General features: G+C 37.0%; 14 protein-coding genes and 1 pseudogene across 16 annotated transcripts; 9 read left to right on the top strand and 6 right to left on the bottom strand.

Moving 5' to 3' along the window:
• Window positions 1-12,759: 12,759 nt before the first annotated feature.
• LOC137708061 (mini zinc finger protein 2) lies at window positions 12,760-13,576 on the bottom strand. The gene has a single exon (XM_068447044.2). The coding sequence runs from the start codon at window positions 13,314-13,316 to the stop codon at window positions 13,044-13,046; it is 273 nt and encodes a 90-aa protein (XP_068303145.1). The 5' UTR covers window positions 13,317-13,576; the 3' UTR covers window positions 12,760-13,043.
• Window positions 13,577-34,490: 20,914 nt separating this feature from the next.
• On the bottom strand, window positions 34,491-36,572 carry LOC137708654 (myb-related protein 306-like). The gene is made up of 3 exons (XM_068447774.2): window positions 35,967-36,572; window positions 35,610-35,739; window positions 34,491-35,441 (listed from the first exon to the last, which is right to left on the bottom strand). The coding sequence occupies exons 1-3, from the start codon at window positions 36,097-36,099 to the stop codon at window positions 34,673-34,675; spliced, it is 1,032 nt and encodes a 343-aa protein (XP_068303875.2). The 5' UTR covers window positions 36,100-36,572; the 3' UTR covers window positions 34,491-34,672.
• Window positions 36,573-44,762: 8,190 nt separating this feature from the next.
• On the top strand, window positions 44,763-48,519 carry LOC137709504 (uncharacterized). Its single transcript, XM_088688688.1, has 5 exons — window positions 44,763-45,278; window positions 45,404-46,638; window positions 47,286-47,702; window positions 47,794-48,026; window positions 48,128-48,519. Exons 1-5 carry the CDS (start codon window positions 45,103-45,105, stop codon window positions 48,377-48,379), a joined length of 2,313 nt encoding a protein of 770 aa, XP_088544814.1. The 5' UTR covers window positions 44,763-45,102; the 3' UTR covers window positions 48,380-48,519.
• A 3,026-nt stretch (window positions 48,520-51,545) lies between these two features.
• On the top strand, window positions 51,546-53,327 carry LOC137707509 (large ribosomal subunit protein eL34). The gene is made up of 4 exons (XM_068446391.2): window positions 51,546-51,709; window positions 51,849-51,928; window positions 52,829-52,938; window positions 53,053-53,327. The coding sequence occupies exons 1-4, from the start codon at window positions 51,631-51,633 to the stop codon at window positions 53,153-53,155; spliced, it is 372 nt and encodes a 123-aa protein (XP_068302492.1). The 5' UTR covers window positions 51,546-51,630; the 3' UTR covers window positions 53,156-53,327.
• A 5,349-nt stretch (window positions 53,328-58,676) lies between these two features.
• LOC137749569 (protein FEZ-like) lies at window positions 58,677-60,512 on the top strand. The gene is made up of 3 exons (XM_088689726.1): window positions 58,677-58,857; window positions 59,214-59,515; window positions 59,695-60,512. Exons 1-3 carry the CDS (start codon window positions 58,677-58,679, stop codon window positions 60,352-60,354), a joined length of 1,143 nt encoding a protein of 380 aa, XP_088545852.1. The 3' UTR covers window positions 60,355-60,512.
• A 911-nt stretch (window positions 60,513-61,423) lies between these two features.
• LOC137707993 (ATP-dependent RNA helicase) lies at window positions 61,424-65,222 on the top strand. The gene is made up of 3 exons (XM_068446952.2): window positions 61,424-64,239; window positions 64,396-64,461; window positions 64,732-65,222. Exons 1-2 carry the CDS (start codon window positions 61,577-61,579, stop codon window positions 64,448-64,450), a joined length of 2,718 nt encoding a protein of 905 aa, XP_068303053.2. The 5' UTR covers window positions 61,424-61,576; the 3' UTR covers window positions 64,451-64,461; window positions 64,732-65,222.
• A 3,262-nt stretch (window positions 65,223-68,484) lies between these two features.
• Window positions 68,485-72,980, top strand: LOC137707809 (NAP1-related protein 2). The gene is made up of 10 exons (XM_068446725.2): window positions 68,485-68,707; window positions 70,054-70,176; window positions 70,279-70,329; window positions 70,469-70,543; window positions 70,727-70,840; window positions 70,930-70,991; window positions 71,344-71,401; window positions 71,698-71,754; window positions 72,011-72,061; window positions 72,634-72,980. Exons 1-10 carry the CDS (start codon window positions 68,579-68,581, stop codon window positions 72,685-72,687), a joined length of 774 nt encoding a protein of 257 aa, XP_068302826.2. The 5' UTR covers window positions 68,485-68,578; the 3' UTR covers window positions 72,688-72,980.
• Window positions 72,981-73,359: 379 nt separating this feature from the next.
• LOC137708032 (uncharacterized) lies at window positions 73,360-80,993 on the bottom strand. Of its 2 annotated transcripts, XM_088688897.1 has the most exons (5): window positions 80,060-80,966; window positions 77,526-79,706; window positions 77,080-77,351; window positions 76,333-76,929; window positions 73,360-76,195 (listed from the first exon to the last, which is right to left on the bottom strand). In XM_088688897.1, the coding sequence occupies exons 2-5, from the start codon at window positions 79,704-79,706 to the stop codon at window positions 73,771-73,773; spliced, it is 5,475 nt and encodes a 1,824-aa protein (XP_088545023.1). In that variant the 5' UTR covers window positions 80,060-80,966; the 3' UTR covers window positions 73,360-73,770. The 2 variants fall into 2 exon arrangements, with proteins under 2 accessions (XP_088545023.1, XP_068303096.2); XM_068446995.2 differs by having other exon boundaries at window positions 77,526-80,993.
• Window positions 80,994-83,146: 2,153 nt separating this feature from the next.
• Window positions 83,147-87,028, bottom strand: LOC137707923 (cullin-3A-like). The gene is made up of 2 exons (XM_068446867.2): window positions 86,533-87,028; window positions 83,147-85,514 (listed from the first exon to the last, which is right to left on the bottom strand). Exons 1-2 carry the CDS (start codon window positions 86,691-86,693, stop codon window positions 83,474-83,476), a joined length of 2,202 nt encoding a protein of 733 aa, XP_068302968.1. The 5' UTR covers window positions 86,694-87,028; the 3' UTR covers window positions 83,147-83,473.
• Window positions 87,029-91,882: 4,854 nt separating this feature from the next.
• LOC137709570 (5S ribosomal RNA) lies at window positions 91,883-92,001 on the bottom strand (annotated as a pseudogene).
• A 2,869-nt stretch (window positions 92,002-94,870) lies between these two features.
• Window positions 94,871-95,221, top strand: LOC137709264 (uncharacterized). Its single transcript, XM_068448355.2, has one exon. It carries the CDS (start codon window positions 94,871-94,873, stop codon window positions 95,219-95,221), a length of 351 nt encoding a protein of 116 aa, XP_068304456.2.
• A 2,763-nt stretch (window positions 95,222-97,984) lies between these two features.
• LOC137708065 (small ribosomal subunit protein uS4y) lies at window positions 97,985-100,183 on the top strand. Its single transcript, XM_068447048.2, has 3 exons — window positions 97,985-98,138; window positions 98,781-99,162; window positions 99,755-100,183. Exons 1-3 carry the CDS (start codon window positions 98,111-98,113, stop codon window positions 99,936-99,938), a joined length of 594 nt encoding a protein of 197 aa, XP_068303149.1. The 5' UTR covers window positions 97,985-98,110; the 3' UTR covers window positions 99,939-100,183.
• Window positions 100,184-101,811: 1,628 nt separating this feature from the next.
• LOC148689249 (uncharacterized) lies at window positions 101,812-103,109 on the top strand. Its single transcript, XM_088689321.1, has 2 exons — window positions 101,812-102,355; window positions 102,898-103,109. Exon 1 carries the CDS (start codon window positions 101,856-101,858, stop codon window positions 102,321-102,323), a length of 468 nt encoding a protein of 155 aa, XP_088545447.1. The 5' UTR covers window positions 101,812-101,855; the 3' UTR covers window positions 102,324-102,355; window positions 102,898-103,109.
• A 912-nt stretch (window positions 103,110-104,021) lies between these two features.
• Window positions 104,022-106,010, bottom strand: LOC137707522 (tubulin alpha-2 chain). Its single transcript, XM_068446405.2, has 4 exons — window positions 105,760-106,010; window positions 105,415-105,649; window positions 104,943-105,313; window positions 104,022-104,778 (listed from the first exon to the last, which is right to left on the bottom strand). Exons 1-4 carry the CDS (start codon window positions 105,850-105,852, stop codon window positions 104,125-104,127), a joined length of 1,353 nt encoding a protein of 450 aa, XP_068302506.1. The 5' UTR covers window positions 105,853-106,010; the 3' UTR covers window positions 104,022-104,124.
• Window positions 106,011-112,453: 6,443 nt separating this feature from the next.
• On the top strand, window positions 112,454-120,393 carry LOC137707569 (ABC transporter B family member 19). Of its 2 annotated transcripts, none has more exons than XM_088689246.1 (10): window positions 112,454-113,245; window positions 113,470-113,524; window positions 113,907-114,082; window positions 114,711-114,911; window positions 115,093-115,352; window positions 115,448-115,764; window positions 115,859-116,086; window positions 116,180-116,995; window positions 117,170-117,411; window positions 118,984-120,393. In XM_088689246.1, exons 1-10 carry the CDS (start codon window positions 112,997-112,999, stop codon window positions 120,190-120,192), a joined length of 3,753 nt encoding a protein of 1,250 aa, XP_088545372.1. In that variant the 5' UTR covers window positions 112,454-112,996; the 3' UTR covers window positions 120,193-120,393. The 2 variants fall into 2 exon arrangements, with proteins under 2 accessions (XP_088545372.1, XP_068302566.2); XM_068446465.2 differs by having other exon boundaries at window positions 112,715-113,245; window positions 115,859-116,082; window positions 116,176-116,995.
• The last annotated feature ends 1,485 nt before the right edge of the window (window positions 120,394-121,878 follow it).

The raw sequence follows: 121,878 nt of genomic DNA, 5'->3' as shown, positions 1-121,878 counted from the left end.
TTAAGATCTGGAGAGGATACACATCCGTACAATGGCTGCAAATTGTGACCTTTTTGGTGGTGGGGTTTGGATGGTAGGCTTCAGTTGGGGATTACTTTATGATTTTTAACCTTAACTATTCCAAAAGTGTTCATTAATCAATTAGTTTAATCTAATTAAGTTGGTAAGCTTGAAGGTGTGCTAATTGTTTTGTCCCTTGCCTTTTAAGGGAAGCAGATATATTAGTGATAACCCTAATTAGGTTGGAATAAATTATCCGATTAGATGGATAAGAATGATGTGATGATGACTCTAAGTGGAAAATGGTACTTATAACAATCAAGTATCTTTTCCAACAGAAAAATGTGAAAAGATTTTCTAGTGTGTTCGGAACATGGCTTAGTGCACTAAGTGACATAATACAAGTGGTTCGATATTTAAAAAAAAAAAAAAAATTCTAATCACTTGTATTATAACACTTAATGTATCGAATCGTATTTCTAACACATTGAATTTTTTTTATTTTTTTTTTCTAAACGTAAGTTTGTTTTGTTTTGTCATTTGATGAAGTCGGTAATCTTGTTTTCGTGGGGGCGGATCCTTTGACTGCATATGACCTTCCAGGCTCCAACTGCCATGGGTAGCTCATACTCGGTCAATTACCCTCTAAAGCGTTTTAGATGCTGGTCGAACTTACTATTCGTCTATGGGAAATACCAATTCTACTCACACATGCTGGTTGACCTAACCGTCTCGTGTCGGTCGATCTATTGGCTTTTTTTTTTTTTGTCGAAATGAGGATAATATTAAATACGAATCGAAATGTTTACATCAGTAGTTAAAGTGTTAAACAACCATTCTAGTTCTAACCTATCCACAAATGACTACCCCCCATACGAGTGACATCAGAAGTCACAAGATGCGCAGCCTCATTACAGGCACGAGAAGCATATGGAAATTGAACATAATAAAATTGTAGCTTAATGTGATTAATATCTCATAAAATACCATCTATGACAGCCTCCAGTTGCAAGATCCCATTGATCATATCAACTAGGACCTTAGAATCCGTTTCAACCTGAACCACCCCAAATCCTCTTTCCACACAAGCCACCAAAGCCGCTCTTGGTGCCTCAGCTTCCGCCATGACACTGGATACACATCGAACATTCCCCACACCTCCAGCACCTTGAAAGATCCCCGCAAAATCCCTCACCATCCATCCAAACCCACCCACCCCCGTACTGCTACACCAAGCACCCTCGCAATTCACTTTGAAGGTCCCAAATGGGGGTTTCCTCCATCCTACATGACACACCTTGCTCACAGTATTCCCCCGAGTCTCTGGAAAATGCTGACACGAGTCGTGCATGCCGGTCATCTGGCCAGTTTCTTTTACAAAATGCTGATACGAGTCGAGCATGCCGTTTGATCTGACCGTCAACCCTGCTTTGTGAGTTCCACAATAAATAATCCATAACAGTTATGCCCGTGCATTATTGACTCTGCACTTCTTCTTGTAACGCAACGCAATACTAGACTTGACTATTTATCCCTAGTTAAAACATGTAAATGTTGGTTTTCAAAAAAATTAGTGGAACATGTGGATCTATAATTTTTGTTAAATGAAATACTATATAGGATTAGTAACCGTTCTTGCTTTGTAGGTCTCATAAGTGTGAACAGTCATAATCAGCTCTCACACGTGTATACGCAATTAATCGTAAACTGGTATTTAGGTTCTAGACTTGCTTATCTATATATCGCTAGTTAAAATATAATTTTTTTTTTTTTGAGGGAAATGTTAAGAAGACTCTCTTAAAAGTGGAACTCTCCATAGATGTTATAAAACATTGTGTCGAAAACATTTTTTGCTATAATTTCTCTGCCAATATTATAAAATATTGTGCCGAAAATATGAGGTGGCAAAAAATCTCCTTTTGGAAAATCTCCTTAGCATTTCTCTATTTCGAAAGTCGGTTTGTGAAAAAGTTTTAAGTTCAAACTCAATATTTCCATGGAAAGATGGACATCTTCCAAATAAAATATGCATTGTGGAGAAGCATCAAGCGTATAATTAATAAAAGATGCATTGTATTTCTAAATGTTGTTTTTGAGGGGTTAGGTTTTATATGTCCCCCTCTTTTATAATTGTATTTTCATTCAAGAGGGTCAAGTTTATGCCCTCCTTTTACTTCTATTTTTGCATTTTGTTTTTCTTTATTATGTGAGATAAGATTTATACCTCTTTAACTAGACGTAATTTTTGTATTTAATAAAATTTCACTTCGTACCACCGAAGTTTTTAATTGAATTGGAACGTTTCGGCCGCTGGCCGTCTGCTGTCCCAAATTTATGTCTCCTTTCTAATTTTTTACACCTCACTGAACTTCAACTCCAAATCTAACATTTTCAAATTTTTATATTATTAATTTAAAACTGTATATTTAACCAAAGAAAAAAGAAACTGAACTACAACGTTCCAAACGCACTCCCAACACCCAATCCCACCCCCACCCCCCAACCACCCCATCCCCTCCCAAACACCCCCCACCCCCCCCCCCCCCCCCTCTCTCCTTTTCCGCTCTTTCGATTTCTCGCGTATCAAATTTTCAGGTATTGTTTCCTCCCTTTTGATTTGTTCCTTTCCTTCTCCCGTATCAAAATTTCAGGTATTGTTTCCTCTCTTTTGATTTGTCACCTCTAGCTCCAAGGTTACTGCATGTACTTGTACATTTGCAATGTAAATGGACAATACTTATACAGTAACTTATGTCGATTTACCGTAAACTCTTTACTCATGCACTCTTAAACGTTGTGTCAAAGTTTGTACGATAAGATTCCTCCATCACTACTGGATTGAGCTGTGACTTGTGAAATAAAAGTGTTACTATCAAATGGAGTGGTGGGGATCATATGGATTATTCCTAGTCAAAGAAGCATATTTTTTTTTTTACTTTGGATCAGAGTCATCATGCAATGTTTCATCCCTTTTAAATTTAGGGTTTCCCTCAATTGCCAGTCCAATAAAACGTGAATAGGACACTGTTCTACTGGTTTGCCCAAATTTGTGTCAATAGATGATGCTCCATGTGTTGTAATAATAAAAACACGATTTCAATGTGCATGGCAGCTGCGTGTGAAGAGAGAACCCGGTACAGGGAACTAGCTAGGGTTAGTGGATAACACATAGAACCACAGGTTAGTTTGACACACATGTTATATTGTATGGTTTCAAGAAAAAAAATATAATGATATATTTACATAAAGAGATTGGAGGAATACATTGTTATTTCGGACTTGTCATTCATGAGATTTAAATCTAAAATCTCTAACTTAGAGGAATATTATTCGGTCGTAATCTTAAGTAAAAAATAATATATTGTATGGCTTCGATTGAGGGTTTAGGGTTTATATTTCATCACGCGCAAAAACTTTATCCGATACCAGAAGTTTTGCCCTTCAAACTCTAATCATCGAGCAAAGGCCTCTTAAGAAACCAAAATGTTGATTGTTTTTGCCCAATGAACATTTGTATTCCGTCGAGTAAAGACTATTTTCTTAACGAATTATCTTTCATTCATCGGATAAAACTTGATTGGGCAAATGGTAATTTTTGGTAGTGAATCACCATTTATGTTATATTGAAGGTTTTATTCTCTAACTTTTTCACAAGGGAAATTCGATAAGTGATTCCAAGAGCCACGATAGGCTACGTTTTTTTGGTATTTTAATTATTCAAGCCTATTTAATTTCTATGGATTCTCGCAGAGGACCTTTCAAATCTTATAGGCTATTTTGTGTCACTGTAGGATTTGACCATTAACACTCTCTAGACTAGTGGATTCTCTTGAATTGAGCACAACCCAAACATGAAAAATAAAGTGGGTAAATTAGCACCAAGCTACTTTTGAAGAAAGCTCCAACAACTAGGGAAGGCCTACCAAGTCCTTTTTGGTAAATCAAAATTTACCCCAAACTTAGGCTTTCTTATCTCATGTGGTTGTTGCTAGACTATAGATTTGAACTAGATTTTCGTTAAAAATCACATATTAAATACAGTAATTTGATAATTTGATAACATATTATGTCTATTATCGGACTACGGATCCAAAACAAAAAAAAACATATCGAGTTACTAAGGAAGCAAATTCAATAGAAATTATGTTAACAAATCAAAGTATGCATGAGAAAAGTAGATAACGGATTGCAAATTTTATGATTATTTATTCAGTGACATAAAAAAGAGAGAAGAAAACTATAAAATTGCCAAGACGCCTTCTAAGTTATATACAAGATATGTGTATTTATAAAGGGACCTAATATTGAAACAAAGAGAATGAACCTTAACAACAAAGAAAGTACGGAATTTTTTTTTTTGAAATGTTATATGAACTTATACACCTTTTTTAATTTGTTATATGAATTAAAATTTTAAGCAATTTGTTATATAAACTATCCGAAAGCATTAGTTTGTCATTTCACCTAAATTTCCTATTAGTTTTCCATCCAAAATAAGTTACGACTTATGTCCTATTAAGTTCATGGTTAATTTGTTATATCATCCTAACTCTGTTAAGTTATCTTTGGAAATCATAGAATTTTAAGAAAATCAGTTGAAAATGTTGTGAACTTTAACCAATATTTTCTCATTATATTTCCAACATTATTATTTTTTTTTTTGCAAAACTTTGGCGATATGAGGTAAATTTATTGATATGAAAAAAAAAAAAAGTTGCACCTAGTAATGGGGGACAAAAACCTTACCCCTCATAGAACAAGAAAACAAAATACAAGAAAAGAGGGGGGTATACACCTTACTTCTCTTGAAAAAGAAAATACAAGAAAAAGAGAGGGGCATAGACCTTACCTCTCATAAAAAAGAAAATACAAGAAAAAAGATGGGGTGGTCATAGGACCAAACCCCTCTATAAAATCTAAAAGGTAAGCACCGGCAAAACAAGCTGCAAAACAAAAGGAAAATCCAAAAGGATTAGGTAAAAAAGAAAATCACATATCAAGAAGGGAGACAAACCTGTAGGTCAGCATGCCCAAGAAATTTGAGTGCGGAAAAGGAAGAATATATGTAAGAGGAGTAGCATGCCAAACAAGTAAAGACGATAGAAGCCCTAATTAGTTAATTTGTCAGCAAATGCATTCCCTTCTTGAAATGTATGAGAGCAATGGAATACCATGTTTTGCAATCGGAAAATACAAATTTTATAACGTGTCTGGAGCGACCAAGGAGGAGAAAAAGAATCAAAAGCAAAACAAGATATCACGCTAGAAGAATCACTTTCAAGTCATAAATTTTGCCAACCCCGTGCGTGAGCCAACTTGATAGCATGAAGCTCTGGATAAAAAGAGGTATGATGCCGCAAGCTCAGGGAAAAACCGCCAAGAAAGTAACCTGCAAAATCTCATAAAACCCCACCATATGCCGCAAGACCCGGGTTACTTTTAGCAAGGCCATCAGAATTCACCTTGACCCAAGTAAATGGAGGGGGCTGCCAAAGAGCATGGACTATAGAAGGAGCTTTACAGGACTCAGCCGAGATTGCAAGAGAGACTAAAAGTTGTTTATCTACAAATACCCCATACATGGCCAGGAGTGAAAACTCCAACCTACCTAATCCAGACTAAGGTGGAATGACAAAGGCGTGAAAAGGAAGGGGACTTACTTTCAAACTTCACTTTATTACGCATCTTCCAATTAGCCTTTGATTTTCAACATGATCAGACAATGGACTAATATTTTTGATATGGTAGCGATGAAATGGAAGAGATGGCCATGACTAACCACCTTTTTTTTATAGACATGATTGACCATGTTGAATTCTCAAAGCTTGCAATCAGACATAACTCCATATTAGTGTGTCTAATGTATCCTTTTAGTAGTTGACCATATTTTCTCAAACGAACACGACATGTTTTTCAACTAACCAAAATTTAATGATTTGTACTAAGGAGAAGCAAAGAACTTGTGAAAAGTAGGTTAAACGTCTGAAATAACCAGATACAAATCATATGTGAGACACATGACTTATTTTCAATAGAAAACTTAACAATGTTAAGGGTGAAATGAAAAATTAAGGAGTTTGAAAAGTTAATATAATAAACCGCTTAAGTTTTAGTTTATATGACAAATTGAAAACTCATATAACATTTCAAAATCTTTATTCAACTAGAAAACCCTAATATTTAAATACGAAAAATACCCTAACATACAAATAAACTAAAGGGGTGCTATCCATACATCCTAACTTACTTCTCACACACCCCTTATTAATTTATATCATTTGATAATCATTAATTCATTAGTCGAAAATTAAAAAGATGTATGGGAAGTAAAAATGGGTGTGTGGATATCAAATCCCTATACTAAATTACTAAGGAATATTTTGAAAGTTGTGGTACCTGGGGAATATTTTGAAGTTGTGGTAGCTGTAGTTACCTTACGGTGTACTTTCCATCTCTTTGCATTGCCTCGGGACAGAGATGATCGGTGGACCGTATAAAGATTAGAGACCGATCATGAGATAAAGAATAAAAAAGACAAGCGTGGAAAGCTGCAACGTCTAATTATCAAACCTTTCAACATTTATAATACAACAAAACAAGAGCACCTCAACTTGCTTGATATTAACACTTGAGTTGATCAAATGCTTGATATTAACACACGCAACTAGCTAGCTGTAGATTCTCCGATGATGTGATTTTCATTTCTAAATTTTGTTTTAGAGTGTATTTTTGTTCATCATCTTCAAGTGGTGATAATGTTCATCACCTTACTTATTATCATTGAATGAGTTTAAATTTTTAACTTTGTGTCTATTCACTTGATGGTGGTGAGCAAAAGTATTCATCTTTCTTTAAAACACAAACCAACAAGCAAATGCAAGTGTAATCATATTAATTACTGCATAAGTGGTTCTCGTGTGCACCCTAATTTTCATTCATTTCTATACATTTTAGAGTAGTTTAAAGTAGAATAATGTTTACTATGGAACAAAACCTGGCCTCAAAACAACAAAGGAGTTATTTTCCTCTTTCATTTTGTATTTTTGTTATTAAGAACTCAACCCAAAGTTCTTTTTTCAAAAAAAAAAAAAAAAAAAAAAAAAAAAAAAAAGAGACCAGCTGGCAATTTCGTCACGACAATCAATTTTTTCATGAACCAAGAAGATTCACAGAGGCATCTTTATTACCAGGCTACCTTCGAATGCTTTTTTCATGTCGTTAACATGCTACATATTAAAGGAATGCAATTGCAAAACACATATTTATTTGGAGATAACACAATTAATTAATACTTCAAGTCAATGAAGGACCACACAATTATTTGCAGCATATAAAGATTAATATATACATTAGTGACTTAGTGGTCCTAGCTACTATGTGATCTAGTAGTCGCCTAACAATCTCCACCCTTTATATATATATTCCTTATTTGTACTAATTAATTAGTAATTATAAACACTGTTATAACTTGTATAAACCCAGATAATTCACCTTAATCTCATCCTATATACTCCTTTAAGTACTTGTGACAGTGTCTTAAAAACAAAAATCGACCCCAATCGAAACTTATCATATTCGAACAAGTTTTTCCTGAAGTCTTGTTTCTGCATAAAACAACTCATAAAAAAGGATGATGGGTATATACACCAGCTTTATGAGAGAATAAAGGTTGCTGTTGAGAGTTAATCCCACATTGAAAAAATGAGAGACCTTGTATGTACTTATAAGTAAATGGAGCTACTCCCCATATTGCCAATTGGTTTTGCAGTGGACCCTCAACTCTTTTCATGGTATCGAGCATGTTGTCTTGAGTATGAAGCCCAACTACCACATGTGTTCCACATCACTCAATTTGTGTCATCCATGTATTAGGCTTGAAACTTCGCCATACATGAGGGTGTGAATGAATCCCACATCAAGGAAAGGAGAGACATTACTTGTGCTTATAAAAGAATGAATTACTTCCCATGTTGCCAGTTAGTTTTATGACATTTATATTTACCATACTTTTCTGATATCTTTTCATAAGTGGGACAAAGACATGTACAAATCAAAATAATGATAATATTAATAAGACAAGGACTTATGCAAATATGAGCAGATTTGGTTCGTTGTGAAATCTTTAATCCGAATACGAACGAAGTAGGGGAATTCACCGATTTATGAAATTTTTTGCCATCTCTTGATTTTCTAATTTGCGGTGAATAAGTTACGTGTGGGTGTGTTCTCACAACATGCGGTACCATCAACCATTTATAGCATTTAACTTGAAAAATTGTTTTCACACACCTTTCTTAATTTCTCATAGATTTCTCTTTCTTTCTAGCCATCAAATTGAATAAGTCAAATAGGATCAATGGCAATGATTAAGAAAGGGTGTGTAAGAGGCTAACTTGAATGTGTTTATCATTTCCATTTAACTTTACTAGTTACTAATTTCACAAACCATGACATTGATTACCTTCACAATAAAACTGTGCCTCTAATTAACAGAAAGAATGTATATAGCACGTAGTGTACACAGTTATAGTGATTTCTGCTAATGAGAAGTAAAAAAACGTGTAAAGTTTTGTTCACGTCATTATTTTATTGATATGAGACATGACGTAATAGTGTACCCCATGTCATGTAAGTTATTTTCCTAATTAAACTAATCAGTTGGTTGCAAGGGAAATAGAATTGTCGTGTACTGAAATATTGATACATGCATGATATCTACTAGGAAAATGCCAGGGAAACTATTTTTTTAGACTATTCTTTGAAAACCATATAATGTTGTGGCTGCTTCTTTTGCGTTAAAAAGCTTGATTCTCTTTCTTCAAATATCCTTTTTATAGAGTCAAGTCAGACATTCACATCTTCTTCTACTAAATACCCATAATCCTACCCCTATCCCGTCATTCGCTAGACTCTATATGATACTAATAGTTCTATCAAGTATAAGTTCTATTACAGTGTGTAAAGCGATTTACAGATTAATCAATTCCCTAAATCAAATGAAAGTTCACGTAAAACTATAGCTACTTCATGTGTAATATTGGATCGTATAGTATGGAATTTGAACCCACGTGAAAACAAAGAATAAAGAGGTCATTTGTCTAACGTAATTAGGAAACCATATGGCCCCATTATCAGTCTAATTCACGAGCTGCCAACTTCAACATTGCCTTTGGTCATTGCGAATGCCGCCCTAGCTATATTGAATTAGGTCAAACTCAATCTTTACTAAAGATTCTAATAACTGAACTTGTTTTTCTACGAGTTTGGTAAAACATTCAATATTTGGGTCTTTCAAAGTTCGATTAGGGTTGTTTTTGGAGATAATGGGAGCAAAGAGTTGCGTGTGACTTACTTAAAAATGTTGTCAAAAGCACATTTACATCAATGGTTATACAGATTTACCTAAAAAATTTAAACAAATTAATTTCAAGAAGTTTGCTATTGTAATTGTTGATGAGGCCGTCTAATTCTCTAGAAAGAATGAATTAAACCTTCTAATTGTTTATTATACTATTTTTACTATTAGAAAACTAGAACCCCATATTGGGGTCACAAGGCTTCACAACCATTGGCACAATATGTTTAGTGGAAATTCAAAAGTAACTACATATATTTCTATGTTCTTCGCAGCAAAACTTCATATACAAAGATATTCTCAAAGTACTTTACGGATTTACCAAAGGTATAAAGGTATGTATTTTCAAAGTACTTTAGAAATGTATAATGTTGTTGCAGAAGTACGTGTAACGCAAATTGTAGACTTGGCAGGCCAAGGGATATGGAATTTAAGAAAAAGCTTAAGCAACCATTTGAGTTCATGATTGGTCTGCAACGTTTTCAATTATAATATGCTGTAAGCTTTCTGTATAGTGCCAAGATGAAAAAATGACCAAGAAAGAGGCGTTGGCATTCAATTTTAAAGCTTTTCCTCAACATGACAGCACTAGTAAATCCCATTACCTTTTTTTTGGCTAAAAGCGTGCAAGTATCTCTAGAATTGATTAAGATGGTTTTTCTTGGACCACAGTGCAAGACTTCTCATTACCTTCTTTTTATGCAGAAGTTCGTTTCTCTTGAGTTGATGGCAGGTGGAATCTTAGATAGGATAAATAATATAAAAAAAGGAAGATAGAACTTTGCTGCTGAACAGATCAGCAGCTCAAAATTTAAACACGTGTTCAACCGTAATTGGTCGTAAGCAGCAGCTACTGCTGATCTTTCAACACCCAAGTCCAGTTTGAAAAAAAAAAAAAAAATTCCAATTACCAAATTCTTCTTGGCTATGCATTGACGGATTTCTAAGACCCAAAGTTTTATTCGGACAGCAAACTATTTGGCCCATGCGCCAAAATGAGTTTGGTCCATTATATAGATTGTGCATTTTGAGCCCTAAAGAAGCCCTCCTCAAACACTGCGTACCATTTTTTCACCTAGTAGCAGTGAAAATAGAATGAATAATTTGGATGTACCGCTAGAATTTGGAATGTGCTTGATTAATTGTGAGACCGTTTACAAGCAAATATGTATTTGGGAATTTCTAATAGTAGTTTAGGTAAAGAGATATTTGGCTAATATGATACTTAAGCATAAAATATATATTTTGAGCTGTACAACTAAAATGAAAAAAAAAAAAAAAAAAAAGATAAAAAAAAACATGAAAAATACAGGTGACTAGAAATCGGAAAGAAAATAGATTAATACAAGAGCAGGGAGCAATAACCATCTTTGGTTTATGGACTACGGATTACTAAGGTCACATTAGAGATCTCTAAGAATAGAAGAAAGGCGTGATAGCTTACTTACTTAGTGCTTGCCCCCAGTAAGTTAAACATGCATACGTACATACTGCTTTGAGGGTTTCTTAGAATTGACATCTACCCGTTCAACTCACATATAATGTAATGTATACCTGAATGTTTGTTCCCTCTCCATACTCAAGGCCGAACTTGATTACAACAACTCACAAGCACGATCATGAAAAACGTCAAAACCCTACGAACATCGAAAAGGAAAAGAGAAGGGAAAAGAAAACCTTGTACATATTTGGTTCGGCAATTGCCATTTTCAGATCCTTTGATCACCAAACGCCAAAAGGGAAACGTTTTCTAAGAGTGTACTACTGCGTAATTATATATTTTGAACATGTTTTAATCATTCTAGTTTATTCAACCTTCTTCATTATGTTCTTTTGAATATTGGCAGTTGAAATTGCATATGAACATCGTGGAGCGTTCTATACCGTTCTTTCTTGGCTTTTCGTTCTTGGGATAATCAACAACTTGACCTACCAAAAGAGATTATATTACGGATAATCAACAATTTAATCACCTTTCAAGTACGTTGCTAAAGAAACCCTCCATTATAACAACCAACACGATTAGATATGTGGGCCTTCAAAGTAAATACAAAGTAATCTAAACATTTATGTACTAATTGAATTGGATACAGAAGGAGTAATCTGGCAATATATGAACTATATATATATTAGATACAGAACGAGGAATAATTCCGGAACGAACTTTTAAGATCAGTCAGTACCACTCATAAATTGATGCTTTATGCATGTCAAATATATGCACTTATCAATGGAGGATCAAACGTGATATCTAGGTACGTACATAATTATTCAGAAGAATTAAATACATGAGAAGAAGTTTCTTTTTACTAATACACGAGAAATTCAGAAACTACTAGCTAGCTAGGTTACTTGAGATAAATTAGCTAAATATTTAGCTAATATAGTTTGTCTATATACCCTTTTTATAATAACAAAACTAAAGATTTAGCTAAACTGGTATCATTTTTTTCACTGCTCCATCACCATGTAATGCACATACACCATAGCTGCTAGCTGTTGTTTTCTTTTAATCTGCACAGACTTATTTTCAAAGAAAAGTACCATATTTTCATAAGGGCATTACAAATAAATATCATGAATAACTTGGTTTCTAAAGGGTCTTTGCACACAAGATCTAAAAATATTAAATAAAGCATCACTAATCGCAAAGCAATGAGTCGACTTCAAGCACTTGTCCAACCTCATCGAAAATAGTAAGATTACACATATCAATAAAACAGTTAAACCTCGTTAGATGGACTTCAAGCACTTGTCCCACCTCATAGAAAACCGCTGGATTACACAGATCAATAAAATAGTTAAACCTTGTGTTACATGAGATCATATGAGAACAAAATTTCAAATCTTATATTGGGACAAGAGTACAATGCCCAAGGGTCGACCACATCACCTATCACCACCACGTTCCTAGAACACCAAGTGAAGTAGATCCAGCAAATCAAATAGCTCTATCCTTCACACACAGATCCAAAAGAGGTAGCACACTAAACGAAAATCAAAATCAAGCAACTCTCTTATAGAGAGCAATCAAACTAGCAAACTCACCTAGACAGAGAAATCAAAACAAACTTCAAGACAATTCATGGAAATTATTATACATAAACAAATAAAAAGATAAAATCAGGTTGTTGCTCCACATTCTCTGGCCATCTGAGAGCCATATCACCACACCAGCTAAATTCATAGTGTCGATCTGACTAAACTAACATCTCTGACATAAACTGGCATATTTCACGACTTCCTGCTTCAACCCTATATTAAAGGTGATAACTGGATCCAAACCTTGCGTTTACTCTGGATGTGGGCAAAAGACAACTATCATGGCAATTGCAGCGTTTCACATCGACTATTCTACACCAAACAAACTAAAAGGAAAAGGAGAGGAAAAATGCTAAGAATGATTTTGAAGAAGATAGCCGACGACCCCAAAACCAAAGCAGGAGCCTGCGGCAGAGAATTTTTCTTTAATTTTTGCTCTGGACGGCTAAATGAAGAGCATCTGCACACACTTAAATCAACTAGGAAAATACAATACCTTTTAACCTTCCACCCATACATATATAATAGACTGTCTAGGCATATATTTCCGTAATCTCTCAACCCAGAAAAAACTAAAACAACAATATCTCTCAAACCACACACTTAATAATAATTATTATTATATATAGCTGCTTAATTATTTTAATTAAGCACCATTTGAAGAAGGCGAAAAGCACTCGCAGACGGTCTCTACTTCTCTTCTGTGGAAATTCCTGTGGCAGCCACAGGCAGCACAGGTGAGCGCAGCAGTTGTTCCCTCCTCCCCATTACTTGCCATGAACTCTCTGCACCCGTCAACAGCGTAGCCTCCTACCGCGGCGGCATGGTTCTTCTGGCACTCTCCGTATCTCACGACGGTGAAAGATGAAGCTGCTGAAGCTTCTTCTGTCCTTCTCAAAACTACTTGCCGCTTCCTCATTTAAGTTTCTGATAAATTAGATCCCTGTTTAAGATCTTGGTTATTAATTGCGTTTCTTGATTTCCCCGAACCCCCTTGACACTATATGCTGAATTTACTGACTGATTTTTTTGACTCAGAATCAAAGATGGCAAATTAGAAGTCCGGGGCGGTGAGTTGGTGATTGAGAGAGAGAAAGAGAGGGGAAACAAGTACTTATGGTTTTGTGGTGGTATGACCAAGCCCTAACCCTAGATATATGTTTATAGCATATTAGCACGTAATATTCTCTCTCTCTTCTTGCTTTAGCAGTCTTAACTATTGGGAGGTACAGTAATCCAGCTGTTTTTGTTTAATTAAAAATTGTTTTATCTTATACCAGATATCACTGGGCGAAAAACTAGTCGGTAATTATATTGTTTTATTTTTCTATTGACAGGAAGTGGGGGCATGATCCATGACCAACTTTTTACTCTATAACTATTAATGTGTAATCTCGTTGTTTACTTGCTAGCTACTGGTAAACCCAAAAATGTTCTTTGTGAACTGATGGTCCAACAACCTCACAACTCATTAGCATAAAATTGAAAGGAAAAAAATTGTGAAATCTGATCTGTGTAAATAAGGAAAAAGCCTAGATGCTAAATATGTTGAGAAAGCTTTTTCTATATCAATCGTAACTCCGATTGGTTTAATATAGAAAGACCAGCTAAGCAGAAATATTAAGACCTCATAAAACATAATATGCATGTACTGTGTGGACCCTAAAGTGCTACTAAAGGGATGGTTTTGTGGTGTGCAATCAGGGCCGGTCTAGAGATTTTTGAGGTCCGAGACAACATAAAAAAATGTGCCCTCACTTTATATAAGAAATTTATTTGTTTTTACATGTTAGATATCGATAAAATTATACTTAGAAAAGCACTTCAAACTTAATAATTTAGAAACAAGGATAAACTAATTTATTTTGTATCGTGAGAAGAAACAAAAAAACTTCGGGTTCACAAGTTGATAGATATGAGTTTTGTTTTCCATTTAAACTTTTAAAGTGTTTTCGTATAAATCGTGAGACGTTTTTTTTCTTATTTACTAACCTTGTCAATATGGGACTAAAAAAATAATTATATTTTTGAGTCTTTAATTGATGTGTATAAGTAATAAATTGGTACTAAATTAAACTTTTTGATGTGATTTGCAAATTTGGTCTAAAAATTTGGCCAACGCATTACTCTTTGTGGAAGATTAAACTTGAATTGGAACAAATGTTTAAAAATAACAACCCACATAGCTATTAGCTATTAATTAAAAATAAATTAACAACCAAACAAAAATTCGTAAAATTTGAAAAGAATAAGCATGCACTTAGCATTTTCAGTTTAGGACCTCTCGTTAATTTTAAACAACAAAAACCATTGATTCTAATTAAATTTCTTGATCATTTAGCCAAATTTTATATATTTATACTCTTATGAAACATAATTTGTAAAAATTGAAAAGCAAATAAGCACACATGGTGTTTTGAACCTAAGACCTCCTCATTAATTTCAAACAACAAAACCACCAATTTTAGTTAAACTTCTTTGTCATTGAACAAAGTTTTATAAATTTATACTCTTATGAAAACATATATAAATATATCAATTCCTAATAATTTTGGTGCCCCCAATTATTTTGGGCCCCGGACGGTCACCCTACCCACATTGGGCCTGAGCCGGCCCTGGGTGCAATGATACGATGCCAATGGAAATTGTCTAGCTTAGCTTCATCAACGACCTAAAAATAGTTTAATTTCATCACCCTAAAACTCGATGGAAAATGATATCTTGCCAACCCTGTACGGAAATGCAAATGCTACGATTCTAATTCTCTTCTTGTTCTCTTGCTTGCATGGCATAAAGTGCTACTAAAGTGCTACTAAAGGGGTGGTTTTGTGGGGTGCAATGATACAATGCCAATGGAAATTGTCTAGCTTAGCTTCATCAACGACCTAAAAATAGTTTAATTTCATCACCCTAAAACTCGATGGAAAATGATATCTTGCCAACCCTGTACGGAAATGCAAATGCTACAATTCTAATTCTCTTCTTGTTCTCTTGCTTGCATGGCATAAGGTAATAATTCAATTTCATGGTTTATGCAGAATTAATAAATAAAAATAAAAGTTTGATGGTTAAGTTTATAGAAACAGAGAAGGCAATAGTTGGTGCCATGCAATATATTGATAATGATTTTTGCAAAAGGATAATGTTAGAGAGACTAAATTTTTGAACTAAATTTTGAAAACCAAATGATGTAATTGTTCATGATTGGATTATTACTTAAGTGATGATTAAGCATGCTTGTTTCCTATTAGTAACACATCACCTGGTTTGCAAATTTGATTTAAAATTTTGGTCTTCCTAGCATTATTAACATAGTTATTTCCTATTGGTAACACATCATCTGATTTGCAAATTTAATTTAAAATTTTGATCTCCCTAACATTATGCTTCCAAGAAATTATGTCACGGATTCATCCAATCACAAGCGCACATATAAACAAAGTGCACAATTTTGCCTTTGATTAATTACAAAAACAAATGATGATTCCAACCATATATAAACCGATATGATATAATTTTGTCTGTGTAATTATAAACTAACATGAGCAAACATTGTTAGCCGTATAAGGTTATACAATTAAAACACAAACGAAGAAGTGACTAACTTGATTCCAATGACGGTCATAGAAGTCGAACACGAAAAGAAGAGGGCATGGCAACACCAAGATCTTCTATAAGCTCCTAGCCGAATACAACTACTCTATGGGAAGCATTATGTTGTGTGTTCTAGAGCTTATAGGGACCAGTGTTTTATATAGGCTAAAAGCTAGGGTTTCCATCCATAAAGGAAACCTAAACTTTACTTTCTTAGCCTCCAAGTCAAGTATCATAATCATATTCAATTAAGGATTCTATCAATCCTATTTCCAAAATAAGACACCTTATATAGGATTGATATCTTTAAGAGATCAAATCACAATCAACATTATTCTCCAATATTACATTCCTATTACATGTAGTAGACCACTTAAAGGTTGATTTATATTGGATAAATCCAACATTCTCCCACTTGGTCTACAAAATGTAATATTCATGTTTATACTTGAGATTGGGGACTAATGTCACTTTAGTGGCCATGTAATAGTGATTACATCTCATCCTTAATGCAGTTTCTGTCAAATGCATTTCTTAACATGGATCTAACAAGGTTGTAGGATTGATACAACCTAGAACCTTCATAATTACACATGCTAAGATCCTCATTCACATGAAACACAAATTATGATCAAGAGATGAAACTTTATATTAACCAAAATGTCTTACTTTATATCATCTCAGGTCCACCTTATTGTAACTCACAAGTTACACTTTATGCTTATTCGAAGCCTTAAATCTGTCAATGCAGATATCCTTCATCTAATGAAACCACAATAATCTGTAGGTGTGAATACATCTCCAAAACAATCATGCATCACTTTCATTAGATTAGTAACAATACAAACGATGTTTGTAGCCAACAACTGAAAATACCAAATAGGCACATGTCCAAGTAAAATATCCCAAAAACTTCATAAAACAAATTAATTCAACACTTGTGAGTAAGATGAATTAATATGTTTTTGACACTAGTCTATGCACCATACCAGTTACTTTCATAGTGATTTCCAACACCTGCGGGCAAGATGAAAATCCTTACAACTGAGGCAGTGCACAAACCATGTCATGCCATTTAATATGCAATTTGATAACAACTTGATATCTGATATATATTTCATCAGATAATTGACTAGCACACGAAAAATGTGACTTAATGAATCCAACTGGGGATTAAAATGAATACATGGATTCTATACATACTTTATAGGTTATCTGCAAATGTAAGGCATTACTAACACGAAACTCAAACTCCCACTGATCTGCAACATCATTACTTAATTTGCAAATCAATACTTAAATCATACTTTTGAAAATGCCTTTAGGAATAGCCTTACTTAGTCAATAAATGTGTATTACCTCAATGAAAGGTACAACTAAGCATGAAAGCATTCACTACTGTTACACAAAAAACGTGCATCCAACAACCATCCTATATGTATTAATAAGTCCACATTTATGCTAAATCCTTATGAGCCCCAAAATAAAATTATCAATCGAGAAATCTGAATGATTGCAAGTAACAGAAATATATAAACATGTACTAAGTAGCCATTCGTGCAACTTAAACATATTATGGTTATTCGAGAAACAAAAATTCATGGAAGATAGAATAACGCTTTAATATATTCATGCAAATCCATTTAATGCTCAAAATTTTAGAACAACTACCACTAAGTTCTCAGAGTTTATACTTGCAAATAAGTTAATGAGTGTGAAGCCCAAATTTCGTTCACTAATTCTCCCACTTGGGCAAACACTCGTTAATATATTCTTTCAAAGATGTACCCAAAGAAAATTGCTCTATATTTTAGACATAATGAATTAGACATCTCAACCAACATAAAGTTGTCAAACAGAATTTCAGCAATGAGTTACACTTACTTTAGAATTTATCATAATTAATTTACAAGCTTTATTGCTGCCAAAATTATACTGACCAAAATAGACATACTGATCTTCATAAGATAAAAATATGGAGCTGTTTTGGATCAAAATAGTAGTCTAAAGTGACGTCTCAAAAAGACCAACACAATCTGTCAGTAAAAACTGTCTATACGAGCATGAGTTACTAGTAAATTCATCATAATTAACATACATGGCAGAAAATTACAAAAAAATTCAGTCACATAGTAGACATCTATATGTTGAACATATCCAAAATTCAGGTCATTTGGTGACCATTAGACGTGTCATTCACCCGATTTAAATCAAAACACGTAATCTGCCAGAAACAATTATGTGCATTTATCATGAATTTATGCATCCATAACAAATTCAATTTCATATCATATCAATTTCGATGTCTAAAGGAAACTTTAGTAGTCAAATTTCATCCTCTAAACTGACATCATAGTTCAAATTGAAAAGATTTACAAGCGTAAGATTTAAACAATGTGTACCTTAGCAATCCTTGATTAACCTTCATGGGTCCAATACTTTGCATCAACAAGTCTCATGAAGAGACACAAAATATGTCATGATGCAACCGATTTCCATGCCTTCAAACCACAACCTTTTATGGGGCTCATTGTGGAAATATTTGTCACTAATGGCATGGAACTTTATCCCAATAAACTTCATGAAACTAAATTAATTTACACCTCTAGGCAAGAAAATTAACAAGTTTCTAGTACTAGATTTTATGTCACAAAAGTACCTTCATGAAAAACTTCAACACATGTAGGCAAGATGAAGATTTTCACAACTTCTGTGAAATAAAACACATACTATGCCATCTTAATTAAACTAAAAGAAGTAATCCACACCTGTAGGTAAGAAGATTATCCCTTTTATTCTAATTAAGATGCAAAGTTGACCGAAGTAATTCAAAAACACAGTCCCATTGGCAACTAAGCCGTTGTGTCTTGCTTAGTTGAAAAGGCATTGGTCAACTCTGCCCTGAAAACAATACAAGAAGTCACATAGATTAATTAACTGTAATAACCTGATTCGAGCTTCGAGTCTTGCCAACAAATGACACTAATTCCTTCATGACTCCCTTGGACATTAAATTAATCTCAAGAAACCTGACAATATACTTGAAAGAGATTAATCACATATAGAACAAGTTTTATTCCACCACAAGAATGTCAATACTTATCATTATGGAGTCAATTACTTAATAGAAATACTTTATGTAATGGGAAAGAACAATACATTCCTTTAATTTAAAAGCTAAATCACTCAAATGTTTTCTTAAGTCAAACATGTTCCTTTCCTTTTATATATTTCTTTCCGTAACACAAAACTACTAAACATAGCATTAAAATCATGCATTAGCTTATGTAAATACCAAATTAAATAAAAGGAACAACCAAAATTATTTTCTTCCATTGAAAACATCTCCAATATGTGCCATACATTAGCCATGAAATGTTTCTTTTCTTCTCCCCTTATGACACATAAAAATTTACTAATCAAAGCACTGTTTAAATTCTTTAGGCATAGGAAAAACCACAAACAATAATACATGTTTGAAATTCATGCTTATCAATTAAGTCACATATTTTGAATGGATTACATACCTCATGCCTTCATATGTTCATCATTTCTTTGTAAACATATATATAATCACATGACCAACCATAATTCTTATATAAGAATAGATAAAAATACAAATGAGAATTGTCACATTAATACAAACCTTATTCATTTGTATAATACCTTTGTTCTTATCACTGGATGCTTCCTGTCATTCTCAATCAATCCATAAGATATGCATCAATTTCATAGTTAACTAGTCATATACAATTAAATGACTATACTGAGATGGGAAAGAAAAATTGTAGACAAACCTAATTGATTAGTCACGCATATTTCTTGTGCTATTAATGGCATAAAAGTTCATTCACAGCTCGTGAATATTAGTGGAAACAAAACTACAATTCATTATAGTCCAAAACCCACGGCAATATTAAAAATATGTCATCTCATGCTTGAACCAAATTAGCCATACAAGCAACACTATACACGCCATTTGCTTAACAAATGTTGCCAAAATATGTATGACTTACTTTCATGTATAGGAATTTTATTAAAATTCATTAACAGACATGTATATAGTTGACATGCATAAAACATAGCATATGCTTCCCTACAACACAACTGTAATATATGTTATTACAATCATAGGCACAACATATCCCAATAGTATTGATAAATTATAGGATATGACTAATTCCATCTCCTACAATCAGAAAGACGTCACGACATGGTTGAATTTTGCGGGAACAATTTAACACTTCATGATTCCAACACAACCATTCCTTATATAATTTATCATGAAGACCAAAAGAAAAGATCATACCAGAATTTCATATACTGATGTATATATGAATCTCTTCATTGGGTTGTTCGACTGAGGGATTTCAAGAAATTCTCCAATGCAAGGTTAGAACAAATGCAAATTTGTACAAATGCTTACACAACTTGAGAATACATCGGCAACATATGGTAAAACATTCTAATCAAAATTTTCTTTACATCCCTTTATCAAAACCGAATATAATAAGAGCTTTAACAATAACATGCTTGCCACATTTAAAATCCAAATCTAATTATTCATTAAGCAGTTTGCATTCAGTCTCTAAGTAAATTAATTAGGCCACTGTTGTATTACGACTTGAAGCAATTGACATGAATATTCATGTAAAATAGTTAAAAGTGATATGGCAATCAAACCAACATGTAATCACAGGTTCACGATGCAGGCTCAGATTTTATAAACTTTACGCCCCATATGCAGAAAGACCAACTTTTACAATAAATTCATTGCATACTTGCAATGGACTCCAAACCTCTTTTAGTGCACAAGCAATCCGCATGAGCATAACCCACTTTCCTTGTTTAAAATTGAATGACTCAACACTGCATAATTTCTAGGACTAAGCGGCTAGGAATTGTTGCATGCAAAAGAGATCCCAATTTGATAGAATATTACAGGACTATAACTGATTTGATGCACTCTACAAGTGCATATATACAAGTCTAAATCATGTCACAAATCAATAGCAAGGTATAATTCTTAATTATTAATATGCCAAAACCTCATACATAATGATTTTAGTTGAAACTATCATGAATGATAAATGCAATTGGTTGCAAGATGTATGTGGTCCCAGGAAGTAGATCATAACGACAATATATTAATTATACAATTGCTCAAGAATTATCATTGCAGTGTATGATTTACTCACGACAATTAATGGGATGTGAGAAATTGCACAAAATTTCAAGACAATTGTATGTACTCTCAACATGTTGCTTAAAAAAAAAAAAATTTAAAGCTCACTTCATCAATTTTCTCGACAACTTTAATCAAACTTCAATCTTAATAGGTTTTAATTATATAACCAATGGCTCTGATACCAACTATTAGTCGTATAAGGTTATACAATTAAAACACAAACGAAGAAGTGACTGACCTGATTCCAACGACGGTCATAGAAGTCGAACACGAAAAGAAGTGGGCATGGCAACACCAAGATCTTCTATAAGCTCCTAGCCGAATACAACTACTCTATGGGAAGCATTATGTTGTGTGTTCTAGGGCTTATAGGGACAAGTGTTTTATATAGGCTAAAAGCTAGGGTTTCCATCCATAAAGGAAACCTAAACTTTACTTTCTTAGCCTCCAAGTCAAGTATCATAATCATATTCAATTAAGGATTCCATCAATCCTATTTCCAATATAAGACACCTTATATAGGATTGATATCTTTAAGAGATCAAATCACAATTGACATTATTCTCCAATATTTCATTCCTATTACATGTAGTAGACCACTTAAAGGTTGATTTATATTGGATAAATCCAACAAACATTACATAACCTACAGACTTCATATGCTTTTTATACGTGATTTTATTTTATTTTGTGCCAATTGTACCCGACAATTTTACACCTAAACAAAATGAATTCATGTGCTCTATAGAGCTAATTTGCACATGCATGCACAAGTGTCAGACGGATTTTTGGCGTTTTTGCCAAAATTCAACTAAATATCAAGTCTGCCGAACATCTCAATCTCCCATGTCCTTGACGACATAAGGAGGCCAAGGATGACAATGTCCGTGAGGGGAAATTTAACCGTTGAAACCTTCATATATTAGTTTATATATGTGCTGCTATAAGTGATGTGGTACGTACGTATGTATGCTGTGACTGAATTCACAATGCTAGCTATAGTGGAAAAAATTGTGTTAAGAAACAAATTGGATGGCATGAATTCAAGGCGTTTGGATGGTTTTGGATTTTCTGTTGTGTTTGATTTTGAGTGACCTAATTCTCAAAACTTGAGAGCATCATTATTGCAAAAGGTTGTTGTGCTATTAGAAGTGAACATAATTTTCTAATGTAGAGTTGCATTCTTCAACACTGATTACATCTTAAGACTAGCCAACCAGTTCGTAATACCGTGACAAACTGACATTTTACATTCCTATGGTTATTAATTAACTTAAATTTAGCGGTAGTTAATTCTTGCGTAAACTTATGCTGTCGTATCTTTGAAATGGGAAAGGCCAAGATTTTGTGTCGTATGGCGCCAATAATGACATCAAAAGGGTTAAGGATGAGTAGTCAATAAAATATATCTTATGTGTAAATTGTTATTTGGACTATTGGTTATATGAGCGTACGATAATATGAAGGGAACTGTTATTAGCCCTCCAAAAATCTCATTTTATAGTCATTTCTTTCTAATTATAGAAAATTGGAAGTGCAAAATGAGACTTTTAGAGTGCCAATAATAATTCTCTAATGCGAATACATATTATAACTTTTAAGAAAATATTACATAAAGTATTCCATTGCCCCTAACCGTCGTCACAAAGATTTTGCAACTGAGATTAGTTTGATTATTCATGATCAAATTGGAAGAGAATATATATAATGTCTTGTAATACTCTGACGCGGGCGACCCAAGGGTCTGGAAGAGATGGAAGATAAGGTAACTGGGCATCTTTGGATCAGGGACAACAAATCCACTCAATGTCGTTAATCGTGGATTAGCTCGACACAACCAAACCCAATGCTTAATTTGAAAAGGAGAGATCACTCATTTCAATTACACAAGGCAAATATACTTTTTTTTGCCATTAATCAAGTCTCCACTTATAGGCATTCTAATACAATATTTAATAGACCTCTTTTTTCTATGGAACTCTTACCAACCTCTCCAAAGAAGACTTAACAAACACCTAATACTTCCCATACAATTGGTTATCATTTAATGGACTTTGTGTATTGCATCATTCTCCTCTTCTCCGATAAAACTCGTCCTTGAGTTCAATTGACTTTTTTTTTCCTTCTTCTTTTCCTCAATCTTTTGGATGTCCAACCAAGATGTTCCATAGTACCCAATTTAGCACCAAAAATTTTCTAATCACTTATTTTCTTCTTGAAATAATCACATGGAATAATGATTCCAAATTCATATTCATGACTTGTTAAGGAGTAGAGATAATTCAAATCATGTTGAAAAGTTCTTTTATCAAAAAGCTCCTCTCATATCTCAAACAACAAAATCGTCCCAAAAAGGATAATGAATGCTATGGATGCTAAGAACTTGTACTCCATTATATAATTGTTCATGGAATTCTTCAACCACATCTTTATCGCCTTCATAATAATCATAAATTGGGGCAAAATCCCATTCGGCAAAGTTATTGACTTCGTCGATGCATTCTATATGTTCCCCTTTCGTGCCAAACTCCATGTTGGAACGTTTTTCAACCTCTATACATGTAACACAACAAATCTCACATGAACTACAATAAAAACTAGAGGAAGATTAAGATTTAGAAAATCGTCACCTGAAAAATTAGAGGCAGCCATTTCTAGAACCCAGCCAACCTCATTTACTGACAGCAGCAACATGCTTTAGTAAATTGAGGATATCGTTTTGTAGAAATAACGGATTGAGGAACCGCTTGAAAGTTTGGAAACTATTAATAACAGAAATGTTTAGTAATAATATAAATGCCACATGGTACTATTTTAGTAGTGGAGTTTGTTAGTATAGTTAGAAGGGTATTATTGTAATTAGGATATATGGTTATATAAGGGATTGTATAGCTATCATTTTCTTAAGTTCAATTGTATACATTTTGTCTAATCAATCAATACAATCTCTCTTATTTCTCTCTACCAATTCTTTCTCTTTCTCTGTACCAATTCTTCATCTTTTGCAATGTAGTTAATATGGTATCAGAGCCACCAGGCTCACGCTTTGGATTCTGGTGGTTCCATGTCCCATTATTTTTCATCTGTTTCTAGCTTAGTTTCTTTCCAATTTTTCATTAGATGTTCGGTTAAGTTTATGGGTGCTTCCGTGATCGTTCTTTTACTTCTAGGTTATTTTTCTATATTGTGATAAGAGATTTCTCCACTGATCTCAATGAATCCTCTTTCTTTCCGAAGTCAGATTGTGGATCATAGACAAGGAGGTCATTCACGCTGCTGGCTTTTGGTCATTCACGATGCAAACCGAAGTGGGAACTTCCTGATTCTTGAATTCGGGAAAGGAAAAATTTCTAGGAAAATGTCGGATTCCGGGAAAGGAAAAGCATCAGCTTCTGGACAAGTGTTCGATTCCGTTGAAGGAAAGTATGATCGTTAAGTTCTTGGGTTGGAGGAAAGTACGACGGCGGCAGCCTCTCTTAGGTGCCGATTATGAATTCTGCAAATATAAGATGGGTCCAGACCAACACTCTAGTTCGATTTCGCCAAATGAATTATACATCGACGCTTATAAGGATGGTTCTATTTGGAGGACCAACAAGTTTATTGATGTTTGCACAGGGCTGATGGTTGCGCTTGCTGATGGTAGGGATGAGCATTGCGGCTGGATAGCGTATGCTTGTTAAGAATTTTTCCAACTGTTTTCGCTTCTTGTGATATTTTAGTGGAATTGGCTGTGAAACAATTTGGGTATTGGAAATTTTTTATTTTGGTGGTTGTTTGTTCAAGATTGCAAATCTTGGGAGGTCTTCAGGTTATGATTTTGATCACTCCAACTATGTGAAGGAATGGGTCAATGAATTCTTTGATCTCTACTCTGTTCTTTGGTATGGAAGAAAGATCAGACATAGGTGCAGTCCAGGTGTTTGTCGAATTACCCAACTCAAAAGTTTCATGTGAAGGTTATATTTGGTGTTAGTCTCTGGGAGGATTTAGGAAGATCTCAAGAGTGTCATTCTCCTTGGTTAATTTTGGTGTTAGTATCTGGGAAGATTTAGGAAGCTATATAGAGTGTCAATCTCCTTGGTTGATTTGGTTTCTTGGAGTGTCATTCTCCTTGGTTGATTTGGTTTCTTGGAGTGTCATTCTCCTTGGTTAATTTGGTTTCTTGGAGTGTCATTCTCCTCGGTAGATTTAATTTCTTGGAGTGTCATTCTCCTTGGTTGATTTGGTTTCTTGGAGTGTCATTCTCCTTGGTAGATTTAGTTTCCTGAAGTGTCATTCTCCTTAGTTGATTTAGGAGGGATAATTTGCATATACAGTGAGTGTGTTGCTATGGCTTCTCAGTTCATAGTCAAAAACTTGTTGGGTACGTTTAGACCAAGATCAAATTTGATTGTATTGCTAAGCTCATTAATAATCAGGAAAGCCTTGCAATCTTACAGATTCACGTACAGTGAGAATTCGGTCCTGCTCCGGATGTAATACTACCTGGTTGTGACAACTTGGGAAAGTAAGCACAGTGGGCACTGTCTCATCTCACCATAACCTCGCAAACGGTCTTTTCCAGCTGAAGAACCCGTTTCTAAAGCGGATTCACTAGATACTGCTCTTCACCATAACCTTTGTCATGCGTTCAAAACGTCTTGTAGTTCCCAATTAGTTTCAGAGCTCTAGCTAGTTTAAACTTCACTTGGCTACACCAAGTTCAGTTTGAGGGGGGAGTAATAACAGAAATGTTTAGTAATAACAGAAATGCCACATGGTACTATTTCAGTAGTGGAGTTTGTTAGTATAGTTAGAAGGGTATTATTGTAATTAGGATATATGGCTATATAAGGGATTGTATAGCTATCATTTTCTTAAGTTCAACTGTATACATTTTGTCTAATCAATCAATACAATCTCTCTTGTTTCTCTCTACCAATTCTTTCTCTTTCTTTGTACCAATTCTTCATCTTTTGCAATGTAGTTAATAACTATATTGGAATGGATTTCAAATGATATGTGGCATAAAGGTCAAGAAGTGCTTAATAAAATCGAAACCTGACCCGCAAGAGAACTGATTCGGTTTTTGCAACGTCACTAATGCTCTCTAGTGTTTTACCGGTATCTGCACGCACAAAATTCCGTTTGATGCACGGTTTGTTGCGTTGAAAGTTAGACTCTTAGAGCTTTCCGATGATATATAGCTCTCCAAATGAAAGTCACGGGAACTGAGTCAGTTTTGATGACGAACACACACATATGATTATGCAGCACCTACACCAGGGTTTCAGATAAAAATCCAAAAACCCGCCCAGATACCACTTGATGCAGGGTAGACCGAGGAATGTCGAGGACGAAGGATAGGTCACTTGGGATTCATTGAACCAAGGTCAACAAATTCACTTGATGTTGTTAATCGTGGATTCACTTGACACGATCAAGTCAAACGCTTGATTTGAGAAGGAGAAATCACTCACTTCACTTGCACAAGACAAACATATGTTTTTTTTTATTAATCTAGGCATTCTAATACACTATTTAAAAGGCTTAAAATATTTAGTAGACCTCTAATTTCTATGGGACTCTTACAACCTCCAAAGAAGATTTAACAAACTCCTAAGTGACAACATTTCAATTTTTTTTTTTTTTTTTGAAAAAAAGGAAATTATTTACACTATAGGAGGGGATGGGTTTAGCCTCACAATGGACTAGCAATAGTGCGGTTCAAATTTTCCTTTGGCGAAAATCAAACCTAAGACCTCTCACTTACAAGTGAAGAGGAATATCACTAAACTGTAATACTAAGTGACAACATTTCAAATTTAAAATTTAATTAAGTCTTATACTTCCCATACAATTGGCTGTCATTTAATGGACTTTGTGTTCTGCATCATACTGTTTCTTTGGTTCTTGACTTGATCTGGCTAGGTACAAGAAATCATGAGGTATAAGGAAGGGAAATCTAGAGAGATAGAGAGATGCTTATAATAAGGATAAATATTTTGTAGATTGATGGGGTCTTTTTAAAAATATATATGATTGTGCTTTGAGAAGATAATGGACGAAGAAGCGTTTTGCCTCTCACCAACCCAACCCAATATTTTTATGCCCACAGTAAAAGCCCTAGTGTGATCTTGTCATTTGGGTCCTTAGGGTAAAAGCATCTTAGGCTCGTAATCACGTATTTCCTTTTTATCACTTTGTATCGTACTTACATGAATGGTGACAACAACTCACTAATCAAGTTGATCAATAATACAAACTAAAATGGAAATTTTTAAACAAAAGTTGGTTTTGATTGATGCAACTTGACCTAAGTATTTTCCCTCAGCAACTAAGGGCTCGTTTGGATGTACTTTTAAAATAACTGACAACGCTTTTAGAGAAAATGTTATTGTGTGTTCGTCCGACTCCAGAGGATATGATGCGAAATTGAAACTTTGGTGCATTTGATGTGAAATTGTCCAAGAGCGGCGTCGATCTGGCTGTCTTGTCCATTGGGGCTATGGAGTTGGACGGACACACCAGAGAATATGATTGATTGTGTGGCTAAACTTGCAAGTGAGTTGTCAAGAGAGAGTTTCGACTAGTTCCTTGTTCTTCTTTGGATTATGTGAAAGGAAAGGAACTCATTTTGTGGAAAGGAAAGGCGCTTGAACTGATGGAACTAAATTGTAGGGCAATTAGTTGGTTGAAGGAATTCCAACATTGGCATGGGAAAAATGAAAAATGCAGCTGTAAAGTTTCTCAAAAATGGACGAAGCTGGATGCAGGGTGGTCTAAATCTAATTTTGATGTGGCATGGGACGAACATAGGGGTGTTGGTGGTGTTGGGATGGTGATTCGGAACAATAGGGGTGATTTTAGGGCAGCCATGACAACTAGGCATGCTGCTAGTTCCTCCCCTCTGCTGGCCGAGATTATGGCAGCTAGGGATGCGGCTTTTTTGGTCAAACAGAAGCAACTACAGGCCACGGTGTCTGAAGGTGATGCGCTGCTTGTTATGGCAGGCCTACAACATGATGGTTAGGAAGATTATTCATCGTTTGGGAATATTTTAAATGATACTCGATTGATGATTCATTCATTGCTTCAGTGGAAGATTGGTTTTAGCAAAAGGAGACGAATAAAGTGGTGCACAGATTAGCACGGTTGAGTCTGAAGTGAGAATTTTATTTTTTGGTTTGAAGAACCTCCAGATGTAATTGTGGACCTTCTCTTTGAGGATAGTATTTCTTAATTTGTTTGGTGCGGAACACTCTTTTTCCCTTAGACCAGGTTGAAATCTCCAGCAAGATTTTTATCGAAGATAATTGTATGCACCAAATCCTCATTGATTGTACGTATTCCCTTCTTTAATGAATATCATACATTTTCTCAAAAAACATATGAACACTTAGGGCATAGTCAATTTAAACCTTATCAATAAGTAAGCAAATCCTATCTACATCATCTTCATAATATATAGGTATCAAAACCTATATATCCACGTTACCTTTACATTCGATATCAAAGTCATTGAGATTACCTACATTTGGTATCAAACACATATATCCACATTAGTAAGTCTCAAATATAATTATTTTTAAGCTAAAAATTAATTTGTATGAAACAACATTAAAGTAGAAAAATAATGGTTGACAAAAAAATTGTAGACAGTAAAATAGGCATGAAAAGAAATGAGAAATGAGAATTCTAGCTCTTAATTAACTCCCATCATATCACTTTGGTAAGTTTTTCAATATGAAAAGTTAGTCAAATATTATATTATTTTGTTGTTGCTTAGTTCATTTCTTACATCGTCGTACTCTAGTGAGCTAATCACCTGATACTTTGTTAAAAAAAATAGTACGGTAATATTCAATATGCAGTGTGCATGCAATGTGCTGATGGCCTTAATAATTCGAGTAAGATTTGGGTGGTTTGATTATCTGGGACAGTGTCGTTGAAAGATATATTTGGTCAAAAAAAATGATAATTAGTAATAGAACTTAATGGCTAGGAGGCACGTCAAAATAGAAAACATGGCCACTGAAACGACATTGAATTATGGATCCTGTAACTTTCTTGTTAATTGTCATGATGGATTAGGTGGGGATTAAGTTGATGATTCCGGGAGAATATTTTGTTCTTTTATTCGTGGAAGAGAAAAATCGGTTTAAATGTTATTTACCAAAAATAATCTCACTTCTAAACACACCAATGTAGTCATTTCCCCCCAATTTTCTTGCAGTTGTAAATTATGAACTCCCTGCATATTTAGGAAATTGTTATAATAATAATACTCTTATTCAATTTCTTCGAATGAGCTCATTCTCTCATTTACAAATAACGATCCGTATATTCACACTAGAAATTTCATAATCAGAACCATTCAATTTCTTAATCTTCATTTGGAGATCATCCTTACAGAGACTCATTCGAATTGGAGATCGTTAGGTCATTCAAATGCATCCAATAGATCAACGGTGCAAGTACTAAGTAATAGGTTAATGATAAACCGTCTATTGTTTGATATAATTGGATAACTAAATAATCTCTGTTTCGAATAATTTTTTGTAGGAATGATCTTCAAATGAAAATTAAGAAACTGGACCGATTATGAAATTTTTACGATAAAAATACGTTATTTACAAGTAGGATAAACGCAAGTATTATTTTGTTATTAATCCATGTACGAATATTATTCATTCATTCACTAATATTTAACATTTATTCTGTGATCCCTGATTTGAAATTTGGGCACTCAATTGTTAATAAACGCTCGAATAAAATACGTAACTATGTAGAAGAATGTTGCATAATGTAATTTTTGTAACTGTGTAGACAGGAAAATTTGAGAAGAAACGCTGAAAAATTAGTGGTTATTAAGGACTTTAGGAGAAAACTATATAAAAACAAAAAAGAAGTTTATTCTTAGTACGTTGGGAGTAGGGAGTATTGAGGAAAGACCTGTTTTCTAGGGTAAAATAAGTACCCCATATTTGGCCTTTCAATGTGTGCTATGTATAGACAATCTATTCCATTTTTGTGACTTCTCAAACTAGAGACCCATGAGCCTACAATCGATCACCCACACGTTGGGTGGTTTTTGATCTTACGTAGAAGCATGTGAATCCCGCTAACGAGGCCTACATGAATCCATTGTCACAAATAAACATTTAGGTTGCACCCATTACTTTGTATCAATTGATTTGATCACATATTTAGTTGGTGTAGTAATTAGGTGTTTGATTAAGTTTCTGTAGTGCATATTGACCAGGGTTTTGTTCATAATCTTTCTTGAGTTTGTTTGGTTGTCACAAAATAACATTTAGGCCAATTTAAGGTACCCATTTATAACGCAATCCTAGTTGAATAAGCAAACCTGAATCCAAAATAATATGTAAACTTAAAACTTACTACCTCTAAAGGCTTTTTAGAAAGAAAAACACAATCTCCTAATTTAATTACGCGCTTAAGTTGTTTTGGACCATACCTAGATGTTTGTGAAGGCTCACAAACATCTACGGTCACAAATAAACAATTAGGTTTCATCTTACTTTGCAACAATTGATAAATTATGCTTTTGGTACTGTCTCTCTCGTCGTACCAGCAGAATATTGGATTACATTTATACATTTGCCATTCTATATTGAAAGCTTCAATGCCAAAGCACATTTTCTCTTATAACAAAAACTATATGTTAGTCATCAATTATGACTTAGTGAAAACGATGTCTTTGAGAGCCTTGAATTTCCATTCCTTCGAGCCAGCATTTTCTAAGTACGTACGTAAGAAAAAACTACATGTGCAATATATATTCTTGAGCATGCTTGTGAAATTGTGAATGTCTCGTTTGAGTACCAAAACCCTATGACACTCTCATGTGGTAGCATTAAAAGAGATAGTAAAAATAGCTTCCTCCCATCTGACTCTTGGTAGTGCCTCATGCTGTGACTGTCTGCAACTTCTTAATTCGCCAGTCTTTGAATTTTCTTTCTTTATATTTATATCTTTTTTCCAGATTTCATCAATCACTCTTCTAGAAAGCTCGGCGGCATTGGTTGCATTTTTCTCTTGGTGCCAAAAGTTTCAATGAATTGTCGGACACAAACTGCACACATAAGTACTACTGATGTGATGTATATTTCAATTTCATGGCAAATAGACCAAGTCAATACAACCTCAATGGGACTTCACCTCGTTAGCCGGTGATCATTTTCCACGTAGTACTTCACATGCACATAACAAGGAACTGCGTTTGGACGACTTTTCATGCAAGCCATTAAATTGCTGAGATTTTTGGTTGCAGACACGTATTGTTTAGGGTTTCGCTAGAATTAGTCACGTACGCGCATGGATGTATCGAGCCATTGACTTTAAGTGCCGGTTAAGATCTTGCGCGTGCGTACGTAACAAACACTAACACCTTCCTAAAGCTAGCACAATCTAATGTATACATATGAATACATATACTCAGAACACATACACAAACACATGCAACAGTTAATACAGCATAAAAGGGGTTTTGGAAAATCATGTCTGAGAGGAGCACATGTTTCTGTCATGGAACAGGAAGTTGACAAGGGTGGCAAAACTTGCAAAGCATCAGTTAGCTAGAAATGGAGGGTCCATTATGTTATGTACATACACAAGGAAATAGTATTATGATCAAATTAAAACTGCTAGCTAAGAGCTAGCTATAGCAAGAGACCATTGCAACATGCAAAACCCTTAAAATATTATAACCGTGGGGTAACCCTGCGGGGCCTAATGTCACAATTTAATGTAATGTGAACATCAAACTAAAAATTGGGAATATATACTTGCTAGCTTAACTAGTACGTCTCTATGATACTGTCTTGAAAATTTCGGTCTCTTTCTCCAAATATTTGTAGGCATGGTTGGACTATCTTACCATCTGGCCACATTCACAAAAATAATGACGCTTTACATATACTTACATTGAAATTTATGAAAGTCCCCACTTTATGAGTTTAGCCGGACAGATAAATGTCCATCAGAATAACAAAATTCTCCACCTAAATCCTACACATCCATCACTTCATCACATTATGCTATTGCACCAAATTAATGATCATGTCTAATCAGGGGACGTTATCAACTTTGACTTTCATCTATGTCTTTAGTAGGCTATAATGCTAGTTAAATCAGCTCATTCCACTACCATATCCGATAAATCAAATTAAGAAGCTAGAGAGGGGCCGGGCAAGTAGTTAGTAACTCACCATGCAAATTGGACAGCATGGCTCGTATTGTGTACGTATTTTGAATGGTATTCATTGGGGACCAATTGCCTGTGATTCTTACCCAATCATCCCATAATTCCTATTTTGCCATGCATGCCTTTTTCTTATGGGGTTGTTTTGCCCTTACAGTCTGGATTATTTGCTTGGCCAGGGTTAAAACACAACTTGTAATGACAAGTAGTAGTGATGAACATCAAAACCCTTCACGTGTTTCAATTAGTTTTCTTGGCCAGCCATCAAACTCTTCACATGTTCGTTTTAAGGCCAATTTGCACATTTGCAATGCAGTTTCGTTTACCCGTGCTCAGTCACACAATCACAAATGTTAATAGTTCACCTATTAGATAATAAGAATGAACGACATTTCTTATATTTCTTTCTTTAAATTAGCCTAATCATTTTGATATGATTGGTACCTAATTGAAATAGCTTTAGCTTAAAATTCATGATTAAATTTTCTTCCCAATGGTTGCTTTTGACGGCAATGTTTAAGTAGACTAGTAATAGTAGGAGAAATTTTATGTAAAGCTTTCAAATTTGGACAGGGTGTAGCTAGACATAAAAACCCTCATCGATGATTCCACCTACTTCAATTAATTTTTTAATTAGAGAAATGATAAGCAACTCTCTTAAAAGTTAGACTCTTTATGAACTTTCTGTTGCCTCACAGTTTAACGTTAATTTTCATATCAATATTATAAAATATTATGTCAAAAGCATAAAGTAGCAAAAAGTCCATAAGAGTCCTACTTTGAAAGAGTATCATTGCCATTTATCTTTTAACCAAGCAAGCTGCAGGACTGTTGACTTTACTTATGTTTTAAGTTTTTAACATTCAATTATGTTATCTGCATGGTTGACTTGGTTTCAATTGGCATACATAAATCCCTGTCATATCACTTTCATCACAACGAATAAGTGAAAGCCATTGTGCACAAAGAGTACCATTGATGCTAATCTATTGAATGAAATGTTCATAAAAGTAGAAACGGCCAAAATCAGCTCACGCGCTAGTGATTTTATCACTCATCGTTTATTGAAACTTTGATTCAGTCATATATTATAGCAAGTCCATTGGGAGTGGATTGCCCTACACCCACCACCCAAAACAGGCCGGCCTCTAGCCAAATCACTCCACCCCAGCCTAATAGGCTGGCACCCAGCCCAAGCCAGGCAAGAGACTGGTCCAGAATCGATAGACCCCTATGCCGAACCATCTGACGTGAGCAATCTCGTGCTCGGCGGCCATGACGGTGTTGGCCGTGGGGGCGTTCCCACCAAAATAAGAAACCCCAATAACACCATTCATCCATTACCTTGCCGCACTCAAATCTCACCCCAAAATAAGAAACCAAACGTGTACCTCCAAGAACGACTCCTAAACAACCCAGATCATCCATAAACCCATCCATACCACCCCCAACGACTTTCACTTTTTGAATTTCACCGCAGAATCTGACCGTCTGCGCTCCTACTCGATGTAGTGGACCAGGATCGAGACTGCTTTCGTCGACAAGTCCGCTCGTCGCTGGACCAAGACTTGCCTAGCTATGTGACGATGGCTATGGGGATATAGGGGCTGGGAAAAAAACGCTTGAGATGAAAGGGTGGGGATGGTGAACAGGCCAGAGCATAATATTTTTATTATCATTTTATAATAAAAAATAATAATATTTTAATAAAATTGACTAGGCTATTTTTTGTTAGGGGGGGAGGTGTATTTGGTCTATTATTGTTCATTGGCGTCTATCACTGTTCATTGAGGGTGCTGGTGCATTTTTTTAGGGGTGGACTTGCTCTTAGGTGAAGCAAATGCAAATATTTGCTAGAAAACAATGGATCTATATTTTGATTGAATTTATACAAGTACTTTAAAGTTTGAAGAAACAAGAACAAGAGCTAGCTAACATGAAAGAACTCTTTATAACACAAAAATAACAAGAAAATAATATATATATATATATATATATATATATATATATATATGTAGTGATCATGAAAAGAAGCTAGGCGACAAAATGGTGGATGATAATTCAATTCATCACAACATTCCAAGATCTTATAGAACAAAATCTTAAGCATAAAATGGGAAATAATTATTATCTTCCAACTTCTAAGACATTTGACAATCGACATAATTATAAAGTAATATTTTTACACTTCCTTTTCTAACAATTTCACTTTGCTAATCAAGGCACTGGAAAAGACTAACAATTAATTAAGATATTCCAATCTGCCCAAAAAACAAGCAAATCCTCAGAAAATGTTAGCATTTCCATGATCCGGTATCACCATATCACTAAAGAAGTGGTATTTCCCTAGAGCAGCAGCAGCAGCAGCACCTTCATCAAACAGCCACTTCTCAAGAAACGACAGCGGCAACTGGTCGCTGGTAAGATCCGGCTTGCTTTCGCCCTGGAATAGACTGGCCTCCGGCGACGTGGATGGAGACAAATCGGAATTCGAGGACTCAAAACCGAACAGAGACTCAAATGTATCAGATAACTCAACATTGCCACTATTGGCAGTATTTGCCACAGATGTGGTTCCCTCACTAGATGAATAATGCTGATAATCTGTCTGATTATTAGCCAAGTTGGTTAACCTAGCTGATTTCTTTGGTGGGTTTTTCATCCAACCTTTCAACAATCTTGAAATGTTCTCAGTGCTTGAAGCATAAGTAGAATTGCTTGATTGATCTAGGGTTGGTTTTTTCAGGTTCGAAATCGAAAACCCATCTGCGGGATTCAAATCAGAACTCAAAGCCAGTGGCTTTTCTGGGGAAAGGGCATCTCTGAGAGCTTGCCTGGCCATGTGGATGTCTGTTTGAAGCCTCCTCTCCCATTGTCCTCTGGATATTGCCTGTGAGGAAGAATTACTGTTTCCTTGATCTTTAGAGTGAAGGCCTTCAGTGCCTCCTCCTGCAGCTTGGAGCTTGATCAGCTTCTTCCTCAAGTGTGTGTTCCAATAGTTTTTAATGTCATTGTCAGTTCTCTGAGGAAGGTATGAAGCTATTGCAGCCCATCTGCAATCACACATTCAATACTACCCAAATTAATTGAAGATATATTGGATCTTTTTCAGATTTACAAAACAAAAAAAAAAAAAGATTGGATCTTTTGTACTATTAGATGTAATGTAAATAGAAATTCTAAAAATTAAACAATATGGTGCGTTTTATTGATAAAATTACCTATTGCCCAAAAGAGCTTGAAGGTGGATGATCATCTTCTCCTCATGGTCAGTAAAGTTACCACGCTTGATCCCTGGCCTGAGGTAATTAGTCCATCTAAGCCTGCAACTTTTACTGCATCTATGCAGCCCTGGATTTACCAAAATAGAACAACGATACGTATTAGCTTTGATTCCCAAAGAAAAAGAAAACCAAAATGTGACAATTTAAAGGTAAAATATCACAAATTTTAAGATCTTCCACTAATCTCGAAGTTAAACAAAACCAATGTTGTCATTCCAAGCAAAAACCAACATTTTACTCTCAAAAAATGGAAAGAAAAACAAAAACGGAAATTAGAAAAGAAAGAAAATCTACCTGTGTTGGTAGGAACAGCCCTCCAATTTCCAGGACCATGTTGTTGAATGTAAGAGACTAAACTGATGTCTTCTTCAGGAGTCCAAGGTCCTTTCTTGACCCCTTCTTTGTCACAGCAAGGAGGCCTCCCCATAATATTTTCCCTTTCTTTTCTCTTTTCTTTAATCAAATCACCACCACAAAAGTCTCCCAAGTGTCTTGCTATCTTGTCACTCACCCACTTGGAACTATGTTTTTTTTTTTTTTGGAAAATGCTTTCTTTCTTGGAAAATGCTTAAGACAAGAGACTCAATACTAAAGAATGGAGGTTTTGGTCTGCATAAATAGACAAATGAAGCCGAGAGAGAGAGAGGAGAGAGAAATAGGGAGATAGGGGAAGACGCTGACCCAAAAGATATCAACAACAGAAGGGCAAGGGTAGCAAAAGAGTCAAAAGGTGACAGCAAGGGCATTTATTCAATGGCAGCAAGGCAAAGCTAAAGTCAGATGTAGTGGCACCTCAATCTCACTTCCCGCCAGCCCCCCCCCCACAATCCTTTTTCTCCTCTCTCCTCCTCGTCCTTCTACTGCCTCGCAAAACCGCGTGGCATTCAATGTGGCTCAACTGGGGAAAACCCCGTCCTTTAATGTGCTCTTAAACCCAACATGTCATCACTCATGAATTATGTGCTTCGCTTTCAGCAGACTCGGCACTGCTCCTAGTGAAAAGTAAACAGTCAAAAACCCTACAAGCCCCCCTAGTAATTACTTGGAACCAAAGTCTTTAACGCTCACTTATCAAAATTTTGCCTCTACACTCTCCTTTGGAAGTGCTTCGTGAAGAAAGTGCTTCTCCAGCCTTTTTTATAGCTCAAAAGTAATTTTAACTTTTGTTGCCCTTATGATCCTTTTTTATTGTCAAAATGTAATTTCAAACATGTCCTTTATATCCTTTTTGCATGTTTATGTTACCTTATTGATATGATAAAAAAAAATTAGATGTAAAAATGATTCGGTCACATAACATATTATAATTAATATGAATAGTTTGATAACGTTATGTGGGTATGCTGCGATTATATATATATATATATACACAAACAATTCTCATGATGAAAGGAGTAAGTTGGACTTATCTTGAACCATAACTAATATGTATATGGGGGTGTAATGGGTGTTGGATTTGTCTCATGTAAAGACTTTGATTTCACTTGACATCATAGAAAATTAAGAAAGATAAAGTATGATCAATTTGATCAATTTGTTGAGTAGCCAAAATCCAAGACGGGGACATACGTGGCGATTGATCTTGTTTTCTCGTGCATCATACATGTCGGCTAACCTGCATGGATAGCGAGGTAGTGATCAAAGTCAACCGTGTTAGCTATGTTAACTTATTTAGCCAAGAACAAGATTAAGTCGCTTAAATCACAAACAAGAAAGCATGAAAACTCTTACATAAATATGTAAAGAACTCTGCAATACCACTAACCTGATGAACTGCTATTGGAAGATGCCATAGCTGCTGCCATTCAATCTCAGTGCGTTGCAATCCTTCTCCTCTCTGTCAGATCAATTTAAGCTCTAACCAAGAATAGGACTTAGTTCTTAATTAAGCGCGCATCTGTGAGAGTAGAGCTCACAATATATATACATAGACATATATCTCTCCTAATCCAATAAGGATTCCCTATTAAAATCCCTGCAAGAAACAACTTATGTCTCCTAATCCACATCAGTTCACCACTATGATAGACTCCTCTATCAACAAGAACTCACATTCATCTTCCTATAAGGCTTTCTTATACTAATTGGTCCAAATAGCTAATGCCAGTTCACTGAGAACTCATGCTCATATTCTTACAAGCTACTCATGGAAATCACTTGCCGTATGTCTATTACATTGCTTATCATCTTATGATCTTATCCTTGGAATGATTCCCATAAAAAATAAAAAAATAAAAAATTAGATCATCTAAGACTATGTTTTCGTACTTATGTCATGAATCAGAAAGATATCGAAATGTTTGTGTGAGATAACTATTCCTTAGGTAATTAAATATATAGTTGCTCATGTACAAGATACTTATTTTAACGTCGAATGAGTCATTTAGTTTTTTATTTTTATATGCTAGTGAACACATGATATGTCATTAATCAGGCGAATGCTTCCAAAGGCGACCCTCTCGAGTTTCCAGCTGTTTCCAAGTGGAGTTCTTTCTTTCTCCCATAATCTTCTTTTTCTCAATCGCCCGAAAAGAGTGAAAACCTGTTTAAATCCTTGTCATTCATCGTACATAGTACAGTCAGAAATCATTTGAATTTTTTTATTTAAAATTAAATACAAATAGTACCTGATAAAAATTGACTGCACGATGTACGATGAATAACTAAAATATAAGAATTCCAAGAATTCCCACAAAGAGCATCCGGAGAAGATCCTCCGTGCAATTTCGATTCATGTGTCATTCTTACCATTGGGAAGTGACTTGACTAGGGGATGGTGGGACCTTGAAAGGCATAATCTTGTGGAATCTTAATTAGGCCTGATTGTAATTATCTTGAGCTTGGACCCATCATTTATATATCATCCATCGTACAACGAAAATGACAGTGAGTTTAGAGAGTGAAAAGCCTGGCTTTGCACTTAATCCAACCGGCTAATTAATGGTCCTACTGTTCGCCATAAATATTTAAGCTTAGTCGACAATCAAATTATCTTGTATAATTACATGTTTCTAAATCTTCTTCTAAGTCGTTGAAGTAGTAAAAATTCAAAGTCGATTTCAACCCGTTACAATATATACTAAAAAGTGAAAAATGTAATTATTCTGATGCATGTAGTTAATTGATGGCAACCTATAATCGTCACATTTCTTTTTGTATCATTTAGTGTTTTTTACCACCGAAATTGTATCACGCATTGTATGCAAGAACGTTCTTGTGTGCCCGGTTAATTGTAAATATATAGAGCTTTATGTAATAAAAAGGTTTCTGGAGTATAGTGGAAATGAAGGAGCTGATTTGGAACCAGGAGGCGAAACCCTAGCAGAAGAAGAATGGCAGATGCATGTCTGTGTTGTGCATATGTTTAATTGTTTGTGTAAGAAGAAAGTTATATATGCATGTGCCAATTCTAAATTGCGTCACCGATTCTGTCATACTGCAATTTCCATGTGCCCTTTAATATAGATGCAGAATCAAAATTCCTTCTTTCTCGCTCTTCTGATTTGGCTCTATGCTAGCTATTTCTGATTGGAAATTTATATATGCTCGTGCTTCCAATTAGGATGCAATCTCCAATATGATATCCCTGTATATATATGTATTTTTTTAAGGGAACTTTAACGAAAAACTTCATGTGATGATCATTTTAACGAAAAATCACATTTTTACACTAAAAAGTCAATTCTAGTATTATTCACTTTACCCTTTATTTTATCATTTTTGTTAAAACTCAAAATTTTCAAATCATTTTCATTAGTTTTTTCTTTTTATAAAAAGCCTGCAGCCTGCACAATTCACAAAATGATCCAATTGCATGATCAGTTGGCCATATATATTCTGCTGCCAGTGTACGTGAATAATTGATGCGGATTATATATATATATATATATACGGGTGATGAAATTTGGGAGCATGAATGTTTGTAATTTGTTTATATATGATACAAGCATACAAATACTAGGATCTCGAAGATCATTGTAGTTGAGAATTTATGTCCAATTTTTAATGGTTAAATTACATAATTGCAATTTGAATGTACTTTTAAAAAATGTTGACTGTATATGAAGATTAAAGTGAATTAAACAAGGGAATTGTTATTGGCATTCCAAATTTCTCATTCTACACTTCGAACTTTCTATATTTAGAAAGAAAAATACACTTGTGAGGAGTGTAGAATGAGATTTTTGAAGTGCCAATAACACTTCCCTTAAACAAATACATGATAGTTTCCTTTGGAACGAAAGGCCAGTTTGAGATTTTGCTTTTGAAGAATCGAGTTACTTTTTTTTCAGTACTATATGTTTAAAATTTTTTTATGCTTTTATATGTTTCATTACTCCATTATTAAGATGTGTCTCCAACTTGCGAACTCTTGCTACAAGATTGGACAACCTTAAAATTAGAAAATAGATCGAAACTTGAATTTGGTACCGAATTCTATTTCTTTAAGCTCGCTTGAGCTTGACTCGTATAAAAAACAAGATAATCTTCGCTCAAGCTCAAAATTTTATACAAGCCAAACTTGATCATATAATTCGATTCAACTCGTGTACAACTTTAGTGTTTTTCACTTCTCTAATCAGATTCGAGTTTCTTTTTTCGTAATAAAAGTGTTATTGGCATTTCAAAAATCTCATTCTACACTCCTCACAAGTATATTTTTCTTTCTAAATATAGAAAGTTTAGAGTGTAGAATAAAGAATTTTAAGGGCCAATAACAATTCTTTTTCGTAATTTAAATCATATTAGACTATTGGTCGAATAAAACAAATTGATTTTATAGGTCCATAGTAGTGCATGCCCATCAGTGGTGGTTTTCTGTATTGATCTTCCTCATTTCTCTCTTGTTTTGACCTTTTATATTTATTTTTCTTCTGGCCGACTACATGTCCATAGACACCATACTGAAACAAATACATGACCTTTTATACGAAGGTGTTGGTTTCTAGTAGTATAGTTGACTGAAACAAATGCATGTCCATACTTTCTATTTTCTTTGATTAAAATGCCCATACTGTCCATACAGATTTGAAGTGTCCAAGTCGTGAGTACTGAGAAAATTCATGTGCATTATTATTTCCCACAATTTACAAGACGCTTTAGTGGTGTATATGAAATGAAAAATCAATATGTATTCAAGTATTCTCACATGTACAACCATCATGGGGTGGTCCAATGGTTGAGGACAAATTTCAGGACCGTATCTTATATGGCACATTCTGAGTTTGATTCTTGACCCTAGTAAATCACATGATGGTTGTTAGGGAGAGCCTGAAATTCCTCTATGAGTATTCTGATTCTCAAAAGGGTCCTTTTGAAAAAGAAAAAAAAAAAGTATTCTCGCACGTACGTATTTAAAGATAAAGATGAGCAAATATGATCTTTAATATCTTTATATATGTGTGGATATGTATGAGAGATATAACTACAACCTTCAAGATATGCATTGAACTTGTTATATTGTGACCTCATCAACTTATTTCTTTGGTTTCATTGGACATATCACATAAGGATATGATCAGATCGAGTAGATAATTCCGTCGACTGAACTCTCTTCCATTCCAAAATGGTATGCCGCATGTCAAATCAATAGAATGAGGTCCCACTCATAGGTACGGGAGCAGTAGTTGGCAGATGAATAATTAAATTTCAATTGGAGTAATAGTGTTTCGATCATAAAAACTTAGTTATGTATAAACAAGAAAAATCATTACCTGTTTTTAAGCAACGAAGACAAAAGAATTCGAACATAAGACATCTTTCAAGTTTAGTTTTTTCTTAACGACCCAAACATAAGGTTGCCTTGTTTCTTCCACAAGCAAAAGCTTCGACGAGCCACGTGACCTAAACCAATGCAATCTCAAGCTGTTTTGAGGCAATTCACATTCTAGTCTCGAATCCAATTCCCTTCTTTTAATATTGCTGGTGCAAATATATATTGATTATACAGGAAATTGTCATTACCACTTCAAATTTTCTATAATTAAAAAAAAAGAATTTTTGAAATGTGAATAATGTGAATATATGAAATTGTTCATATTTTTCAATTTGTCATATAAACTAAAATTTTAAGCAATTTTTCATACCAACTTTACAAAATCATTAATTTGTCATCTCACCCTAACTCTTTAAGTTTTCCATCCAATATAAGTCATGTGCCTCGCACATGACTTGTGTTTATTTAGGTCATTTTAATATATTTTCATAAGTTTTTTACTTTTCTTTAGTACAAGCACTTAAATTTTTTACTTTTATTTAGTACATATGCATTTACAACTCCATTTATGGCACAAAACGTCAACTTGTTTCTCATTTATAGAGCCCATATGAAATTATGTCTTCGTGACATGCTAAAATGCAAACTCCCATTTGTGTATCATTACATATTTGGAATAGCCAAAAGGCAGTGCATTGCATGATCATTCCATTGTTATCATATCAAAAATATTGTTTCATTGCCTGAGAAACCCTACCGTTTTTTGTCAAAGGGAAGTAAGGTATTAGAACAACCGAAATAACCCTAAACACAAGTCATGTGCGAGGCACATGACTTATATTGAATGGAAAACTTAACGAAATTAGGGAGAGATGACAAATTAATGGTTTCAAAAAGTTGGTATGACAAATTGCTTAAATTTTACAAGTTCATATGACATTTCAAAAAATTTCCCTAAAAAAAAAATTACGCTTATGACGAGTTTATGAGAAGTGTAGAATAACATTTTTTTTAGTGTTAATAACAGTTTTCATTATATATATACACACACCCAAGTCCAGTTCCCATCTCCTTCACATGTGTAGGGTTGTCCCATGACTTGCTCCAAGCAGCCTATGTGAGCCCAATTCAAATCCCAATTGAATGGACCATTTTGAGCCCAAGGTGAAATGAAAGGATATGGCCTGATTGCGGGCTTAAAACCCCCATCAATGCCCCTCGTTACGATAAATTTCTGTCTCAGCAACCGTCCACAACTACACATACGACACTGGAGCTGGCCGCGTTGTGCCGTACATTGTTTCGTCAGAAATCGATCCAGAAGAAGGAATTATTTTGACTAGGGGGTGGCTTCATTGTTTTCTCTTACCAAGGGACTAGGTCATCGTCCTCTTCTCCTACTAGAAAACGAACCTCAACATCGTATTATGTGTCTCCATCTATAAATCTCATGCTGATGACGAATGACGAAGATGAGGAATTAAAAAGAATTTTTTGCATTTGGAAGGTAAGAAAATATGAACCTTAAGAAAACTGTAAACCCTAATATTATATATATAGAGAGAAATCCTAAACCCTTAATCTAATGGTCATATGATTTCAGATTTAGGTAATTTTTGGTATACATGATCTTTGATGGTTCGGATCGTTAAACACATTACGAAGTGGGTCTCATGAAAACGTGTTTCAAAAGCTGTGTAAAAAAAATGATGTCACGAATCGGACTTCATATATATATAGGTTAAATTCTTTTTGACTTGTGTATGTCATGCATATATATAATAACGTTCATTCTCTGTGAAGACTCAAATACTGTAAAGCTTGTGGCACCAATTCCATTAGGCATGCATAGATTATCGATAGCCCCACACGTTATTAGGAAGATATTGCCTTCAGATGTGCCAATCTAGGACGGCAGATAAACAAAACATTCTAATTTCAACTTCGATCACCAGTGGAAACATATCTGAATTTGTCACATGCTTGATTATGCATACTGTACTTACAGAAAAGAGAATCGGTTCTCGGTACAAGTAATGTTGGGAAGCATAGAAATCAAACACAGGATCTTGAGTGTAGTGGTTTACATTCATAATCTGTTACTAACAAGGTTAGAGTGCAGATAACCAATGGCACTATTATCAAGGAGAAGTTATTTTTCAAGATATATGAAGCACTGGTTTTGTAATAATAAAAATCTATAAAAGTATAGATTTTTTTTTGTAACAAAAAGTTTAGGGAGAGATTGTTACTCTCACTGCCAGCACCAGGACAGACCCATAACCTCGAGTTGGAATGATTTACGCATGACACCTGCTAGTTATCACCAGTATGAATTTACGTAGGAATTTACATTTCTTGCATCAACGAGGACTGCTAGCAGCAAGAATCAAACTTTGACGGGGCGACACACAAAGTAAAGACCTTACCAACCGAGCCAACCGTCGTTGGCATAAAATTATAGATTATGTAGTCAAGTAGAACGATAATAATTTTAAGGACAATAACTAATAGCTGTAGTGTAGCACAAATTTGGAGGACTTCCACCATTGAAATATGCCAAAACAATAGTCTTAAGAAACCAATTAATTGAGCTAGGGTTGTCTTATATTTTTGTTTTGGTTGATGTGGATGGAATAGATGACGAACATTGGCCATTTGCCATTGCCATTAGTTGCTTCTACGGTTGTAACACGTATCAACATAATTATACGACCAAATAAAAAAAATATTAGCTAACTATCACTAGGTGACGAATTCTATATATGTATTCTACATGGTACGTTCATAAGTTCAATTCTTGGTGCTAATGAATCATATGATGGTGGCCAGAAGAAAGTTGAAATGTCTCTGTTAGTCTTTTCCAGCCCCCGAAAAGATAGACAGTATAACGAAGCACCAACTGGTCTTTTTTTTTTTTTTTTTTAATGATCTAAATTCATAGTTTATACATACAAAAGAATTCTCTCTGTCATCCATGATCACAAAATTATGTTTTGTCTTTGCATAAATTTGTTCAATGGGTTTATATTAAAATATAAAGGTTTCTCCTAAAAGATACTTGAGAATTGGGTCAATATAAAATTCTATGTTGTTTTAACATATTTGCTATTATCTATCCATAGGAGTGGGGGAGAGTTAAACTTTATAGTGAGTTAGTCATAATAATTTAATTTGAAATCGCTTTTGGCAATATCGAACTTAAGACTACCATACTAATAAATGGCTATTTTACACATATTAAAATGAATCGAAATTACATAGAGCACAAAAACAAGAGTGCGAAAATTATTTTGTATTCAAACACTCTTTTTTTTTTAACAAATCTCAAAGACACGCCCATCTTATTTGGGAGAAACAAACAAACAAAATCCATAAAAACGTAAGCTTTCAATCTCACCCAATTCTCTCCTTTTTCTAAACCATAAGATAATAGTTCAACTTCAACCCCAAGTCGCTGACACGTTCTTTTCTCCCCCTAAACATTTGCTTCCAAATCCCCCTTAAATCTCACCAATTAGTTCAGATTTCCACCTCTCGGAATCCCATTCCATGCAACCCTTCCAAGCATTCGCATGAAGTCTCCTGCTTTTACAGGTGGGAAGTCCATTCCTCCCCAAAAAATTCAACGTGGGAATCAGAGCCTGCATGAAACTCCTCTGTATTTTTTCTTAAAACTGAGATAAAGCGATTGATTGATGGATTTCTTCACTGATGGGTGCCTTAATTAATTCTTTGCTACATGCCCACTTTGATTTCGGGAATATGGGTTTTTCTGGTGGGGGTTTTTACTCATATACGCCTCTTTCTCCTAGGTTTTTCACCCTCTCTGTCTCCTCCCTCTTGCTTGCTCTGTTCAGATTTTTCAGCAAGTTCTTCCTCAGAGTTAGGTACTCAAATTCACAGTTGGGTTTTGTACTTCTGATGTTTTTAGATGAAATCCCAGCTGGGTTTTGTAGTTAATATACTTTTTTATTCGTTCAGAAACTTATTTTTGTGTTTGTTTTTGTTGCAGTTTTGTTAATGGTGACAGTTCTTGGATGAACAATTATTGTTGTTCTGGCCCTGTTTCTGAAGAAACTGATCAAATGGTATCGAATAATAATCTTGTTGAGACAGAAGCTCTGCCTGGAAAATCGGATTCTTGTTGTCCTAGCTCTGCTTCTGAAGAAACCAATCAAATGGTATCGAATAATCCGGCTGAGCCAGAAGCTCTGCCTGAGAAAGCTGATTCCGAGATTTCGAAAAGCCATGGAGATTCAGAGTTTGGTGAAGCTGATGATGGAGAGGCGTCGAAGCCGAGTTTCGTGTTTAAATTCGAGTACCAGACTAAAGAAATATTAAGCAGAAGCAATAGAGAGTGTAAGTTTATGGCTGATAAGTTTAACCTATTCAAAGAAGAACCAGAATTCACAAGCAGCAGCAGCAGAAAATACGAATTCAAAGCCGAAGAGAGTGTGAGTTGCTTCCTGGAAGAAGCTAAAGTTGCAACCTTTACTGTCGAAGAAGGAGGTGATCATGAACAAATTACTCATGAATTTGCAGGTGAGGAATGCGAGGAAGATGAAGTGTCTGATAAGAAATCGGTGACGGAAGATCCTCATTTGGATGAAGAGCGAGTGGGGAGTCTTGAAAGCAATTCAGATTGTGAGAAAGTTGATTCTCATGAAGTTAAGTTCTTGTCAGAAAAGGACTTTGTTGCTTCAGATTATGAGTGTGCTTCTATCGGCTCTCCAAGTGTGGGGTTTTTGTCAGTAGCAGATTTTGGGGAAAGAAATGACCGGCTTGAGAATTTCGATATGGGGCACAAGTCTGATTGTTTCGACGATGAAGATGAAGATATAAACGAACAAATTCAAGAATCGGAAGAGTTGTACAGCAGCTCGAGTCCAGAAGGGTTTAGTAGCAAAGACGAAAAACCAATTGAGGGTTTTGAAAATGCTGAAACGCCCCAAGTTCGTAGTTTGATACCTAATGCTTCCGAGGATTCAAACACATTGGAAACATTGTGGGAACACCAGGATTTGATAGAACAGTTGAAAATGGAGCTCAAGAAAGTCAGGGCTACTGGCCTGCCTACCATTCTTGAAGAATCCAAGTCCCCGAATATGGATGATTTGAAGCCATGGAAGATCGATGAAAAAGTCCATCAAGGTGATGGAATGGGAGAACTTCAGAACTTCCACAGAAGTTACAGAGAGCGCATGCGAAAATTCGACATTTTGAATTACCAGAAGTTATATGCAATAGGTCGGTTTTTTCTTCAACTTCGATTAACGTCTTCATAGTTTCAAATCATTTTGTTCGTGTTTTCTTCCCAAATTTTCTTCTTCTTATTTTCGAACTGTTGTAATCCATTCGATTCGTCGGTATGTTTAATTCAACCTAATTAGGACCTACTAAATCAGGTTAGTTGATCATGAAAGAAGCATGAGCCTGCTTACATAAAAGTAAATTTACATGACCTAGTTAGAAGTTAGAAAACACCTTTTGTTAGTTCTCAATTGTGTAAGCACTTTTCGAAAAAAGCACTTTTGCATGTGTACCTGTTTAAATATTGTCTAAAAGCACATTACATACTTAGTGGATGTGCACATAGAGCCACGTCATTACCCTTAATTTATGTTTAATTAGTACCATCTGAGCATGCTGATCTTTAAGCTGCCCAGTCTAATTATGGAAGTGCTTTTGTGCTCCACCATTTTGTTTGCTGGTTTCCTCTATGCAGACAATCTGCAGAAATTCATGTGTATGAAAAGTTAATCTGTAATTATTAAATTAAATTGGCTTTTGGGTTATGCTAATTGCTAGATGCTCTATGTTGTTTTTATGCTAACTGTATTTAGTTCACATGATCTTAATTTCTCATGTGTTTTATGAAAAATTCAAATGTGTAGGTTTCTTGCAGTCCAAGGATCCACTTCAGTCGTTTCCGAGCTCCAAGTCCTCAGCTCCGGCAATCCCATCCTTTCTCTCACAGAATTTTTGGGGATGCAAACTGAAAAAGGATTCGGATTCCGACCCAATGGTGAAGTTTATTAGAGAATTGCATAGTGAATTAGAAGTGGTTTATGTGGGGCAGTTGTGCCTTTCTTGGGAGATCCTTCAATGGCAGTATGAGAAGGCCGTCAAGCTTTGGGAATCGGCTCCGTCTGGAATTGGTTCGTACAATGCAGTCGCGGGCGAATTCCAACAGTTCCAAGTGCACTTGCATAGATTTGTAGAGAATGAATGTTATCAAGGGCCTAGGGTTGAAAATTACGTCAAGAATCGATGCATCACGCGCAATCTTCTTCAAGTTCCGGTGATTAGAGGTGACTAAAAAGTTTTGATTAAGCGTTGTGTTTACTTAGGGATGTTGAAGGTTTGATTTATTTAAACTAATAGAAATGTATGGCATTGCAGGGGACAATTTAAAGGAGAGAAAGAAAGCAAGAAGAAAAGGCAAAGATGATGGTGCAATTACAAGCGACATTCTAGTAGAGATACTCGAAGAATCAGTAAGGGCGATCTGGAGATTCATTCGAGCTGATAAACATGCTAATTGTACGCTTGCATGTCGAAAGAGAAGACCAGGAGAAGAGCTTGAAGAATCGGATTTGAAGCTTTACACAGAGATCCAAACAGATCTTCACAATGTACGTTTCATATCAGACAGTCTAACATGTCATTCCGTATCACGATTTTTCATGTTTCGTTTTGACCTAACGATGAAGTTAACCTGTACTTTGGAATGCAGAAAAAGATGAAGCTAAAAGAAATATTGAGGAGTGGGAACTGCATACTAAAGAGATTGAAAAAGCATGAGGATGTAGGCACAGATCACCTCTACTTCTTCTCCCAAGTTGACATGAAATTAGTAGCTAGGGTTTTGAACATGTCGAATATTACAACGGAGCAACTAGCGTGGTGCCGCAATAAGTTGAGCAAGATAAATTTTGTGAACCGAAAGCTCCGCGTAGATCCTTCCATCTTGCTATTTCCATGCTAGCAATAGTAGCCAAACTTTTGTCTAACCAAAGAAGTAATATTAGCTTCCCAACTATATATTATTGTTCATATTTTCTCAACAAAGCGATATTTTAATTTACATTAATATACGAGGAAAAGATTTCAAATTTGAAAATAAAATTGCGAACACACTGACTTGACTAAGGGCTGTTATGCTATTTTTAAATCTGCTTTTGTGCGAATAAAGTAAGAAAAAAAAAAACAGCCAAATGTTTGGTAAACTAAGGGATGTAGTCAAACTCGGATTTGAGAGGATTTTAAAAGACTTTAAAATCCTAGTGTAGTCAATTAAAATATTTAAAATGATTTTAGAATTTATTTAAATCTAGGTGTAGTCAATTAAAAGATTTTAAAATCCATTCAAATCTAAATGTATTAAAAAAAATTAAGATTTTGGAGGATTTCAATAAGTTGTGGATTTTGTGGGATTTGAGAGCTATAACCAAGACTAAAAATAATCCAACCTCACCCCCTAGGATTTCAAATCCTTCCACCACAATCCAGTCAAATTCTTTAAAATTCATAGGAATTTTGTATGAGTCTTTAATCTTTTTAAATCCTATAAAATCTATCATTCTTAAAATCCTTTAAAATCCTTTAAAATCTTAGTTTAACTACACCCCCTAAAGGACTTTTAGCGAAAAGATAGGTAGGGGTAGAATTGTCAAGATAAAACTTATAGTAGTTGGTACGATTCACTTACCTCCAATGACAAAAACGTTTTTTTGAGAAGCATATGTAGAGCTGCTTATATTTCCTGCTATTTTGGACTCATGATTTTAAAAAAAAAATTATTATTATTTTTATTTACCAATTACAATTAAAACTCGAACTTTTTTTAAAAGTTAATTTTATAAAAATATTACGTAACCCCAAACCAGCCCTCACGAGTCAACGCATACATGCTTATTGTTCATATTTTGATAGGTTGAAAAATATGTATGGCGGTGGTAATGTGAAGTCTCTAGGCAGCGAGAGATTTTTTAGTGTGACTGTCATACGATGTGATATATCAGGTATTTCTATATAAATGGTGAGTTATGTGTGTTAAAAGGTTAATAATTTAAAAATTAAAAAATTTCACCACTTGCTTAAAAACACGCGATGTATTATTCGTATTTTCATCACAATTAAAAATTTCTTCGAGGCAGCATACGAAACATAAATCTGGCGGCAAAGATGAGGTGCCTCCACCTTATGGGTTCGTAAGTTGTAATGTCATCGTAATGAACATTTACTTGGTCAAAATTTCAAATTTCAATGATGCTGTACCTTTACTCAAGTAAATTAACTTACCTATTAACTTTTTGTAATGGTTGGTGGCTAGGTAGTTAACAACAAACTTAATGTGGTGTTTCGATAACCAATTAAGTACTAGTTTGGAACTGGTTTTCAAAAATATTTGAAGTATTTTTTACAAGAAGTACATAATTGGTGTTTTTTTGCAAAAAATATTTAAGTGCTTTTGGAACCCAAATTTTTTTCTCTAGAAACGCTTTCAGTCATTTTAAAAGTATTTCCAAATGAATCCTAAGTAATGATTTTAATTAGGTTGCAAGATTATTATTTTTTTCATTCTATTTTTATATCACATTAAGATTTTTTTTTTTCCAACTATGTGAGAGAATGTTTGGTCTTTTTATTAGCAGAGCAATATGGTTAATGAGCTAGATAGTTGGTTGTTAAAGAGAGACGAGACAGAAATTGATAGGATTCAACCCGTCATATGTAGAATAAATTCTACTGGACCATTAGTCACACTAAGGGCCAGTTTGAGATTGCTATGCCTTTTTAAAAAACTGTTTATGTTGTGCTTTAAGAATAATTAGCTATAAAATAAGGTTGGTCAGCATTTGGTTAACTGAATTTTAAAAGTGTTGTGAGTATGAAAAGCAGCGCAAAATCGTTTGGTAAAATTTAATGGAAAAGTTATATAATTGTATACAATGACAAATGGACATAATAGTAGGAGTGGGGGTGACAACAACAGTGGTGGTGGTAGTGCTAATAACAGGATGTGTTGGCTGGGGTGGAAAGGTAACAATGGTGGCGGTTGCGATAATGGGGGTTGTGTCGGCAGTGGCGGCAATGATGGTGGTAATGGCAGTTGTAGTTGTGGTGCAATGGTGGCGGTTGTAGTAATGGTGGTGGTGGTGGTGATGGCAGCATCGATGGTGGTAATGGTGGTAGTGGTAGTGGTGGTGGCAATGGTGGCGGTAGTGGTAGTGATTGTGCTGACAATGATGATAGTGGTGGAGGTTGTGGTTATGACGGTGGCAGTAGTGATGGTGGTGATGATAGTGGTGGAGGTTGTGGTTAAGGCGGTGTTGGTAACAAAAATGGTGGTTGTAATGACGGTGATGGTGTAAGGTTACTATTTGTAGTGGTAGGTGGTAGCGTTTACTTTATTTTCTAAGGGATAGAATGTGTGTGGAAGGCTAAACAATGTTATTTAAAAAAAAAATTAATGAAGTTACAACAATTGAAAATAATTATTAAAGACCCAACTTTGTTTTTTATTAAAGCAGTTTTTAAAAACAACCTACATGTTTTTAATAGATGCTATCTGGAAACCATTACTTTGAAAATAGGTAGGATATTTTACTTTTACTAAACAATTTTTTACTGCTTAACTTTAAAGTTAAGCAGGTTTTAGTTAAAAAAAAAAAAAAACAATACCAAATGGAGCGTAAGACTCGAGATTAGGACCAAACATTGAATTTTACATCTCACTCGGGGTGTCCTATATTATGAGGGGTGAATTTTGAAAAACATGAACGATTCAGTTTGATTAAATCGTGATCCAGAAAGCCCAAATTTTAAATCAGACCGACTAATCTGGTTCGATATAGTACTGAAAAGGAAAATTGACAAGAAAAGCCACACCAAACCAGACAGGCCGGTTCAGTCCGGTTTTGTCGAATTTTCGGTGGATCAGCCAATCTATAAAGCCCAATGGGCAGAGTGATTGGATTACCCCCTTTATTACGGATCAGCATGGAACTCTAAGTTCAGGCCCGTCTCTTTTCATTTTAGACCCGGCCTTGGCTTCTTATAAATCCTCACCGTCCAATACTTAAAATCTCTCCACAGCCGTCAGATCTAGGGTTTCTCAGCCTTCGAAAACCCTATTTAAACACTCTCATCGTCCAAACGCAACCCTTTTGTTGCAGTCGATCGCACTGACAGAGAGAGAGAGAGACGCAGCCGAGCTGAACGAGCATTCGAAAAATGGTGCAGCGGCTCACGTACCGGACGCGTCACAGCTACGCCACCAAGTCCAACCAGCACCGCATCGTCAAAACTCCCGGTAACATAATTTGCACCGTTTGCATTCCCAATTTGCTTCTGGAAATCTGATCGAATATTCAATTTGGCTTTTGCTGGTTTTGTTTATGGTGTCGTTTGATTGGTTTGGTTGAGTTGGTTTTGTGCGTGTTGAATTTTAGGGGGGAAATTGATCTATCAGACGACCAAGAAGAGAGCCAGCGGTCCCAAATGCCCTGTTACTGGCAAGAGAATCCAAGGGGTATATCTTTGCTTTCGTTTGATTGTTCAATATCTTTATATGCGATTGTATATAAATGTGTGTGTGTTTGTATATATTTGTTTGACTGAGCAATTAGGTTAGGTTTATGATGTGAATGCAAGAATGTGTGTGATTGTATTTGTTTAATGAATGATTTGTTGGGGTGTATGAATTTGTGGGAGACTAGCCAGAAGTATTCGAATTTCGAACATGAACTCCAAAGTCCAAATGAATGTTTTCATATTAGGACTGATACCGGGTACATAAAAAAACTCTTTCTTTTGAATCCAATCGTACCATTAGGTTTGTGACGAGGGAATTGATCATTCCCTAACTTGGAGCAGGCAACTTATGCTTGTAAATTCCAAGTGTTAATAACGTCGCACATAGATTTGTCGACGTTGATGGTCCTCCCAGCTCTTGTTGAAAGCTCCTCCGTTGATGGTGGTGTCATATCCTATCTTCCCGTGAGCAGTGTCACTGCCATTACCACTTCGGAAGATAGCCATGCACTGACATTTTGTTTTTTCAATTTTTGTTTAAGCATGCTCTTAGTTTTGAACTTTAACTTACGCCGCACTCTCAAATGCATTTTTTTGGTAGGGACTCTCCTACATGCATATAAATTATATTTGTATAATCTTTTAAAAAACTTGCGTTTCATGTGGGGCTTTTGTTTGGGTTTGTTCTTCTGTTGGGTGACATGCTCTGCATAACTGGTGTTTTTCCATTAGTTTTCTTTAAAAATTCAACCCTTAAAAATGAGAATGACTGGAGTTTTGACAAATTGATTGTATATTTGTTTGTTTCATCCAGCTTTATATGATATTTGAAAGATTGAACATTGGAGTGAATATTGGATGGTAACTGTGGCTGATAATAATTTTGGCTTCCTTGCAGATTCCTCACTTGAGACCTGCTGAGTACAAGAGGTCTAGATTATCTAGGAACCGCAGGACTGTGAACCGGGCCTATGGTGGTGTATTGTCCGGAGGTGCAGTTAGGGAGAGGTAAATTAGTGCGAACATTCTGATTGTTGGATGTACTGGTTTTATAATTTTTGTATGGTAGTAAATTAGTAATTACGGCATTGCATTGAGTTTTTATTGTTCATTTGTATGCAGGATCATTCGAGCTTTCTTGGTCGAAGAGCAAAAGATCGTGAAGAAGGTTTTGAAGATTCAAAAGGCTAAGGAAAGGCAGGCGGAGAAAGGAGCCAAACATTGATAGTCGTTTGAATGAATTGTAAGAAATGGTTGAGCGAGATTTTGTCGTTAGGTTTTGTTGATTGATGAATTTGGATCTGAGATTGGGATGCTTTTATTGTTAAGTGCTGCTCGGTTACTCGGTTAATTTCGTTTCAATGATAACTAATTCCCTGTTTCTTCCTTTGTGATAATCTTGTTCGTTTATCTTTATCTTTACTGGCAAATGGCAATGCTTCAGTTTGTTTTTCAGTGCAAATTTTATGCCGTTCTAAAATACTCGTGGATGATGACGATGATATTGTAAACTACTTCCCCTCTTCTGCCTGCCTTGCAGTGAATGAATGAGCCCCAGGCCTCTTATACCACTTTTGGACAGCAAACAAGTAACAACACTTTAACGGAAGAAATAGAGGTTTTTCTCGAGAAGGTTCTGAAAGAACGACTGCCCGGGTTAATTTACTGGGCGATGTCTACATGCTTCAAGAAAAAGACTAACTTAGCTACTTATGAAGAACATCATACGTCAAACACCATATGTCAAACTCCATTGTGATAATCTTTCATACGTCAAACACCATATGTCAAACTCCTTTGTGATAATCTTTTTCGTTTATCTTTATCTTTACTGGCAAATGGCAATGCTTCAGTTTGTTTTTCAGTGCAAATTTTATGCCGTTCTAAAATACTCGTGGATGATGACGATGATATTGTAAACTACTTTAATTTACCGGGCGATGTCTACATGCTTCAAGAAAAAGACTAACTTAGCTACTTATGAAGAACATCATATGTCAAACACCATATGTCATATTTCTCATGCATAGGAATGAGAGGAAAAAATAAAATTGAGGATAGGAATTAGTGGGAAAAAATAGAGGGAAAATTTTGTTTTTTTTATTTATTTTCGGTTTTTTAATCATTTTTAAGAGTAAAATGATTTAACTACCCTCATATGTTGTGCACATAATCTCACTTAACAGAAATATGGATGGAATATATGAAAAACTAACGGTAGGGGCAAATCGGCTAAAAAAATTAGTTTGAGTCCTTAATTTTCCAATAGAAAAGTTCAGGGAGGAAATCGAAAGTTAAGTGAAGATTCAGGAGGTAAATCGACAGTTTACTCTTTATTTTTTAAATAATCAAGTATGTTAATAAATGAGATCAACACCAAGAAAAATGAGTAGAAGCACCAGAGTCATTATATTTAAAAAAGATAAAAAATCCCCAATCCAAGGAATGACTTTAGGAGGTAACCAACAAGACAGTATTAATCTTAGTTATTTTATGTCATAAATATTGAAGGAATGTTGCTTTCAAAGAAATTTATCTTAATTGATTATCCTAAAACATAAATATTATAACATAAGGCCTATATGTGATTGATGAGTAATTTGGACAAGCACTTATGTCTGGAACTTACATTACAACTTAACTACTTATAATATTATTTTCTATCTCAGTTTTTTTTTTAATTTTAAACATTGGATATTTACAAAACGACTTTTACCGGGGATCAAGCATGTATCGTCTAGGTGTGCAACTTGGACGGGTTTGATGGTCAACCTATTCCTTATCAAACATTTCTACTTTGGGTATGGGTTCGGTTCGGTTTCATGTTGGTTTAATTTGGTTCGGGTTTAAATTGGGTTTGGACTTACTCGGGTTGGGTTAGGTTTTGCTCAACTTTATTGATTTAAATATTACATTGTTTTATAAGATAAATTTCAAATTTTGAACCAAATAATGTCAAAAATATTTAAATTCAAATTTACACAGACAATATCAATGTTTTAACCAAAATAAACATAAAATCAACACAATCATTCATTGTTCAAATGAAAACCAAACAACAAACTTCAAGTATAGACCTCCTAAACTTGTATATCTAGCTTATATAATATGAAATGGGACAAGTAATATGTACATGAGTAATTCGGGCTAGAAATTGGGTTGGGTTTAGGTTGACACCAATCCAACCAAACCCAATAAAAATTTGGGTTAAGGTCGGGTTGGGTTTGGACGGATTTTTACTTCATTCTAACCCGCTCGATTGGGTTTAAATTTGGGTTGGGCTTGGACGGATTCGGGTTAACCCAATCCAAGTTACACCCCTAGCACCGTCCTTACAATCATATGAGTCAAATTTGAGGCTTTCTTCAGTTAAGTGAAAACAACTATTTGCGAACCAAACAAGGACTTGTATCTGGTGCATTTGGTCACTATAGGTTTGCTTGAAAAATGAAAATGGTATGGGTTGAAGTGTTGCTTAACAATTTTATACCAAGAATGTAAAGCATAAACATATAATATATAATGGACGATGCATGGAATTTGATGTGGGTAAGGAAAACTATATTATAATTAGCTAAGAAAGTCATTCACATTGATCGATTAAGTTTTGTCTGATAGGAACATGCATGGTTGTGTTAATTAGAAGGTTGATGTTTGCAAAGAAAGAGAGGTTAGAATGTTAGAAATAGGGTAGTTTACAAGATCGGAAATGGATGTCGTTTATTTTATCGATTATAATATGGTATGAAGGATATGAACAGAGAGTGAGTATGGAATTTAATGAATTTGACATAAAAGGATTTGTCAAATATATAGAGATGGAAATAACTTTGGAGGAGTTGTATTCTTCAGGGGTAGTTACAACTTTTTACGTTGAAATACAACTATTCATATCCTTTTAGAATTAATTAATTATATTATTTCTATTTCTAATTAATTAACTTATTTCACTACAATCATATGTATATTGGTACACCAATATTATGATGTACTTTTACATATGATTACACATATTGTGAAAACCATGTTATCATAATCATATTCCAACGTAGAAAACTTGGTTTGGAAGAGTTTGATCCAAATTTCAACTTAGGTTGCACGCATGGGTTCCCAATCCAAGGTCAAGCAACAGACAACAAGGGTTGCAAATGAGGATCTATATATCTGGGGAATTTCACCAAATTTGAGTCTCCTCACATACATACATATATATATACACACACACACACACATACATATACGGACAATTAGTTTAGGGAAGTGTTATTTGCGCTCCAAAAATCTCATTCTACACGCCTCACAAGTGTATTTTTCTTTCCTAATATAGAAAGTTTGGAGTGTAAAATGAGATTTTTGGAGTGCTAATAATAATTCTCTTAGTTTAAATTGTACACAGTGATGATTTAAATTAACATCTCATTGTTAGCTTAATACTAGTGGCTCTTTTTGAATAGTGTAGTGGTTGGTTGACATGAAAACTTTTTTTAGTACAAAGGTCATACTGTCACATGTCGTTACTAATTCATGCGTCATAATATTGATGAATGACATAAGCGTACATAGATTGGTAATACCACGTAAAATAGAAAGCGTAACAAAGCTAAGTGATCTCAATTCGTTGGAAGAAATGCAGCTTCTCAAAACGGGTGTCTGGAAAGTACCAAAAAGATTGTTCTTTTTGGCCAGTGAGGCTACCAAAGCAATTTGGATGTTAGGAAGTTTGGATTCCCATGTTCGTGAAATCAAGGGGATTGACCCATGCCTTCTCATTTCTTAAGTAATTAAGTGATGCAGTGAGAAAACTAATTAAGGCGGATTCATTGTTTCAGTATGTATGGATTTCAAACTAACCAAACAGAAAAGCTTTCTGTATTAAACAATATGCTGTTCATACTTTTATATCCTTTAAGTTCAACACTCAAAACATAATAAAAGGAATTCAATAAAATTTAACAAAAAACTTAGAAGTTCAATACATTTTTATATTAACATATTATCTGTTAATATTGTCGATCAGCCATCATATTGACAATCCTCCCCGTCCAAAAGAAGAATTGTTAAGTATAATATTTACCATACTTCATTAATTTAGGAAGAGGAAAAAATCCGTGAACAATCAACAGGAGCAGATAAACTCTCTGCATATATAAGATTCCAATCTTGAGCACATACAAGACATGATTTTTGACACATTCCAATCCAAAATGTCCCTAGTAACTCAATTCGTAGCTCAGATAAACCTTCCAGGTTGGAGTGTGTCAATTTCTTCATCCGTTTGCTTTTGTTTTGTTCTTATTGTGTTCCATCTTGCATGCATGTAACTTTAAAGGTCAGATGACATGCATCACTGGTCAAACCCCAACCCTAGTAGTTGAACTGCCCTGTGTGGAGCAGTTTGGTGAACAGTACTCTGAATTTACCCTAAATAGACAGCTGTCCAAGAACAATTTTAGCCCAAACAATCACTGTTTGCCTAACCTTGTCAACACTGCAGCACTATATTCTTGTAATTTCTGGATTTACTGGTAATTCAGTAAAAATATATCGTTTTTCTATTATTTCCAATTTACTGTGCATCGTCTCAGTGTAATTAAAGATTAGTCCGGTGTTTTATTTTGCATGGTGGTTTTTTCTTGTGCTAATCCATAACTGGTTCTGGGATTATCTTAAGACTAAATAATTTCTATAAACAACAACAATCAAGCCTTATCCCACTAAGTAAGGTCGGCCGTATGAATTTTAAAATGTCATTGCGTTCGTTCTTCCATTAGCCCAAGGACTCCATATATTTTCTTAAAATATCTTTCTAAGTCTTCCCAGGTCTTCCCTTACCCCTTCTACCCTAAGCCTCCACCTCATAGTTTCATCTTCTAACTAATGTATCTATAAGTGTTTGGTTTACATGTTCAAACTACCCTAACAAATTTTCTCTCGCCCAAATAAATTTCTATATATTTTCAAAATGCTCAGAGAAATTTCAATATATTTTTGCACAGATATCTCTTGGATTCACTATAATTTTGAGCTTTTGTGTTTGGGAAGTTAGTCCCTAATTAAATTACATGGTTAGCAAAAAATAAAAAGAATTTAAGAAATGATTATTTAAAAGATGGTATAAGCCAAAAATAAAGATTACTCAAATAAATAAATTATAATATTATGACAAGGAACGTCTGTTTGTCATTTTGTCTAAGGTGGTTTGAAGATAAAAATGGAATTGGTTTGTATAGCCAAGCTATGGGAAAATGTGAAAGCAACTTGGAATTTAAAATTCCAGAAAAAAAAGAAAATTGCTTAATTTTTCTACACTCTTTGAGATCCTTAGTTTGGATTTAAATAACCCTCTCCTCCTTATGCAGTCCAAGAAGCACACACCAGCTTAAATAAAAAGCACTTAATTCAATAATAATCTCATTCACTTGACTACTCAAGTTTTTCTTGGTAGCTGTTGTTATAAGAGTTGAAACCCTCAGCAGCTTCTGCTTACCAAAACAGTGATTTTCGTGCAAACCTACTTCTCTCCATTTTAGTCACCCTAAAGGGGCGGCTGAGGCTCCGGATTCAGACTCCTCCTTGGGTGGCACATGATATATAGCTTTGGATGAAGTTAGCTTTTAACTCACAAGTGCTTCTCTTTGAGCTCACGTTCAAGAACTAGTTAAAAGTGCTTATCCAAAAAGCTTAAGCTGTTCCACTATTTGATTAGAGATATATTATTTCTTACGATTTAGAGAAGGAAGAGAAGTATGGAGCAGAAGAACGAGATGGAAAAGGTTGATGATGTGATGTTGCCGGGTTTTCGGTTTCACCCGACCGATGAGGAGCTTGTAGGGTTTTACCTGAAGAGAAAATTCCAGCAGAGGGTTCTTCCCATTGAACTGATTAAGCAAGTTGACATTTATAAATATGATCCCTGGGATCTTCCAAGTAAGTTAACTTGTCTCTGATTCATTCTTATAAAGTGCTTTTTAGTTTAGATTTTTAAACTGTTTGCCCTTTTCATGTTTTGGATCTGTCTCAAGTTTATGATGTGTATGGCCAATTTAGAAAAGTTAAAAGTGTTTTCTGCAGAAAAAAACTCTTCTACCTGCGTTTGACTAGAGAGAAAAACTCAAACTTTATGAAGCGTTCTCTGTCAATCTAGTAGGTGCTTCTTGAGGAAGCACTTTGATTTTTAAAATAAATTTCATATATTCTTCTTGCTTTTTGCTTGACTTTTCAAATTAATGAGCGTATAGCAACTGTCACTGAACTTGTAAGTTGTATTTCATCTGTGCAAGCAGAGCTGGCAAGTACTGGGGAGAAAGAGTGGTACTTCTACTGCCCGAGGGACCGAAAATACAAGAACAGCACTAGGCCTAATCGCGTCACAGGAGCCGGGTTTTGGAAAGCAACCGGAACAGACCGGCCTATCTATTCTTCGGAAGGCTCCAAGTGCATAGGTTTAAAGAAGTCCCTTGTGTTCTACAGAGGCAGAGCTGCAAAAGGGATCAAAACTGACTGGATGATGCACGAGTTTCGGTTGCCTTCTCTCTCAAATTCAGTTCCACCAAAAAAGCTCTTAGATAAAAGCCTCCCTCCAAATGTAAGTACTAGTTAAAAATTTGGAAACCGAAGTAAAATAATCGGGCTACGAAAATATTGTTCATTTTTTATTAAAGAACTGACTGTCGACATGTCATTATTAATGGTTGTATTTGTCTAGTCAATAAAACGTGCCAACATGTTATTGCTCTGCTGATTAAAATACTTCATGGTGTGCAGGATTCATGGGCAATTTGCAGGATTTTCAAGAAAACAAACTCCATGGCACAGAGAGCACTTTCTCACTCTTGGGACTCTCAGTTTCCAGAGCCTACGGCAGCTGGTTTATTCACCCAACAGTTCAGCTCAGAGGACATGTCTTGCACAACTGACATGGGATCAACCATGCAGTTTTGGAATAACAATGACTTGCAACAAGCATCTAACACAAACTACTCTTCCTTTGACACTCTTCCTTACAAACCAATCAACCCTACCGTGTCGAAACCCTCCATGTTCGACGGAGAGTTTCCCAACAGCTTCATGTTCTCGCCGGCTGAACTGTCCGGAACTATGAACCCTGCGTTAATCGATGATTTAAGCAACCCCGCAGGGAGCATAGACTTCGATGGTTCACAGCAGCAGTTCACCGGCTTTTCGATCAGTTTGCAGCAACAGGATCAGATGCAAGGAAACACGGGGACATCAGAAAACGAAGGGGGATTCAGGAAGAACATGAGTAGTAGTAGTAATAGTACAAGCCAGTGGGGAAGCAGCAGCATCAGATCAATTGGTTTTCCCTTCAGTTTGGCTTCAGATGATGAGTCTTGGAAGCCAACTCTGCCTTCTTATTCACCACCTTATCCTAGTAGCTATTCTACAAACAAATGCTACACTTGATGCAAATCATTTTGCGAAAGAGAATATATTTGGTAGGGCTGCCTGATTAGGACAATTTTCACATTGGGCAGACCAAAATACAAAGAGATCTCATACTTTTATGAGGAGCGTCTACAAATGATGTAGTCGGACATCCTACCCAAAATTTTATCCTCAAGTGGTTGACCCCTTGTAATCATGTAGTTAGTATCAAAAATTCAAAATCATACTTCTAAACTCCTAGTCCTTTTAGTGTGTCATTGTACAGTTTCTTACATTCCAATCATACAAGTTTAGGCAATATGTTGTTTATTTTGTGTAGCACTTTGCGCAGTTGAGGTTGATGAAGGCTACAACTTAGCACCAACCAAATGGCCATAACATTTTAGATCCTCTAAAAATGTTAAAGCTTTTGAAGGTCCCAAATGCCTGCGTCCAATTATTGATAACTATAGATTGTGCCTTACAAATTGAGATGAATTTACGAGAATATGACCTAAATAACAGATGTGAGGGTAGTCAGACTAGCTAGAACAAATATGTTATTTCTATGCACTCAAGTTTGAATCCTCATCCTCACAATTTAGATTAGAAATTATAATCTTGTTTTTTTTTTTAAAAAAAGAGGATAACTCTAATAAAATAATTTGAGACGAAAAGATTAATGAATTCAAATTCGAATTCTCCTTCTTGTAATCCGCATGTTTGTAAAGTTCTAGAATTTGGGAGAAAGCCAGCAATAAAAAAAAAAAAACTAATGAAAATGGCTTGAAAACTGTAAATTTTAACGAAAATGACAAAATAAAAAAATAAAGTGAATAGCACCAGGATTGATTTTTTAATGTTAAAATATAATTTTTCGTTAAAGTGAACAGTACTATAAGATTTTCGTTAAAATTTCTAATAATAAAAAAGGATGCAGGCTTACTATTATTAGTCCCAGATGAAACCCAAGCCCACAATCTTAAACCGACCTAAGTAAAAGAAAGAGTGAAAAATCAGCCTCAAAAAGTCAAAACCCAAAAGCAGCTTCTGGGTTTTAGGTTTTTGCTGGGGAAAACCCCCACCGTCCGCTTTCTCTCAATTTTCTCTGGCTCTCAAATTCTCTCAGGTTTGCTCGCTATAATCCAATCGTTTCAAACTCACTTGTTATTTCTTTGAATTTTTCCCAAATTTCTGAGCTTTTTTTTAAATTTGTTTATCATTTCTTTGAGCTTTTTAAATTTTATGCGAGTGTTTAACAATGGCTAGAGGCCCGGCAAGTTCTTTGTTTCGAATTTATGCTTCCAAGAAGAACATATCTAGGTTTAGGGTTTTGATATGGAATCAATATGTTAGTTCTTCTGCGCCATATGACCGCTCTGTATCCTCAAATTTCCAATTTTGTACCGCTTTCGATGTTCCGAATCACCGTTCGTTTTCGACGGGATTCAGGGACCTAATTCGGGTTAGATTGCCCCCCGAAGGCCCAAATTTCACAGGCTGCGGTACCTTTGATGCGAAACCATTTTCGACTACTGTGAAAGATGGGGAGGATGAGGAGGATAATGGGGTTTGTAGTAGTAGAATGGTGGATTCTGAATGTGATTTTGATGCAGATGCTGGGAAAATTTTGGACTTTGTAAATGAGGGTAGTGCTCGCAATTTGTCGAATTGGGGAGATGCAGAGGGATTCAGGGACCTAATTCGGGTTAGATTGCCCCCCGAAGGCCCAAATTTCACAGGCTGCGGTACCTTTGATGCGAAACCATTTTCGACTACTGTGAAAGATGGGGAGGATGAGGAGGATAATGGGGTTTGTAGTAGTAGAATGGTGGATTCTGAATGTGATTTTGATGCAGATGCTGGGAAAATTTTGGACTTTGTAAATGAGGGTAGTGCTCGCAATTTGTCGAATTGGGGAGATGCAGATGAGGGTAATGAGGGTGTGGTTTGTGATTCGATGGTTGTTGAGTCGGAAAGTGGTGATGAGAATGTGAGTTCAGCGAAACCTGTGAACTTTCAGCAGGTTGCGTCACGTGAGCCTGTTGAATTGTATCGTGAGCTTTGCGATGCTGACAAGGGTGCAAAGCAGAGACGGGCTGATTGGGAGACTCTTCAAGAGATATTCCGGAATTTTGGCAATTCGGGTTGGGCATGCGATCAGGCTCTTGCAATATACATTGGACGTTCATTTTTCCCTACTGCCGTGCACAAGTTTCGGAATTTTTTCTTCAAAAAGTGTTCGGCTGATGTTGCCAAATATGTGGTATCCCTTGGTTCATCTAATGATGCTGTGAAATTTTTGTTTCCTATATTTGTTGAATATTGTTTAGAAGAATTTCCAGATGAGATCAAGCGGTTTCGTAGTATGATTGAATCAGCTGATCTCACTAAGCCTCATACATGGTTTCCATTTGCACGGGCTATGAAGCGTAAGATAATTTATCACTGTGGTCCAACCAATAGTGGTAAAACATACAATGCTTTGCAACGGTTTATGGAAGCAAAGAAGGGCATTTACTGCAGTCCTCTGAGATTATTGGCTATGGAAGTCTTTGATAAAGTCAACGGGCATGGAGTTTATTGTAGCCTTCACACAGGACAAGAAAAGAAATTTGTCCCATTCTCAAACCATGTTGCTTGCACTGTCGAAATGGTGTCAACTGATGAAATGTATGATGTTGCCGTGATTGATGAAATTCAGATGATGGCAGACCCATATAGAGGTTTTGCATGGACAAGAGCGTTGCTTGGGCTGAAGGCTGACGAGATACATTTGTGTGGAGATCCAAGTGTTCTGAATATTGTTCGACAAATCTGTTCAGAAACTGGCGATGAGTTGCACGAGCAGCATTATGAGAGGTTTAAGCCATTGGTGGTTGAAGCCAAAACGCTCTTGGGAGATCTTAAAAATGTTCGGTCTGGAGACTGTGTGGTTGCTTTTTCTAGGAGAGAGGTATTTGAGGTTAAAATTGCAATTGAAAAACACACTAATCATCGTTGTTGTGTTATTTATGGTGCCTTGCCACCAGAGACTCGTCGACAGCAAGCGAATTTGTTTAATGATCAAAATAATGAATACGATGTGCTTGTTGCTACTGATGCAGTGGGAATGGGTCTGAATCTCAATATCAGGAGGGTTGTGTTCTTTACCCTGGCAAAGTACAATGGTGACAAAACTGTCGCGGTTCCAGCGTCTCAGGTGAAGCAGATTGCTGGAAGAGCTGGTCGGAGAGGAAGCATCTATCCAGACGGACTCACAACCACATTGAATTTAGATGATCTGGATTACTTAATTGAAAGTCTAAAGCAACCTTTTGACGAAGTTAAGAAAGTGGGCCTTTTCCCTTTCTTTGAGCAGGTTGAGCTATTCGCAGGGAAAATTCCTGATGTTACGTTCTGCCAGCTACTTGAAAAATTTAGTGAAAATTGTCGTCTGGATGGTTCATACTTCCTGTGTCGACATGATCATATAAAGAAGGTTGCAAATATGTTACAGAAGGTTTCGGAACTATCTCTGGAGGATCGTTTTAACTTCTGTTTTGCCCCAGTTAATATCAAAGACCCAAGAGCTATGTATCATCTTCTAAGGTTTGCTTCATCATATGGTCAGAAACTCCCTGTCAACATTGCTATGGGCGTACCAACGGGATCTGCCCGTAACAATAAGGAGCTCTTGGATCTGGAGACCAAGCACCAAGTTTGTTCTATGTATATGTGGTTGTCACACCACTTCAAGAAGGAAACGTTTCCATACTGGAAGAAGGCTGAGGCAATGGCCTCGGATATTGCTGAGTTGTTGGGCAAGTCTCTAGCCAATGCCAATTGGAAACCAGAGTCGAGGCAGGCAGAGAACCAAAAGTTTCTTGAACAGAAGCAAAATAGTTATGAGAGGCCAAGGTCACTCATCAAGCTGTATGAGAAGTAAGTTTCGATATGTTTTGATTATTTTTTTAACTGTTCTCCAAATATTATCGATTCAGAGGCATCTGTGAAATGTATACTTGGGATCTTTCGATATGTTTCTTAATTTGTTTGCCTTACCATTTCACAGTGCTAACGATTTCTTCTGATTTGTAGGAAAAAGCATGACCGGTCTGTACAACATGAGCTTGGAGAGAAAGTAACTGCTTAGTGTTCTTGCAGGTAATTTTTCCACTAACCACATTCTATATCTGCCACAATTGCCTGAAGTACTGAGTAGAAGTAGAGTTGTTCCGTAACTACGTACTACATTGATTGGTTGAGTTCTTTGCATTTCTTTTTTTAGCAAGTCATAGTTTGACAATAAATTTCAAATAATTGAACTGAACTTGTCGCACGAACAATGTGTCGGTTCTTATATCATATGTTAATATAAACCTTTCCATATTCTTTCGAATATGATTGAGTTGACAACAGAATGATATTTTGCAGGCAAGGATTGGAGATTTGATGAACAAATGCCGTGTGGCACTCGATGAGTGCAAACCAGTAGTTAGAGATAGACAACCACGAGGGCAGATGTGAGATGTTAGTCTAGAACTGTGTAGTTTACCGTCATCTGGGAGCGTCATGTGGACAGACTTTGCAACATTTACCGTGTTACAAAGACACAGCAGGTTTGCTACTCTTATGAGCTCACCCTATTTTCGAGTATGGTGGTGGTTCGCTTTTAGAATAGGAAACATGTTCAAATATCTCAACTGAGTACGAGTAAGATGCAACTATATTGTTCAAAATTAAAGGACAAGAAAGAGAGTTGTTTAATCATTTTCAGGATAACTAATTATGGCTAACAGTTTATGTAAATTCTTTTCGTTGTAAGATTACCGACAGTGATTTGGATTAACCGGAAGCTCTCTTTCCGGTTGGTTGACCAAACAATCCAGGCAAGTAACTATGTGAATCACTTTGTTTTACCATAATTGGCATGTCCGAAAAGTAATTTCGAGCATAAAACACGAGATGAACAAAACTAGTTATATCAGTAGAACGCTTCTGCTATCATGTTCTTTCCTTCTTCTAGGTGATATATGGCTACTGCTCAAGGGCAAACTCTACGGTTTTGATCGGAGTCCAAAAGTATTTTCTAGTGTGACAGGAAGGAGAAGCTACGCCCAACCCGCCTTTTCTTTTTACTTTTTCCATGTGCATATCTACAGTTTACCTGCACCCTCTAACAATGTATATAAAATCGTAATTTTTAGTTCACCGGCTACTGATCTCACCTTGTAGAAATCGAATTGACGAAGGTAGAATCCCGATTATTTGTTCCTTTTTCTTGCAAGGGTCTCTAAAACCAAACGCCATTGTGGATTGCTCCAAGGCCTCATCCTCCAAGCCATCATCTTCAATAAAAAAAAAATTAAAAAAAAATCTAAGAAATATACTAAGCATTCTTACTAGTAATAACCTTCGTAAATATTCAGCTCAGATAATGCATATGTTCTTAAGGGCTACTTAGATACTGAGATACTGCTTTTCACTCAAGAGTTGTTGCCCCTTTTCTAGTCGGTAAGAAGTAGTGTAGATATGCAGCTCATATATTGAACGTGTTCTTACTGGTAAGAATACGTGCGAATAAAAGGGGAACTGCAAGGCGCTTTGAGTGTATGACAAAGGTTGTGGTGAATCCTGGGATTTGGTACATGAGTTGGAGAAAGATTTGATGAAGTCACTGAGCTTAGAGAAGCCAACGCGCAAATGATCCAATTCGAAGCTAACATAATCCCTCAATTCACTTTTCAGAGAGGAGAGAGCGTATTCTCCACTCGGATGCCTTGGAAGACGTTGTAAGAAGCGATCGAGGAAACCACTTCTTGCAAGCCTTTAGCCATACATGCATGCTTTTACTGTCCTTGGGGCTGCTGATATTATGTGCTTGAGTTGATGTGTTTGGTTGGCCTTGGACTACCTTATCAAGCCAAGAACCTTGTTCGCGTTTATTTGCTTCCATAGCCATCTCGCTGGAGACACCTTTGCTGGAACTGGAAGTGGTGGAGATTGGCAATTGCAATTCTTCTCTTGTTCTTGTTGTCGAAGTGACATTTCCTCCGACTCAGCTGCCATTTTTGGTATTAGACTTTTTATTTCGACTGGCTTGCCTGCCATGGTGACATAGTGTGCTTGAACAGCTGCAGAAACAGACTTCTCCTCTTTAGATCTGACAAATCCAAAGTCTCGAGATTGCATCTTGTTTTCCATTTGAGCTAAAATGACCATGGCATCTTCCACCGGCCCAAATTCGTTTTCAAAACTTCACAAAGAAACGTATGAACATTACGTTATCCAGAGAAATAGAGTTGAATACATCTGTTACACAAATCAATGAAGAATGCTCGAGTATTCGTAATTCATACAACTTAAACTTACATACAGAGTTTTCTTAGGGTGGCAAGATTAACCTGAGTCTACTGAAGGAGGAAGTCCTCCTCCGAAGACGCGCTTGAGTGCTAATGCTTTAGCAATACGAAAATGATTCTGGGCTGCTCCCTGCTTCATTTCCGATTCTCCTCCACTCCATGTGCATAAAAGCACTTGGATCCTCTAACACATCCACGAGGAGAATCGAAGTATTTACAAATCTCTGCCTTGTTGCTGGAGTGAATAGTTCTCGCACACACACAGAGAGTATGGAAACTTGAGAACGTACTAATAGATTAAGGACATACGCATGCACAAGCACTTTCAGTAGTGGTGTCTTCATCTTGCATGGTTAGAAGTGCTTCGCAGGTGCTTGAGAAAGCCTCGTCGCCTCTTGAACAAGCATGGCATTTATGTTGATTGGTACCATCAAAATTGAAAACCAATAGTTAGGAATGTGGAATCAAATGTACAGCTGGTACACGTTTCGAAAATCAACTTACTGAGGCTAACAGTACTGGTTGGGTTCAGCAATATCAAACGCCAATCTTGCGAGTTTGTCAGGTCGATAGGTCTTTGTCTACTGGTAGTGTTAACAGTTTTGCAGACACGGAGATGAACGTTAGCAGTCGAAGTTTGAATTCTGAGAGCCAGCTTCCAAGAGGCAAATAGAGAATAAATACTAACAACATTGAACTGCATGAGTAGGTTCAAGTGCTTCTTACCGCAGATTGGGAATTTCACTATTTGTTCCTCTGGCTCACTCGTGCACCATGCTTAATGAGAAGCCATAAAATTCTGAAACAAGAAATCAATCAGAATTTATATAGGCAATTAACTCTATGCATTTGTGTGTGATTGAGAGGGAGAGAGAGACACTATCTGCTGTGGATACAATATATGAGCTAAATATTTACACAGCTTTTATTTGCACTTGTTCTTACCGAAAAGAACACGTTCAATATCTAAGCTGAATATTTACGCATCTTTTAAACGGTAAGAACATTTGCAGTATCTGAGTTGAATATTTACAAAGGTTATTACCAGTAAGAACGCTTCATATATTTCCTAGATTTTTTTTTTAAACTAGTTCGAAATAGTAGGTAAAGTGTTAGAAAAATGCATGGCTGGTAATGACTCGTCTTGACATGCTAACCTTTTCATCATGGCACGCCATAACAAGCCTTGCGAATTGTCGACAAAATGCATGGTGTGCATAACATGCATTCTGCCAACAGTTTGCAACGCTTGTCATGTCGTGGCCAACGATGATGTTCAGGCGTGCCACGATGTGAGGGTTACCATGTCGAGACAAGTCATGACATGTAATTTTCTAACACTTTGACATGCTAACCCTCACATTATAACATGTCAAACCATTAATGTTAATAGGTGTTACACAGAAAGGAAAAAACAAAATTGCACGACGGTGCACCTTTCTCAGCTTTACCTTAACAATGTCGTTGGCTTTAGAAATTTTCCTTTGAATTCTCTCAGATGAACCAGCTCTGTCATACGCCGATCATATACATAAGCCTCTCTCTCCTTTTCAAATTCTTAGTTTCAATTTCCTAAATTTTTCGAAAAGCCAAGCGGAGCATTACGATTTATAAAAAGAATAAAAATTGGACATCAGCAAAGCTTGTCATGTCGTGGCCTACAAACCCAATGATATTTTGATGTGCCACAATGCTGGAACCTCTGACAATAACAGATTGGACATCAAGGGAGTTGTTTAAGAAGTGACACGTACACTACGGTGAGGATGTGAAAAGACTGTAAAGCCCTCGAGACCTCACTCTCGTGTACACACACGCACAACAATCAGTACAAAACCCTCTCGCTGATTTTCCCTCGCTTTCCAGAGTAAAATTAGGGTTTTGCTTTGCCTCCAGAGCTAGGGTTTTGCTTTCTCACGATGGTGGCGGACGCGGCGAAGCAGCCCAAGCTCACTGAGCGAGCTCCGGAGGACGACGCCGATCACCTTGACAAGGAGCTCGTGCTCTCCGTCGAGAAGTTGCAGGAGGTTCAAGACGAACTCGACAAGGTTCTGCAACCTCCCTGTTCTCTCTGTTCTCTCTCTCTCTCTCTCTCTCTCTCTCTGCTGCGTATATTTGTGTATAAATATATGTATTGGCAATTTGTATGTATAAAGGCGTCTGCATATCATAGCTCATAAGTGTAGCTCTCAATTTCAATTTCGATTTTATTTTAATTTTTGCTATTTGTATTGGAATTCAATCACCGTGTAGAGCTTTACATATTTTTAATTTCGTCCTTCATTTATTTTTGTGGTTTGGTTGGTGTTTTTGTTCGAATTCGAATTCGTATGTTTCTTGGTGTTTTAGAGAATGTGACCTTAGGCAGTATCATTGGGTAAAGATAAATTGGGTTTTTTCTTCTTCCAAGGTTTAGTAATAAACAACTAGAATTTTATATTGATGGAGAGTCTATTTAGGCATTTTGGGTTAGTTGCGAGTCTCGCCAAAACTTATTTCTTTCTTTTCGTCATTATAAAAGAAAAATCACGCACAAGCACTGTTCTAAAAATCCCACCTAGGCGCTAGGCAGTTGGCAACCATCCCGATTACTGTCTAGGCATTTGAAAATTAAGAAAAGGCGCCTAGACTTACTGAGGCACCCGCCTAGCTCGCTCAGACCCGCCCAGGCAGGTGCCTAGGTTGCGATTCACTTAGACAGAAAACAAATAACTTTCATTTTGCATTTTATTTTATTTTTCAATAAATTATAAGAGACTTGTTAAATACTTAAATGAACACACATTATATGCTTGTTTCTCATATTTTCATTATGTTCCAATACTTCATAATATACTGTCGTTCTATTTTATGGTTTATGATGAAATTATATATATTTAGAGTATAAACATAAACTTATTCACACGAAATATAATAGATTTACTTAAATCCGCCTAATCCACTTAGGCACCCGCCTAGGCCCCGTTTAGCCTTCTAGGCGCTAGGCCCCAGCCCACCGTCCGACTAGTGCCTTGCGTCTTTTAGAACCTTGTGCATAAGATTGAGTGTTTTGTTTCTTTTTTCATCAACTTCGTAAGAATTACTAGCATTTACAATTTGTGGGAAATGTAGTTAGCAACGTTAGTGGGTCATATACTGACAATGTTAATAAATGAATTTCGTACGAAACCTTCCTTTTGGATTTGTTGATTTGTGATAAGAAGGTTATTCTGGAAAATTTTGATGGGAGAATTTAAATAACAAGGGATGTATGCATGTGCCCGTATATGTTATCTTTAAGCCTTGAGCACCTGTCAATGTTTATATCAGAATGGTTTGGTTCATTGGATAAGCTTAAGATTTCATTTTGGTATATAATGCTGATGAAGCTTGAAATTGCATTGGCACCCCACAGGTTGATGATGAAGAGAATGACAAGGTTTTGGAAATTGAGCAAAAGTATAACGAGATACGCAGGCCCGTCTATGTGAAGCGGAATGAGATAATAAAAACCATTCCTGACTTTTGGCTAACTTCTGTTAGTGATCCGATATATGTCATATTCATCTTTTTTAGAATGTTTAATGGTTGATACATAATTTGGGCATGTATATAACTTGTGCATTATTGTTGCACGCAGTTCATGAGCCATCCTGTACTTTGTGATATTTTGAGTGCAGAAGACCAGAAGGTCAGACAAATACTTTGTTAAAAATTTTTACTTTTAGAGTAAATTTTCGTGTTTCCTCCTACTGTCTTAATTCTCTCAGCTGACTGGAATTGATCAATTCTGTGTATTTACCAATTCTCTTCTTTTCTTCTTCACATAGATTTTCAAGCATTTAAAGTCTATTGATGTGGTGGACTTCAAAGATGATAAGACGATAGGATACTCCGTCACATTTGTAAGCTCCTTCTTTTCGTGTTGACTTTACCTTGGGGACACGCACATTCTATTGTCTGTTCTCCATGCATGCTGCTTTTCTTTGTTCTTTTTGAATTTTGCTCCAATTATATAATGCCCATTTTTCTCTGATAGTGTTTGAATTACTCTTTGCTAATGCTTCTTTCTAATGCCTCTGTTTCAGAACTTTAATAACAACCCTTATTTTGAAGATACAAAGCTGACGAAAACTTTTACATATATTGATGGTGAGACAACAAAAATTACTGGTACTCCCGTCAAATGGAAGGAGGGCATGGTATTCACCGCATTTGCCACTTTGGCTCTTGTCTTCTTTTTTCTCTCTTCTTTTCTCCCTTCATAGAACTGGAGTTGTAAACTGTGTAGGGTCTTGCAAATGGAGTTACTGACGTGAAAAATGGAAAGAAACGACCACATGTTGATGAGAGGTTATGTTCTTTTGATTCTATGTGTTCGTTTATAGCTAATCTGTTCTATTAGGCTGGGGTTCAAGGGTTTATAAGCTATTAGGACCTCTTTTTGCTTGGCATAAAGTGTGAGTCCCCTGTTTTTTGTACATCTGAACCAAGAAGCAAAACATCTTTTGTACTGCTATGTATTCCATGTTGTATGCCCTTATAAAGGTGCAATTGAGTACTACTTTAATAAGAATTAAATGCTTCAAATTTTTGTTAACATAGGAATTTATTACGTTGAGGATCTTATTTCTTATTCCTGTTTCCATATATATTTTGTAGTTCTTGCTCTTTGACTCACCCATTGGCATTTTAATTATTGCAGCTTCTTCAGTTTGTTTAACGAAACTGAACATAAAGATATAGATGCGATTCATGATGAGGTAACGTCCGTTTTTGTTTATCTATATTCACTGAGTAACGCTTGTATGTATCTGTGCATGCTAATTTTTCATATGTAAAATGCTTCTTTTAAAAGGAAAATCACCTGATGGTTATCACTCATAACCATCAAAATTAATGGTATTTGCTTGCCAATGTGTAGTTTTTAGTTATAGTTTCATCCTTTTAAGGTTTAACTGTTGCCAATTCCTGCACGGTTTAAATTGAAGTTAAAAAAAATCTGCTTTTATTTTCCTTTTTAATCTCTACTGATCTTTCATTTACTGTGACATTGCAGGTGGTAGAGATAATTAAGAATGACTTATGGCCCAACCCTCTAAAGTATTTTAATAACGTAATAGTCTCTCTTCATGAGTGTATATTTGTTATTTTTAATACATCAACTGATCACTTCGGTTTTTTTTATTTAAAAGTACTTGGGTAACATCTATAGATCCCTTTTTTAAGGCCTTTGGAACAAACGGGATGGATTCTCGTCTCCTAGACTTGTCGGGAGTGCTAGTCTATCTCCAGGACTTGTTGGGAGTGCTAATCTATCTACCAAGACTAACCCGGGCAGGCAGGGTAACTTTTTATATTTGTTGTTTCAGGAGGCTGATGAGGAGGAGGTCGATGAAGAGGATTCTGAAGATGATGAAATGGTAACGAAGACGAAATTTCATTGCCTATATGTTGTGTACATCATTATTCTTCTTTTCTAACTCATACAGAAAAAATGGTTTATTACTAATGCGGGTTGTGGTTAGACCCGATGTTGAAAAAATGTGATGCTTACATGAATTACATCTTCTGTGGTGTGTATAGGCATGTCATGCGAGTGATATATCCGTAGTTTAGTTGACGATTCGATAGGTTCTCTGTGTTTCTTTGTTTTGCCTCCTTTTACTGTGGCAAATGGTTGCATTGTGAAAATAGTCTGAGTCACTACATGTTGTCTGTACCGAATAGAGTTCTTGCTCTTGCATAACGCAGTGGCACGCCAACGTGTTACAAAACCATAACAGCAAATTCAGTTCTGCTTTCGGAGCATGGTTTTACTTTTCATATTCATGGGCGGGTTATGAGAGGCTGGTCGATCAGCCCACTCATGCCCCACAAAACAGGATCCCATCCCCTCGAGTCTTACGAGTATATATTCCTTCTAGTGAGAGTTGATCACCTTGGATGTTAGTGTGGAATTGGTGACTAACAACTTCTGAATGCATATGTGCAGGAGAATGGTGACGAAGAAGATGATGAAGACGACGATGACGAGGAAGATAGCTAGATTCTTCTCGGGCCGACTTCTCTTTCATGGATTATGTCTTGGTCGATCAGCGATATGTACCGTTGTAGTAGGATACATGGGAAGAGAAGAGGACTTGTAGCTTATTAATCCCCCACAGCAGACTTGTCGCATATAAATTAGTCTCAGTTTATCGTTTAGGCCTTTTGGGTTTTGTTTTGGTGCGCAGAGTCTGTTTTAGGATTCATGCAGCTGACCTCACTTAATTGGATACGACTTTGTAGACGTTCTTATACAATTCAGTCTTATAGCCAATGAGGTTTTAAAGCTTAAAAGATGTTGGTTTTTTTCGTTACATTGGGGATAATCGAATCCCGGGGCTTAGGACCCCTAATCCCGACCAAACAACCCGCCCTTCCTCGTCGCCTGAGCTAACCTCAAGGGCTTAAACCTTACAGATCTTGTTAGGTAAAGATTTGCGTAACTCCTCACTTTGGTTCTTGAGATTTGAAATCAATAGAAGTGGTTTTTAAGATTGTCCATTATTAATCATTTTGGTCATTCCAAGAAAAATCTCTATTAAATAAAAATAAAATGACAAAAATGCCTTCACTTTTTTGTCAAATCCTTTTGGCCTATGGTTTGTTAAATTGAAAGTATTTTTGTCATTTTAATCCTTATTTAACATAATTTTTTACGAAATGACCAACATGATTGATGATGAACAATCTTAAAGACCATTTCTATTGATTTCAAATTTCAGGAATCAAAGTGAGGAGTGTTACAAATCTCAGGAACCACTTTGGCTAAAAAGCCATAAAATAAAGAAGACCGCCGTCAACAACCCACATCACCGAGATTCCTCAAACATGTCCGGCCGAAAAATCGGTTCTCTAAAAAGCATTCAACTTCTGCACCAGACTCTCAGAGTTCGAATTCTTCCCCTCCTAATATTGCTTGTATAAAAAAAAAATTAAAAAAAAAGTGCAATATGAAAGTTGGAATTCAGAGCAACTGTATTCCCAGCTGAAGTGTATGCCAACATTTCCTTGAAATTCTCCAAAATCTCCCAAATAGCGAACGATATGAATCCTCCATGGCTATTGTATTTGCACAAATTACACCTTAACTAAGAAGAAAATAGGGATTGAATCCATCCCATATTGCATCCTCTCCCAATTTAGGGATCACGTTGTCACCGTTGGAGCCAACAGCATCCTCGTGCGATTTAACGACCAACAAATACAGGTTAGAGATCAAAGGGTTCCTGAGAAACGGATTGATAGCTTTACCGAGTTCTGCAACATCAGACAGTAGATGCTTGTTATCACCAGTTTTCCCATTGAGTACGCACTTCGAGAGGGTATGAAAGGCAAGCAAATTGGCATAAAGCGGCAGAAATGCATCCTTGTGGTTGCCCGCTCCACCAACCCAATCAGCTCCACCTAGTTTCGCGATGCGGTCCTTGGCAAATGCAGTCAACTGGCAAGAAAATCTGAGTCTCCAATCGCGTAGATAATCACTAAACTGTTGCTTGTTCAGAAAGTCAGCTGCCCAAGATTTTGAAAACGGAAGGTTCTCCAGTTGCGAACAGCATAGTTGACAGACGAACAGCTTTTCCTCATGATGATTATCGATCTCCTTATCAAATACCTGTCTCACAAGATCTCCTTTCAGCACCTCACGATTTGATGCATTCAGCACCCAGCGTAAAAGATAATCGAAATACCCAATCCAGTGACCAAAGATGGAAGATAGATGCTCAAAACAAGACCCGATCACTTTCTCCACTTGAGTCGGAACAACTCCACTACGAGAGCTTCCAGATCTTTTGCTCGTAAAACTCCCCTGAATACCAATGGCAAGCCTTTCTCTAATCTCATCATCTTCATCCTCCAGCAGCTGGATACATGTGAACCATATATCTAGTATTTGATGCCCGTAGAAATTAACCGCTTCTTTTGGTTCAAAAGTAGAGCATGAATTTTCAGAAGGGATTCGGCTATTGAATACAGTGGAACTGATAAGCGCAGCTTGCTCTAGCAAACCAGATGCTATGATAGACTCTGCCGCTGCCATGCGCATGTTTATTGGCTCAGACGAAGCACTATGTTTCATAATTACGTTGGTGAAAAAGGAAATTATGCTATAAAGTCGGGTCAACTGTTCTAACCAATCAGAGTCACTGTTGTCAATAAGAATAGAAGTTGTAAATAAACCTGCAAACCGCTTTACGCAGATTCCGAAGCAGCAGATGAGTGTTTGTTGAGCTTTTGCATGTCTTGTGACCTTGTACAAGGAAATCAACTTATCCCAAAGCAGAAACACAGAATCACATTCCATACTGCCAACGTAAATTGTTTCCGTGCATTTTGCATCCCCAAGTTTCTGGAACTGCAGCGTGTTCCAAGTGAATAGAATCCTCAGTATGTAATATGAGCATCTGTGGTACTTCTCCACATCCAATATATTAACCAATGTCGTTTGGAGGTTAGTTCTGACCCAGTGCTGAATAACCCTAATCTCACTGCTGATGTCATGGGACTCGTTACCAGATTCTGTTGATGTTATGAATTTCAGCAGCCACTTCAATGTTGCAAGTCGAACTTCATAATCTGAATCTGACAAAGAGCGGACCAGCCTTTCCTGGAGTCCCGCAAAAGAGTTTTCCATTTCAGGTATCTCTGCATATCTTGAATTATTCTGAGAATACCTCTGAGGCGTCTGAAAAACATCTTCAGCCATTTTCTCTGATGCTTGAAACACGCAACTGAAATAGGAGACTGCTGCTTGTTGTCGGAGTTCTGCCATGGTTGGATCATAATATGAATGCCCGTTAGAAACCTTTACATCTAAGCATTCTGTAGATAACTCCAAAGTTAGGTTGCGAAGAGCATAAATTTTTTTGCTAGTATGGCACGTCCTTGCAATACTGAGCATGTGATCCAGTAACTTTAGGAAAGAAGCATTGAGGATTGGACAAGGGCACAATCTGGGCTTTCCGATCCATGAATGCGCTAAAAGAGCTTGAAACAAATCACCAAGAATCTGATCTTTCTTTGAGGAATCAGCCAGATTTCTACAGTTTGTATCCAGGAGAGAACTCAACTGCAGTAGAATTCCATGGATCCAATTATATGAACTCTGGTGTCTTCTTTCAGTTTTGTGAAGTAATAGGGACGATTCGGGAGTCAGTGCAGCTTGGTCATCTATTCTGGGCAACTCAGATACTATATTGAGGAGAACACTTGGCAGCTTCTCATTAGATACAAGGCCTGTTAAAGCTCTAGATGCAAGAACACGGACTCTTAGATTGCTTTGGGTAGAGCACTTTCTAATGAAGGGCATTAACAAAAAAGGATCCACGTCATCTCCAGTCTCACTTGCGATTGTTGATGGCTTCAGCCTGGATAACAGAATCAAGACGGGGCACAAGCTTGGGTGCACAGCATTTTCTAGGTTGGATTCAGATTGTCCAGATATCCCGTCCGCAAGCAACACTGTCGCAACTTTCAGTTCCTTGAATAGAAATGGATGCAATAAGGGATACCTTCAAGGAAAAAGGATATTTTGATTAGGTAAAAGTTTACTCAGAAAACCTAATAAAATGTCAAAGCATTCAGCAAGAACCCATGACAGTAAGAAATAATTAGTCAAGGCATCCATAATTAGTCAAGGCATCCATACCGATGAAAAAATTCAACCCCAGTTAGTGCACGTCTTGACGACTCTCGTTTTTGGACATTAAGGAATCCAATCATCCGACGTACCAAAGCAGTGTATGCCTGACAAGCACTGTTCCGAACCTCCCAGTGGGGAGAAGAAAAGGAGCGAATTGAAACAATCATAGCCTCAGCAGAAAAACCTGAGGTGTCAGCAGCCAGGTTGGTATCATTGAAGGCGGCTCTGAGGACATTGAATGCATGTACAGTAGGAATGACACCCTCATCACGGATCTTTGAAACCTTGTCGCTAATATCTATATCTGACGGCACCAGAGACTCAAAAACTTTGCCCGACTTTCTTGAGGGCAATTTACCCATGTCGCCATTAGAGCTGTTGGTTTCAACCAGACCCACAATAGATGCATTAGCAACATCTATGAGCCACCGTAGAGCCCGTGGGAGAAGTTTCTTAGGTGCACCTTCTGGCTCTGAGAGGAACAGTGCTATAAACGCAGCAGGAATACCTGCACTTCTCCTTAACAAGTCATCCACTGTTTGACCCTTGGCCACGGTTCTGTCCATAAGCTGCTCCATCCAGGTTTCTGTTAACTTGCAAAGTCTGAATGAGGACGGCATAATCCAACAAATAAAAGTCATGAGATGCACAGAAACCTTATACATAATAGTATATAATATTACAATGTCCAAACTAGAAAAATAATTTAAAAAAAAAAAAGAAAAAAAAAGGAAAAGAAAAGAAGAAACATACCGGGGATCATTTGAACACAGTAAACGGTTGCAAAGCGCTGTAAATCCGGCCCTTGTTTTATCAATTGCACCGTTGTGCTTCATCTTCAAAAGGACCTCCAAGAAGTGATTCCCAATTCGTTCAAGTTGTTTCAAATCAAGCATTGCATCGGAAGCCATCAGAACTGAAGCATCAGAAGCACAACAAGAGGTGGCTTCTGAATCTAATAATTCTGAGGAAGGGCTACTTGGTAAAGGAATCTTTCTTGTGATAGTTCCCAAAAGAAGACTCACCTGAAAATTAAGGCAAAAATAACATGGTCACATTGACATACATTTACAAAACCTTGGTCTCGACAGTACATAATACGTACGTACTACAACATCATATATCCTAGGCATTTATCATATCAATGACTTATTAACTGCACTCCAACACAAACCCATAAGTAACGCCAATTTAATTACCTCTTTCATCGCAAGCCAACAGCCAACCATTACACTTTGTTCTGATCGCCTGTTACTCTGGACAAGTTTGTAGTTTTTGTCTTCATCCTCCAACTGAGATGTTTTAACCTCCACCTCATCTGGAACCTCTGATAAGAAAGAATCATCATCATCAACCACTTCATCCATGTCCTCAGGGAGATGCCAAGCATCTGCAGAAACCACCCAAAGTGCCAAAGAAGTTATTCGCATTACAAGCTCCAAGAGCTTCTCTAGTGAATGTCTCATCCCTGAGATACTAGACTGTGCTATGTCAGAGTTGAAGTCCAATTCCTCAAAAGCATATCGTAGAGTGAGTAATACCCCGTGAACAAAGCTGTTCCGACAAGCTTCAGAAAGATCCTTCTCCCCTTCCTCTATGGAAACGTCCAACCAATCAATTAGTGACCTAACATATTCCATCACGGGATATCCAGTATTATAAGTTTGATTATCTCCGTTTTCCATGGCAGACTCTGTACGAAGACAAGCTACATTAACTGAAGCTTGAACAGTCCATCCTAGCTGTAAGACATACTTCCTGAAAATCAGCCTTAAGGTCAGAGCTCCAGCATCAGTTTCTCTCACTCGTGGACTGCAAACTAATTTCTTAGCCCATAAAATCACATTCTTGACCATACCTTCATCTGAAATTCCAGGAAGTGGGGTTGGAAAATGTAACAAGATGCGAAAAGAATTCTCTCTCAGCTTGTCCCAGCTATCAATTATGGATCCCACTAACAACAAAGTTGAATCAGGTGAGGTCATTCCTTTATTATACGGATAGAGCCGGTCTTCCACACATAAAGAACCATTTTTTTCTTGAGTAGCAGGCGCAATGGACCAAACATTGAGCATTATTAGAATGAGCTCCATTGCCATTATTTTTCTCTTATAAGGTGCAGACGGATAGCAAGAGAAAAACAGAAATGAACTTAACCACCTCATGAAATAAAAAAGATCGCTCGCTCTGTTTGCTTCAGTATGTTCACTTCCATTTGAAGGATGCATTCCATTGCTGTTACTATGCTCCAGGGGTTGCCAGCGTCCCTGCTTAATTTGTCTCTCCAAGGCTGTTCGGACCCGAGCAAAAAACTTTCTGAACAAGCTACTCCACTTCATTTGGAAAGCTGTAGAGCAACACCTCATGTTCAATGGCACTGCTTCCTTTAATAACATGAGCTCTAAATGGGAAGGTAAACTAGCTGTCTTGGGATTCAAGAAAAGTGTCTCTGCAGCATCCACGCGTAATGAATCATCAACATGGGTCAATGCCAGCACTAGCCACTCAACACAAACTTCAACCTTTATCCCCTTGATAGAAACAAGAGCCTGTCGGTCGGGGAAATTTGTTTCTAGTTCACCAAAATTTTCATGTGCTGCGTAATCAATGTCCCCTTCAAGCAATGCAAGTAAACGAGATACCTTCAGCAGTGAAACTAAGATGGCCACTTTCTGTTCAACTCTCAGTTCCATGTTTCCATGATAGAGCTCAGGACATAACAGTTGACTTTCACCCTTGCTCAGACCAACTGAAATAAAAGCAAGCATAGCAAATATACTGTCCTTGTCCACTTCAAGTAAAATTGGCAGAGCATAAGTGTTCAAATTAGAGCGGAGCTTTGAAACCCCAGAAGCAAGTCCAGACAAAAATGGAGGCAGACAATGCCCCCTATAAAGCACATAACCACCTTCAATACCATCACTTCTCCAACACTCGTTACGCAAGTCCTCAAGTAAAATCTTCAAAAATGACGTGAGAGCACAGCACACATCATCATCAATGTACGCATGTGCAGTCTGAAACAGCAAGCCAGGACTCATATCCAACATAGTTTTTGCACCCAATCTCTTTGTCAGTGAACCCAAAGGAACATATCTTCCCTTGCAGCGAGGACCCAGACGAAGAAGATCTGAAGCAATGCTTTGCAAGAATGACCTTATTCTCTCACTACCTTCTGACCAGCGAAGAGTGGATCGAATGTCTAGGAAGAGATCAAAAATGAGATGAACTTGTTTGACTGTTTGACTCAAAGGATCTTCCAAATTATTCCATATGATCCTCAATATCCAGGTTCCCATCTCCACTGGGATCGGATCATAATCCTTGGATGTGATGGTAAGACTAGCTAACATTGAAGTTTTTATTTGTTGCAAACACATCTGCAACACAGTCAATGCATGAAAGTTAAAATGGCTATCGGTAGGGTTCTCGCAGTAGTTACATAACTCAGGCAAAATTCCATCATACAGTATAGTCTTAACGCAGTTGCCACCACTCGTATGACTCTCGTAGCCATTCGAACTACCCTTTGACACATCAAAATGGGTATTAAGCACTGCCCTCGAAACCGCAGTAAGAATCCCCCGTATCAAGCAAAGTCTACTCATGTCAGATAAACTACGAATTTCGGTGTACATATCCCCTTTATAAGGAAGTTTGGCAATGACATTCCTCCTTTCACTATCAGCATTAGCATCTAAACTACTAATACAATCAGTTGGGTGAAAAATACCTTCAATTATAAACAAGCCGAGCTCTTCGGGGCCGAGACACACTTGCAGAGCTGCACAGAAGCTCACTCCAGCAGCCACATAACAATCTCTCGAAAACGCCACCGACTTCAGAACGCTCAAAACGACAGTCACACTCATCTCCAACACATTCAATCGACCATCATTATCAGAACCACCATTAAACTCCTCGAATTTCGAAGGGAAGCGCTGAAGCAGATAATACAAACAAGACAGAGCCTCCTGGCATTGCTCCATAACGATCGGAGAAGGCCGAGAGTACGCTTTCGTCTCCGAAATCAGAGCATCCAAGCTCGAAACCGTATCGGATGCAATTAAAACGGCGCATTCTTCCACAATTTCAACCAAAAACCCCAACTTTGGCATACCCATTACCGATAAGGCCGACCGGGACACACAGAACCGCTTCCCCCTGCCGCCGCCGTAGTCTTCGCATAGCTTCCGATAGCACCGCCGGATCAGAGGCTGGAAAGTTCGCGCCTTTGCCAAAACAGAGACGAGAGTTTTATGCAGAGGCAATGAATTTTCCAGAAACAGAAGCTCCAAGTAAAACGGCGCCGCTTCGGAGACCAGAGCTTCGTCCCCACAGGCGAGTACGTCGCCGAAAGCAGCGGCGAGGCCCTTGGTGTGGTTGAGCTGGGAGTAGGTGGAGTTCAGAGAGACTAGCTCTTTGAGGAGGGAGAAGAACTTTGAGGTGGCGATTTGCGGCGGGAGGGAATTCAGGGAATCGGTGTAGGTGGCGGGGAATACGACGGTGTTGTAGGTGTAGCGGTGGCGGTGCTGGATTGCGCGCCATTTGGAGGACATGGTTGGAAATTGTGAGCTCTGATTGGAGCCGGCAGCGTTGCTAGTGTTTGAAACTTGGAACCAATATGTAGGGCATACGTCAGACCGAACAGACACATTTAGTCTAATTGAATAAGCAATTGGGGATGTTGATGTTGAACTTGTGTACTATTTAGTACAATCATTTTGTTTTTTGTTTTTTTTATGAATAGTTTGAGTTATTGTATTATTATAAGGATGGATTTATGGCATTATTTTTTTTACATAATTTTTTACACATAATTTTGTGAGGCCCACTTTGTTATGTATTTTAATAATTTGAATTGTTTATCTTTTAACACTTCCTCCAAATATCAATGTCTACCAAAAATCATCCAAATATGAAACCCTATGATCATTAGATTAAGACAAATACAAATGTAGTGAATAGTACTAAGAAAATGTAAACATGTGATTTTTCGTTAAAAATAAACAGTACCAAAAATGTTTCATTAAAATTTCATTTAAAATAACACTACGTGACACCCCAAGGTAAGTAACCTCAACTACATCAATCACTCATCGTATTGGGTTTGTTTATGGGCTTCCTTTAGCGTCCAATTGCCGCATCAAACTGAATGAACTTGGGCCCGTATGTACGGTCGAGCACAAAAATACCCCACCAGGTTTTACTTACAACTTTGTTTGGGGGCCCATAATCCATTTTGTCAGTATGCTAGACCTTGACGGTCAGTAGTACCGTAGTAGCATGCAAATTTTGCTCCCATGAATTACCAAATGCATGAAGGAAAGATCTTACATCTCTCGTTGAGATCTGAGGAATGAAAATGCCTATAAATACATGGTTGCTTGCTCTTCAGTCTTTCAATTGACTCGGAAAGAAGAGGTTGCAAATGAGAGTTGACGGACACTGAACCTAATTCCGAAACATGGTTCGGTTTCCTCCTACATCTTATCTACCACTGTCTCTCCAAAATCAATTCAACATTTCATTGTTGTTTTGAAAGCCGTATGTGAGAATTGGAGGGGACTAAACAAATTCCACCAGGGAATTTTTACTTTGTTTGGTTTCCTCCAATATCTCATTTCCGGCTTTAAAAGCCATATTTGAGAATAGGAGAGGGCTAAACAAATTAATCTCCCGATGGAAGCTTCCTAGTTTGTTTAGTTTTCTCCAATATCTCATATCCGGTGCCTACACATAAAAACTTCTCAACATTCCAGTCATCTTTTAAAAGTCGTATGTGAGAACTAGAGGGAACTAAACAAATTAACCAAATAAGAAACTTCTACTTTGTTTAGTTTTCTCCAGTATCTCGTCTCCGACATCTAAAGTAAATGGAAATTACCCATTATTTCTCAATTTAAAAGTTTTATGTGAGAGTTGGAGTGTGCCAAACAAATAAAAATATTAATTGCCATAATTTGTTTGGTTCCATTCATCATCTCATGATCTCATCTCCAACTTATAAAGTTCACTCCCAGACCCAAAAAAAAGCTTTTGTCTCTCTGTATGAAGGGAGAACACAGATTTGGTGAAACATTCATATACCAAAAGTGGCCCTCCATTCTTACAACTTTTAAAAGAACAACTTAATTAAATAAAGGAAAAATCAGCAAAATAATCAAAATAAAAATAAAAAAAAGCATATTATGATAACCAAAAAACTAACTGAGAATAAACTAAAAAAGGAGCATAATGACACGCCGTTAGCATGTGGCAAGAGACTAGTAGTTACATAAAGTCTTAAACTCCGTTGTTTCTCTCTTTGGTGTCAACTGTTGTCTCAGGTTTCCCAATGCTTTTTTCAGTTTATTGAGGGTTTTCTGAAATTAATCGGAAACTGATTCAGCTAACGATAATTACAAAATCCTGAACAAATTGAAGAAATACCAAAAGCCTGAGACAAGAGCTGAACCCCAGGGAGAGAAAAACAACAAATTAGAACACGCATCGACCTCACAGGATCAAAGCAAACTATACACAATGCTAAGTCTCCTAGAACCGGACAGAGATCAAAAGAAATCATTTTTGCGCAAAAGTGGAAATCTAACCTTTCATCGACATATTTGTCAAATCTTTGCCTTGCTTGGATCATCCAATCTGGATTTCATATAACACAACAATATTGCAGCATTTCCAGCTGATTATCCCACAAACAGTGGGCGAGGAATGGTATCCTCCTGTGAGCTCAGTTTTACCCAGCTTCCTGCGAAATGGTTTTCTTCGTCGAGGAGTACAGCAATCATTTCACAAGCTATTAATGACCATCACCATGTACTAACAGAAGCAACAGTATAAATTTTGAAGTTAACGAGCTCTTACAAACCCTGCATTGGATGAGCGTAAATACTGGTGCTCAAAATCTGATACAGGAGGAGAATGATTCTTTCCAACAAAGTTCCATCATCCCATTTCGAAAAGTTGAATAAACATGAGGAAAGATTAAGCAACAAAGATGCATTAATGTAACTTCATCGGAACCCACCCAAAGCCTGTAATGATCCGTGAACAATATTCCGACTGACCAAATGCAGGATAAATCATACAGGCTTGTGCCAAAAGCTACAAATGAAGAAGAAAGGAACCAACCCATGGTGTTTTTTTTTCAAGCAAGGTACCTGTACAATTTTCTATCTGTTTTATCCCTCTCCAAAAACTCCCGCTCAATTAGGGACTCGATTCGTTTCTTTATTACAACAGGGTTGGGCAAGAATCGCCCCTGCAGTTGTTTCGTCACCTCAGCAACAATGTTATTGTGATCCAGGAACCGCCTTGACTTCATGATCCTCACAATTGCTGCCTCAATCTGGGGCTTCCTGTCTTCCTCTACTCTCTGTCGGGTTTCTAGATTTTCTGGTTCAGACTCCCTTTGCGCAACCACAGTACCAATCTTTACCTTGAAGAACTTGCTTGTGAACTTGTCATTAATGAAGAAGGCATCCTCCTCAGCTATGTCCTTGCTCATTGGCTCCTTCCGAAGAACATTCTTCCCCTTAACACAGGCCAGAGATTGCAGGCACCTCTTCAAGTCAATGGCTGGTATCTCTGTGGCCTGCTCAATTTCCTTATATGTCAACCGGTCAGTGTTGTTAAATAGCATCAGTACACACATCTGATATGTGGAAACATTCAGCTCATGCTTCTGGCCCTTTCCAAAAGTCGCTTTCAAATCAGCTGTGCCCATATTAGTTTGCCACGACAATCTCCGGCCACTATGGGTCCCAAGATAGTAATTCTTGAACGTCTCACATACCCACAAAATTTCTGCTGGAAGGTTGCACGTGGCACTTGGTTGAGTAGGCCATGAACCTGTGGTGAGGACCTGGACAGTTAGCGTTGGGCTATCGCCTAACTGAGGTCCCACAGTTGAGTAGAATCCATGCATCGTATCCTGAGAGGTCTTCATATCAGTAAACATACCCTCCAATTTAGAAGTAAACTGATATCCGCACTCTGTTTTGAGCTTAACAATCAGACTTCTTTCCGCATCATCAGAAACAGTCTTCCCAGAAAGAAGCCTCTTTGCCAAGTGCTGCTTGTAATACTTTTCAAAGACGTCTTTCTCTTGAAGATAACGGAAAAGCATCATGACCTTGTCCAGTACAACCTCTACATCCTCCTCGCTAACCCCTCTCAGTCCTTTCCGAAGCTTGTCATCCACAAACAGAGAAATGAATTCAGGGCACCGGGCATTCAAATTAATGAAGTATTCAAAAGAGGAATTTAGAGCATTTTGGAATGTTTTGTCATTGTTAAATGCCAAGTTGATAACTTTGTCATATTTATCCTTCAAATCCAGGAGACGTTGCACAAAATCTACAGGATCCCTTAACCTTTCTGGGTCAGTAATTAGCTGCTTACCAGTATCTCGGATGTAAGCAGTCATGACATCTCGTACTATTACAAGTCCATTCTGCACCCTGCGGAACAAGCTATACATTCTTCCCAAGTCGTCATATTTGTCATCCACAAGCATATTGACTAAACCTGAGCTCTCCATGTGAACTAGTCTGTTCATGTGACTTTCAATCATCTCCTTCTCCACCACATTAGTTATCTTAGCTTCACTTCTAGCATCCAAATAATGGGACACTCTCTCCATCTCTTCCGTTAAGCGTCTCTCAGCCTTCTTTAAATAGTTCCCACAATCGCATGACTCTATGAACTCTTGAGACTCACAGCGGTAAAAATCAGCTGAGACCTCAAGAAAATGCTTCTCAAAGTCATCTTGGTAAACAGTAGAACCTAAATCCATTAACATTTTTATAATATTCCTCATCAAGCCTCTGTTAATTACTTCCCCACTCCTTTCTCTGTGCACAAGCTCAAGAAGTGTATCCAAAAGCCTAGACCGGGTTTTGCTAGCATGGATAACAACATCCCTCCACAGGTTCAACCCAAGCTCATGAACAGGGGTCTTGTGGGTGCTTGGGATGAAGGTCCTATCCATGTACATCAATATGTCTCGGATCATCTGCAACGCTTTGTTATGCTCTGCCCATTTCCGGTTCAGCTCTTCCAGAAACAACTCTCCCTGAGCAGCTTCAATTGACTTAGATATTTCTTTTAGATGATGAGTCATGGTTGTCACCAAACCGGAGTAGAGTTTCTCTCCAAATTTGTGCAGAACCATATTATAAGCATTCCTGAATTTACGCCATATTATTAAACATCAGAAGCATAAAGTCATGTGAAACAAACAGTAATTATACATAAGAATCAAATCCACTTGCAAGTTATCTTTGCAAAATGAGAATACCAAACTGGAAATGCTAAACAGACAGAATCCGCTTTCCTCAAATTACACTCTTATCAATATAGCGAATCAAGTCATGGCACGAAATCATATAACTCACAAATGAGGTGGAAAATAAGGTCCAAATTTTTCCTAAGCAATACACAGTTCACGATCATTCCATAATTCTGAACTAATAATGGAATGACAATTAAGGTGCAATGGAAGTAAAATCTATCAGACTACCAACAAATACACTACAAGGGGATAGAAGAGACAAGACTAACACTCTCTAGCATAAATAAGCACAAATGGTAATGTAGAACAGATATAAGCAACATAGATAAGAGATAATACAATGATATCCTGGCACCTCGTGATCAACCAGAAAGATATCCTAGAATTATCGTGACACGTAATTTTGGAAACAAATAAATATGCCAAACCTTTAAATAGCCTATAATCACTCAAATTCCTACCATAACTACACAAAGTAAGCTCTCACACTACCAAAGGGAAACATGCACAAAATTAAGAAATAACTATCGGGAAGTACACAATTTATTAGATACAATGCAATCCGCCACGAGTCATCAACCCACTCCTTACACAAGTAGACCATAAGACCATCAATTACACCTAAATCAACATGTAAACTGAGAAACTGGATCACAAACAAAAAACTAGGGCGAAAAAGCAATCATACACCCCGAAAGCAACATAAGAGTACGATCATCATACTTAAAGCTGTATCTCACAAATTAATCAAACTTTAACTAATAGTGTTCAGAAATGAAGTTATCCAACAAACCCAGAACAAATTATCACCTCCTAACAAGAATCAACATTTTCATTACCCAAAAACTAGATCATAATTCATGCGTAATTACATATCCTTTTGCGTTAATCGAAAGAGCTAAGCAGCAAACCTGTAGAGCTCCTCGAAGCTGAGCCCGCTAGCATTGTGATTGTAAATTTCATGAATCGCATGCTCCAGGATCTTCCACGTCTTCTCAGCGTACTTCGGATCAACCACGACCCGATGTTTGAAGGCTTCAATTTGGAAGTTCCTCTTCTTCTGACCACTCATCTTCTCGAACTCAACTCAGCTGAAAGCCTAACACCTCCGATTAACCGATACGCGGTCCCGATTCCAAACCCTAGAAACCCGATTGAGATCGGGCGGTTCGGGTACTGCGAGAAAACCCTGGCTGTTGACCCGAATTGGGAAGAAGATCAAACGATCAGAGCACGTGAGAAAGGGGTTTTGGAGATGCAGGGGTTTGGGACGAAGAAATCAGGGGTTTCCAATTGGAAACAGGACAACCCGGGGATAATGATAACGGAGACGCAAGAGAGAGTGAGAAATGTCGACGGCTTTATTTTGTGATTTTTTTTTATTTTTAATAAATTTGGTGTTCTTGCATTATTATTATTTTTTAGTACAAAAATATATTTTATATTATTGGGAGAAGAAGTTCGGTTAAGCATCGTAATAGGCAACTTAATTTGATATCGAATTCGATATCCATAAGATTCGAACTTAAAACCTCTCACTTACATGTGAAGAGAAAAATTATCAGACCTTAGTACTAAATGACTTTTTACATTATTATGTGAACAAGATATATGCTAAAAAAACTCTCTTAGGATGGAACTTTCTATACGTTAATTTTCATGGCAATATTATAAAATATTGTGCCAAATATATGAGTTGACAGAGAATTTTTAAAAAATCTCACTTTTGAGAGAGTTTTGGTAACATTTCTCTTTGGACAATTTGAGACAACTCTTTTCTCCTTCGTTAGCCCTTTTTGATTCGTAGATGCTGAGCGTAAAAAGACTAATAAACCCCAGCTCACCATCAAGAAGGATTCGACATCAAATCTTCTTCTCTCTTTTTGTTTTCTCTTTTTTACCAGTTAGAATTTTATTTGAGTGTAATAAAAGGGATTTGAGTTAGTAAGGTTTATATAAAAAGATGTATAGATACTCAAAATGAGGACTTTAAGTGAGTAGCATTACGTATATGTAGGTAAAATGCTGACCACTTGACTAGAGTTAAAAATCTCTCTCTTAACACTGTTAGCGCAATTTTAAAAGCTTGTAACTCAAATGTTTTTATGGTAAGGTATAACGTTGGTAGAGCCAATTCGACCGATTTGGTTGGTTTTAAAGCTAAAAATGTATTAATATTTAATTAAAATGAACCAAGTTGTAATTAGATTGGAATGGTTTGATGTTGCCTATACGGGAAACCGGCTAAACCGAATTAAACTGCCTAATAAATTTCATTGGTTTTGGCATGTGACATTTATATATGGGATACCGTCATTTACTATTTTGTTTCATCTCACACTTAAAAAAGAGAGTGTTCTTGTTCTCTACTCGTTCTAATCGGCCTCCAACAAAAAGAGGGAGGTCAAACCAGAGATTGAAGGTGGGTGGGCCTAAATGATCGAGTGGTCGAGTAGGGGCTTTATGGGTCTGTGGTTGTACAGTTGACGGGATTCGATCCTCGGACACTATGGTTAATCCACGTATTGGTATCAACATTCTATGTAATAAGATTGATAGTTCATCATCCCATTCGGAGAACTTGAATAAAACATGAAAAAAGATTTAAGCAACAAACATACATTAACGTACTTCATCGAAACCCACCCGCAGCCCGTAATGGTCCAAGAACAACATTTCGATTGACCAAATGTAGGATAAATCATACATGATTGTGCCAAAAGCCACAAATAAAGAAGAAAATAAACCAACCATGGTTTTCTTTTCCTTTCAAGCAAGGTACTTGTACAATTTTCCATCTGTTTTATCCCTCTCCAAAAACTCCCGCTCAATGAGAAACTCGATTCGTGTCTTTATTACAACAGGGTTAGGCAAAAATAGCCCCTGCAACCGTTTTGTCACCTCGGCAACAATGTTATTGTGATCCAGGACTTGCCTTGACTTCATAATCCTCACAATCGCTACCTCAATCTGTGGCTTCATGTCTTCCTCTACTCTCCGTCGGGTTTCTACATTTTCTGGTTCAGTCTCCCTTTGGGCAACCACAGTACCAATCTTTATATTGAAGGACTTGTTTGTGAACTTGTCACTAAAAAAGAAGGCATCTTCCTCAGCTATGTCCTTGCTCATTGGCTCATTCCGAAGAACGTTCTTCCTTTTAACACAGGCCAGAGATTGCAGGCACCTCTTCAAGTCAACGACTGGTATCTCTGTAGCCTACTCAATTTCCTTATACGTCAACCCATCAGCGTTGTTAAATAGCATCAGTACACACAACTGATATGTGGAAACATTCAGCTCATGCTTCTGGGCCTTTCCAAAAGTTGATTTTAAATCAGTTGTGCCTATATTAGTTTGCCACAACAATCTCCGGCCAGTATGGGTCCCAAGATAGTAACTCTTGAACTTCTCACATACCCACAAAATTTCTGCTGGAAGGTTACAGGTGGCACTTAGTTGAGTAGGCCATAAACCTGTCGTGAGGACATGGACAATTAGCGTTAGGTTATCGCCTAACTGAGGTCCCACAGTTGAGTAAAATCCATGCATCGTATCCTGAGAGATCTTCATATCAATGAACATACCCTCCAGTTTACAAGTAAACTGATATCCGCACTCTATTTTGAGCTTAACAATCAGACTTCTTTCTGCATCATCAGAAACAGTTTTCTCAGAAAGAAGCCTCTTTGCCAAGTGTTGTTTGTAATACTTTTCAAAGACATCTTTTTCCTGAAGATAACGGAAAAGCATCATGACCATATCATCAAGCACAACCTCTACATCTTCCTCACTAACCCCTCTCAGTCATTTCCGAAGCTTGTTATCCACAAACAGAGAAATGAATTAAGGGGACCGGGCATTCAAATTAATGAAGTATTCAAAAGAACAATTTAGAGCATTCTGGAATGTTTTGTCATTGTTAAACGCCAAGCTGATAACCTTGTCATATTTATCCTTCAAATCCAAGAGATGCTGCACAAAATCCACAAGATCCCTTAACCTTTCTAGGTCAGTAACTAGCTACTTACCAGTATCTCGGATGTAAGCACTATTACAAGTCCATTCTGCACCTTGCAGAACAAGCTATACATTCTTCCCAAGTCGTCATATTTGTCATTCACAAGCATATTAACTAAGCCTGAGCTCTCCATATGAACTAATCTGTTCATGTGACCTTCAATCATTTCCTTATCATTCTCTTGAAGATAACAAAAAAGCATCATGACCTTGTCCAGTACAACCTCTACATCCTCCTCACTAACCCATCTCAGTCATTTCCGAAGTTTGTCGTCCACAAACAAAGAAATGAATCCAGGGGACCGGGCATTCAAATTGATGACGTATTCAAAAGAAGAATTTAAAGCATTTTGGAATGTTTTGTCATTGTTAAATGCCAAGCTCATAACTTTGTCATATTTATCCTTCAAATCCAGGAAGCGCTGCACAAAATCTACAGGATCCCTTAACATTTATGGGTCGGTAACTAGCTGCATACCAATCTCTCGGATGTAAGCAGTCATGACATCTTGTACTATTACAAGTCCATTATGCACCATGCGGAACAAGTGATAAATTATTCCCAAGTTGTCGTATTTGTCATCCACAAGCATATTAACTAAACCTGAGCTCTCCATATGAACTAGTCTGTTCATGTGACCTTCAATCATCTCCTTATCTGTCTCTTGAAGGTAACGGAAAAGCATCATGACCTTGTCCAGTACAACTTCTACATCCTCCTCACTAGCCCCTCTTAGTTCTTTACGAAACTTGTCATCAACAAACAATGAGATGAATTCAGGGGACAGGACATTCAAACTGATGACGTATTCAAAAGAGGAATTTAGAGCATTTTGGAATGTTTTGTCATTGTTAAACACCAAGCTGATAACTTTGTCATATTTTTCCTTCAAATCCAGGAGATGCTGCACAAAATCTATAGGATCCCTTAACCTTTCTGGGTATGTAACTAGCTGTATACCAGTATCTCGGATGTAAGCAGTCATGACATCTCGTACTATTACAAGTCCATTATGCACCTTGCAAAACAAGCTATAGATTATTTCCAAGTCGTCGTATTTTTCATCCACAAGCATATTAACTAAACCCAAGCTCTCCATATGAACTAGTTTGTTCATGTGACTTTCAATCATCACATTCTTCACCACAATAGTTAACTTAGCTTCACTTCTAGCATTCAAATAATGGGACACTCTCTCCCTTTCTTCCATTAAGCGTCCCCAGCCTTCTTTAAATAGTTGCTACAATCACATGACTCTATGAACTCTTGAGACTTACAGCGGTAAAAATCAGCTGAAACCTCAAGAAAATGCTTCTCAAAGTATCTTGGTAAACAATAGAACCTAAATCCATTAACATTTTTATAATATTCCTCATCAAGCCTCTGTGAATTACTTTGACACTCCTTTCTCTGTGCACAAACCCAAAAAGTATATCCAAAAGCCTATATTGGTTTTCACTAGCATAGATAATAACATCTCTCCACAGGTTCAACCCAAACTCACGAACAGGGGTTTTGTAGGTGCTTGGGATGAAAGTCTTATCCATATACATCAATATTTCTCGAATTACCATCAATGCTTTGTTATACTCAGCCCATTTCCGGTCAAGCTCTTCCAGAAACAACTCTCCCCGAGTAGCTTTAATCGACTTAGACATTTCTTTTAGATGATAAGTTATGGTTGTCACCAGACTAGAGTAGAGTTTCTCTCCAAATTTGTGCAGAATCATATTGTAAGCGTTCCTGAATTCATGCCACATTATTAAACATCAAAAGCACAAAGTATTAAGATGTGAAACAAACAGTAGTTATAACATAAAAATCAAATCCATTTGCAAGTTATCTTTGCAAAATGAGACATAACAAATTGGAAAGCTACACACAGAGAATCCTCCGTTTTTCATAAATTACACTCTTACTAAGCAAAGCTTATCAATATAACCAAATCAAGTTAGGGCACAAAATTATATGCCTCACAAATGGGGTGGAAAATAAGGTCCAAATTTGTCCTAACCAATACACAGTTCAGGATCATTCCAAAATTCTGAACTAATAACGGAATGAGAATTAAAGTGAAGTGGAAGTAAAATCTGTGGGAGACTACCATCAAATGCACTACAAGGGGATAGAAGAGACAAGACTAACACTCTAGCATAAATAGGCATAAATGATAAAGTAGAACAAATACAAGCAACATACAACAACAACAGCAAACCTTTTCCCATTAGGTGGGGTCGGCTGTGGTGATGCAACACGAGGACTTTCCAGGAGGTCGCCTATCCTAGTACTACTCTCGCCCAAACTTGCTTAACTTCAGAGTTCATATGGGATCCAGTGCATGTGAGTTGGTATGATCGCATCCCAAGAATTCGATGTAAAATAAGAATGTCGACTGTCGACTACTTGACGCCATCCCCTCCTCCTTTATCCAGGCTTGGGACCAACAATGTAAGATAAACTTACACAGGCAGAGTTAAATACATGCAACATAGATAAGAGATAATACAATAATATCCTAAAACCTAGTGATCAACTGCGAAGATATCCTAGAACCATCGTGACACGTAACTTTGGAAACAAATATGCCTACACTCTCTAAAATATTCCAAACCTTTAAATAGCCTATAATCACTCATTTTGCTACCGTAACTACGCACAGTAAGCTCTCACCCTACCAGAGGGTAACATGCAAAAAAATTAAGAAATAACAATCGGAAAGCATCCACTTTATTAGGTGCAATGCCTTCCGCTGCAAGTTATTAACCCATTCCTTAGACAAGTAGACCACAAGACCGTCAATTACACCTAAATCAACATGTAAATTGAGAAAATGGATCACGAAAAAAAATCAACGGTAAAAAAACAACTTAGGAATAAGATGATCAGACTGAAAGTTGTATCTCACAAACCCAAAACAAATCATCACCTCCTAACAAGCATCAATAATTTCATTAACCAAAAACTAGATCATAGTTCATACATATTTACTTATCCTTTTGCGTTAATTGAAAAAGCTAGTGGCAAACCTATAGATGTCATCCATTCTGAGCCCACTAGCATTGTGATTGTAAATTTCATGAATCGCATGCTCCAGGATCTTCCACATCTTCTCAGCGTGCCTCGGATCAACCACGACCCGATGTTTGAAGGCTTCAACTTGAAAGTTCCTCTTCTTCTGAGCACTTATCTTCTCGAACTCAACTCAGCTCAAAGCCTAACACCTCCGATTAACTTAGACAAGAGAGAGTGAGACAGGGAGATGAATCAGCGGAAATCAAGGGGAAACTCGAGGATAAAGTAAACGAAGATGAGAGAGTGTGAGACAGGGAGCATTTTTGTTCACAATTTACATTGTTATCTCCACCAGACGCTTAATTATCTATCACGTGTATTTTCATTAATTTTGCTTAGTTTTTTTTTATCAAAATTTGAAATATAATATTTAATGTAAAAGTTAATAGAGTTAGAAAATGACACGTGTCCAAGTTATATGGTAAGCATACGTCATAGTTATTTTGTAAATATAATATTTAATGTGAAAGTTTATTTTATGATTTATTTTTCTTTTTTGGGTCAGTTGTATAAATATCCTTGAATTGTAATGGTGCTCATTTACCAATTGAATAATTTATTTTGACAATTTACCATCTAGACTTCGAAATCTCGTGGATTACAAATTTGATAACTGTTTAGTAGCGCAAAAATGATCCATTTTGCACCAGGCTCCTATATGACTGAAGTTGGTGGATGCAGACAGAAAAAGATATGGATGTGAATTAAGGTTTAGGCCATCTCCAATAAAGAGGGCTAAATGTCTAAAAGCCAAAAAATGACTTGATTTGCCAAAAAATTATCTTGACCCAAAGGTTGGGCTATAATTCTATAGAGTCCACCAGACCATTATTTGCCTAAAGGGGTATCAGGCTAGCCAAATGTAGTCCCTTCCTAGCCCTTTTTTTAGGGCTTAGCTTCTCAATTTTAATAATTGATTTAAATTTAAAGGCTAGATTTGAAAACATCCAACAATAGTTTAATTATATTAACCAATAAGTTTAAACTATAAACTTAAAACTAATATATTATTGAAGGGACTATGTTTAGCCCATTCGGTTGGAGATGGTATATGAGCATGCCTTAACATTGTTCATTTAAATCATTTTTTTCAGGATTATAATTCTAGATACAGCTATGTTTAGCCATTTCAATTGGAAATGACCTTATGGTGGTGGAGCATGGACATCTGACCTTAGTAGGGTAGGGGAATGAATGTGAAATGGGAATTTATGTGGGTTTGAAACATATTTTGGTTTATAGATATGTTGATTTACCAAATGAACCTTGAAAAAACGCACATGTGATATCCATAATTTGATTTAACGGCAAATCTATCAGAATTGGACATGGATGGTACACTAGCACCAAATGTGAAGTCTTAGAGTTCGTTTAGATGTGCTTTTAAAATGACTAAAAGCGCTTTTGGTAAAAATATTTTTTAAACCAATCCTTAGTATAAATGCAAATAAATTCTAGAAAAGCATTTAAAGTGCTTCTTAGAAGAAGTACATAACTGATACTTTTTGCAGAAAACACATTAGGCCATCTCTAACCGAGGGCTGGCCAGAGGGCTTGTTTTAGTCCTCTGGCCCTCCAAGAAATTAATATTTTAATGAACAGTACATGACCATATTTGCTTCCGTCTCCAACCGAGGGCCAAAAGGCCATAGGGTCAAACATAATTTATTATTTAAAAACTACAACTTAAATTCAAATCCAACGGCTAAGTGACGTCAACTAGCCTTTGGATTTGAAATTTTCTTTTACTATAAATATGGTGGATATTAGGCTATAATTCACACAACTTTGAATTTAATCTATTTCAATTCAATCTTTTTCAATTCAAGTTTGCAATGAATTCCAACTTTGGATCATTTTTGGATTCCAACTGGGGGTCCTCATCCAATTCCAAATTGGAAGCAAAATAGGCGCAAATGAGACGAAAAGATGAGGAGTGATGAAGAAGTTCAAGTAAGGCGCAACAAACAAAACAGAGCAGTAGCCATGGCTGCGGCCATGGTGTGTCAGCCAACTAAGGAACACCTCAATGGGGTGGCTCTATTGCTGGTCGCTATTACAAACCAGGAAACAGAGCGATGTCGCATGCCAATTTGATGAACAATTACTCCAACCCTAACTTGGTGTACACAGAAGAGGATTTCAGACATCGCTTCTAGATGAGGCGTCATGTCTTCGAGCGTTTACTTCATGATGTCCAGCAGGTCAATCTATACTTTCGACAGAAGTGGAACGGAGCACGCCGCCCTGGTTTCTCACCTCATCAGAAGGTTACTGTTGCACTCCGAATGATGGCCTATGACTCCTCAGCTGATTCGATGGATGAAATCCATGGTATGTCTGAATTTACATCTCTTGATACTCTTGAACAATTATGTGACATAATTGTTCAGGTTTACAAAAACGAGTACCTCCATGAGCCAAATCAAGAAAATCTGAATCGGCTCATTCGCAAAGCTGAAGACCGTGGGTTTCCAAGCATGATAGGGTCATTAGACTGCATGCATTAGGATTGGAAGAACTGTCTCACCGAATGACAATGAGGTTTTAGCGGAATGTCGAGAAATCCAATTGTTGTGTTAGAGGCGGTTGCCTCATATGACACATGGATCTGGCATGCTTTCTTTGGAGTCCCTGGATCCCAAAATGACATTACAGTTCTTGGGCGTTCACCCCTCTTCAATAACTTGACGGAAGGTAAAACACCTGAACTTGACTACTACATCAACAACCATCAATACAATATGCGGTATTACTTGGCAAATGGCATATACCCAAAGTGGGCGACACTTGTCCAAGCAATTCCAAACCCTAGGAATGACGCAGATAAGTTGTTTGCCTTACACCAAGAGGCATATAGGAAAGATGTTGAGAGAACTTTCGGTATTCTACAAGCACGATGGAAGATCATTAGCGAACCGGCAAGATGGTGGAGTCGAGAAAATTTGGACTTCATCATGATGTCTTGCATCATATTACACAATATGATAGTGGAGGATGAGCGAGATGGGTATATTGATGGAGAGTCCGATGACGACCAAGAAGATCCAAATAGGTCAAGAAGGGCTCGTGGCATAATTTGCCTTTCAATCCAAGAATTGGTAGTATCTCTATAAATGAGTACATGAGGCGTTATAGAATGATATGTTCAGTGCCACAAACAAGTATCTACAACAAGATCTTGTTGCACATCTTTGGGCCAAAAGAATTATGGAGTAGGCGTTTCAGTTTTATATTGTTAAATGTTTTAAAAAATATTGTTTAAGTTTCATGTTGTTAAATGTTTTTTTTCATGTTGTATAATTTGTATGTTGGTTAATGTTATTTAATGTTGTTTCATATTGTTTAATGTTGTTTCATGTTACTTAATTTAATTTAATTTAATTTAATGTTGTATAATGGCTTAGGAAGTTATAGGAAAAAAATATGAAACAAATTTTGTGAAATAGAAGTTATAGGAAAAAAATAGAATTTAAAATAAAATGAAACAAATTTTGTGAAATAGAAGTTATAGGAAAAAAATGGAATTTAAAAAAAATATGAAACAAATTTTGTGAAATAAAAGTTATAGGGAAAAATAGAATTTAAAAAAAATATGAAAAATAGAAGTTATAGGAAAAATTTTGTAAATAAAAAATAATAATAAAATTGTAAAAAAAAAAAAAAATCAAATCAAATGCAACGGCTAGCTGACGTCAGCTAGCCGTTGCATTTGAATTTTAGCTTAATGATTCCTATCGGTTATAACCGACATGAATAATGATTTTTCTGGCCAGCTCGGGGCTGGCTGGCTAACTGACTACATGCAGCCAGCCCTCCAGCCCTTTCAGATTCCGTGCGGCCTTCTCAAATTTCATGAGCCCTCTGGCCTAACCCTTGGTTGAAGACCATTTTCGGGCTATTTTCGGCCCTCTAGACCATTCGGTTGGAGATGACCTTAAGTGTTTTTGAAACTAAAAAACATTTTCTCTAAAAGTACTTTCAGTCATTTTAAAAATACATCAAAACGAGTTTTTATACGGTAAGTTACCAAAATAATTATTCGGGTGGTGATTCGCACCCATGAAAATTCAAGTGATATTTATGCAAATTCCTCTTTTTTTTTTCTTTTTTTTTTTTAAAAATAAATTTGGTGTTCTTGCATTATTATTTGTACAATTCGTGACAACAACTATTTTTCTTCTTCTTTACCTTGCTTTTGATTCGTTAGCACTGAGAGGTAAAGGACCATTAAACCTCCGCTCCCCCTTGGAGAAGGATTTGACAACGTCAAATCTTCTTCTCACGTTTTTTTTTTTTTTTTGGTTTGTACCAATTAGAATTTTGTTTGAGCATAATACATGAGATTTGCGTAAGTAAGCATAACTACCGTTAGATTGACCTAAATGTTTATATAAAAGAGGTACGGTCATCAAAATAAGGACTTTAGGTGAGCAACATTAGTAACGTATATGTGGGTAAAGAGCTCATCACATGACTAGAGCTAAAAATTTGTCTCTTGATGCTATAAGCACAATTTTAAAAGCTTGTAACTTGATATTTATATGTCAAGGTATAACGTTGGTAGAACATATTTGACCAATTTGGTTCATTTTAACACTAAAAATGTATTAATATTTAATTAAAATGAACCAACTTGTAATTAGATTGGTATGGTTTGATGTTGCCTCTATGGGAAACCGGCTAAACCAAATCAAACCGCCTATAAATTTCATTGGTTTTGGCATGTGACATTTTTATACGAGTTACCGCATTTACCATTATGTTTCATCTCATACATAAGACACACTGTTCTCTACTTGATCTTAATCGGTTTTCAACTAAACGGGGGGTGGGTTATGAGGTTTTACTAACGCTTTTACACTGATTTTCGCACTAACATTTTAAAAAATACAATTTATCAAACATTCAACTAATTTATTTTACAATTAATTATTCTTAAAGATATCAAAGCAGTTTTTTTTTTAAAGTGCAACAATTCTAAACTAGCCCTAAATCGCCAAACTGTCAAACAAAAGTTTGGTTTTGATTGGCTTCGCCTCCATTTCATGTAACCGAATCAAAACTCACCATTTCATGTAAAACCGATTCAAACCAGACTGCGTCCAAAATTAGTTGGACCCAGTGTACACATATAGTCAGCCCAAAATTAGATGCTTACGTTCGAAATGGGGAAAAGTCCAATCCAAAGGTAAAGGGCTTTTTCCGCACAAGCCCAGCACAACACAGGGGTAAATTTGTCATTACGCTCGCACCACTAGGGTTTAGCCAAATTTAGGGTTTGCATATAAAGCGAAACAAAGTGTCGTCCTCTTCTCTCAGAATTCGGCAGCGCGAGCCTCCCCCTCTCTCTCACTCTCTCACTCTCCTTTCTGGATCTGACCTAGGGCTAGCCAGCCATGGTGCACGTCGTCCATTACCGCAACTGTAAGCCTCTCATCTCCCTCTCTATCTTATATCTACGGAGCAATTAGGGTTTCGATTGATCTGTTTATCTGTGTTTGTGGATTTTGATTGCTTTCTTTTCGAATGATTTAGCTATTTGTTGGTTTTATTATCCTAATCCGTTGAAGTTTATCGGGTTTTTGAGTTTGCCCATTTGTGTTAATCGTCATTAAACTTTGATTTCGTTAATTATCCTCCTCTTAATTCGGTATTTGCAGCCAAATGAGTGTTTAATCTGTATTTATACAATTTTTTTTGTTTATGATGTTACTGGATTTTCTTGGATTAATCATGTTGGCTTTGTTTGTGCTGGATCTAGCTAAATCACATTTGGTTTCAAGTATTTATGTTGAAAAATCTTGTTCTAAATTGTCTACATTGAAGCTGTTTTTTCCATTAAAAGAAAAAAAAAAACCTGAAAAGAGTTAGGGTTTAGTACAAAAGTCTTATGTGGGTGCTTAAAGTTTACATTTTTTGCTGATAGAACGATTTTCGTTTTTACCCCTGTTATTAATCCCTTTTTTTACTATCAGTGTGTGATGTTATCTATCAATTGAAAACCTGTGTATATTGTTGAATGAAATTTGTATTGAAATGTTTGTACATTATGATGTGTGATGGCAGATGGGAAGACCTTCAAGAAGCCACGTCGTCCTTATGAGAAGGAACGCTTAGATGCTGAGCTGAAGCTTGTTGGAGAATATGGACTCCGCGCAAAGAGGGAACTGTGGAGGGTTCAGTATTCTCTGAGCCGTATCCGTAATGCTGCCAGAGAACTTCTTACCCTGGATGAGAAAAATCCTCGCCGTATCTTTGAGGGTGAGGCTCTTCTTCGCAGGATGAACAGGTATGGGCTTCTGGATGAGAGCCAGAACAAGCTCGATTATGTGTTGGCTTTGACAGTGGAGAACTTTTTGGAGCGTCGTCTTCAAACCCTTGTGTTCAAAACTGGTATGGCCAAGTCCATTCACCATGCCAGAGTTCTCATCAGGCAAAGGCACATCAGGTATAAACCTTGTTACTCAAAACGTCGTTTGTGTTATCTGTTTGTTACATATCTATAGTTGGGAGATGTGGGTTAATAAGATGGCAATTTTTCTACCAACATGGTTGATCATTTTATTTGTTAGTTAAGCTTCAAATTGGTTTGGACTGCTAATGATTTTCATGTGTTTTGTAAATCAAGCTTCATATTTTCCAACTGTTCTCTCTTGGTTATTAATTGTTGTCTGGTTATTTGTGTGAGTTTATAATAAGCATGTGTTCTTTGGTATTTGTCGTGACTAAGTGGGTTAACTGCGTGTGTCTACAATTTTTATGATATTATTTGTGAACACACATTGTTCATACTAAGCATGTGTTCTTTGGTATTATTATTATCGTCAGATTAAGCATAGTGAAATGAACATTCTATATCTATCTACGTTTTTGGGTGAAGAGTTGGAGGGTGGGAGTTGGGTTTTTCTATTTTGTCTGCTGGAACCATCTTTGTCGTACAGCACAATGTTCTCGCGGAAAAGAAATGCGTTGTATGTTTTGTTAAGTTTGATGTCAAAGCTTGTGGTGTTTATTTTTCAATATCCTTCTTTCATTGCCAGGGTCGGAAGGCAGGTGGTCAACATCCCATCTTTCATGGTGAGGGTGGACTCCCAGAAGCACATTGACTTCTCTCTCACCAGTCCCCTCGGAGGTGGGCGCCCTGGAAGGGTGAAGAGAAGGAACCAGAAGGCCGCTGCCAAGAAGGCTGCTGGTGGTGATGGCGACGAAGAGGAAGAAGAATGAAGTGGAGGCCTCTCAATTTAGAAGCGTTTCGATATCATGAGCCTTGATTTTATCGTTAGTTTCTTTTACCGACCTTTACAGTTTATTTTAGCGGATGTTATAAGCGTTTCTTGCTCGTGTTTTGTTGCGACTAGAGCTCAAATGTTTTGCTTTAAATACCCTAAGTAATGAATTTTGTGTTAGCTTATTATAACTTTGGATCTATGTCTCTAATTTCGTTGCACTGTTTGCTTTGATTTGATGAATTGTCCTCTGTTTTTTTCTCTGCCTCTTTCGTGTTGAGCATTTTTCTCATAATTTCATTTTGTAACCGTAGCATATGTAGGTCTGCATGTCCAAACTACCTTAATTGATTTTTTCTCATCATATCTTAAATTGCGGCCATTCTTCCTTTTTTGCAAATATCCTTGTAATTTATCCTGTAATTTCTCGTGTGTCCAGGCGTCCATCGAAACATTCTTATTATGCTACTCATTTTTTTGTATGTATTGATTTTTACCTGTCTATATTCCCCAACACGCTCGAAAATTACTTGGGTCGCACAAATGCACAACATGCTCGTAAAGTACTTGTATCGATCTAATTTGCTTAATTTGCGTTTCAATTAAGAGAATTGTTGTTGACATTTTAAAATTTTCATTTTGTATTCTAAACTTTCTATAATTAGAAAGAATAAAAAAAAATACTTGTGAAAAATTTAGAATGAGATTTGTGAAGTACTAATAGTAGTTTTCTTCAATTATTGATGTCTATCAATATAGTGAGAGGTGTCCAATTTCTTGTGGTTAAGGAGTTGGGTCTCCATCTCGATAAATTTTTAATTGTGAAGGGGACATAAGTGGTATATCATACGTTTTAATGGGAATAGTGAGGTTATTAATTTTTTAGTATATATATCTCATTATTTATATAATAATATGATAATATATCATTTCGTGTGTCGATCACATCGAAAAATCTCTTCTCCATCTCTCTCTCGTGCACGTAATCAAAATCATGAGGTATCACGTTTTGAATTTGAAAAATGGAATTTGGTGGGGTCCCTCTCACGTGTTCCACATTAATTCCGGTCTTAGATATTTATCTCATTGCAATTACACCCAACCACGTCTTCTAGAGATTTATCTTCCGTCTCGGTGTTGTGTGGCATTGATATAAATCAGACACGTGTCATGTTGTTGCGATGCCGTATATATGAGTTCCTTTTTCATTTGGAGGAAATTTTCGTTGCGACGGGAAGATAAGTGAGACATCATGTATTTTAATAGGAGTGATGTGAAAATTTATTTTTCAAGCAATTAATTTTTTAACACACATATCTCACCATTTGTATAATATACGTGATGTATCATTTTGTGTATCAATCACACGGAAAATTCATAGTAGATCAATGTCAGACCGAATCAATCAAACTACTCAAGAATTTACGTGCGAACATGAGAATAATATGGGACTCAGTGGGCCAGCTGCCCTAGCCAAGTTTTTCCCGTTCTAAAGAGAAAAAGATATGATAATGTTTGGTTAGCTGATATGCTTGAGTTGTTTTAACTCTTAAGATAGAGACAATATAATCCTAATCATAGTGAAAAGGCCATCGCTTAAGAAAGAACTCTCATGCCACAACAGTATAAAAACAAATAATAATACGTAACCGATTTGAAATACCTTCACAGTTGGATTTGGATAGGTTAAATCAAATTACTAATTGATTTCCATACAAAACGCGAAACAGCCTCGGCCTCCTCATCCAGCAACAACGAAAAAGGCCGTTAGAGCGGTCTCCAAGTCGTGGAGTTTATAACAACCACATGTCCCGTCGGTCCACCACGTGGCCAACCTCGTTTTCTCTCATTATTTCCACGTGTCGACCTCCCATAAGTTTCCGCCCACAATAAAGGTTATTTAACCTCGGGTTCCATGCCAGAGCTCGCGTTCGTCCAAAGCCATAGCTCTCGCCACTGCGCAATACGCACCGTTTCGACCAACATGATGACACTGCGTCACAAGCAGGAGGAAGAGAACCGGAACCGGAACCAGATCGAGATTCGGGAGATGATGGAGGAGGTCCGGCGGAGCATGCTGTTCGTTTCGTCGAGGGAGAAGAAGGCGTGTACGGACGAGCGGGAGGAGGACAGCGCGGGGTCGTCGGAGGAGATGGAGTCGCCGAGGTCGGTTGGGCGATGGCGGAGGAGGACGACGAAGGAGGGCTGCGTGATGCACAGCCAGGTCTTGAGGATCAGAGAGGAGGACTCGCATCTCGGCGAGAGTACGGTTCCGATAGGTGCTGCTGCTGCGGCCGGCAAAGATTATCACGGCATGGACGTTGTGCTTTTCGCCCGGCCAATCTTGCCTTCCTCGCCTCTCAAGAAAACGATCAACGCTTAGTTTGCGCTAATTACTCTGCTAATCATGTTCAGGTTTGTTATTTTTTCCTCTCTTTTTTCTGAAATTGATTGATTAATTTGTTGCTTTAGTTTCTTTGATTTCCTTATGAAATTCTGGTGTCGGTGGTGATCTTGATTGTTTCAAATCTTGATCTGCAAATTATTTGAGGATTTGGTTTTAATTGTTTATTCGAACCTTGAGTTTTTGACCATAGCTTCTGTTTGGATGCTGGGAAAATTCATGTTAATCAAAGTTCATACAGGATTGTTTTCAGAATTTTCTCAGAAGTGTGGATTTTCTTTTCAGAAGTAAATTACTATTTTTCAAAATCCTCTGATAAGATCAAAGCAAGTCCTGAATTTCTGTTAAGAAATTGCTTAACTTGTTTTCGGTTCAAGAAATCACAATTTTATTCGTTGGTCCATATAATTTTCTCGGCATCCAAACGACCCTTTCAAACTTTTCCGATTCTTTAATTTTCTTTTGACTATTTCACTTTCCCTCCATTTGTCTGTTATTGGGCTTGGCCCAATTATTTTTTGGATCTTAATGGGCTTACTTGTTTTTCGTTTAGGAGGAAGAAGTTGATGGCTTTCATGGTGAAGAAAAGAGCTGCAATGAAAAATTCCGAGGAGAAAGACGAAGAGTGAGAATTAAGTTCCATCTTTGTGTGTTTTTTTTTTTTCTTTCTTTCTAGGATAAAAGTGTAGTCAGTTTGTTCTGCAAGCTTTTCTGTACAGTTAAACAAAAATACTTTTTGATAAATCAAAAGCACTTTTTAAAATAGCTGAAATTTTCAAGCGCATAACAGATATTTTTTGCAAGAAACAATTCAAACGCTTCTAGAACTCAAAAATATTTTCGTAAAAGTGATTTTGGTAATTTTAAGATAATTCCCAAGGAGCCCAAAAGTGTTTCCGACTACCGTTGTATTGTAGAGGAAACACTTCCAAAGCACTTTGCTTATATCTTTTGCTCTAACGTTAAAAGCACGTATAGCAAAACTGCTTGCGCAGATCGTTTTGTTAACGTGAGGTCCTTTCCAACCACTAGGAAACAACTGCCCGAGGGACACGTGCCCAAAAGAGGATATATTTTTCCTAAAATTGGTTTCAGTAATTTTAAAATACTTCCCAAGGAGCTCAAAAGTGTTTCCGACTACGGTTGTATTGTAGAGGAAACACTTCAAAGCACTTTGCTTAAATCTTTTGCTTATGTTAAAAGCACTTATAGCAAAACTGCTTGCGCAGATTGTTTTGTTAATGTGAGGTCCTTTCCAACCACTGGGAAACAATTGCCCGAGGGACACATGCCCAAAAGAGGATGAATAACTTTAGGCCCACTACAACAACAACGATATTGTCTCTAATTTACCACCTATCCAATCTGTCAGGTGTGGAGTTTTATCATAAAAGGCTTCAGTATTAATTAAAGAGAGATATTTTTATTTAAACTGCTTTCTCTCTGGTCGATGTGAGACAATGGATTTCAACAATACTGCTTAAAAGGGGTCAAAATTGAGAGATTCGGTGTACATAGCCTAATTTTGAGGAGTTAACTATTTCAATATTATTTTTCAGTTTGTTAGTCTAAAGTCCGAACACGTAAACACACGATTATTCTAGTATTTGTTGACCTCACCAATTTTAAGTGTTAACATGTCTGAATTGAGCCGAAAAACATCATCACGTGACCGAATTGTAACAAAAGAAAGCATTCCATTAATAATAAAATTCAACAAGTTTCGTTAATCTGGAACACATTAACAGCTTTTTTAAGCTAAACCAACAACTACCTAATTCTAATACTCATCGTCTTCACCATCGTCACCATCAGCAGACTCAAGCCCAACTTCCTCATAGTCCTTCTCGAGCGCGGCCAAGTCCTCCCGAGCCTCCGAAAACTCTCCTTCCTCCATGCCCTCACCCACATACCAGTGCACGAAAGCACGCTTCGCGTACATCAGATCAAACTTGTGATCAATCCTCGAAAACACCTCAGCAACACTTGTGGAGTTGGAAATCATGCACACAGCCCTCTGAACCTTGGCCAGGTCGCCGCCAGGAACGACAGTAGGAGGCTGGTAGTTGATGCCGCACTTGAACCCAGTCGGGCACCAGTCCACAAACTGAATGGTCCTTTTAGTCTTGATCGTGGCCACGGCCGCATTGACATCTTTCGGAACCACATCTCCCCTGTACATCAAACAGCAGGCCATGTATTTTCCGTGCCTTGGGTCGCATTTCGCCATCATAGACGCCGGCTCAAAGGCGCTGTTAGTGATCTCTGCAACAGAGAGCTGCTCGTGGTAGGCCTTTTCTGCGGAGATCACAGGTGCGTATGACGAAAGCATGAAGTGGATTCTTGGGTAGGGGACCAAATTGGTCTGGAACTCCGTCACGTCCACATTGAGTGCGCCGTCAAAACGCAGAGAAGCAGTGAGTGAGGAAATAACCTGCACAGAAGACACAATCCCTCAACCAAATTAGCAAGAAACGCACAGGAAACAAACTATCAAACACTTCGACGGCACAAGAGTAAATTATCAAATGCTATAAGTTCACACGGGCAAATTATCAAACACCTTCGGTGCACAATGAAAGCTTCAGTCAGTTTTACCTGAGAGATCAGCCTGTTGAGGTTGGTGTAAGTGGGTCTTTCAATGTCGAGAGACCTGCGGCAGATGTCGTAGATGGCTTCGTTGTCGAGGAGAACCGACACATCGGTGTGCTCCAAGAGGGAGTGAGTGGAAAGCACGCTGTTGTATGGCTCAACGACGGAGGTTGAGACCTGAGGAGACGGGTAGACTGTGAACCCAAGTTTCGATTTCTTTCCGTAATCGACAGAGAGCCTTTCCAAGAGCAGAGAGCCGAGGCCAGAGCCGGTTCCACCTCCAACGGCGTGGAACACCAGAAAACCTTGAAGCCCCGTACAGTTATCAGCAAGCTTTCGGATTCGATCAAGGCAGAGATCAACAATCTCCTTCCCAACTGTTGGAACACCAGCACAATAAATCAAACGAGAATCAACGGAATTATTTCGCATTTTGAAATCGGAAGTTCGAAATTGGGGTTGTGAGAGAGTTTCTTACTTGTGTAGTGGCCTCTGGCGAAGTTATTGGCGGCGTCTTCTTTGCCGCTGATGAGCTGCTCCGGGTGGAACAGCTGGCGGTAAGTGCCGGTCCTCACCTCATCGATAACGGTGGGCTCGAGGTCCAAAAATACGGCACGGGGGACGTGCTTTCCGGCTCCGGTTTCGCTGAAGAAGGTGTTGAAAGCGTCGTCTCCGCCACCGACTGTCTTGTCACTCGGCATTTGGCCATCAGGCTGCACAAAAAAAATCGAAGATAAAAATAAAAATCCGAAATTACATTTGGAACAGAGAGATAAACAAAACCCGGTACCGAAATGGAGGAATAAATTCAAAAACAACGGACCTGGATGCCGTGTTCGAGGCAGTAGAGTTCCCAGCAGGCGTTTCCGACTTGGATTCCGGCCTGACCGATGTGGATGGAGATGCACTCTCTCATTTTTTTTTCCTCTTTTGGGTTTTGTTTTCGTGAGAAGAGAGAGCGAGATGTGCAGAGAAACAGAGGAAATTTGAGGATTTGAATTTGTGCGAAGGATGAGATTTGGGAATTTATAACGGTATTGAAGCCAAGGAATTGGGTGGCATGAAATTTTGAAAAAGCCGAGGTTTGGTGGGTCCCAGCTGTATGTGACCGTTAGATTTGAAATTTGAATTGTGAAAGCGCGAGAACCGACTTAGTCTAGTTTTATTGGACTGGGCTAGCCTTTGCACAAGTCTCAGCTAGCCCACTTTACAAATGGACCTATCAAGCCTCTTTGGGCCTTTGGGCTTTGGACTGTTTTGTCCTGGCCGTGTGCCCGCACCCTTGATTCTAAGCTCGAATCCCTTTTTTGTGTGTAAATTTATAGTAGTTTATAATGAAATATCGCCGTGTAAAAGTTTGTGTGATCAAGATGACTTAAACGATTGGGTTAAGTCGAACCTTTTGGAAATGATATAATAGCAGTCGCTCAAGTTTAAATCTCACTCGACTCCAAAAAAGACATTCTCAAGGCACTAGTTGAATTCTGGCTAGGAGTCATACAATCGATCCCTCGCCAACTATGCGAGTCTTGAATTAATCATTCTATGAATTGCATGGCCGATTTTTGTTATTGGGTTTGCCTTCTTTTCCTGGTACTGCACACCAACTTCAAAGTTACCCGAGAATGTAGAATAGAAGAAACAGATGTATCCTCGATACCACGTTGGTTTAGAAAGTCTTGTAAATAATATACCAATTACCCATTTCACATTTGCTAATTTGGTTTAAAGTCCACACATTCTAACCAAGACTGATCATGACCATCATTTTAAGAAGATGGAAATTTGATTTTATAAATGTAAATCCATCCCAAAGCTCATCGTGTTTCAGACACACTGAAAAATTTCTCCGTCCTCACAACTAATCATGATTAACACTTTGTGAAAAAGTTATAGGATTCCAATTTTCAATTGTGACATCTTATTTTTCTTCTGTTGGGTCCATTTGGGGCTATTTAATACACATGCAATGTTTACTTCGAAACAGTTTTGTATCTGCTTTACAGACATCCTGGGGCATGAATCATGCTCACAAACTTTACAGAAAGTTTGCAACTTTGAGAGCCCATGCTTGTGTTTCTTTTAGCAGCTGTGTCATTGCATCTTTCCGAATACAAAAAGGTATATCGGAAGGAACGAGATTACAGCCGAATTGTAATTTGTAAGATTCGAACTAAATACCTACGTTGTTACGAAGTAGAGATTAGGAGCAAAAACTTCAAAACACGAATAGCGTTTGAACTATAGTTTCATGAGTTATTAAAAGTTGTGATAATTGCATTAACAGGTTTACACATTCGAGAAAATCTTGTGCGCGACATCCCTGTATAAGGCGATAAATTCAATGGAGTGCGAAATATGTAAGGTTGGGTGTGATCATATACATCTCTTTGTCACGAGGTATGTGTGGATGATTGACGTGGTTCTAGTATGTATGTTGCCCTATGTATCTCCCACGACTTTGAGTGTAAATTGGAAGGCTGGATGAGATTCGGTCTTGGAATAGAATTGGATTGGCAAGGATTGGTTATGCAATACTTACAACCCGTGCATATGAATGAGTTAGATAATTCACTTTATTGTGGATTCATAGCTCATTATGTCTATCTCACGTTTTGACACAACAAACAACAGACTAAACTCAAATTTAGTTTGAATGATCATAACCTATCCCAACTAGCTCACCAACGTGTTCGAATTTCTTGCCCTACTACTCAAGGATGCAATGGAGGTAGGGTTGATTGACGTGGTTCTACTGCCGAATTCAATAATTTCTCTATTGTAAAGTAGGAATAATAAAAAGTTTAGACAGAATAACTGAGATTGTGACAATTTGGGGGGGTCCCCGAAGTGTGGTGTGGTGCAGACGAGTCTTCACTTCTTTTCCCATGATTTTCCGGTATTCGTTTGATTGATCATGAATTTTGAACATAAAGCTGTCTTCAAATAACAATTCACTGGCTCATAAAAATTGAACCCATTTTTTAATTAATTGAAAAATCAAATAAAATACTTTAGTTATTTTTAATCAAATCAAGTACTTTAATTATTTTTAAGTAATTTCTGTGCAGCCGAATGAGCACAGACTCCAAAAATGTGGTCCAAGCAAAAGCAAACATATAAGATTATCGACTCTTTGTCTCCAGATTGTGGTCCTAACTTAATTTAATTTAATTCTTTCTATGTTCCAAGCAGCTTCTACTTTTGGGAAATGGATCATCTCTGAATCCTTTCCTTCTAATCTATTAAGTTCGAAAATCCGAGCCTTTGAAATTTAATTTAACAGTTAAAGTTATTATAACTTTTAAAGTGAGCCTCTATTTGTAGTCATTTGATCAAATTTCAACAGCCTATATCTCCGAACTTAGTGGATTAGGAGAAAGGGGTCCGGAGAGGATCCCTTTCCCTACTTTTGCATGCTGGCCAGATAATTAAAACTAAAAAAAAAATGTTTAACAATGTTTAAATGTTTAATTAGGAGTATAGATTCATAAGGGCTCGTTTATAACTGTTTTTAAAATGATAGAAAACGTTTTTGGGTTTCAAAAGTATTTGAAATGTTTTTTGCAAAAAAACAACAATTATGTGCTTTCTTTAAGTGTTTTTTTTCAGTATTTATTTACATTGTTACTAGGAATTGATTTCAAAAATATTTTCATTAAAAACGCTTTTAACAATTTTAAAAACACTTTCAAACGAGATCTAACTAAACTAAACCCTAATTTGAGAAGCATATCAGATGCTTTAGTGTTAGCAAAACATCAACAAGGACAGGAGTAGCTCACCTAGTGTCCCCAAAAGGACACACATTGCGACTAAAGCCACTTGAACTTATAGGGCCTAAAAACACTTGGGGCTATGCCTTTACTTTTATATAGCCTCTTCCAACGGACCTGGATTGTGCGCCCTTCCCATCTCATAACCTTTTCATTCCTTTTTATTTCCGTTGTCAAGGTTAAGCCACGTTAATATTTTTTATTGATTTTTTTTATAGAAATAATAAGACAAAAAGTAATAGGAATATAAAATGTTGACGTGACTTAACCGTGATCACATAAATAAGAAGGGATAAGAAGGGTATGAGATGGGGGAGGACAGACAATCCAGATCCTCTTCTAACATATTAGCCAAAGTTTCTCAGACCCATTGGAGTAGGTCAACAAATTACACTTGTCTGTCAAATGCAATGACTATTTTGATCAAACTTTTTGAACTCAGTCTCGGATACCGGTTGGTTACTTGCAATTAAGCAGTCAGTTTTCTTGCGAGTTAGGTTTTTCGAAAGACGACAGACCATATGAATTTGTTAATGTGAAGAATTCGTTTGGTCCTAAATAACTTCAAGATTAGAAAGAAAGTTAATTTGACGTTATATATGTGACAACATGCGTTCCATCATTGGTTACCTTGAAAAGCTTTGCTAACGTCTTTCCAAGAAGATGATGCTAGGTTAGTTGTAACTTTTCAATTCTTTCTTTGTGATTTCTTATCAATTATAATATGATTAAGGTTGAATATTTTTCAATTTTTTGAATTGTAATTTGTCATCACTTGTTGGTCAAGTTCCTGTTCCTAGTTTTCAGTTTGGAACTTCGAGAAATCAATCCAACTAGTAATTAATGGTGGGTTTTTATTTTTTTTTATTTTTATTTTTAATTTTTATTTTATTCTTTCAAAGAAATCAAAACTATAAGTTCTAATTTACATGGGCTTGTACTTTTATCGTTACAATCTAATCAATTGACCTAACCCGTATTTACAGTTAGTTGTAAATTTATGAAAACAACTTTCACACGTCGAGTGTATGCCTCATTTCTTCTTATCGCACACATTACGCTTAAAGAAGAAGTAGGTATGTACTCTGATAGTTTTTTCTCGGGTTTTTAGGAGATAAATATAATTGCACTTTTCGGTTGAGCCTTTGTTTTTGGTGGGGCAACTGCTTGATCCCATATTTTTTTGGCCCAAATATAAACCCTTCCTCCCATAAAGTAAATGTTTGTGTGAGCCCAAATTGTGCCCATAATTTTGGTTGTCTTTTAGTGGATGCATAAAGAAAAGAAAATTTTAACGATAAATTTCCGGTATTGTTTACTTTAACGAAAAATTATATTTTTTTCACTAAAATGTCAATCCTGGTACTATTCACTTTACCCTTTATTTTGTCCTTATCATTAAAACTCAAAGTTTTCAAGTCATTTTCGTTAATTTTCCTTAAAGAAAAAGAAGTTAGTCTAAGTTTGGTTTGGAGTTGGTGTAGCTTCTTAAAAAAGTTGGGGCCTTAATTGTGATTAGTAAATAAATAAATAAAGTTTTTTTTATTAAAATCATGGGTCCAAAATAGTGCAAAAAATAAAAAAAAATAAAAACAACTCTACACATGCTTCTAAAAAAAAAAGCGTTTTTTTTTCTTCTTTTCTTTTTTTTAATTAAATGAATATGAACAGTACCAATTAATGAAACTTTCGTACTAACAATTCTACCTCTATCTTTCTTTGCTAATAGCACTTTTAGTACTATAGTTTACCAAATACTTGCGTTTTTCACAGTTTATTGTCATAGCACAACATAAGTAATTTTGAAAAAAAAATTAAAAACCCCAAACTATCCCTTAATATTATATCAAATGTAGCTTACATTAACGACAAAAATGTGACATTTGATATAACATATGATTCTAATTGAGCTAATGGACAATGGAGATATGATTAAGAAGAAGATGATGATAGTTCATGGAAGCTAAAGTTTCACAAAATTTAATCACTTTGTTGGAGTTTTTGATTTGCCAACTCACCTACTCCTAACATGGCAACTATCCATTTGTATTTGTACCTCACTCCACCGGACAAAAGATATTTACCTTTTCGATTTTTAAGACCACTCAACTTAATCATGATTTCCAAGGCCAAAATGCATGATAAATGGAGTGCACAAGGAAATGGGTCCATGTATTGCTCTGTAAATGTAACCTTTTATCTTGATACTTTATGCATTATAACATAGAAAACAACATTAGAGGCATATTGCTTTGTTGTAAAGGGTCGCCTAATGCGGAAAAAACATGTCTGTCATAGTGTTATCTAGTTCAGTTTCTATCTATTTCTTCACGTGATTAACGATATAAACTGAAGTGATATATTACGTGATTGGAAAATCTTAATTCACCTATTGATGCGTTTCAAGGGCATGTTCGGCATGAGGATTTCCTTCTAAACGTGTAAGATTTTGAGTCCTTGGCTTATTTGATGGGGTTTGTTACTCATCCAATACAATGGATTGAAAGATCATATTTGTCAAGTTAATTAATCTTTCCTAAACAAATTCTAACAACCCAAAAAATCGTGTCAACTGCAAATGACTTGTAACTCAGTTGGTTAAAAACATTCGTTTTTGCATTCAATGTCCCATATTAAAATTTTCCTTTCTATAATTTAATTTAAATTATCATATCGTTTGGAAAAAAGAAAAAAATGGTCTCGAAGTTGCCAAAAATCTTGTTGGGACTTCTAAGAGCAACTCTAGCATGTGAAACCTCCTCCCAGTCAATACACTATACTATTCACCTGGTGAACAGTAACTGCCCTTAATGAACAGTAATCGCCTTTTGCATCTCCACCGTTGCACTTTAATAGCCCTGATAATAGGTAATAAAATGTTAGTATTTTATTTATTTATAAAATAATACAAAATAATTTTAATTGTAATTTCGGATAAGATTTTTAATCGTTCTCGTTGCGCCACGTGTTATTATCCAAAGTATTATTAAATAATACAAAATAATTTTATTTGTAATTTCGGCTAATGAACACATGCAATGTCAGTCGAAAGGGGTGCTTCCACGAATATGGTATAAATTTATTTATGATCCTACAATGTATTTTTCATTTTTCAATTCACAAACATAGAGAGAGAAAACAAAAAGTATTTCCTTCCATCTAAAATCTATCAAAATCTATAGGATATCAAGGTGTTGGTTGAAATGCCTAAATGAGATTATGAGAATGTGGTAATGTGTATTGAGAACATTGTAGCAACGTTGGGTCAAAGTTGAGGAACCATTGCTCTAATTGGGTTAAAATTGATGGATCATTGCTACAATTTTCTTATTTTGTTTTTGATATTTGCCACTTAATTCTACCCTCTGTGTGTGGCACGTAACTTATTTTAACGGAAATTCTGACAGAGTTGATGAAAATGACCATAATACACGTTTTGATAAGTTAATGGACAAATGATTATGAATTTAACTGTGAATGAACCATTGCTCTAATTTAATCAAAATTGAGGAATCATTGCTACATTTTCCTCAATGTATATTAGAACAAAGAGAAATTCATAAAACTGAGTGTTAAAACATATGAACATATCATCGCTAATATCAAAACCCTATATATGAAATTCCCGTTCTTTAGATTTTGTATTAAAATTTGTCGTTTGATTAAAAAACAGACGTTTTGCACATGAAATTCCTGTTCTAACGACAGTTTATATATCCTTTCTTTTGGTTTCTTCTGTTCATGGATTGAACCAACTCATGTTTATCATGTTTCCCATTTTCTTTTGAAACTTTATTTTGAGGTTAAAGATATGAAAAAAAGGAAAAAATATATCAAAGAACGAGAACCGAGGCAGAGCCACAATTACCAAGCGCAGCAGAGAGCAGAGAGCAGAGCAGGACGCACAGTGTAACACTGTTAACCAGATTCCTCACCTTTAACCTGGATCCCCCCATAAGTTGCAGTAACTTCACTACCGCAGTTAAAGCTCCCACCTTTGCCACCGTATACTAAATACTATATAACTCCACCACCCACACCCCTCTCTTTCTCCATCCCTCAATCTCTCCCACCTTCCTCCTTTGACTACTGGTCCAACCTCTCTCTCTCTCTCTCTCTGTTGGGCTGATCACCCAGAACAAATCGACATTGACGGTTCTTGGAACGAAAGAGAGAGGAAGAATAAAAGATGGGTTCTTTAGATCTCACGCTCTAAAGCTAGTTTCTTTTTTGTTGAGTTCGTTCTGCTCTGCCTTTTTTATCCTAACAAGGTGAGCTGCTGCAATGGCGGAGACAGCGGCGGAGGCGAAGACATTGCCGGAGGCGGAGAAGAAGAAGGAGCAGAGCCTGCCGTTTTTCCAGCTCTTCTCCTTTGCAGACAAGTACGATTGGATGCTCATGATCTTCGGAAGCTTGGGCGCCGTCGTGCACGGTTCCTCCATGCCGCTGTTCTTCCTCATGTTCGGCGAAATGGTTAACGGGTTCGGCGAAAACCAAATGAATTTGCAGAAAATGACCGCCGAAGTAGCAAAGGTTCGCAGCCCATTTGTTCATTTCTCATATTTTTATAAAGAAAACGATTTCCGCACACCTAACTTTCTCTTCTGCACACCTCTGTTTATTTCCGTCTCAAATGCGCGAAATAAATAAATATGGATGTGCACAGTAGAAAATGAGTATGCGGAACTCATTTCCTTTCTCGAGATTTCGTCACGATTTCTCAGATTCCAGATCTGATCTTCTGTTGGTGATTGCAGTACGCTTTGTACTTTGTGTATCTCGGTCTCATAGTATGCGTAACATCCTACGCAGGTAAAACCTTCAAAATCCAACCTTTTAATTTTTTTAATTTTTATCTCTTGCTGCAACGGAAATGTTGTTTTTTTAATGACCAACTGGTCCGAGTCGTAGGAACTTCTTTGTAAAATAAAAGTAATGCTGCGTACTGTAGACGTTCCCGACCATCGCAAAGTGGAGAGCTTTGTTATCTTGGGTCGCCATTTTTTAGTCCTTGCTGTTGCTGGTCTTCGAGATCATACTTGTTGGACTTTAGTCCAGTCCAATCCAGTCCCACATGACCCGTGCATCACACTTCACGTGCACTGTTCCCTCCCCTAATTTTTCATTAATTAATAAGTTAATCCGTTGATTAATGAGGTTAAAGGTGATTAATTTATGTGATTTTTATTTGCAGAAATTGCATGCTGGATGTACACCGGCGAGAGGCAGGTGAGCACGCTGAGGAAGAAGTATCTGGAGGCGGTGCTGAAACAGGACGTCGGGTTCTTCGACACGGACGCCAGAACTGGGGACATTGTCTTCAGTATCTCGACGGACACTCTTCTGGTCCAAGATGCCATCAGCGAGAAGGTTTCCATCTTTGCCAATTTACATTTTACTCCCTTTTAGAATCTCCCTAAGCATTTCTTCTTTTCCTTCTCATCTAATCGTCGAGAAGTGATTTCCACGCATTTTTTTTATGCACACGTTTGTTTATTTTCGGTGTTTTTTGCTTGATTAAATCAAAAGAGAATCGAGAGACGGAAATAAATATCGTTGTGTAGAAGAAAATCATCTCCCATGTGGAGCAAAATCTAGTCTTTGGGAGTGTTAAATTTGTAAATGGGGCTTATCTAGAGAATTTTTTCAATTTGTCCGGAACACGGGACAGGAAACCATATGTTATTAAGTGATGGAGATTTTTTTCAAATGTCTCTCTTACATATGACGTATTTGCCCGTGTTCTGAATACATGGATATTTGGGCATGCATCAATGCGGGGCCCACTACCTAATCCCTGCGCACGTTAGCAAGGACTGGCTTAACGTGCGTGGTGATGCCCCTATGATTATTCCTCGCATTTTTTTGGCGATTTTGATTTGTCCTTAAATGTTTGATGTTGAAAGGTCATATCCAGTAGGTGGATGTTGAGTTAATTCTATGATGTTTTATTATTTTATTTAATTTATGGTATTTTTGTTTGTTTGTTTTGATTTAGGTGGGGAACTTCATACACTATCTATCTACATTTCTGGCAGGCCTGGTGGTAGGGTTTGTATCAGCATGGAGGCTGGCGCTGCTGAGTATTGCCGTGATTCCGGGAATCGTTTTTGCCGGCGGCTTATATGCCTATACACTCACTGGCCTCACGTCCAAGAGCCGCCAGTCGTATGCAAATGCAGGGATAGTGGCTGATCAGGTGAAGTTTTACAACTTAATACAAATGTGTAACTGTTTTTCTTAAGTAAATTTTCATTCTTGGTGATTATATGGGTTCGAAAATAGGGTTCGATCAATCAACATTTGGTGTGATTACGACGATTTTATAGTATGATATTTGTTTTCGTGGCCTAATTTTGTAAGGTTTTCTGTATGCCTAGGCCATTGCGCAAGTTCGGACAGTTTATTCCTATGTTGGTGAAAGCAAGGCCCTCAATTCGTATTCAGATGCCATACAGAACACTTTGCAGCTTGGTTACAAGGCCGGAATGGCCAAAGGTCTTGGCCTAGGGTGCACCTACGGCATTGCTTGTATGTCATGGGCACTTGTTTACTGGTACGCTGGTGTGTTTATCCGAAATGGGCAGACTGATGGAGGGAAAGCGTTCACTGCCATTTTCTCAGCCATTGTTGGTGGCATGTAAGATTCTAAGCCAAGAACTTTCATCTCTCTTATATTATCCTTTTCAGGTCAATAAGCTTCTTGATGTTAATATGATCACTTGAATGTTACAGAAGCTTGGGTCAGTCATTTTCGAACCTCGGGGCCTTTAGCAAAGGTAAATCGGCTGGATACAAGTTGATGGAGATAATTAAGCAAAAGCCAACCATAGTTCAAGACCCCTTGGAAGGAAAGTGCTTGTCGGATGTTAGTGGCAATATAGAATTCAAGGAAGTAACCTTCAGCTACCCTTCGAGGCCAGATGTTATTATCTTCCGAATTTTTTCAATCTTCTTTCCAGCCGGGAAGACTGTGGCTGTTGTTGGCGGCAGTGGTTCAGGGAAGAGCACTGTTGTCTCTCTAATCGAAAGATTCTACGATCCTAACCAGGGTAAGTTAGAGGCTTTTCGTAATTGGAGATGCTGGTTTGAAAGTCTATGATGCTTGATGAAAGGAAATATCTAACATTTCTTGTTGGTAAGCAGGGCAGGTTTTGATCGATAGCGTGGACATAAAAACGCTGCAATTGAAATGGTTGCGTGATCAGATTGGGCTTGTAAACCAGGAACCGGCACTCTTTGCTACAACGATACTTGAGAACATTCTCTATGGAAAGCCCGATGCAACAATGGAAGATGTTGAAGTTGCAGCTTCTTCAGCGAATGCTCACAGTTTCATCACCTTGCTTCCAAAGGGATATAACACTCAGGTTGGTGTCGATAATTCACTGAAAGTACCTTGGCTATGTGTAAACGCTATGCATTCTTCCCCGTCTTAACATTTTTAACTTGTGAGAATTCAGGTAGGAGAGCGAGGAGTTCAACTCTCTGGTGGTCAAAAGCAGAGGATTGCAATTGCCAGAGCTATGTTGAAAAATCCAAAGATCCTCCTCCTTGACGAAGCTACCAGCGCCCTTGATGCAAGCTCGGAGAGCATTGTTCAAGAAGCTTTGGATCGTCTCATGGTCGGAAGGACAACTGTTATTGTGGCACATCGCCTTTCCACTATTAGAAATGTTGATAGCATTGCAGTTATACAACAAGGCCAAGTTGTTGAGACAGGTACACATGAAGAACTGATTGCTAAAGCAGGGGCATACGCTTCTCTAATTCGATTCCAAGAGATGGTTGGGAACAGAGACTTCAGGAACCCATCTACTCGCTGCTCGCGTTCATCACGTCTAAGCCACTCATTGTCAACGAAGTCTTTAAGCCTCCGGTCCGGCAGCTTAAGGAACCTGAGCTATTCGTACAGTACAGGTGCTGATGGGCGGATAGAGATGATTTCAAATGCTGAAACAGACAGGAAAACTCGAGCTCCTAAGAACTATTTCTTCCGGCTTCTGAAGCTAAACGCTCCTGAATGGCCCTATTCAATAATGGCCGCTATAGGATCAGTACTCTCTGGGTTTATCGGTCCAACATTTGCTATTCTAATGGGCAACATGATTGAGGTTTTCTACTATAGAAACCCTGCCTCAATGGAAAGGAAGACAAAGGAATATGTTTTCATGTACGTTGGAGTGGGACTATACGCCGTGGTTGCATATTTGATACAGCATTACTTCTTCAGCATCATGGGAGAGAACCTCACTACTAGAGTGAGAAGGATGATGCTTGCAGGTATAAACAATTAGTCTTTCTATCGACTCGTTATATCACCTTGAATTCTTGAGCATACATTCAACTATTTTATTCAGCTATATACACCATACATTCATATAGTTTAGTATTTTTCGTTAATTTGCTTTGAAGTTTATGTCTTTTGATTTGCATAATTTACTTGTTTTTCTTCAGCAATCTTGAGGAATGAAGTTGGATGGTTTGATGAGGAGGAGCACAACTCTAACCTTCTAACAGCTAAATTGGCGACAGATGCTGCTGATGTGAAATCAGCTGTTTCTGAGAGGATATCTGTGATATTGCAGAACATGACTTCACTCCTCACTTCATTCATTGTTGCCTTCATAGTGGAATGGAGAGTATCCCTGCTCATTTTAGCAACCTTCCCTCTTCTGGTGCTAGCCAACTTTGCTCAGGTACACTTCACACTCTCAACTCACTTTACTAAAAAGAAATTTACCTAAACCTGGATGACACGGTGACAGTATCGCCAGTCAACCGTGCACTGTCATGCATGTTAACTTTTACTATGATAATGTGTGATTGGTTTAGTATACGGCCTCTATGGCTTGCCAACTATGTTTTCGTGACTCACTTCGAGAGAAATTTACTCTCGGAATGTCATTGTGTCTGTATTACAAGTCAATTGCTCACTATTATTTGTTTAAACTTTTTCTAGTCATGTGCCTATGTCACTAGTTAATCACGTAACTTGCTTTAACTTTTTCCGCATTTCATGTGCATGAAAGTTCTTCTGCACCACACCAAGATAAGAAAGTGGAAGCATTTTTTATCTCCTCCCTCTCTTCTTTTCGTATTTATAACACCAAAACATATTTCCCTTGAAAATTGCAAGCTTTATGCACCCAAAAAGAGAAATGCTAGCTTTTTACTTTGGTGGGTTGACCCAAAGTCCTGCAGAAGCATATGGGTATGGTCTATGTAATATTTTTATGTCTATGTAATATTTTTATTGCATCTACCTTCACACCCCATGGAATCTTAAACTTCACCCAAACCCTACCATTAAACGACAATAGAATACTGCCACATGTCACCACCCACTGCACTGCACGTGCCTCCCTCCGAGCCTTGTGCACATTAACTCTTGGAAAATGGTCGCAAAAAGTTAAAATATGAAATACCAAAGATTCCTTGAAAGCATCCCTTCTTCCAAGCCGCTAACTAGTAACTAAGTAGTCTATATGTTGCTTATTTTTCTCTAATGATTGTATATTTAGCAGTTATATTTGACTTCAAAGCGTTATCTTAAACTAATTACGTGTTATCTTAAACTAATCACGCAATGTCTTGTAGCAAATTTAAATAGTAAGCGACCAGCTGGCACTGCACATCACAGAGCTACAGCTTATACTGTCATCTGTCTGAATTTATAGGCCCCAAAATTTGTCACAATAATTTATACTTTTCCTTTTTTTTTCACTGAAAACTCCCATGTGCTGAGAGTTACAAGAGATACTATGCTCCCGTGACCACATTGTGTAATATGGTAGATTCCTTTTACTTTTTTCCAGAGCTTTTTCTGATAGATTTCAGTCCTTGTCCTTTGTTTTGTTGTTTTTGGCGGGCCCGCGTTGAGTAAGTAACTAACCCGTCAAAAGAGAAAAACTTACCTACACCTTAGATCACACTGAAGCATTGCCATGTGTTTTTTACTTTGTTTTGTTTTTTTTGGGTTTTGTGTAAGTAATGAGTTGGTAACTTGGTCGAAGGAGTGAAACTTACTAGCACCTGGAATGACACGGTGCCAGTATTGCCTGGCGTTGGCGTTATCATGTGTTTTAACTTTTCTGCTGAAGACCTCACCAAATTGTATCAAGAAATAACTATCAACCATCAAGCCAACAAAGAACAGAACAAACTCTAACTAAACGGAAATTTCTGTTAGTAAAGAACCTTATTAGTTATTACTCATTTACGTAATGCAGTTTACTGACTGTTTAATTCTGCAATTGTGCGTTATGCAGCAACTTTCTTTGAAGGGCTTTGCTGGAGACACAGCCAAGGCTCATGCAAAGACGAGCATGATTGCTGGGGAGGGAGTGAGCAACATTCGGACAGTCGCCGCCTTCAATGCCCAAAACAAGATCCTATCTCTGTTCTGCCATGAGCTCCGTCTCCCACTGCTGGGAAGCCTCCGCCGCAGCCAAACTGCTGGCGTCCTATTTGGCATTTCTCAGTTTGCTCTCCATGCCTCTGAAGCTCTCATTTTGTGGTACGGTGCCCACCTCGTTAGCAAAGGTGTCTCCACCTTCTCGAAAGTTATTAAGGTTTTCATTGTCCTTGTTGTAACGGCGAATTCAGTTGCTGAAACTGTCAGCCTTGCCCCGGAGATTATCAGGGGCGGTGAAGCAGTTGGTTCGGTATTTTCAATCCTTGATCGTCAAACAAGGATTGACCCGGATGACCCTGAGGCTGAGGTGGTCGAATCAGTTCGCGGAGAAATTGAACTTAGGCATGTTGATTTTGCATATCCATCGCGACCTGATATCATGGTGTTCAAAGATTTTAGTCTCAGAATCCGAACTGGCCACAGCCAAGCGCTTGTCGGAGCTAGTGGTTCGGGAAAGAGTTCCGTGATTGCATTGATCGAGCGATTTTATGATCCACTAGTTGGTAAAGTAATGATCGATGGCAAGGACATCCGCCGGTTGAACTTGAAATCTCTTCGGTTGAAAATTGGACTGGTGCAACAAGAACCAGCCCTGTTTGCAGCAAGCATCTTTGAAAACATTGCCTACGGCAAAGAAGGCGCAACCGAGGCAGAAGTAATCGAAGCTGCACGTACTGCTAACGTGCATGGTTTCGTTAGCGGATTGCCTGATGGATACAAAACCCCGGTTGGGGAGCGAGGAGTTCAGCTCTCCGGTGGACAAAAACAAAGAATTGCGATCGCAAGGGCGGTGCTCAAGGACCCTAGAATACTCTTGCTAGATGAGGCCACAAGTGCACTTGATGCTGAATCAGAATGTGTGCTGCAAGAAGCACTTGAGAGGCTAATGAGGGGCCGCACCACCGTGCTTGTTGCCCACCGTTTGTCGACAATTAGAGGGGTGGACAGCATTGGCGTGGTGCAAGACGGGCGCATTGTGGAACACGGCAGCCATTCGGAACTAGTGAGCCGCCCCGACGGAGCTTACTCAAGGCTGTTGCAGCTGCAAAATCATCACGTATGAGAAGAGTTTTGGTCAAAATCAAGCATGCATGCATGGATGGCCTTGTTGGGTGTTAATTATGTGTGTCCCCTATTAATTTTTATGCATCCACCATTTTTCTTAGTTTGTAGATATTGGCAAATATGTCTGAACAATTTCTCTCTAATCTCTAATCGAGTAGCAAGTATTATATTATTAATCAAATATCATATCTTTCCCTTCTCCTTTTTGAGAAGCTTTCCTCAGCCATTCTTTTCCCATTGCATGTGTTTCCGACTTTTATATATTTTTCGTTTCCTATTAAGGACATGTCTTTTTAAATGTGACAATTTTAGATACGATATAGAATTTACAGAATTAAAAGACATACTAAAACTCGTGGGATTATAAGATCTCTGATGTATACGCAGTTAACATGATTAACATTGTTAAACGAATGTTGGTAAACCTAAACACGACTCATAGACGCCCGTACTTTACTGGGGATTAAAGGTTGAGGCCTACAAAAATGCAAGGCTGCCTCTTAATAATGAAATGGAGACACATTCATTTGTAGCAGATGGTGTGAATGTGAAGCTTGAGAATCTGCAGCAGTACTGATGACAATAATGAAACCACTTGTTTTGCAAAGCAAAGCAATATTTTTAATTATTTACTCTTTTCCCCCGTTCTATTAGTGAAGTTGTGAGGCCCCAACACTTTTCAATTCATTGAGTACCCCGATACTTGTATATTTTGAGGACTCCCTTTTTCTGAATTATGTGCAGTAAATTAATGGGTTTCCAGAAAAAGGATGTGCTATTTACACTATCATTTTTATTTTTCACATATTTTTTTTACATTTCGATCGTCGAATTGGATGAATTGAAAAATATCAATGATAAAAAAATTGGTATGTAAGATGTAAAAATGAGTATGTGAATAACATTATTCTTCCATAAATATCCTGTCGATATTCAAACATCTGAAAGATAAAACTAGATAAAATACTAAATTCATAATTTCATAAAAATAAAAAATAAAAAAAGGCTTTCAAAGGAGGTCTTCTGATAATTTTACAGTTTGAATATTTAGTTGAGTTGGCAGTCGGACATTTGAGAGAGTAAAAAAGAAGGGCAGGGCATGGCAAGGAGAAAGATGACATGCATCATGTGTGTCTCAGTGGACAGTCTCAATTATATTTTTTCTGCACTCTCTTGTATGTACAAATAAATAATGATACAATTGAATGTGGCATAACAATTTACTAGGGTTTTTTTCAGGTCTCTCATTACACCTTCTAGGTACACACACTATTGAATCTTTGATAAGTTTTAACCTGTTTTGGATTGTTGTAAGAAGGTTTTAGCTTAGATGGTTAAGAGAATTCACTCATGCATTTAAAGTTTTGAGTTCGATTCTCTCTCTTTCTCCCCTCCACCATATTGAGTGTAAGAAGAAACTATTTTGAATTGCTTCTGGAATGACTAAAAGTATTTTAAAACAAACTAAAAGTTTGTGATGCTTGTTTGCAGAAAAAAAAAAAAACTTTTAAAATGTTTATGATTCATAGAATTGATGTTTTCCAGACAAACCTTGTGAAAGGTAATTCTAACAAGGGAAGTGATTTTCACACATTTTTTAGCCTCTTACAAACTTCTGCATAATCTTGACTGTTGATGCCATTTGATTTATTTAACTCAATTGTCATCAATAAAGGGTAGTGCT

The sequence above is a fragment of the Pyrus communis genome, chromosome 17 (assembly GCF_041283825.1).
Source record: "Pyrus communis isolate YQ-2024b chromosome 17, ASM4128382v1, whole genome shotgun sequence".
In the NCBI taxonomy this organism is placed as follows: Eukaryota; Viridiplantae; Streptophyta; class Magnoliopsida; order Rosales; family Rosaceae; genus Pyrus; species Pyrus communis.
The sequence above is the reverse complement of the archived record's forward strand: the minus strand, read 5'-3'. Positions and strand labels throughout refer to the sequence as shown.

Coding starts and splice junctions, on each gene's coding strand:
- LOC137708061 (XM_068447044.2), bottom strand. CDS start 13,316: ATGAGGAAGCGGCAAGTAGTTTTGAGAAGGACAGAAGAAGCTTCAGCA.
- LOC137708654 (XM_068447774.2), bottom strand. CDS start 36,099: ATGGGGAGGCCTCCTTGCTGTGACAAAGAAGGGGTCAAGAAAGGACCT. Junction 35,740..35,966: donor GGCTGTTCCTACCAACACAG/GTAGATTTTCTT, acceptor TGGTAAATCCAG/GGCTGCATAGATGCAGTAAA. Junction 35,442..35,609: donor CAAGCTCTTTTGGGCAATAG/GTAATTTTATCA, acceptor GTGTGATTGCAG/ATGGGCTGCAATAGCTTCAT.
- LOC137709504 (XM_088688688.1), top strand. CDS start 45,103: ATGGGTGCCTTAATTAATTCTTTGCTACATGCCCACTTTGATTTCGGG. Junction 46,639..47,285: donor CCAGAAGTTATATGCAATAG/GTCGGTTTTTTC, acceptor TCAAATGTGTAG/GTTTCTTGCAGTCCAAGGAT. Junction 48,027..48,127: donor TCCAAACAGATCTTCACAAT/GTACGTTTCATA, acceptor TTTGGAATGCAG/AAAAAGATGAAGCTAAAAGA.
- LOC137707509 (XM_068446391.2), top strand. CDS start 51,631: ATGGTGCAGCGGCTCACGTACCGGACGCGTCACAGCTACGCCACCAAG. Junction 51,710..51,848: donor CCGCATCGTCAAAACTCCCG/GTAACATAATTT, acceptor GTTGAATTTTAG/GGGGGAAATTGATCTATCAG. Junction 51,929..52,828: donor CTGGCAAGAGAATCCAAGGG/GTATATCTTTGC, acceptor GCTTCCTTGCAG/ATTCCTCACTTGAGACCTGC.
- LOC137749569 (XM_088689726.1), top strand. CDS start 58,677: ATGGAGCAGAAGAACGAGATGGAAAAGGTTGATGATGTGATGTTGCCG. Junction 58,858..59,213: donor TGATCCCTGGGATCTTCCAA/GTAAGTTAACTT, acceptor CTGTGCAAGCAG/AGCTGGCAAGTACTGGGGAG. Junction 59,516..59,694: donor ATAAAAGCCTCCCTCCAAAT/GTAAGTACTAGT, acceptor CATGGTGTGCAG/GATTCATGGGCAATTTGCAG.
- LOC137707993 (XM_068446952.2), top strand. CDS start 61,577: ATGGCTAGAGGCCCGGCAAGTTCTTTGTTTCGAATTTATGCTTCCAAG. Junction 64,240..64,395: donor CTCATCAAGCTGTATGAGAA/GTAAGTTTCGAT, acceptor TCTGATTTGTAG/GAAAAAGCATGACCGGTCTG.
- LOC137707809 (XM_068446725.2), top strand. CDS start 68,579: ATGGTGGCGGACGCGGCGAAGCAGCCCAAGCTCACTGAGCGAGCTCCG. Junction 70,177..70,278: donor CTGACTTTTGGCTAACTTCT/GTTAGTGATCCG, acceptor TGTTGCACGCAG/TTCATGAGCCATCCTGTACT. Junction 72,062..72,633: donor ATTCTGAAGATGATGAAATG/GTAACGAAGACG, acceptor GCATATGTGCAG/GAGAATGGTGACGAAGAAGA.
- LOC137708032 (XM_068446995.2), bottom strand. CDS start 80,885: ATGTCCTCCAAATGGCGCGCAATCCAGCACCGCCACCGCTACACCTAC. Junction 77,352..77,525: donor GTTGGCTTGCGATGAAAGAG/GTAATTAAATTG, acceptor CTTAATTTTCAG/GTGAGTCTTCTTTTGGGAAC. Junction 76,196..76,332: donor GGGGTTGAATTTTTTCATCG/GTATGGATGCCT, acceptor TTTTCCTTGAAG/GTATCCCTTATTGCATCCAT.
- LOC137707923 (XM_068446867.2), bottom strand. CDS start 86,693: ATGAGTGGTCAGAAGAAGAGGAACTTCCAAATTGAAGCCTTCAAACAT. Junction 85,515..86,532: donor AGCTTCGAGGAGCTCTACAG/GTTTGCTGCTTA, acceptor GCGTAAATTCAG/GAATGCTTATAATATGGTTC.
- LOC137709264 (XM_068448355.2), top strand. CDS start 94,871: ATGAGGCGTCATGTCTTCGAGCGTTTACTTCATGATGTCCAGCAGGTC.
- LOC137708065 (XM_068447048.2), top strand. CDS start 98,111: ATGGTGCACGTCGTCCATTACCGCAACT. Junction 98,139..98,780: donor CGTCGTCCATTACCGCAACT/GTAAGCCTCTCA, acceptor GTGTGATGGCAG/ATGGGAAGACCTTCAAGAAG. Junction 99,163..99,754: donor ATCAGGCAAAGGCACATCAG/GTATAAACCTTG, acceptor TTTCATTGCCAG/GGTCGGAAGGCAGGTGGTCA.
- LOC148689249 (XM_088689321.1), top strand. CDS start 101,856: ATGCCAGAGCTCGCGTTCGTCCAAAGCCATAGCTCTCGCCACTGCGCA.
- LOC137707522 (XM_068446405.2), bottom strand. CDS start 105,852: ATGAGAGAGTGCATCTCCATCCACATCGGTCAGGCCGGAATCCAAGTC. Junction 105,314..105,414: donor CGCCAGAGGCCACTACACAA/GTAAGAAACTCT, acceptor GTGTTCCAACAG/TTGGGAAGGAGATTGTTGAT. Junction 104,779..104,942: donor TCAACAGGCTGATCTCTCAG/GTAAAACTGACT, acceptor TCTTCTGTGCAG/GTTATTTCCTCACTCACTGC.
- LOC137707569 (XM_088689246.1), top strand. CDS start 112,997: ATGGCGGAGACAGCGGCGGAGGCGAAGACATTGCCGGAGGCGGAGAAG. Junction 113,246..113,469: donor TGACCGCCGAAGTAGCAAAG/GTTCGCAGCCCA, acceptor TGGTGATTGCAG/TACGCTTTGTACTTTGTGTA. Junction 115,765..115,858: donor ATTCTACGATCCTAACCAGG/GTAAGTTAGAGG, acceptor GTTGGTAAGCAG/GGCAGGTTTTGATCGATAGC.